Raw genomic sequence first — 111,489 nt, forward strand, 5'->3', positions numbered from 1 at the left:
AGTGTATATTAATTATAAATGCTTGGCTGATGGCTCAGGCTTATTACCAACTAGCTCTTACATTTAAATTAACCCATTTCTATTAAGCTATGCATCACCACATGGCCCATGGCTTACTAGTCCTTTGGCATCTTGCTCCTTGGACCACTGGCTTGCATCTCCCTGACTCCCACTCCTTCTTCATCTCTGTCCTGAGTTTGATTGTACCACCTAACCTTATCTTGTCTCACCATTGGCCAGAGAGCTGTATTATCAACCAATGAGAGCAACTCATAGTCACAACATACAGAAGGACCATCTCACAGCATTTCCCCCTTTTTGTCTAATCAAAAAGTAAAGTTTTAACTTTAACATAGTAAAATTACATATAACAAAACAGTTATCAAGCAATAATTACAGTTACAATACCTAGTCTATTTGTGTTTGACAAAATCAGAGAAAACGTTCAATTATCTATCTTATCTTGGTGAGTCTAAAGTTTTATATCTAATTTACCCTTTATCATAACTAAGGAAAACTTATAACTATCTAGTCTTCAGCTCCATCAAAGACTCCAGAAGGATATAATGTTACCTAATGACAGGGACATCAGGCTGCCTGGACAGTCACCCAAAGTTTCTCTGTAATGTTGGGGTATCCATCTTTGGCCTATAGGCCTAGTATATCTGACAGACCTTTTTCAGAAACAGGAAATTTTGAAGCACTCTCCTATCCTGTCTTGGCAAAGTTCAGCAGTTGCCTTTTTTGAGTCCTACTGGTGCAGTTTGAACAGTAACTGTTAGCAATTGAGGCAAGGGCAGATTCTTTGTTCACATGGCTAGCTTTTGCCATAAAGAAAACAAACTCCATATGGAGTTGCTTTGATGCCCATCATCTTCTTTGAAGTAATTGGTGATGCCAGGAGCAGACGTGTCTTGCTGTTGAGAAAAGTCTAAGTTATTAAAATGTTTCAAATGCCATATTCTATAGGTCTTTGAAGTGTTTGAAGATTACTTATCTGTTGAAATATATCTTTGTATACCTAGAAAACCTAACTAATATGACTATAAGTGTGACTATTATAGATGACTATTAATCTGTATTTCTTAATTGTATATTACATTTTTAATTGAGCTATATAAACTTAATACCTTTAACAAGAATAGAAATATACACACATCATAACAAAATTAACTATAAATTTGTATCACTAAATTAAAATACATACCAATGTAAAATATTTTTAAATTAACAGTTGTTCTTTGGATTAAAGTAGATTCAACAATCTAACCTTTTTTTAATCCTATCATTTTTATATCATACCCCCCTTTCTTCTTTAGAAAGAGATTGACTATGACCAATAACAATTTATAACCAACCCCCTAAACAAAGACAAACATCCATAATCTATTGTTTGGGGATGTGAGTGTAGTTCTCTAGACTGCTTCCTGTTGATTGGGAGTGCTAGTAATCTTTTGGGGATCCTGAGAAAATTTAGTATAATTGTTAAGTCTTGGCTGTAGTATTTTGTAAGGATGGATCATCTTAGTCCATGCCCAAGAGTTTTGTTTTTTGTTTTTGTTTGTTTGTTTTTATTAAGTGAACCAGTTTGGCAGCTGGATTTTGAGGCTCCCTTAAACTCCCATTCAAGGTCACCCTTAGCTATTGGACAGTACAGTTGGAGACTCCAGCTTCACTTCACATGCCCTTCTGTCCTTGTTACACATTTCTTTTGCCCTTGTTTAGTTATTTGGGTCCAGGTCCACCTATCTGGCTCAACAACCTTTCCTCCAGTTTCCAAACATGTTTTTTTTTATTATTTTGGGGGTATAAACAAAGAAATAACAATCTAGATAATGGAGTTGTTTCCTATTGCTGAAAAATGCATGCCTGCACAATACTTTCTCATGTTGATTTGGATTTTCATCAAGAGAGACTGTCTGGATCCATAGTCTGTTACTGTAATGATGCTTTCTGGAGCAGGAATGCCCCAGATTATCATCTTATTAGTAAATTATCCTTGATCTTTCCTTACACACATTGTTTGATTATTTTATCCTGCTCCTCATGCTGGCCTCTCCTCCCACTCCTGACAGCCACCTCCTTGCCTTTACAAACTACCAGTGCTCACAGTAAGCTGAACCTCTCACTCAGATAATGACATCATGAAGACAATTTGGGAATGCTGGACCACAGCCCCCTTTCCCTGCTTGTGGGCATTGTCTTAGACTTACTATTGCTGTGATGAAATACCATGATCAAAGCAATTTGGAAAGGAAAAGGTTTATTTACTTCTACACCACAGTTCATCATCAAAAGAAGTCAGGACATGAACTTAAACAGGGCAGGAACCTGGAAGCAGGAGCTGATGCAGAGGCCATGGAGGAGAGCTTCATACTGGCTTGCTCCTTATGGCTTGCTCAGCCTGCTTTCTTATAGAGCCCAGGACCACAATGGTCTAGACCCTCCTCCCTTGATTGCTAATGAAGAAAATGTCTTACAAGCTTGCCTACAGCCTGATCTTATAGAGATAGGTTCTCAATTGAGACTTCCTCCTTTCTGATATCGCTAGCTTGTGTCAAGTAGATGTAAAACTAGCCAATACAGATGTGTTTCTATATTCCTGCACTTAGAGATGCAGTTTTATTAAGTAATGCTGCAAATACAAGCTAAACTATTTCCTTAGCTTTAGTTCATGATTCACTAAAATTCTTGTCAATTATTTTCTGATGTTTGAAGTTTGAATCTGCTGTTTGATTGCTCAGAGCTTCCACTCAGTTATAAGAAGAACAGACCACTTCTGGGGCATCTGTTGGTAACTTTTTGTGTCCCATCCACCATGTCAGTCTTCATCGATGTGTGGAACTTGCAGTACAAAGTAGAAATGTGGGTTTGACGGGCGGAGCGGCGGCGGAGGATGGAGGCGGTGGTGTTCCTCTTCTCGCTCCTCGACTGTTGCGCGCTCATCTTCCTCTCTGTCTACTTCCCGGCAGAGATATTCAGTCCCAGCGGCGGCCCACAGAGGTAGACAGGCCCGGCGGCAGAGACAAGCAGACGCAGGTAGGCCTGCGGCGGCGGCCCGCGGAGGTAGACGGGCCCAGCAGCAGCCCGCTGAGGTAGACGGGCCCAGCGGCGACAGCCTACAGGGATATTCAGGCCCGGAGGTAGCCGGCAGAGACATTCAGTCCCAGCGGCGGCCCACAGAGGTAGACAGGCCCGGCGGCGAAGACAAGCAGACGCAGGTAGGCCTGTGGCGGCGGCCTGTGGAGGAAGACGGGCCCAGCGGCAGCCCGCTGAGGTAGACGTGCAGCGGCCGACAGGGACATTCAGGCCCGGTGGCGGCCCCCAGAGGCAGACAGACCCAGCGGCAGCTGACAGGGACATACAGGCCCGGCGGCGGACCGCAGAGGTAAACAGGCCCAGGGACGGAGACAAGCAGACACAGCTTGGAACAGGGACGCCCCTAACCCCAACATCTGGGGAAGAAGCTATCTCCGTGGGTCAGAACCAGAACGAATCTGAACACTCCGTCTGAGGACAACCCAGGGCCCAGCTGCTGATCCTGTGAAACCCAACAACTTGGAGGTGTTGGTGAGACTACCCTGCTCAGCTGAAACCCATCTGGGAGAGGATTCAGATGCCTACAGATTAAAGTCTGAAGAAACAAGATCAGCTGAGGAGTTGACAAATGAACAAAAAGTGACCTGAGAACACAGAAGAAGGCGCTACCCAGACACCAAACCAAATCACCAGAATCATAAGTATATAATTCACCGATCGAAATCAGCTGCCCCTGAAGAAATAGCCCAAAAGCACCAATTTAACCAAGAACCCCCTACTAAACCAAGACTAAAAATTAGAACAAGAGAGGCACTCTCAGACACAGACACCACCTGCACTTCACAGAGGAAGAGATGAGTAGGCGCCAGTGCAAAAATACAGGCAACAACATAAAGACCTATATGGCAACATCAGAACCTAGTGATTCTACACCTGCAAGACCTAAACATACCATGACAGAAGAAACAGAAGAAATCAACCCTAAAAATGACATTAAGAAGATGCTAGAGGCCCTTAAAGAAGAAATAAAACATTCCCTCAATGAGGAAATAAAAACTTTCCTTAAAGAGGAATTGAAAAACTACCTTAAAGAGGAAATAAAAACTTTCCTTAAAGAGGAAATAAAAAACTCCCTTAAAGAGGAAATAAAAACTTCCCTTAAAGAGGAAATGAAAAACTCCATTAAAGAGGAAATAAAAAACTCCCTTAAAGAAATGGAAGAAAAAACGAACAAAAAATGGGAAGAAATCAAAGAAAGCCAAGAAAAAGCAATTAAACAGATGAAAGAAACATTCCAAGATCTGAAAAATGAATTTGAGACAATAAAGAAAACACATGCTGAGGGAATGCTGGAAATAGAAATCCTGACAAAACGAACAGGAACTACAGAAACAAGCATAACCAACCGATTGCAAGAGATGGAACAGAGAATCTCTGACACTGAAGACACGATAGAGAAAATAGATTCGTCAGTCAAAGAAAACAATAAAGACAAAAAAGTCCTAACACAAAACGTCCAGGAAATTTGGGACACCATGAAAAGACCAAACCTAAGAATAATAGGGATAGAAGAAGGAGAAGAATACCAACTCAAAGGCACAGAAAATATATTCAACAAAATCATAGAAGAAAACTTTCCTAACCTAAAGAAAGAAATACCTATGAAGATACAAGAAGCTTACAGAACACCGAATAGGCTGGATCCAAAAAAAAAGTCCCCTCGCCACATAATAATCAAAACACTAAACACACAGAATAAAGAAAAAATATTAAGAGCTGCAAAGGAAAAGGACCAAGTAACATATAAAGGCAAACCCATCAGAATAACACCAGACTACTCAATAGAGACTATGAAAGATAGAAGATCATGGACAAACCTCATGCAGACACTAAGAGACCATGGATGCCAACCCAGACTATTATACCCAGCAAAACTCTTAATCACCATAGGCGGAGTAAACAAAATATTCCAGGATAAAACCAGATTTAATCAATACCTGTCCACAAACCCAGCCCTACAGAAAGCACTAGAAGGGAAAATTCAACCCAAAGAAGCTAAACACATCCATGAAAAATCAAGCAATAGATAATCCTACACCAACATACACCACAGAAGGACAACACAACACAACCAAAAAAATAACAGGAATTAACAATCACTGGTCATTAATATCCATCAATATCAATGGTCTCAACTCACCTATAAAAAGACACAGGCTAACAGAATGGATTAGAAAACAGGACCCATCCATATGCTGCATACAAGAAACACACCTTAACTCCAAAGACAGACACTACCTCCGAGTAAAGGGCTGGGAAAAGGTTTTCCAAGCAAATGGACCTAAGAAACAAGCTGGTGTAGCTATCCTAATATCTAATAAAATAGACTTCAAACTAAAATCAATCAAAAGAGACCAGGATGGACATTACATATTCATCACAGGAAAAATCCACCAAGATGAAGTCTCGATTCTAAACATTTATGCTCCAAATACAAAAGCACCCACATTCATAAAAGAAACACTACTAAAGTTTAAAACGCACATCAAACCCCACACATTAGTAGTGGGAGATTTTAACACACCACTCTCACCAAAAGATAGATCTACCAGACTGAAACTTAACAAAGAAATAAAGGACCTAACAGATGTTATGACTCAAATGGACCTAATAGATATATACAGAATATTCCATCCTAACACAAAAGAATATACCTTCTTCTCAGCACCCCATGGAACCTTCTCAAAAATTGACCACATGCTTGGACACAAAACAAATCTCAACAGATACAAAAAAATTGGAATAACCTCCTGTATTTTATCAGACCACCAAGCCTTAAAGTTAGAACTCAATAACAACAAAAATTATAGAAAACCCACAAACTCATGGAAACTGAATAATACCCACCTGAAACATCAATGGGTCAAGGAAGAAATAAAGACAGAAATTAAAGAGTTCCTAGAATTCAATGAAAATGAAAGTACAACATACCCAAACTTATGGGACACTATGAAAGCAGTGCTAAGAGGAAAATTCATAGCTCTAAATGCACACATAAAGAAGATGGAGCAATCCCATACCAATGAATTAACAGCACAACTGAAAGCTCTAGAACAAAAAGAAACAAACTCACCCAGGAGAAATAGACGCCAGGAAATAATCAAATTGAGGGCTGAAATCAACGAAATAGAAAACAAGAGAACAATACAAAAAATCAATGAAACAAAGAGTTGGTTCTTTGAAAAAATCAACAAGATAGACAAACCACTAGCCAAATTAACCAAAAGGCAAAGAGAGAACACCCAAATTCACAAAATCAGAAATGAAAAGGGAGACATAACAACAGACAATGAGGAAATCCAGAGAATCATCAGATCATACTTCAAAAACCTGTACTCCACAAAAATGGAAAACCAGGAAGAAATGGACAATTTTCTGGATAAATACCAAATACCAAAATTAAATCAAGACCAGATAAACCATTTAAATAGACCAATAACCCCTAAAGAAATAGAAACAGTCATCAAAAGTCTCCCAACTAAAAAAAGCCCAGGACCAGATGGTTTCAGTGCAGAATTCTACCTGACTTTCAAAGAAGAACTAATACCAATCCTCTTCAAAGTGTTCCACACAATAGAAACAGAAGGAACACTACCAAACTCTTTTTATGAGGCTACAATTACCCTGATACCCAAACCACACAAAGATGCAACAAAGAAAGAGAACTACAGACCAATCTCCCTCATGAACATTGATGCAAAAATACTCAACAAAATATTGGCAAACCGAATCCAAGAATACATCAAAACAATCATCCATCACGACCAAGTAGGATTCATCCCAGGGATGCAAGGATGGTTCAACATACGGAAATCAGTCAATGTAATACACCATATAAACAAACTGAAAGAAAAAAACCACATGATCATCTCCCTAGATGCTGAAAAAGCCTTTGACAAAATCCAACACCCCTTCATGATAAAGGTCTTAGAAAGAATAGGAATACAAGGAACATTTCTAAACATAATAAAAGCAATTTATAGCAAGCCAACAGCAAACATCAAATTAAATGGAGAGAAACTCAAAGCGATACCACTAAATTCAGGAACAAGACAAGGCTGTCCACTCTCCCCATGTTTATTCAATATAGTACTAGAAGTTCTAGCTAGAGCAATAAGACAACAAAAGGAGATCAAAGGGATACAAATTGGCCAGGAAGAAGTCAAACTTTCACTATTTGCAGATGATATGATAGTATACATAAGTGACCCCAAAAACTCTACCAGGGAACTTCTACAGCTGATAAACTCCTTCAGTAAAGTGGCAGGATACAAGATCAACTCAAAAAAATCAGTAGCCCTCCTATACACAAATGATAAAAGGGCTGAGAATGAAGTCAGAGAAACATCACCCTTTACAATAGCCACAAATAATATAAAATACCTTGGGATAACACTAACTAAACAAGTGAAAGACCTTTTTGATAAGAACTTTAAATCTCTAAAGAAAGAAATTGAAGAAGATATCAGAAAATGGAAGGATCTCCCATGCTCATGGATAGGTAGGATTAACATAGTAAAAATGGCAATCTTACCAAAAGCAATCTACAGATTCAATGCAATCCCCATCAAAATCCCAACACAATTCTTCACAGACTTGGAAAGAAAAATACTCAACTTTATATGGAAAAACAAAAGACCCAGGATAACTAAAAGAATCCTATACGATAAAGCAACCCTTGGAGGCATCACCATCCCGGACCTCAAACTCTACTATAGAGCTATAGTAATAAAAACAGCTTGGTACTGGTATAAAAACCGACATACGGACCAATGGAATCGAATTGAAGACCCTGACATTAATCCATGCACATATGAACACCTGGTTTTTGACAAAGGAGCCAAAACTATACAATGGAACAAAGAAAGTATCTTCAACAAATGGTGCTGGCATAACTGGATGTCAATATGTAAAAGATTACAAATAGATCCATATCTGTCACCATGCACAAAACTCAAGTCCAAGTGGATCAAAGACCTAAACATAAATCCAGTTACACTAAACTTAATAGAAAAGAAGATAGGAAGCACTCTTGAACGCATTGGCACTGGAGACCATTTCCTAAATAAAACACCGACAGCACAGACCCTGAGCACAACCATTAATAAATGGGACCTCTCAAAACTGAGAAGCTTTTGCAGGGCAAAAGACACAGTCAATAAGACAAAAAGACAGCCAACAGATTGGGAAAAGATCTTCACCAACCCCACATCTGACAGAGGATTGATCTCCACAATATATAAAGAACTCAAGAAACTAGACATCAAAGCACTGAACAGTCCAATTAAAAAATGGGCTAAAGAGCTAAACAGAGAATTCACAAAACAAGAACTACAAATGGCTGAAAGACATTTAAAGAAATGCTCAACATCCTTAATCATCAGAGAAATGCAAATCAAAACGACTCTGAGATACCACCTTACACCTGTTAGAATGGCTAAGATCAAAAACACCAATGACAACCAATGTTGGAGAGGATGTGGAGCAAAGGGAACACTCCTCCACTGTTGGTGGGAATGTAAACTTGTACAACCACTATGGAAATCAGTATGGCGGTTTCTCAGAAAATTAGGAATCAAACTACCTCAAGACCCAGCCATCCCACTCTTGGGCATATACCCAAAGAATGCTGATACATACCATAAAGATACATGCTTAGCTATGTTCATAGCAGCACTATTTGTAATAGCCAGAACCTGGAAACAACCTAGATGCCCATCAACGGAAGAATGGATGAAAAAAATGTGGTACATATACACAATGGAGTACTACTCAGCAGAGAAAAACAATGAAAGCATGAAATTTGCAGGCAAATGGATGGAACTAGAAAATATCATCCTGAGTGAGGTAACCCAAACCCAGAAAGACAGTTATGGTATGTACTCACTCATTGGTGGATTCTAGATATAAAATGAACAATCAGACCACAACCCATAGAACCATAGAGGCTATATATATATAGCATGGAGGTCCGTAGGACGACTGTGGCATATAATAAATTTCAGTTTTACTCAATTATTGAAAAAAAAATAGCCAAATGAATGGAAACACATGAACTATGAACCAAAGACTGAGGGGCTCCCAGCTGGATCAGGCCCTCTAAATAGGTGAGACAGTTGATTGGCTTGATCAGTTTGGGAGGCATTTAGGCAGTGGGACCAAGTCCTGTGCTCATTCCATGAGTAGGCTGTTTGAAACCAGGAACTTATGCAGGGACACTTGGCTCAGTCTGGGAGGAAGGGACTGGACCTCCCTGGACTGAGTCTACCAAGTCGATCACAGTCCTCGGGGGAGGACTTGTCCTGGAGGAGATGGGAATGGAGGGTGGGCTGGGGGTAAGGGGAGGGCGTGGGAGGGGGGAGAATAGGGGAACCCATGGCTGATATGTAGAACTGAATGGTATTGTAAAATAAAAAATATATATCACAAAAAAAAAAACAGAAAAAAAAAAAGTAGAAATGTATTCTTCTTTTGTTCTTAACAGAATTATCTGAATGGACTCCTTGCTTCTGGAAGACGCCACTTGTCTACTGATGTTTCTTTCCCTCTGTGACCACTCCTCTGAGCACAGGACCCTGAATTTGTCCCTCAGTTTTACTTTCTAAGGTTTCTAAGGTTTGTCCATTCCCTGAGCTCCCTCCCCTATTAATAGCAATCTGAAAAAAAAAATCACATGGAAAATTGCAAGAGTGATTCATAGACTTTAAGTTGTGCAGCTTTCCAGAGAATGTGGTAAAATCTCTCTCCTTGCTCCATCCTGTAGAGTCATGAACCAGCCCTTGGTCCAGCACATCCACCTGTGTTTACCTGCCTGTTACATACTAGTCATAACCTTGGTCACTAGACTGACAGTTAATAGGCTCTCTCAGTGTCTATAAATAGGGTTTGGTACTATCTGCCGTTGCAGGAATTTATCAGGGACCTTGGCATGTATCCTCCACCGATGAAGGGAGACAGCTCCCAGGTAGAGCATCTAGTGTGGCCATCAAACTCACTGTAGCCTGTGGAAAATGGTTTAAAATCAGCCATGCAGCCTGGTTCTGCCACTGAGATGTGCACAGACATCTGCTCAGCTCTACTTCAAGTAAAGTAGTTTCCTCTGATAGAAGAGGCAAGTCAGCCACAGCACTTCACCTCTTCGCCTTGCATCCTTCCTTCTTTCTTCCAGGCTGGAGCAAGCATGTGATGCTATAAATTAAGTGACCTTGTGACTGAAAGGCAGCAACCATATGCAGTGTTCTCGAGCTTTAATGATCCAAGTTGTTGACTCCGCCTCCGAGAAGCATCTAACTCTGGATGTCTGGTGCCTTCTGCCCTGCCTCCAAGATGCTCCTGCTAACTGCTGCCAAAGGCTATCTTAGCAGATACATCTCTTAGAACTAATGTATCCCGATCAGCTTCTGCACACGAAGAACAGTGCCATCTCCCGGGAGACAACCACTTGCTCCTCAAGCCACTCTTTGAAGGAGTTCTTAGCTTCCCACATTTCAGAGCACAATGCTGGGTTCAGTCAGATTAAGGAAAATGAACAGGTAGGATGAAACCAAGGCCTGTTAGATGCTAGCATCCAATGCAGCTCCCCCAGCAGGCTCTGGGGTGGGTCATGTAGAACTGTGCTCTATTTGGGCTAAATATTGAGCTTCTGGGTTGTTTGAAAATGGGAATTCGGGATCTTTCTTTTTTTTCATAAATGATTAAAAACCACTGTGAAATATAATTGAAGTTACAAACAATGGCCAGGGAATGAATGGCCCCAGTGGTGTGAGAAGAGTTTATTCGCCCCACCCTGCCTGAGTCACGAATCATCGCCTGTTCCAGCATCGTCTTGAGCAGGAAGAATGGGGCAGAGATATGAGAGCAGCACTCCACACAGAGGAGGAGTACGTGAACAGTTCAGAGATGTGAACAGACCTGTGAACTGGGCACAGCAGGGCAAGAGGTAGACATGGTGTTGGGGAGAACGGAAGGTGTGATTGTATAGGTACAGATGTGTCCAACCTTTCGATGACGTCATCTCCAAGGTTCACACTCAGTATCTGTGTGCAACTGAGTTCCAAAAATATCACATAACAATCTCAGAAGGTTTTAAATAATTTCACAGTTCTTTAATTACAAATTTTTATACGACATATTGTGATCATTTTTGACTCCTCCCCCAATTCTTTCCAGATCTTAGGTGGCACTGATAGCTGTCCTCTCTCATACTGACCCATCACCTGCCAGTGGCATATTGGGCATGCCAGGTGGGTCTTATAGGCCTTGGAAAGAGGTGGGACGGTACTGGAGGATTTTGTGCAGGGGTAACTACATCTCAGTGACCTTTTGCAAAGATCACTTTGCAGCTGTGTGGGAAACAGACAGCACAGAAGCCCAGAGGGGAGGCGGGGAGAGCGGCTGGAGATCAGGCAGGGACAGCGTGGTGACCAGTGACAGGGAACACGCAGAGTCGGAGGAAAAGTTGAAGGCCAAACCAGCAGGACCAGATCTGGACTCTGGGCAGATTAAAAAAGAAACAAAGACAAACCCTGCCATTGAGGGGAGGTCAGGAGATCAGGAGAAGAGTAACACCCAGACAGAAAAAACAAGGCCAGGCTTTCAGGGTTTGCATTTATTTACACCGAGTGGCAAGACCGAGATCGGGTGACCTCTCAGGACCTCAGGACACAGTTATATCCCACTGACTAGGATACAGGGGAGTGAGTGCCTTGTTCGGGGAGGACTTGACCTAAGAGTTCCCTCTGGGAGGTATGATGCTTCAGCTGCCATTCTGTAACTGCTGACTGGACAGATCGATAATAAGACAGCAGACATGGTCTGCATTGGTATTACTTTCACAGGCAGCCTTAGGAAATAAATAGGTGCTGTGACTGTCCTTTTCCCAGTAATCAGACACAGAAAAAGAAAGCTGGCCCAAGACCCCACAGCGGGCGGGTGGCAACAAGCCATCTAATCATGGCTTAAAATTCCAAGGCATTTGTTTCTCCCACAGAGGTCCGCAAAGCCAGAAACTCTGAGGGGTGAACTCCCAGACCCCTTCCCGAGGCTTCTGAACAATCCACAGCCTGTTCCTCTGAGGTGCGGCTCCCTCAGACTGGGCCACTAAGCCGCTTAGGCCCTCATTCCCTGGATAATTCTGACCACCTCCAAAGGAGAGAGCAAAAAGAGAGAGATTGGTCCTCTTTCTCCTTCTCCTCCTCCTCCTCCTTCTTTTTCTTCTTCTTATGAGCTAGTAAGATTTTTCACCCTCTAAGTTTATTAAATCTAAAAAGCTTTCAATTTTAGAACAAAGATTCTTTCTCACTTCAGTGGGACCTCATCATAAAGGAAAATATTCTCACATGCTCTTCTGCAAAGAGAAACTTCTCCTTCCTGAGGCTAGGGAAAAGCAGCTGCCAATAGGTGCCTTAAGGCTCCTGCCTGGGGTTATCTAACCTGCAATGTTCCAGAAAAGCTCTGTGAGGCTGACCCTGTGTGGGGGACAGCAGTGAATCCTGTGATCATCGTGCTGATTCCCTCCTTCAAGGGCCTCTGAGCAGCAACAGTAAATAATAAAGATGTCGGAGCCAGATCCCTACCTAGACCTTCCAAGGTAGAAGGATAATGATACCCAGGACAAACAGGAAGGTCCGGCTGTCTGTCTTATAGGGGATGGTGTCAGTGAAGTTGTGTGAATGTGTAGGCCAGTAGAAGAATTCCAGGACACAATTTCAACCCAAACAGTATGGAGGCTCCTGGAGGGATGGTGAACAGACAACTGGAGAGCATCTGAAGCTCAACCTCCAAGAGGCACCTTCTTTTCCAGTTCCTATGGAACATGGTATGGATTTCCCTCCTCTCTCTTTTGGGGGTTCCTCTGGGGGGGGTAGTTTTTGTTTTTTTCTCCCCCATGGTTTAAATGAGGAAGTTGAGCCTGGCTTCTCCAGCAGAACCTGATTTATGTCTCAGTTTTTCACCCCATCTTCTCTCTCACACTGTACTAAAACTGCTGTTATCCAAGGGCCCTGTCCCCTCTCTCACGCTGTACCAAAACTGCTGTTATCTAAGGGCATTTTTTTTTTTTGCACTTTCAGCTTTAAATTTGCTCCAATTTTACAGACAATTCCAATAATTTTTCAATTTTCCTTTGAGCTGGAATCACCAGAATGCTGATCACCAGCCATCCTAAAGATCAGGGACTGCTCTCGAAAGGTCCTTCCTCATCCCCTGCTTTACAACCCTTCAAAAAAGATACATATTGTGACTACTGAGGCTGACAGCATCTTCTCCCAAAGAACTCCAGCCCCAAGCACTGTCCCTCAACCAAGCATAGCTCCACACTGGAGGTGTCTCCCTGGAGTCCTGGATTTCCAAGAGTCCCTAAGTGGTGGAGCCTACACAGCTTTCGATACTTGTAAGTCTAGGCCCTCCCAAGTACGGAGAAATATCTAATCCAGATGGGTGTCCCTCAGTTCCAGGCCCCGGTGAGTACTTCTGCTTTCACAAAAGGGATACGGGGATGTTCAGTTATGTCTGTCAATCAGCCGCTGCCTCCTCACCCGAGAGACTTTTCTCCTAGCACCAATCCGAGCCACCTCACACAGTGCCCGTGCCATCTACGTGGCAGCTCACACACACTCCCCGTGAGTCCTCCCACCTCTTTATTGTGACATTACAGAAGCTGGTTGGCTTCACCACTGTGTCCCAGGGGAGGGAGGCAGGGTGGCATGGAAGGCCTGTAAATTTACTGTGACCAAACTGTAGGCGCTGATGGTAAATCTTACATGGGACTTTTTTTTTTTTAATGTGAAATAAGCAAGGTCTTTAGCTTTTCTTAAAATTCTAAACTGACATAATTTAAAGCCTCTTTTGAAAGGATCAAGTTCTCACCGTGATGGTTCATCGCATTTCTTAACAGGTAGAGTCCCCTTGTTACATATCTTCAAATTATTAAATTTATAAGAACTAAGGGGGTGGGTATGGTGAGATTCACTCTACTCAGAGACCCACCCAGTTCTCTGCATATGGAAGATGAGCTACCAATAATGAATGAATTGATTAGTTTATGGGTAGCCATTTTAAAACATAATTGAGAGTACCTTACTTTTAAAATATATAAATATTAGCATGTAGAAGGAAAATAATGTAGAAAAATATACACCAAATTTTTAATACCTTGCTCAATAAGATTCAAAAGAAAACACAAATGCAAAAACCAAAACCAATCAAACAAATGAAAAACCAACCCACAGTACAGCATCCTTGTGCTGTGAATGGATTCCGAAACTTATTTTGAAATTCTGAGTCCTCACTGTCTGAGGGTGACTAGGGCAAAGTTACTCACCCAACCCTTTGTAGCTCACTTTTTCCTCATTGGACAAAAGGGATAGTTATTGTAATGTATGCTTTGTAATAATATTATTGTCACTAGAAAATAAAATAATACAAAATAAAATCATGTGTATAAAGTATACATTTTTTTTTAATTATCAAGAAAATCACCCAGAGGTGCTGTCACGCTGGGAAACAGCAGAGGCTACACACATCTTGGTAGGAGCCTTTCCTGCCCAGATCCCCACCTTCCAGTCAGGCTCACTGCACTTTTTTGAGGAGCTAGATCCTCCTCTGGAAAACAAACAAACAAACAAACAAACAAACAAACAAACAAAAAAAACAAAAAAAAAAAACCTTCACAGTTAAAAGAGAAATGTTTTCAAGAGCTACCACCACACAGTAAGGGGCTGGGTCCTTCCTGGCAGAGAAGCCTGCCTTCAAGTCTCCCACACAGACACAGGGTTACCAAGCAGCACAAGAACATCTTCAGTGGGACTAGACAACAAAAGATCACCTGAATGAGATGTGTTTGGCTACTTAATCCCCAACTGGCAGCTATTTAGGGAGGAGGTGTGCCTTTGCTAGAGGAAGCACATCACTAAGGATGGGCTTTGAGGTTTCAAAAAACGCACACCATTTTTAGTTAGCTCTTTCTGCTTCCTGTTTGTGGCTGAAGATGTGAGCTCCTGGCTATTCCTGCTGCCATGCTTTTGGTCCACCGTCGTAGACTCTGATACTCTGAAACCAGAAGCCCAATTAAATGCTTTCTTTTATAAGCTGCCCAATTCGTGGTATTTTATCACAGCCATAGGAAAGTAACTGCTACAGAAACTGGTACCGGGTGGGTTTGAAAGACCCTAGCTAGCCCTTCAGGCTCACACCCCTAAGCCTCAGGAAAGAGAAACTTCAAGCACCAGGAAATGAGAAACTAAAAAATCTAGTTCCAAGGGCAACCTGACTCAGCCACTACTCAATCACCCCTGCCACAATGTAACAATGTAAAAAGACTTCTGTTAAGAGATGTGCACGACTGTGACTGGGATAGTTGCAGGTGTTCCAGAAAGGACCACCGTGACCTTTGTGTAAACTCCACTCCCGCCCTGATATCCCCCCTTGAGGTTTCAGGAAGAATGTACCTGTTGATGTAACTGTACCCACTCTGTGATCACTCTGTAACCAGACCATGATCTTGTGAAACGAAATTGTATGGGAATTGTAATCTTATGGCTTTTGTGGGTTTTTCCTTTAAAAGCCCCATGGGGCTGCAGTAAGATGCGACTCTTGCTCTCAGGACAAAAGTTTGCCCATCTGTACAGATGCTTAAATAAAATCCTCGTGCTGTTGCATCAACTGGACTGGAGTCTGGGTTCTTGGGGCTCCCACTTGAGACCCTAGATTTTGGGGTCCAACAGGTTATGGCTGTGACAGGCCTGACTTTTCTGATTTATTTATTTACTTTTGTATGTGGAAGACTTTGGACTAGAAAAGCAGCTGACAGGCCACTCTAGCAGGAGCGTGGAAGACAGTGGTGTTACGATATATCACGCGTGCAGGGAAACATGGCAGGCAGACGCAGGTCGGAGGCGCATGGAACAATCAGTCACACCCAGGCGCTGCATCCATGTGGAGAGAGTTTATTATAATAGAGAGATGAAGAGAAAGATTGGAAAGAGGGAGACAGGAAGAAAGAGAAGGGAGGGAAAGCAGAGGTGTACACACCTCGAGGGAATGGAGAGAGAGAGAGAGAGAGAGAGAGAGAGAGAGAGAGAGAGAGAACACTGAAGAGAGAGAGGAAGGGGAGGGGATTTTCCTTAAAATGAGGCTTTCATGTCAGGGTCCAGGGCAGCCCCAAGGGGCAGGTTCCCAAGGGGCAGGTCAGAATACTACCATGGAGTGCTGAGAGCAGTGGGGACCCTGGAGGTCCCAGTAAAGAGCTTCAGAGGGGAGCGACATCAGCAACCTGGCTAGAGACCATTTTTGTGATACTTTGACAAAGAATGTGGCTGCCTTCTGTCACTGTGCTAAGAATTTTTCTGAAGTTAAACTGAAAAGTATTGGATTAATGTCCTTGGCAGAGGAGATTTTAAGACAGCCTACTATTATTTCTATTGTTTGGTTATTAGTAATCATTCTAATGCAGGTCTACAACAAAAAAGAGCAAGTGGTGCATCAAGAGAAAAACAGAGACAGGTTGAGAGGAAAAGGAACACCGCCAGGGAACGGAGTGTTGGAGCTACGGAGTGTGCTGAAAGAAATAAAGAGATTAAGGAGAGGCCTGATTTGCACTGGAATAAAGGGAAGGATGTCCTCAGGGCAAGACCCCACCCACCTAAGCTCCCCCCTTGTGAGAAGAAAAAGCCTACTGAATTTTCTGCTTCTAAAGAGCAACAACAAATCAGAGATGCTGGGAATGTAAATCAAGAGGGTCAGGGTCTTGGAAATGTACTTTCTCATCTGGATATGTGATGACAATCAACCCAGAAGGCAAGGTGTAAATATCTAAGTTTGCTGCGGGCCGCAGGAATATCGTAAGAACTCAGCTGGTTATGGCAAAGTCACTACCTGGAGGAATCAGAGAATTCCTCCAGAGGAAGCCAAATCCCAAGGAGTTTTTGGTGTTACTTGGCTTGTTATATATCAGCTGTCTTCTGTTATGAAAATCATGTGTGCCTTCATAGTTTTCCCAATTGACTTTTCCCTAAGAAGGGCTAACAGTGTGGACTGATCACTCTCTGGACATACACATTCCAGGTATTTGGAGAATAGCCTCAGGAAAGGCTTTCTCTGGAATCAGATATCTCCCTTGGCCACTTTCAACTAACAGTAATAACAGTCCACATGCAACTCTCCTGATTTAAGATAAATTCCATAAGGAGACACTGCCTAGGTCAGGTGGACGTTAAGTAATAGCTTTACACAATTCAGCTCGGACCCTCCTTTCTTACAGCCTTACCAACTTTATAGACCGCTAACTCCTTACCTAACCACTTCTAGGAATATTTAGATAACCTTCTGTGCTGACAGCTATGCTCAGCCAGAACTCCAGTTCAAGCCTCCCTATAATTATCATTAGCAGCATCCGGCCAGGTCCATCCTCAGATGGAGGAAAGCACTTTATCAGAGATACCTCTGTACTCTCTAAGAACAGACTTAAGCATCCAGGCTACCTGTTTGAGAAGGCCTGGAGGATGTGCCAATTAAGCCTTATTTCCTCCTTTCCCAAACCTTACCTCCAGTTCCAGATCTCCCTTTAACTATCACCAGAGGCATCTAGCTGTACACAGGTTGCCTAGCGACTGAGCACACTTCCCCCACCCTGCAGAAAAATGGCAGATAGCTTAGACAGATAGGAGCCACAGGAAAAAAAGAAGACAGTTTTATTTTCTCCCATTGACCTAGCAACTTATAAATTCTTAACACTTTCTAAGAGTACAGTTGAGCACATAAGAGCCCTCTTCTTAGATATTACCTGAATTTAGCCTTTAGTTAATTCATTTCCCCATTGGTCACTTCCCTTTGGGGTTGCAAATGGTAATTAACAGTTATTGCCTCCCTATGTGATTCTTATCACCCCTCCATTTGACCCTGGAAGCCTGGTTTTGCACTGCTAAGGGAATACTGCTTGTAAGTGTACATATACCAGGACTCCCAGGGCACAAGAGGACGGAGAAGAGAAAAGAGAATGGAAGAACTAGATGGGTAAGAACTTGAGAGGAACAAACTGAGATGGGGAAGAAGTAGATTGAAGAACTAAAAGAGAGGACTAGAGGAACGAGATGGAAGATGAGGAAGAGCCAGATGGAGAAGAACAAGATGAGGAAGAGCCAGATGGGGAAGAACAAGAAGAGGAAGAGCCAGATGAGAAAGAAGAAGTCAGGAGAGGAGCTGATAGGGGAAAGAACTAGATAGATGAGAACCTAGAAGGGACAGAAATAGATGAAGGAATTAAGATAGAACCTAGAGGGGACAGTAGATAAATATAGAGAAATCAGGCAAGAAAGGAGCTAGACATGAGAACAGAACTGAAGCTGTGTAGAGAGAGAACTGTCACAGAATAATAAAGTGTATGAACTAAGGAGCTTTGTGTACATAGATTCATTTCTTCTCATTAAAGATTAATTATCAGTTGGTTATAGATTCTTCCTGGACCCTGGGAGGGGACTATCGAGGGGCTGGACCCCCATAGTCCCTGATATAAGTTGTCAAGTATCAGCTAATACAAGGGCTAACTTTTGACTAATGGGATGTTGGCAAGAAGATAAACATTAAATGGATAGGAGGCGACTACTCATAAATATTCTGCATGGCAGGAAAAATTTCTCTCCTGACAGAAAGACCGCCTGGTAACAAGCATAATATTAAGAAACAAGAAAGGATCCGCAGCTGAGACCCAGGATTCCAGACTGATATATACAGAGAGGAGAGCCAAGGTTAGCTCATGAGCAGAGGATGAGGGTGCTGAACAGTCATGGACTTCTCAACAACACTGGGGTGGGGTGAAGGCCCAGAACAGCTCCAACAAGGAACGGGACTTTCATCCAAGAGCTCCATGTCTGGAGAAATCCATCACCCGATGTGGGTGAAGTTCAGCTGTGGGAGAGTATGCTGAGGGAGCAGCCAAGGAGGAAGAGAGAACACCGGGATGGAGGAGCCACGCAGAGGACGAGAGGAGATCCCCAGGAAGGCAGCTTCGCCCCACCTTTGAGTCTGGAAGACAAAATGCAGACTATTGCAATCAGATTTGAGAAACTACGGGAGGATAGAATAACTCAGCAGCAGAGCCAGAGCAAATTAAGCAAATATACAAACCAGAAACCACAGAGGCCCAGCCCTCCCCACCATGGTGAGAAACAGATGATAATTTAATTAACCAAGAAACCAAAATGTATGTGTATTTCAAAAATATGAAAAAAATATGAACACAGATAAAAGATGAAAAATTAAGAGTTGAGAGTAGTTGTCTCTGCAAAAGAGGAACTATATGCAGTATCTGGTATTTTTGCTTTGTTTTAAGAAATACGTTTTTTCACAATGTAAACAACCATGTGATTGCTCCTGTCTTAGCTTATCTAAGTGTGTGTGTGTGTGTGTGTGTGTGTGTGTGTGTGTGTGTGTGCGCGCGCGCGCGCGCGCGCGCGCGTGCGCCAAAATACACATGTGCACATGGAGGTCATAGGACAACTGCTTAATTGGCTAACTGAGGATAGGTGGTTGGGCCTAGCCTGTTAGGGCAGCCAGGACCCTGGCTTTGACCCTATCCACTCAGGGGCAGCTCTAGATGAAAAGTCACAAGCTGGCAAAACCAGAGAGGTTGTGGGGCACTGCCCTGATGCCGCCCTCCACGCCCTGATGCCGTAACTCCACACCTGAGTTACACTCGCCTGTCAATGCACCTGTGACATTGTCCTGTAGATTCTAGAAATCGGGCATCGGGGTTCATGCATCGCAATCTCAGCACCCATTTTAGTTTTTTTAAAATCTTAGGAAAGTAGATCTCTCTCTCTCTCTCTCTCTCTCTCTCACACACACACACACACACACACACACACACACACACACACACACACACACAGATGGCATTTCTGTCCAGTTTCACTAATTCAGTTTGAAGGCTTTAGGATCTAAGATCCACCAGAAAGGTTTACTAAACATGGACTGCTAAATTCCTGGTCCTTAGAAACTCAGTTTAACTGGTGATGAGGGAAAAAAAAGCCCAGTAGCACTAATGAGAAAAGTGTAGAGAGAAAGAATCCGTCATGTTGAGTGAGGGGAGGAGACAGCTATTCCAACACCTTGCCTGAGACAGGCAGTATTTGGAAACTCACCATTCAAGGTTGTCACTAGGAACAGGCTTCTTCAAAGAGGCCTGTTTCTCGGCTGACAGGGACAAGAACATCTGTGGTCTGTGTTCTTTCACACACGTCTAAGTCGTGAGGTGTTTCCTTTTGTGCTGGCTCTCTCCTGAAGAGCAGTTGATTGAAGAACCCCAGGAAGCTTTCTCTCCTTTCAAACAATTGAAGAGACACTGCACCTTGTGAGTATGCAAAGCTGAGCAACCTGAGAGCCTTTGTCCCCTACTTTACGGGCTAATTCGGGGTCCTGTGCTGGCCTCAATCAGGAGAAGGAGCAGAGAGGGTTTGTTCTGCTATAACGGAGCCCCACAACCTCGTTTTGCCAGCTTGTGACTTTTCATCTAGAGCTGTCCCCTGAGTGGATAGGGTCAAAGCCAGGGTCCTGGCAGCCCTAACAGGCTAGGCCCAACCACCTGTCCTCAGTTAGCCAATTAAGCAGATGTGTGATAGGGAAAAGCAGAGGAAGGTGATTTAGTCACTGTGAGCACACTGGGAGGAGGGGAAAGAGGCTCAGTGACCCTGCCCCTCAAGTCCATCTTCAGGACTCGTGACACAGGTTCAGGTTTTAAACAGACAGTAAGTGGACCAGTGAGACGGCTTATCAAATAAAGACACTTGCCACCAGGCCTGAGGACCTGAGTTCAATCCCTGAGACCAACATGAAGAACTGACTCCTGCAAGTTGTCCTATGACCTCCTTGTGCACATGTATGCTTTGGCACACACACACACACACACACACACACACACACACACACACACACACACACACACACACACCATTTAGGGGAAACGGAGGGTTAAGAAGGAGTCCTGATCACTAGGCAGTCCCGGTCAAGGTGTGGCCCCAGTGCTGACTTGTCTTGGCCCTACTGTATCCTTCAAGGTGGTCTGACAAGTTGTCAGAACTGTGTGAAATCTCTCCAGGAGACAAGCACCAGACCTGGCACCAGACCTCAGCCTTTCCCTTCTCCTAGCATGAGACCCCTGGGGAGATTCCAATTCCTTGAGTGCCATTGATTAAATACTCTGATAGCCAAAGGAGGGGCACAGACCTCCTTTTCAGAGCATCCTTATTCCTGTCGGGGTGGGGGTGGGGGGGTGGTCTGCCATTTTATCTCACAAATACAGTTTTCACTTACTGGTGAACGCTAGGCCCCAGCCTCACCCCAAGTTAAGAATGGATTTTAGGATGACGTCGTCCTCAACAACAACGTCACTTCACTTCCAGGAGTGAACTGCAAAACACTTCAGATTCTTGAGTTCCACTTCGCTACCACTGACTAATGGCAAGGGAATCTGCCCATCGTGTAGTGTGAAGTGCCAAGTACAGAGCATGTGTGTGCGCACATGTTACATGTGTGGGCACACGTTACATGGGTGGGGGGGTGTTTCAGGAAAAGCACCCAAATACTGTGTCACAAAGGAGCTAGGGATGATTTGTAATTTATTTCCAGTTCTTTCTGAAGGAGTGAGGGGACATGCACTGTTTCATCAGTGAGGACAAAATACACCTTACATACAATTTTTTCTATTTAAAAGAGTTACGGTGGCTGCCCTCCTGCGGGGAAGACGGGAGGGACAGAAAATGGGGATGGAGTTGCCACCAAAGGTTATTAGTCTGCTTTGTGTCCCTGTGATGGAGCCCCTGACATTGGCCAATGCATAGGCAAAGTGAGTTCACTTGCCTCGGGAGGCTGGTGTCTGGAGCGTCGACACAGCCCGGCGCTGACAAGTGATGAGGCGCCTTAGCTGTATCACGACGTGGTGGATGTTCCGGAACAGATACACACCAGAGAGATCACATGTTGAGAGCCAGAGTGTCTCTTGCTCTTTAATAGCAGCCTGCTCTGTGAAAATAAACTCATTCCAGACCCCTCTGTGGTGAGCCTGACATGAAGCCCTTCACCAGGGTGGTCATGCTCCAATCGCTTCCCACCAAGCCCCTCTCTTAAAGAGCCTACTGCCTGTAAAACCTCACTACAAGGGCACCCGAGCATCCAGCCCAGGAAACTTTAGGGGCAAAAAGCCCCCAAACACAGCAGTAGTTTTCATCGCCCACATTTGGAAGATGTCCGGGACATGGTGAAGAGGGAGTCATAAGCTTGATTTGTAGGTAAGAGCTACCTGATAAATGTTAGTTTTCACCATCATTATTATCGCGCTAGGACATTGCCCACCCGGCTCCTTTCCTCTCTGAGACAGTGAGCACTTGCCTATGAGATGTACTGGAGGTCATATCCTAGACACACACACACACACACACACACACACACACACACACACACACACACACACACAGTTTCTCTTCAGAATCATGTTATTTCATTCTTCAGTCAACCTTTTCAATAGTTCTGACTACTCTACTTGGCAGCCAAGAAGGGGGAACGCCTTCGCCTGGTGACGTGTTCTTTGACTTATCTTCATCTCTTTTTAGCAGTTCCCATGCCACACAGTTCCTTCTCGATTCACTGGGGAACACTGACGTGCATCTCTCCGGACAGGCATTCTGTGCTCTCCCTCAGTGTCCTCGCTTCCTACAACCTTCCACTGTCTCTGGCTGACAATCACCAGCCCTGTGGCAGGAAAACACATGGCTAATCTTATATTTGCGCTTGCCACCTGTGAGAAGTGTAAAGAGGAGACAAAGGCTCTCTTTGGAGTGCCTGACTAACCACGGTCTGTCTGGGTGTGGCACCTAATGGGCCAACGTTTCTGTGAAAGCAGCTATCACTTTCCATCGACGTCGATAAATGGCACTTCAGCACAGCGTCACATGCTGCCACTGTCATCGTTGATGCAGGGCTTCTGAGGACAGTCACTTCTCGACGATTCCCTCCAACAGCCTGTCTGTTCAGGGAGCATGAGTACACAGAGTCCTGAGGCTGGACGACCTAGAACGTGTCTGTATAACCTTGGGCTACTGCGTGGTGGTAACATTTGGTTTCTCTGCTGCTGTTGTTTGAAAGTTTTCTCCAGTATGAAGAAAAAAGTTACACAGTAGAAATTTGGCTCAGGGCTGCAGGAGGGGCATGTCCATGACCTATCTATCACCCTGCCACGGCTCTACCCTGTGGTGTAGCTGGAGCCTTGTCTCACTGAGAGAGAGAGAGAAAGAAAACATCTACATTAACCGGCTTGTCACCTCTAAGGCTATACAGAATTTTTTCTGGACATGTTAGTAGAGGCAAAAATCTTTTTGGTTAACTTACTAGTTCAAGGATTGAATGTTGGCTTGTCCTGTGATTTTTGATGAGCTAGGTAGTGGTGGTCCTAAGGCAAGGACAGCATTCCTGCCTTCAAGGATACAGATGAGTAAATGGCTACCATACCATGCTCTGGGGGCTGAAATAGGACAAGGAGGAGGGTTTTACTTGTTAAAGTCCTGATCCCCCATGAGGGTCCAGAAGGCTCTCTCGAAGGAAGAAATATCAATGGAGGAAGATGTTCTCGAGAAAATAAGGAGCAGGAAGGTGTTCTGAGACAAAGACCCTCTCTGGGTGGAGGTGGTCAGAAGAGCCGACAGCGAATCCAAGGGCTTGGCTGAAATACAGTGTAGTTTTAGGGGTAAGAGACAGAAAATGGGATGGCGCTGGCCTCAGAGGCTTTATCTTATAGATAATACTACATTCTCGGGCTTTGTCCCAAGGTCAGAAGGGAATGACTCAGGCTTGGGAGCAAGATGATAAAAGTTGCAAATGAGAAAGATTGGGGTGGTTGCGGGGCCTTGGAGCCCTGTGAACCCTTGTTGAAGGCGGTGACAGGAGGCCAGGCATGAACTCCAACAACAGCTGCAGGAGTTGGCACAGAGCACAAGGGCTGTGGGAGGCAGAAGGTGACAGATCAGATGGCGGGGGTAGAAATCACAGAGACGATAGGACAGTCCCAGTTTGGGACTTGAGAGAATCACTGAATGTTAGTGTCATTGGCAGAAGCAAGGAATGTAGGAGGATGGGATTCTCTTAAAGGGGCTTCCATTTGTGGTGGGATAGCACCTACCAAGATGAAGGACTACTGGGTACCACTGAGCTGAGACCTCGTGTGTCGTGTATCCAGCTGCTGTAGGCTGTGGGCTGGGCAGTGGGACAGCAGTCTGGTGGATTTATTTCTGTGTGCAGCTCATCTCCTTAGAAGCCCCATGTCTTACACAAGCCTGTTAACCTCCGAGCTTCCTTTTCATTGCTGTGGCCTGAACCCTGGGCTTGCCCAGGTGATCATTATTTTAACACAGGGGAATTCCTTATAAACCACGGATCTCTGTAACTCCAATAGGCATTTCAACACCAATGGGGCGGAGGACAACTGAGGGTATGGTTTCTCTGTGAATGACAGACACTATGGGCTACAGAGAAGCTGAGAAAACAGGTGAAGAAAACTAATCTCCCCAGGAGGTGACAGGCCTGGAAAGGAAGGAGGGGCCTCAGGAGGGCCCTCCTCACCTGTCTTCCTCTGTATTGACAGTCCTTTCTACCCACATCGTGAAAGGAGGTGAGCTTTTCTGTAGTTAACAGACTACTGGGAGATAGCCCAGTTATAATTACTTCACTAGCGTCACTAAAATCTTACTGCACCTTATTTGTAAGTTCAATTTCATCGTTGGATTTCCTGGGCTCAGTACTACTTGCAGCTCCAGACTTTCCAGGGGCTTTGGAATATCCTCGGGGTTCAGGAAGGACTGCTGTACAAGATTTCTGTTTAATCTTCCGTAATCAACACTTTTTCTGTGACCTGGAGTATGATTGCTGGGTTCTATGGTCACTCTTGTTCACAGTTGAAGGGAATAGCCAAGCTGTCTTAGTTTGCTTTCTATTGCTGTGATAAACACCGTGACCAAAGCAATTTGGGAGGGAAAAGTTTTACTTAGCTTACACATTAGAGTCTGTGGTCCAGGGAAGCCAAGCCAGGAACCTGGAGGCAGGAACTGAAGCAGAGGCCATGGAGGAATGTTGCTTACTGACTTGCTCTTCATAGCTCGATTGCTTATAAAACCCAGAGCCAGATGCCCAGGAGTGGCATTGCCTTCAGTGGACAGGGCCCCCTCATATCAATCATCAATCAAGAAAACATTTCAACTGATCTGCCTGTTGGCCAATCTGATGAAGGCATTTTCTCCATTGAGATTCTTCTTCCCACATGTCAAGTTGAAACGAATTATCAGCACATAAACTATCATAGAGCAGTTTGAATGTAAACTGCCCCCCACCATGGGCTCAGGTATTTGAACACTTGGTCCCCATTTGGTGGGCTGTTTGGCGAGGTTTAGGTTGTACACCCTTGCTGGAAGGAGTCCATCACTGAGGTGGGCTCTAAGATTATACCGTCCCACATCAGTTTGCTTTCTCTGCGTCATGCTTGTGGTTGAGGATGTGAACACTCAGCTTTCCGCTTCTGCTGCTGCCGCCATGCCCACCACTTGCCACCATGCTTCCCTACCACAATAGACTCATACATCTGGAACCATAAGTCCAAATCAACTGTTTTGTTTCCATTAAAAAAAAACCTATCAAAGAGCCTTTATCATTCCACATTCTTCTTAGCAACAGATAAGGGTTCCAAGCTGTTGACATCCTTGACTCGATAGTTTCCAATGTTCCATTATGGCTATCTTTTGTTGTTGTTATTTTATGAGACAGGGTTTCTCTGTGTAGCACTGGCTGTCCTAGAACTCACTCTGTAGCCCAGGCTGGCCTCACACTCAGAGATCTGCTTGCCTCTGCCTCCTGGGTACTGGGATTAAAGGTGTGTGCCACCCCTACCCCAAGCCCTGGCCTCATTATTATGGCTGTCTTTGTGGGTGTGAATTAATGTCTCATTATGGCTCCAAGGCAATTTTTATTTTAAATGCTAATGACTTATAAAACTAAAAGCATTTATTCATGAAAAGAATGTTATATGAATATTCAAAGCAGCTTAATTTATAATATTCCCAAACTGGAAACAACCCAAATGTCCACTAACAAGCACTGGCATATGCATACAATGAAATACTAATTAGCAGTATGAAGGAACAAACCATACAGAACACAGAGATGAGTCTCAAGCCATCATATATGGTTCCAGCACATAAAAACTCTAGAAAAGACTAAACAGTGCCAGATCTGTGATTTTCCTGGCCTGCAGGTAGTGACCAGTGGTAACAAAGGTACACATGAGAATCTTCTTGGATGACAGAAACAGTTTACATGCTGACCAAGACTGTAGGTACCTCAAAACATACATTTCTCAGTATCCATTAAACCACAAATGAGTGTGTTTTGTTTATGTAAGAACTTTGTTTTCCATAAAGTTCATTGAGTTCAGTTTTAGACATGTGACATGTGGAGTTGCAGGCTCTTTCTCCCTGACATTAGAAATGTCTGTGCATGCATGGAGACACAGTTCAGGTGTCACTGCCTCCCTCCTCTACCAGGCTGCCTCCCCCGAATCTATCACTTCTTCTGTATTAGCTCTCCATCCAGGACATGCTCATCCATCACACGGAATCACAACCCTCCTCTCCCCCTCCTACAATCTCAGCTGCTGCCTCCCAGAGGACAGAGCTGTGAATCTATCTTTGCTCTCTAAGCACCATGTAATAGCTGCTTTATAAACATTTGACAAAGTGAAGTGAACACAGTTTAAAGCACTCAGGGGTCTTTGGTGCCTTCCTCCTAAAGACCCCGAGAAGTCCCAGAACTGGCATAAACTTACCTGCAAGTGGACCTGTTGTAGCCGAGGTGTGGCAGGCAAGCAACTGCAGGGGAGTGGTGAGTGGTGGGAGCAGATAGGAGGTCTTGTTCTTTTCAAGTTACTTTTTCCACTAGGAATACATTTAACTGTAAAAATGGGAGCCCTATAAATGTTCCTTTCCAAATTAGACTGTCTCTATTTGGAAAGGATTGGGAAGTAAACAAATAAATACTAGTGTTCTTGAAGAGTCAGAAAGAAAAAGAAAGAGAGGAAGGAAGGAAGGAAGGAAGGAAGGAAGGAAGGAAGGAAGGAAGGAAGGAAGGAAGAGAAAGAAAACCAGTGACTTAAACAAACAGTAGCGATATTTTTTTTCACCTAATAAATAGTACAGAGGTGGACACCGCTGGCTTTGGCTTAGGTGCCTAGCAACACAACACTGTCTCCAGCTTCTACTCTGTCATTGTAGATAGTGGTGGTTGGCATCCCACTCATTGTTTCTTGGTTGAAATCTAGTTGTAGTATCACTAGGTACTGAAGCATAAAGAGACTAGGGAATGGAAGGACAGAGACAGACAGATGACAGACAGACAGACAGACACACACACACACACACACACACACACACACACACTCCCCTCCCTCTTCAAATTCATTGGCCAGCATCAAGCCAACTTAGGTCTCCAACTTGATAACAAATGCCTTTACTAACCAAACCCTCTCGTCTGCCCCTATCGCCTTTATTTTGATAAGGTTTTTATTTGTTGTTGTTGTTTTGAGGTTTTTGTTTTGTTTTATTACCAAAATACCAAAGTCCTGGGGATTGAACTCAGCTAGGCAAGTGTGCTAAGAAAGTCTAGGTGATCAGGAAGGGTGTTGTTACTATAGTCTTCAGTCTTTGACCGACCATCCTGAGTTCTGTCCATAGAGAAGATGGGGAGCGTGGCTTAGCGATTTGGAGCATGGTTCCCAGGGACTTCCTCTAAGGGAATTAATCACCTTGCAATGTCCAGAGAAAAGGGATGCAGGGAGGAGCACACGTGCCATGAGACACTGAGCACTTGAACACAAAAACCTAATGATGTTTTCAGCCCCCCAGAGCCCCACTCTACAGACACCCATCACTTGGAACCAAGTATTTTAAAAACTGAATTACTGTGTCCTCCAGCCACTGTCCAGCTCATATGATAAATAACTACATCCGTGCAACTTGTTTGTGCCTGGGGGACTCCATAGACAACCTGGTGGGACTGCTACAGGACCATGGAAATATATCTTCTCTGCAAATTGAGCTTTCCTCCCTTTTCGAATCAGAACACACTTAGCTAGGTAATGAGAGTGAGGATTAACAACCAAGAAGAGTGTCCTTGAGTGAGACCTTGGACTTCTTAATAGCAACTATTCATGCAGAATGGCTAATGACTTTTAGTTGAAGTATATCCTTCGGGTCTCACATCCAGGATCGTGTATCTATCTACATAACCCTTCTTCATCTAAATCAAAAGAGAAAGCTGTATACTTGTCAACACAAAAGTGAAAGACATCCTGAGTGTGTTATTAATCCTTGATATAACCATAAGCCTGTCAGGCTATAAACATGAGTAATTAGGGAAGTAGCTGAGGGTTTCTGGGGATACATACTTTGACCATGTGACTAGCAACCCCGTGTGGTAGCAAGCTGCTGGCATTGACTCCCTCATGTGTGTGTGTTCCCAAACACCTCCTTTGAGCACTGGACCAGGGATTTAAAGGTAGAGAGCCGGCCTCCTTCAGTTAGCACGCTGTAGGACCTTGCAGAGCAACAAGCTCACCAAAGAGTCTCAAACACTAAAGGGCCAGTCAAGAGTCCTTAGCAGGCAGGAATGCTTAAGACATGAGAGACAGGGAATGCTGCCCTGTATTGCTGCACCTGGAGCTGTTGCACGGTGCACACGTAGCCTCAGGCACAAACCTGCATCTTCCAAGTACCAGACCGTGAGACAGTGAAGAGGGACAGCGATTTGCAGGCCACCCAACTTCACTCCGAAGGCTTATTGTAGTTTTCAAACTGCCTTCTTTCCCCTTCAGCCTCCATTGAAGCTCCTTACCTCCCCGTGTTACCAGGATATATTTTGTGCTCACCTTTCATTCTCCTGGAGCAAGCTTCTCTGCCCACCCCAAGCCCCAGTCTGAATGGGGTACCCCTCTACTTGTACACACTAGATATCCTCTTGGCTCTGTATTGTACCTGCTCGTCCTCATCAGGACAGCAAGCTTTCCTGCTCTCCTTTGTCCCCTTGCTTATGGCGCTGTCTGGGACTTAGCGAGGGCTCGGAAATGTTTGGAATACATTGACGAGGTGGCGTGCGGAGAACTCCAGCCCTAGGCCCCACTGTCCCCGCGGCTCACGCTTGGGACTCTGTACCTGGGAGGTGCGCCGCGCGGCCGGGACCCGCCCCCAGTGTGCCAAAGCGACCCCGCCCGCTGGGCCGCGTCCCTGTGCGCCAGGCGGCGGGGCTCCGGGGCGGCCGCAGCAAGCAGGTGGGGGCTGCGGCTCCGCCTCCGCGTCCCGGCAGCGCCAGAGCCTAGCCCGGAGCGAGCGGGGAGCACAGAGCCCGGCTCAGCCAGGCGCGCAGCGACAACGCCAGGCACGGTCCGCACACCGAGAGTGGACAGCGGGGACGGCGCGGGCGGCGGCGCCAGCTCGAGTCCGGTCGGCTCGGCCAGGGCCAGCTGCAGGTAGCGACTCCGCTTAGTCTGGGCCCCGGGTGGAGTGGCAGACCCGCGCTGTCGAGGGGGTGGTGGGGCCAGTCCCGAGGCGGAGTGGCCTCCGGCGGTGTCACGGACGCTGGGCGCGTGAGAGTGTCCAGGGACCCCTCCAGACTACAGTCCCCAGCCGCGACTACAGTCCAGACGCTGCTGCGCTGCTGCGCAGAGCCCTAGCGCCGGCCACTCCGCTCCCCGCCCGCACCGGGTCAGAAAGGGACCATGGCGACTCCCAGGTCACCTCAGGGCTGCCGGGTGACCTCCCAGGACAACGCTCTCCCATAAGCAGCTTCTGGCACGGAGGCTTCCTAGGCCTGGTGCCCCAAGGGGCCCTGCTTTCTTTCCTCACGTCACCCCCGAGAACAAAAGGGTAGGTCTCTCTGGGGTTAGGGCTGTTCCTAGGAACGGTCCTGGCGAGTAGGAGATTATCTGGGAACCTGCAGTTGGAAGGGACTTGAGGATACTGGAGCAGCCCTCAGGGAGAAAGCCAATTTCAGAATTGAGAAGTGACTTATCCAAGGTCACACAGCTCCTGGCGACAGAGCTGGGTCAGGAGCCCTGGTGTCCTGACTCCCCCAAGGCTTATCTGCAAGCCTCAGAGGTCAGGAGCCAGAGAGTGTGTGTTTATTCATTATCTCTATCTGTTTACAGCTGGCCACAAACGGTCTTTAGAGTCCTTTGAGGTGAGAAGGACTGGATAATTGTGGCCAATACCCTGGATACCTAGCCAGGAGCTCGTTTGGGGGGTGGGGTGGACAAACTTGGGAGAGGGGCATGCTGGCTGGCACCATTCCTTGGGAACAGTGCACAACTGGAGTGCCAGCCTGAGTATGAGGACTGAAAGCCTCTAATTGGACAGATGTTCTGCGAGAAAATCCAGGAAGCCCGTCCAGTGGCCTAAGCACATTAGAAGTATCTCTCAGACTCTGGGAACACTCTGAGGAATGTTACTGACTGGACGTTGGTATTCCTTTCTGTCTGTGCCTGGGGCCCTGACAGTGTAAAGGAGCACCTTTGTTGGGCAGACCTGTGTAACTTTAAAAGTTTGCGTGCCTCGGTCTCCTCCTTGCTAGAATCGTTGGTCCCTTCAGAGAGGATCAGAAGGCATGCCACCAGTCAGTATTATAATCATCACAAAGACTCCAGCCTTACTTTAAAGATTTACACTTTTTACCTTTTGTATGAGTCTTCTGCCTGCATGTGTGTCTATGCACCATGTGTGTGCCTAGTGCCCCTGGAGGTCAGAAGAGGGCATTGGATCCCCTGGAACTGGAGTTATGGATGCATCTGAGCCACCTTATTGGTGCTAGAAATGAACCCCGTCCTCTACAAGACAAGAGTTTTCACCCCGTACTGTCCAGCCCCAGCCTTCTTCTAAAAGCTGTCTTCTCTGGAATAGTGGTGGAGATCAGAAGCCGGCCTGCCTTTGGGCTTCCTGCTGTCCTGGGCAGGCCTTCAAGGCGCTTTGGGTCTAGACATGCATAGACCCTCAGGAAGTTATGTGCCTTAGATTTGTGCATGCGACTCGTGCCATTTTTTACTCCGATAGCAACTCAAGTGAGTATTTGATGCCGAAGGGCATTGGCCGTGGCAGCGCACAGACTGCTGCAGGTTTCCAGCTAATGTACTTTTAGAGATGCATTTTAAACCCACAGAAACCAAACCAGGAAAAACAGGGAGAAGGGCAGGGGAGAAAAAAAAAAAAAAAACAGTAGAAGTTACAGGAAATGGCCGGGTGCTGCAGGATGCTTCACTAGATGCCTCTGCATGCATTAACTCCCGAGTCCTGTGGTTCCCTCTAATTGTTGTGCCTTTTCACAGATGAGAAATACACACAGGGGTTAACTGAGTTGCTCAAGGAAGCCGAGGATAAGGTCTGTAGACTTCGAACTGGAAATGCACCATACACATGCAGTTTTGGGTACCCTAATCTGGGCAGAGGAGTCAGGCTGCCTTACGAGAGCTGAAGAGCTGCTGCGTACCCCTTTTTAGTCCTTCCAGGAGCCTCGGTTTTCAGGCACTTGTGAGTGTGACATGGTGCTCCACTAAGTCGGGCGGCAGCAGAAGGGGTGGAGGAGTGTGTGTCTAAGAACATTCAGTTTCAGGAATGGGAGACAGCCAGCTGGCCCAGCCTGGCAGCGCTCTTTTTAGGCGATTATTGTTCAGCAGCCGTACAGTACAGGTTGAGATTTTGCAGTCATTCCAAAACACCACACACAAAAAAAAGGAATAATAGAGCCAGGGAAAGGGCTGTAACACCAAATGAGATTAACACAGAGGAACAGAGAGTTTTCCCCAGGAAGCCTCGACTTTTCCTGCCTTCTGTGCTTGACAGATATCTGCCCATTAGTGCTAAAGCTTAAACATCTACAAAGGGGCAGACGAGATAGTTCAGTGGGCAGAGGAGCCCCGGGGCCAAGCCCGAGTTCAAGTCCCAGAATCCATGGACTGCAAGGAGAGAACTGATCGTTGTAAGCTGTCCTCTAACCTCCAGAGTTCAATGGGATACACGCACACACACACACACACACACACACACACACACACACACACATACACACACACATACACACACACACATACACACACAAGAAAGGAAGGAAGGAAGGAAGGAAGGAAGGAAGGAAGGAAGGAAGGAAGGAAGGAAGGAAGGAAGGAAGGAAGGAAGGGGAAGGGAAGGGAAGGAAGGAAGGAAGGAAGGAAAGAAGGAAGGAAGGAAGGAAGGAAGAGAAGGGGAAATATATTATCAACCTACAAAAATGACTCAATAAAAGAAATGAATTTATTTTCCTGCATGCATGATAAATTTTCAGGACCCAGTCACATTTTAAAAAGAGTGAAGTCCTGAGAAAGTTGCTCCGATGTGTGATCTAGTGACCTTATAAATCTGTTCTAAGTCCCGAACTTAGAGACACAGAAACATTTTTGTTTTGCCACAAGTTCCTGATGGCCCATTGAATGTTTATCTTCTTGTGACCGTGAGGTTTAATGGTAGAGACCCCTGAGCAGAGCTACCAAGGCACCTGTGGGTGGGTCCCCTCAGCAGCGAGCCTGTCACAAAGTTATCCCCTGGTGAGTTGGGCCTTCTCACGGAAGTGCTGCTGCCATCTGGCTGCTGGAATATTTAGAAAGGGACTGTAATATTTGACTAACTTGGCTGATAGCATATGACAAAACAAACTTGAAGAGGAAACTAGTAAAGCAGAGTTCAGCTTGGTGAGAAAATGATTGATTAGTTCCTTTGCTGCTACATAGAGCCAAGAAGCCTTTTAGCTCGCACTGACGTCCAGCAGGCACACCGCATGCTTCTCCCTGGCTTCAGCCACTAATGCACTTGAAACCTCTCCTTGCCATTGGAGCTAGCTCTTTCCTTCTTGTGCGGGGCACAGCAGAGGGGCTTTCCCACACCAGGTGTGCAGCCAGGGACTGCGTCAAGTGGGATCGAGTGAAACAGAACAAATGTGGTAAAAATGCTGTGTGGGCACTGAGTGAGCCAGACACCACTGGGAAAGTGTGCAGGAGCATCCAGAAGGACTGTTCATCCCATCCTTTATGGGTGATGGATTCCAGGAACAGGATGAGTTTCAGATGGCCGCTGTACCCAGAAGAAACAGCCAGGCCCATCTTTGGAGCGGAAGTTAGAGGCAGCTCCAGGCTGAGCTGGGAGGAGGCACAGGTGGCCACAGAGCAGTGTGCTGTCAGAGCAAGGCACCCAGGCTGCTATCCACTGTTCCTAAGAGCTCCATGACTAGCTCCTGCCAAGGCTAAGCTAAGAGTCTGAGAGATGCAAAACCATCCCAAGAGCCTTGGCAGGGGGCTTAGTCCTCTTCCTCCCACTCTTTTGGTATTGGATGTTAAATTTATTTTATCATTGTGTGTGTGCAGGTACCAGCCCAGTCCAGCAGAGGGCATTGGATCCCCCTGGAGCTGGAGTTATAATAAGCATTTGTGAGGCCTGATGTGGGTGCTGGAAACCAAACTGAGATCCTTTTCAAGAGCCATCTCTCCAGCCCCTCCCACTGTTTAAGGGAACTCGCCAAGGACTGAACTCCTCTCAGAATGATGGTGTACTGTTCTACTCTGAACTCCTGTGAACAGCTCATCGTAACCCCACCATGTCCTTGACCTAGCTGCCTCTCCTTTATCTCCTCTCAGCTCCCAGAGAGCAGACGCAAACCCACTTTCTCTGTTCCTGGCCTTGGCACCATGCCAGTATATGACAGATGTTCCCTAAATGTTGATGAATGAATGAATGAATGAATGAATGAATGAATGAATGAATGCCTTTGACAGTGGTCCAAGAGCCTTTTCATCATCTGTTTGGCTTTTCCTGCCGTAGTCCCCTTTGTTGCCTGGGATCCTCTGGCCTGATGGTAGAGATGGGATGTGAGGGCTGTGGATTTTTAGGTTCAACCTGTGAAGTCAGAATGCTTCCACTTCTTGCAAATAGAAACTGAGTGTTATCTGTGTGGTGGTTACTTTAGAACTCCTTAACTTGCGTTTATCACTGATTTGCTACATGATCTTAGGCAAACCCCTTAAGTTTTGTGTGACTCAGTTTTCTCTCTGTAAAATGGGACTAGTGAAAAGGCCTTACAGCTTTGGTAAATAGGACAGTGTTGTATTCATGGTGATTCTCAACGAATTACAGATATGTTTGTTATGAAGGTAACCTGGTCCTTTTATTAACTATAGGCCCTACATGGTCCCCATTCCATAAAACAATGGAGTTTACCAAAAGTAGGTAGTGAGCAACTGAAAACTCATAATGAACTGGGCTAAAAGGAACTCATAGGGTAGAAAGTGAGATCAAGTCAGAGATAACCTATGGAGCAGGAATGTATTATAAGGTGAATGCAATTTTCAGATGGAATCAAAAGCCGGTCAGAGTCTCCTGGCAGCCAAGGCAAAAAGGAAAACACCAATCTTTACCCAATCTACAGCAACCATGAGATAAACAACAGATGGGTCACCAGCTCTTCCTGGTCCTGAAACCCGAGATAACTTTCCCCTGGCAGGTCTTTAAGGCCAGCCCTGTTGCCATGGAGATCCGAGTCTTCAGCATGGTCTTGCCTACAGACAATGGGAGTTTTGTGGAAGAGGACAGTCCATGTTTCCTGGAACTTTATTGACTTAGTTCTGGAGATGGCATGCCAGAGCACAGCCCAAGAGAACACCTGTGTAAAAGGCCAGGGCACGTTGGTCCAGAGACTTGATGTTTTCTCAGCCATATACCTGAGGGAGAGGAAAGATTCCTCCTTCCAGAGATAGTAATCCTTCGCAGAGTCAGGTGAACAGGTTCTGGCTGAAGCCGTTTAGGTGAACCACATTAGTCAACCGGGAAAGACCCGAGGGTGTTTGGGAGCACAGCCCCATTAACAGATGACTATGTTTGTGGGTTTTCTTCATACTTGCAGCCAATGCTTTGCTGTACCTGAAAGTTATTTTCCATTTTCATGTGGGTATATGTGCATGCATGTTTGTATGTCTGTGGGCACGTGTGTGTGGGTGTGCACGCATATGGATGCACATGCATGTGGAGGCCCAAGGTGGCTGGGACTCAACCTTGATTGCACTTCCATCTTGTCAACTGTGGCGGGGTGTCTCGATCAAGCCCAGAGCTCACCAATATGGCTAGTCTCACTAGACAGTTGTTCTGGAGATCCCTGTCTCTGCCTCCAAGGCTGGATTTTAGGCTGGCCATCCCGCCTGGCATTTACTTAGGTTCTGGGGCTCTGAAATCTGGTCTTCATGCTTGCAAGGCAAATGTTTTGACCACTGAGCAATCCCACCTCTGCCCCCATACTGGCAAAATTTTTTAGCTTCCAATTTAGAGAGAAGAAAGAGATTGCTGGGAAAAATTAACAATGTGATGGGTTTTAAACGTTTTCAAACTAAAATATTGGTAGTCACATTGTTTTGGCCCATCGTGTGTGTGTGTGTGTGTGTGTGTGTGTGTGTGTGTGTGTGTGTGTGTGTGTGTGTGTGTGTAACGCCCAGATATGACTTGATTCGGTGGCGATTGCATTCAGCAGCCGAAACAAACAGGAAGAGTGCGCACATCTGGACCCACCTTACACGGAGGTGGGTTATTCGTTGTGTAGAACCAGACTTCCCAGTCACGGCCATCTGGGGCTGCGCGGAGCTCACACAGTAGGGCCGGCCCCTTCCCATCTCTGCTTCTCCCTCCTTAGTTCGCCACACTTCATCCTAAGTCTGGTTGCCTCATACTCACAAAATGGCTGCTGCATCTCTGGCTTTGCATGGACCGTCTAGGTTAAGAGGACAAGGAGAACACAGTAGCTAAAGACTGGCGTTGTTCTATTAGAGAGGTTTTTTTTTTTTTTCCTTTTATTCAGGAAATGACCACCTCTTCAGACTTCCACACACATCTCACTGGGCAGAATGATGTCACAAGATTGTTGAAGTGTAAGTGTCCGAGAAAGCAAATCTTTTCAGCTAGGTAAATCCATCCCTGCCCCGGTCCCTGTCCCCCTGCGCCCCGCCCGCCCCATTACAGGAGGGGGTGGTTAGTGGGTAATGACTAGCAGTGCCATTGTTAGTCATGGCCCTGACTTAATTAGCAACTGCGAAGGTGACTCAGTCATTTTAAATGTCACAGGGTCCAGATCTTCATGGCAGAGTACTGGAAAGGGAAGTGTGGTCTGCGTGAAGATTCCTAGACCTCTCAGGCAGCCCCACCCCTTTCTGGGTCTCCGAGCTACATTTCTCCTCGCCACAGTACTTCAAAGACTCAGTCTCACTTCTCTCTGCCTGCGCTCCCCTCCCCGACTCTTCTCTCTGACACTAAGGTGGTCTGGCAGAGTGTCCTGGAGTTTATCTGGCCTTGTCCTTCTCCAAAGTCCAGATACCCAGCGTTTCCCTCTGGTGTCAAACTCAACTGAACCGACTCCCTTGCTAGCGATGATGCTTGCTGTTTCCTCTCTACGGACTGTGTTCCACCCGCAGCCCCCAGGAATGAAACCCCAAATGCCTACCCATGTCCTAATGCCTGCCTGCCTTCCTGCTGATTATTAACATACAATTGTACAGATTGATGAAAGTCACTGGGATATGGAGTTTGAGCTGAAACCTTACAAAATAAAGCCCATAGCCACCCTCCATGGTGGCCTGTTTCTGTGAGCAGTATGCCACACCCCGCACTGGGCAAAGCTGGCTCCAGTCCACCACCACTGTGGTCAGGGGAGGCCCACCCCTGGTTCCTTCTTATCTTTTATATTTGCTCATGACCTGTGGAAGCGGTTCCTTCATTGCCTTCACGTTCCCTAAGTGCTTATGTTTCTCTTGATGCTCTGTGCCCTGGATTCTGCCTTGCCTACTGGGAATAAAGCCACACTATCTTTTAATTACAGCTTCACTGAGATATTTACACATCTTAAAAAAATCACCCTTTTTGGTATCTAATTTCAGTGACTATTAGAATATGCAGAATCATGCAGCATCATGCAAAAAAGAAACCCTTTCCCATGGCTTCTCCTCTCAGTTCTGACCACCATTGATCTACCTTTCACTCTAGATCCACCTGTTCTGGACATTCTTTAGTGGATTCATACAGGCACAGCCTTTTTGTGAGTGGTTGCTTTTTCTTACATAGTAATCCACAGTACAGTGTGAATCAGTTTCCATGGCTTTTTATTGTCGAATAGTACTGCATCCATGAACTGATGGCCTGAGACTTGTTTCTACTTGTTGATTATAATAATACTGGTCTAGAGATGTGGTCCAGTAGTAGATCGAGCACTTGCCTAGAATGCACACAGCCAGGCTTTGATTCCATCATTGCCGAAAAGGAATAGGAGGGATAGGATGAGGAGGAGAAGAGGAGAAGCAGAGAGAGGAGGAAGAGCAGTACCAACCATGTGGGAGTTTAGTAAGCATCAAGCATGATTAATGCACATTTTACACATGTATGAAATTATACTGTGCCCCATAAGTATGTTCAGTTATTGTGTGTCAGTGAGCAACAGTACACATGTGTCATCCTTTGCAGACTCTGGGGAGATGGATCTGGATGCACTTAGCAAAGGCTGGATGCAGAGGAGCACAGGCCTAGTACCACACTGACCTAGGTGTCCTGGGCTTTGTGATGTTGCAGCTGTTACCTCTCATGGTGGTCACCCCAGCACTCTCCAGCACATCAGAGGGGGTGACCCCCACACTCTCCAGCACATCAGAGGGGATGACCCCCACACTCTCCAGCACATCAGAGGGGGTGACCCCCACACTCTCCAGCACATCAGAGGGGGTGACCCTCACACTCTCCAGCACATCAGAGGGGGTGACCCCCACACTCTCCAGCACATCAGAGGGGGTGACCCCCACACTCTCCAGCACATCAGAGGGAGTGACCCCCACACTCTCCAGCACATCAGAGGGGGTGACCCCCACACTCTCTCCAGTGCATAAGAGGGGGTGACCCCCATACTCTCTCCAGCACATCAGAGGGAATGACCCCCACACTCTCCAGCACATCAGAGGGGGTGACCCCCACACTCTCCAGCACATCAGAGGGGGTGACCCCCACACTCTCCCCAGTGCATGAGAGGGGGTGACCCCCACACTATCCAACACATCAGAGGGGGTGACTCCTGTACTCTCCAGCATGTCAGAAGGAGTGACCCCCACACTCTCTAGCACATCAGAGGGGGTGACCCCCACACTCTCCCCAGTGTGTGTTTATCCAGTTTTTGAGCTTGCCTGAGCTGATGGGCACACAGCAGTATTCTGTGGCTTTCACTCCCATTTTCTCATGAATAATGTTGAGCATCTTTGAGTGTGTTTTAATGACATCCATACTTTTTCTTAGCTATGAACTGTTTAGGCCCCTTATATATTTTTATTACTTGATTAATCTTTCCTATGAATTTATAAGTCTTTGTATAGAAAATTTAAAAAGCCATTTTACTGTAATTTTAACTTTCTATGGTTTCTGCTTATTTCGGTATGATTTTTCTCCAATTTGTAGTGATGTATAACTTTGATACTGGTTTATGTACTTATATACTTCCTAACCACAGAAACATTTTCTTACGGCTTTTAAAAGGTCTTTCTGGCTGGACTGTGGTGGCGCACCCCTTTAATCCTAGCACTTGGGAGACAGATCTCTGTGAATTCGAGACCAGCCTGGTCTACAGAACCAGTTCTAGGACTGCCAGGGCTACACAGAGAAACTCCGTCTTGAAAGTTTATGTGTGTGTGTTGTATGTATAGGGTGTAGGATGTACATGTATGTACATGTATGTGTATGTGTGGCACATCTGTGCACAACACATGCATATGAATGTACTGGTGTGTACACCTCTGTGTGTATATATAGAGACAGAGGATGACATCAGCGTTGTCCTCTATTGCTCTCAGCCTTAATCCTGTGAGGCAGGGACTCTCAGTGACCCCCAAAGCCGGAATCCTCCTCCTGTCTCCACCTCCAATGCTGGGACTGCACAATCACGACTAGTTTCTTATGTGGGAGCCGAGGATACACATTTGGGTCTCCATTGCTTCATCACGTGCTGGAGCTCTTACCCACTGAGCGGTCTGCCCCCCACACCTTGTCATGAAGAATTTTAAAATCTCCTAATTTTTTTCATATGATAATAGTTTCCTTTTTTAGAAGTTTACATTTTAGTACTTTGAATTTTATTTTAAGGCAAGGCATGGGATCCTTACATTGACATCTCTGTTTCTAGTTTGTTATCCAGTTTTCTCATTAATTTTTATTGAATAACGTACCTTTCTTTCTCCTCCTCACAATGCAGTGTCTTTTTTAAAAGAAAAAATTATTGCCAAAATTTCTAAAAATAGATCTGCTTGGGGCTCTCAGATTCATTACCCAGGTATCTCTATTCTTCTCAGTACTTTTTCATTTGATTATCCAAGGACTTGCGTGTGAACTTCAGAGTCTCCTGCCCAGTTCTGGAAAGTAAATGTGTGGTATTTCCACTGTGGTCACTGAAGTTTACAGCACAACATGGACCGAGTTAACGTCTGTGTGGTGTTCAGTCCTTTCTGCTGGAAAGTAAGATGTGTTTTTTCTGCATCTTCTCTATTGCTCAGCCTCGTCTTACAGGGTCACCTCGGATTTGCATCTTCTGTTCCATATTCTCAGGCCGACTTGCAAGCACAGTGTCTCCTCACAATATTCTAGCAGCTGTTTTCTGCACACAGAGTTGAATGCTGAGATTTTGCTTACTGGTTCTGAAGAGTCACCTTTAATGATTCAAAGTTATTTTCCTACTGATTCTCTTAGGCTTTCCATGTACATTGCCATATTATTGAGGGGGCGGTAAGTGAGCCTCTTTTCCAACTAGTATATAAAAATATGCTTTGTTTCTTTTATAACTGAATTGACTCCTACCTCTGGCATGATGACATCAGGTAGTGACAACCAGATTTATTCCTGACTTTGAATGGAATCTATTGAGTCTTTTCTCATTTACTATGAAGTATTTTGTGCTGTTATATTGGGTGACAGCTAAGGAAATAATTCTATTTATTGTCATTGTATGGGGAGAAGTATGGTTTGTGTGGTATGTGTAACCCAGCACTCAAGCGGAGATCAGAGGACAACTTTGTAGAGTTGGTTCTCCCATTCTACTTTGCTTGGGTTCTAGCGACCACACTCAGGTTGTCACGGGTTCTGGGATCGCACTCAGGTTGTCATGGGTTCTAGGGATTGCACTCAGGTTGTCATGGGTTCTAGGGATTGCACTCAGGTTGTCAGGCTTGGGCAGTGAGCAGTTTTTGCCCTCGCAGCCCATATTGCTGGCACTGATTTTCTTTTCTTTTCTTTTCTTTTCTTTTTTTTTTTTTTTTTTTTTTTTTGGTGTTCCTACCATGAGAAATTATGTCGATAGGTGTTTTTGCCTTGAAATGTGCATGCCTTTGGTTTTTTGAGGCAGGGTCTTTCCACATAGCCCTGGCTGTCCTGGAACTTACCTATAAACAAGGCCAGCCTCACACTCAAAGATCTGCCTGCCTCTGCCTCCCGAGTGCTGGGATTAAAGGAGTGCACCACCGGACCAGCTGAAATGCCCTTACCTTTGAACTGGACTTGGTTGATGGATCGTACTTTAAATGTTGCTGAATTCTGCATATTTATGATTCTCAGTTCTCGCTCATAAGTGAGACTGGTCAGTGCTTTGAGGTTTGGGGTCTGGCTGGCTGGCTTTGGGTCTGTTGGCTTCCTGTAGTTAACTTCTTCCCCTAGCAGCTGGGTGGAATCCGGCGTTACAGCCTTCCTGTAATTGATGACAGATCTTTGACTCGTCCACTGTGTTCCGCCCTCTCTTGTCTTGGCTGCTTTCCTAACTCATATTTTAATAGAAAGCTTGTCCACCTTAATCTGTGTTTTCAGACTAGAGCAGAAACTTAGCATCTTTATGGCTGTCACTAAGTCCTTTCCTCCTCTGTTCTTTGTCTTTTCTGATCTTTTGGAAGATTACTTTTTTGATTTCTGGTTTTCAGAGTAACTTCATGCATTTATAAGTTATAACACGACATTTTCCTGATTTCGAGATATCTGTTTAATTCACAAAGGGAAGTCGGTTCCTTTTTCTCTATTCCCGTCAGCAGAGCTATTGTCACTATCGGGGCTGTCTGTCCTTCCGTCCGTCTGTGTCATTTTTCGCAGCTGTGATGTGCTCTGACCTTGGCAATGTCGCATCTGTCATAGCCTTAATCCTCAGGATCACTGGGTTGGTTATTTTAGTGCCCCCGCATGCTCTACCGCTGCCATTTTGAAGGTGTTCTCTGCATGTCTTGAGTATTAGGATTCTGGGGAACATCTCTTATGTGTTGTATTCCTCTGCCTTTTGGTTAAGGTGATTTTTCTTTGCATAGTTGCAGCTAAAGTACACTGTTTCTGTACTTTTTTTTTTTTTTTTTTTTTTTGAGACAAGGTTTCTCTATATAGCCCCGGCTGTCCTGGAACTCACTCTATAGACCAGGCTGGCCTGGAACTCACAGAGACCTGCCTGCCTCTGCCTCCTGAGTGTTGGGATTAACTACCACCGCCCAACTTCTGTGCCCATTTTAAGGACAGCTTAAAGAACAAATCTATGCTTATGGCATACAGTCATTTTTTTCTAACTTCCATTTACATAGGTCTTTTGTCTATATGTCTGGTGTGTGTATTGTTCATGTGGGTGTACTTAGCCATCTCCCTAGCCCTAACATTATGCCTAACATCCTGTCCAATAGGTCTGATGTGGACAGACAGTTCTACAATGAAAACTCCAAATCCATCCACCCTTCCTTCGGATCCTAGAATTGCTTTGTTTTCTTGCTTGTTTATGAGTCTCACTGTGTAGCTCAGGCTAGCCTCAAACCTGCGCTCTTCCTGCCTCTGCTTCCTGAGTGCTGGAGTTATAGAAATGATCTACCACAGACTGCTTGCAATTTTGCTTTATTGGTTTGGTTACTGCTAATTGACAGTTGATATTTCTGGTGCTAACTCATTTTTTGCATGTTATATCTTTGCCATGGTAAAGAACCCTAATTTATTTAGGTTTTTGTACTGTTTTCATCTTTTGCTGATTTGATGTGCACCTTTTAGACAGCACATTGGCAGATTTCAGTCCAACCAGAAAATGTCCTCAGTAGCATGGAAGTTCAGCTTATTCTCATGCATTGATGGACGGATACATTTGCTTTTATTTCTATTTTGTTCTGCTTAATTTTTACTGCTAAATTTGCTTTTTCACGTGTCATTTAATGAACCATTTTAATTTGCTTTGCTTCCATATTCTACCTGAAAGTAGACTTTGTTTTTAAGTTTTTCTAAATGCCTCTATAGCTAACTCTAATCTCTGAATGCCTCTGGGTTATAGTTTGCTTGTGTGTTTTTAATGCTATAAATATCAATTGCTTCTTCCATAATCAATGTCAAATACTGACCTCCCTGCCACATTCCTTTTGAAATCTCTTTCTACCATCCAGTGTTAGCTGATAGGATCATTTCCCTTAATTTTTCTAGTATTTACATTTATATTTTTTAATATACTTTTATTCTTGAACATATATGATTGATTCATTTCAAAGGTATTTTGACTCTACGTGTAACAGCTAAAGAATCAATATGCACATATTTTCCACTTTGTGTTCCTTTCTTTGTAGGTGGAGTTTTTCTGTCCCAACTGCCTGCTCCCAAACAGCTGACACAGAGGCTTATTATTATTTGTAAATAACCGGCTTATAGCTCAGGCTTGTTACTAGCTAATTCTTACATTTAATTAACCCCTATTTCTATTTATGCATTGCCACATGGCTTAAGGCTTGTTACCTCATTTTCTACACCTCCTGCTTGCTCAGTGCCTGGCTGGCATCTGTCCCGACTCCCTTGGCTCTGCCCTTCCTCCTTCCATCATTCTCTCTGTGCCATGCTGTCTCACCCAATCTCTTCTTGCCTTGCTATTGGCCAATCAGTTTTTTTTATTAACAATAAGCATAATCCACAGCATTTTCACCTGATAACTCTTGCTGGTTATATCCCTCTTTGTTGCTATTTTCAATAGTAATTGCATTCCTTCCTTTTTATTATTTTTAAAGTTAGAATCACTTTGTCCTTTCATCCCATTCTCCCATTCTCCCTGCCCCCTCTTGCTCTTCTACTTCCTCCTAAGTGGCCCTCCCTGCTGTTTACAAGTCACAAAGTACAATTTCCCTCTCTCTTTGACCCTCTCTTTACCCTTAAGATCTTTTCCTCTCCATCATGATCCTGTTTCTATTCCTATCACACAGAGAAAGAAAAAAATGAATATAATCTTAAAGATGAAAAAACATACAGGACACACACACACACACACACACACACACACACACACACATCAGGATTCCATATATCAGAGAAGACATGCAATATAGGAAAAAATGGGAACTTGGAAGAGAAAGTAGGCCCCAAAAATGGCAGTGATGCTATGTTCACCATAGAAGTAGATTTTCCCTATATACTGTTATCAGTACAGCTCGAATCAGGAACTCAAATTTGGCATATTTAAAAACATTTTACACTTGTATTTTTACTGCAGTGACAGTTTAGCTGGGTATAAACGTTTGGGTCTTACGTGATTCCTCTGGAATTCTGTGGCATGGATAATGTCTCCAAAGCTGTATCATTCTCTCTTAGTTATCATAAAAACCAGCGTTGCTTTTCTCTGTAATAAAAGGGTACACTAGGAAAGATGGCTCAGTGATTAAGAGAACCTACTGCTCTTAAGAGGATTCCTTTGGCTCCCAGCTCTAACCACCTGTACCTCCAGTTCCAGGGGGGGATCTGACACCTGGAACTCCACTGGTACCTGCATTCACACGCATATACCTCCCCCACAGACATATACACAGAGAGAGAGAGAGAAATAAAAAGTAAATAATCTTAAAAATGAAAAGATATATGGGTGACACTCAAAGGAAAGGATTTGTTCCCTGTGGTGCCCATTGCCCAAATGCTGTTACCTCAAAGGACAGCATTTCTGCATAATACACAGCTCTACCTAGCTGTTGAGTTAAAAGTATCCTCCTAGTAAAAATCTAGCACCATAAACTAAAGAGGAGGTCGTTCACTTTATAAAGTGACTCACTGTGTTATAATGAATAATGAACTGATTGTGTTAATGCATAAGGTGGGCTCTGTTTTTCAAAAATCGAGGTGCATTTTTTAGAAGCATGACTATTACATAAAGTGAAACTTCTTTATAAGTGTGTGATTAATGTGTTTTTAATGAGCGCAGTTCTTCTTTTAGTCAACCCAGAGGTAGAAAAAAGAAAAGACAGGAAACCAACATTTCTCGCCCTCGGGAACCACACACACAATGGTTATTATGAGCTTGAGTCATGGTGAATATTATCAATATCTCCAATTTTCCTTTCACCAGGTGCTGTTCAAATATTATAAAGAATTCAATGAATGAGCTGTTAACCAATTTGCATTTCAGCAAGAGTCTAATAAAAGGAAACTGATTTGTGAACTCATTTCGGGTGTGACACTGAGTTTTGTACTGATTGTGGCTAAGGGGTGTATCACTTTAGAATCCATGCAGATGAGCCTACGTTTGCACAGCTGATAACTGACGGGAGCATCTGGGCAAGGCAGAGCTCCAGAGCTGATGTCGGGCGGTGCTTCTCAGGTGCTGCAGCCCTTCCTGTGGCCTCTCTGCAACGGGACGGGCCTTACACGGCCTTAGTTATTTCCAGCTCTAAGTACAGTCTGCCACTCACATGGACCCAGTCTGCTGAAGGTCAGCGAATCTGTGCAAAGCTCACTTTTCTTAGCGAGGACCCAGCTTGTGGCTGTGAGCCGGTGTTCAGCATCCTAGGCACAGGAGGCCTTAGCAAGCGTTTGCATCCCTTACTGGGAAGATGCTGCCAAAGAGGCTGATCCTGTGGGTCTGGCAGAGACGCTGCCCTTCTCACAAGCTTCCACCAAAGAGTCTCTCAGAGTGTGGTCCCCAGGGCAGCAGTGTCGGCCTGTCCTGGGGAAATAGGGAGGAGAGCTTGTTAAAAACAAGACTCTGTGTTCATCCTCTCTGAAAATGTATGACCACTGCCCTAGGCCTCTCCTCCCAAGGATTCAGCTTAGGCTCCCCTGAAAAATTTGAGATGAGTTACAAGGGCAGATAGATAAACATCACCGGCTTGATAATGGTTGTGCTTATTCTTACTCTTAACTTCCATTTGTGGTAGATGCTCTTACCTTGCCATTTACAGTCAATATTTATTTTTTTTTCAAAATAAACGTATTTATCTAAAGACGTGAGTTGATTTATAGCAAATGCTAAACATATAACTTCAGGTGGTAAGTGCGTGTCACAGAAACTATGAAGTCGCCTGCAGACAGGTGACTAAGATCAGCTTAGGGCTGAGAAAGTTGGGGTGTGGGTTAGGACAGCAGCCCCCCCCCGTGGGGGGGGGCTCTGTGTGAGTTCCATAAAGTGACCTAAGCATCACTATGTGAAAAGCTCTGGGAAAGGTGCCTGCTGGGAAAGCTGTGGCAGGGTTCTCTGCTGCCCTTTATATGAAATAATACAGCTCAGGGGTTTAAGTGTTCCTCCAAGTATATGCTATATGTTAAGCATATTCCCTCTACTCCCCTCCACCCCCATTTCCTCACACCTCCTCCCCATTAGTCCTCTCCATCCCCCAACAGAGTTTTACTCCTAATGTCATGTCATTTGTGCATACATGATTTTATGTAGCCGTATGAAATCCAGGATCCACACGATATTTTTTTCTGAGATTGGCTTAATTTAATCAGTATGATTATCTCCACCCATTATTCGGCAAATGATATGACTTTGTTCTTTCTGCTGAAATTTTGTGTGGGTGGGAGGGTGGGTGTCTGTCTACCATATTTTCTTGATCAGGGATTTTTTTTTTTGTATGCTGCTTTATCTCCCCCACCTCAGGTCAATGTACCCTTCCTCAAAGTTACCTCTCAAGAGGGCAAATATTCCTAGCAATCACATATCATGGAGAACACACAAGAGGCCAGTAGGAAGACAGTCTTAGGGCAGACAGTGGGCTTGTCGGGAGGTCCAGGGGAGGGTGCTCAGAGAATCTGCTCAATGGCAGATGAGGTGGCAATAGGAAGTGACTCTAGGTCACCTGGAGGCCATCTTTAAATCATCAAATCCCTTTGTCAATTTGTATTTACAGGCTTGCAAATTCTCCACAGTTATTTTGAGGATCCTAAATCTTATCAGGTTTGCCCAGACGTTAGGAGTATGCTGTTCTGGCTGCAGGGCCTTTTTGATAAATAAACCTTAGTGACTGGTCCTTAGATAGGACAGGCCCACTGAAGCAAAGTGTGAGTGTGGATTACCTCCTGGGATTCATTCATCTCCGTTAGTTCAGAGGAAGCTCATTGCTATTCTTCTATCCGGTTTCATGAGCCAACAAATTGAAGAAACTCAAAGGAGAAGTGTCGAGACAAAGTGGGGTGCAGGAAAATCTTGTTCTCAAATTCTCATTCCTAATGGACACAGATGGCTGGCCATGCAAGGGAAGGAAGAGGGGGACCCCGGGTGACATAAGGATAATGGACCACTTGTGTAAGGTTGGAAAGAGTTTGCACCATGGCAGTTTGTGAGGGCTGTGGGACACATAGGTTCTGTTGGCCCACTGAGGCATGCAGATGCTTTTAGAAGTGCAGACAGCCCTCTACATTCATGTGTTCTGCATCAGCTGATTAAACGAACCACAGATTATTGAGAACACATGAAAACATTGCATCTGTGCTGAGCATGCATGTGTACACACACACACACACACACACGCACACACACACACACACACACACACACACAGTAGATTATTGAATCTATTATGAAAAGAAAAAAAAGAATATGGATATGATAAGATAAAAAGGGAGACACTGCCAGCCGCTGCCATGACAAGCAACATGTAAAAGATACCAGTAAGCCATAAGCCATGTGGCAACTTATAGATGAATAGAAATGGGTTAATTTAAGATATAAGAACTAGATAACAAGAAGCCTGCTGCGGCCATACAGTTTGTAAGCAATATAAGTCTCTGTGTGTTTACTCAGTTGGGTCTGAGCGGCTGTGGGACTGGCAGGTAATAGAGATTTGTCCTGACTGTGGGCCAGGCAGGAAAACTCTAGCTACACACACACACACACACACACACACACACACACACACACACACACACACCCCTATCTCTCTGCCCATCTGTACCCTTTCCTCCCATTGCTATTATTCCCTGAACAATGCACAGCAACAACTACTTGCACAGAATTTACATTATAGTTGGTATTATGGTTAATCTAGAGAAGATCTAGACTATTCCAAGGCTGTGTGTAGGTTAAATGCAAATAAACTACATATACCACTTAATAAATATGAGGACTTGGATGTCTGAGAATTTGGTTTCCATGGGAGTTCCTGGAACCGAAGGTAACTTTCAGATACCGAAGGAAAATTGTACTCACCTACATTTCAAAATTGAATTTAAAAAAAAAAAAATCTGGATATGTGGTTTTTCTTCCAGAGAGAGGAAGTTCTGGCCAATACTGGGCTTGCATTCCTGAGCAGTACCAGTTATTGAGAGCTGAGTGAGGGCCTCCATGCCACACCCAGGCCCCACCCCATTACCCTCTTTGTAGTCTTGTTTGAGTCTGTGGCCACAGCCTCTCCACTTACAGGAGCGCTGGGAAAGGGATCTTGGCTTCTGGCTGGCTCATACTGCAGGGAGTTTCTTGTATTTTTAAAGAATGTGTTTAATGATAGTGGGTGGCCACAAGACAAGCATCCACCTCATCCCAGCTGAGAGACACTTGGAGGAGTTGAGCACCAGGCAAACCTGTGTAAGTGTAGCCCTCTGCCTCGCAGGCGGACACTTCTGTCCCCATATTTTCATGTTGTTCCTGTTAGTAAAGACAGATCTCAGAGCCACCTGTTGAATACCCGGTCATTTCTACCGAAGGTTTATTTCTTACGCTTCCCTCCCCCTGCTGAAATGCAGTCGCCTCCCTTCCAATTCCGACCTCCACTGGAGCATTTTTCCTCCTCTCCTGCTGGTTATTCTAACTATTCATGGTGGTGGTGATGAGCTCAGCAGGTATGTGCTGGGCCCTGTGTGCTATTCTTTGTAAGTAGGACCTGCCCTGTGGACTCTGTTTAAGCTAAGAATAAAGCCTTAGAGCACTCGTTTTCCAGATAAAATGTAGCGCGTGGGGGGGGGGGGCAGGCAAGCAGACTGGGAAGCCAGTCTGTGTGAGTCTCAAGCCAGCTCTGCTGCCCTGTATCTGAGTCTCCTAGGGAGCAAGGAGCAATCTCTTCCCCTCCACTTCCCCATGTTTAAATCGCTAATGTGTGCAAATGCTGCTTTTTGGTTATTTCATGAGTTGAAAGAAAGTATAAAAGCCTTTGGATATGTGGCTTTTTTAATATCTTAAGCATTTTGAATAATTTCGGAACAAAATAAAACTTTTCATGGGTGCGGAGAGCGTAAAGCCTCCAAGAGCTCACTGGTGCAGCCTGTGACTTCCTGGAGCTTGGTATTCTTAACTGTCAGATTCTAACAAGCACCTCTCTAGAAAATCGCTTAATGATTAATCTGTCAAGAGAAAACCTCCACAGCCATGAAGCACTGCACATAAAAATATCCTTTAATCGCCAACTTTGGAGAATCATGCCCTGTGATTTCAGCAAGGCTGGGTCGCAGTAGGGCCTAATTGCTCCCCAGTTCCTCAGGACAAAGCCAGGTAAAGAACAAGGGCACAGAGGGAGAGAGAGGGAGAGACCAAGAATTATTCTCACCCTGTGGGCCCTCATTCCTTTCTTAGCCTGAAAAGCATTTTTAAATCTTTGCAAATCAAAGCAACATAAGTAATGCAAACTGGTAAGTTTAATGAAAGATGCAGCACAGCCCGAGTGAGGATGTGAATCCTGGGCCGGAGCTCCACGCTCATCTATGGACTTCCGAAAGTTGGTGGGAAATGCGTGAGTCGAAATCAAATCGGGGTATCTGCTGCAGAGCAATGTTGGCGTGTACCATCTGACTGGTGGGAAGGCTTGATAAAGCAATGTTCACAACCCCTAGAAGTGTGCCGGGCACACACTGGGGAGGCAGGAGAGTCAGAGGGACATGGGTAGGCAGCAAAAGCATGTTGAATCCGTAGATGACCAACCAGCATCCTGTCTCAAGCTGTCCCTCATATTCACAGACTCACTGACTCAGCTCTGAAACCAGCGCTCCCCCCGGGTGTTTTTGTGGTCGTGCCTAAGCAGGAGGGAAGTGGTGATAATTGAAGGACCCAACTCAAGTGTCCCCAGCTGAGGCTGAACGAGGCATCTGCTGCCTTGCTCCCTCTCTGTCACTCAAAACAAGCCTCCTTCTCACAGTTTATTTAATGCCTCACTTTTTAGTTTTCGTGCTCCTTGCAGTCGAAAGGCGGGCCCACGCTGAGTGCTAAAGTGCTGTAGGGTGTTCTGAAACCCAAGAAAGCTATATGTGCCCTTTGGAGAGAGGGTGTGTGATAGGCAAGCTTCATTCAGACCCCAGCTACAGTGCTGCTGTTCTGGTCCGCCCTCGGTGGAAGCCATGATGCCCACCTCCACTGGAGAGGAGGTTTGTACTAAGTCTACGGGTTCAATGTTACTTCTACCAGAAGGACCCTGGTAGACACTCATACTAATCTCTGGGTCACTCAGTCCTGCCACACTGTCCCAGGAACTTGACCATCACATGCAGTGTCCAGGGCAACTTTATAGAACACAACTACAGCACTTGATTAAGTCCCATTTAGTTCCTATACAAAAAGGCAGGTAGAATAAATGACCTCTGACACCTCACATCTTAACATCGTAGAAGTTTGGTTTTGTGTGTATGTAAAGTCTTAAGAAGTCTTTGGCAGGTAGACTTACAGTAGGGGAGTTAGGAACCCATCTCCTGGGGCAATCAAAAAGTCCAGCAGGTCAGGCCTGCTTTCTTTCTGTTGGCATGGTTCTACCTAACTGCAAAGGAGGCTGGGAAATGAAGTTGGAGCTTTCATAGGTAGCCCTGCTGTAGTTTTGGTTAAAATTGTTACCTTTATCATTTCTCTATAGGTAAATAGCAAAACTACTAGGTAAACAGCACTTTTTATGCCTTTAGTTATTTTTCCAAATAACTTTTTTAAAAATTCTTCACAGGGGAAAGCAAGTCTTCATTCTCTTGTGTGCCCTAGTTAAAGATGAAGCCCTTAGATGTCAAGGCTGTGTCGCATTCTCTTCTGTTAATATTCTGCCAACTCTTCCTGCTGCAAATTTTTTTATTAAAAATATTTTTGTCATTGAATAAAAAATTATATAAAGAATATATCCAATCTATGGCCAGCTGTGTCCGACCCTGCTTTTGCAGGTGCTAGACCATGAACAGAACACAGCACTCAGCCTGCAGAAATCCAGCTGTGTCTGACCCTGCACTATGTAGGTACTAGACCATGAATAGAACACAGCACTCAGCCTGCAGAATGCCAGCTGTGTCCGACCCTGCACTATTGCAGGTGCTAGACCATGAACAGAACACAGCACTCAGCCTGCAGAAATCCAGCTGTGTCCGACCCTGCTTATGCAGGTGCTAGACCATGAATAGAACACAGCACTCAGCCTGCAGAATGCCAGCTGTGTCCGACCCTGCTTATGCAGGTGCTAGACCATGAACAGAACACAGCACTCAGCCTGCAGAATGCCAGCTGTGTCCAGCCCTGCACTATTGCAGGTGCTAGACCATGAATAGAACAGTGACACAGCTTTGATTCTTCTCCCACTGTCCTGTGCCCTCCAAGATCTGCTCACTTTTACTGGAGCTTTATTATGTGAACTCTGGTGAGTGGCCTCAGCGTTTGGCTGTTGTTTTACCATGAAGAAAAGAGGCAGTAACAGTGATTGTCAAGCCCATTGTTTAAGGGAAAATATCAGCTCACGCACCAGGAAGACTATAAAAGTCATCCTTGGGTATGCAATTTGTAGTATTTGTACTTCTTTGCAATTCTGGAGGACTCTTAACCTTGCTGAAGAGAAGCAAGTGTCATATGATAAGCCATTCCATGCTTGTATATATGCCTAAAAGAATTGACAGTAAGTTATTAATAATAAGTCGTGTGTGTGTGTGTGTGTGTGTGTGTGTGTGTGTGCCATGACACATGTGTGAAGGTCAGAGGAAAAACTTGCATGAGTTGGTCCCAGAAACTGAAATCAGACTTGATGGCAGTCACTCCCCCCACACACACACACACACACACTAGGCCGTTTCACCAAGCCGGAAAGCAGTCTTACACAGGTGTTTGTGAACACAGCAGTGTTTCTCACATGGCACCCCTGCACGGGAACCACCCAGCTGTCCACTGGGACATGAAAGACTAACCAGAAGGTGGTACAGACATACAATGTAATGACTGGGGAAACCGTTTCTGATACATGCCGAAACCTGAGCGAACATGGGAAAGGTTGTGCTAAGTGAAATGTCAGAGCCAGAGAGATGACTATTTCATGGTTCCACATAAGTAAAGAGCACAGACTAGGCAGCATGTAGGTTTCCAGAGGCCTTGGGGTGTGTGAGGGGACACTGCCCAGTGGGTACAGCGCTCTGTTTGGAATGATAGAAGTGTTTGGGGGATGGATAGTAGTCATACTTGCACAGCCTTGTGTGTTTGTTTAGTGGCAGACAATTATCAAATACTTAAAGTAGTTAAAATGGCAAATTTTATATTATATTCTTCCACAATAACTAGCAGTTACATTGGAAAGAGATTGGATTTGAGCTACTGAGCCAGGCCTGGGTCTTCCTGTTCCTAAGTGTGTGTATGACTTGGGGCAAAAGCTTCATTTCTCTGAATGTCCTTTTGCATACTGTGGGAGCAAATGAAATCCCAAGTGAACTGTGCAGTTGACATGAGCATGGCCATGTCAAGAACCCCAGTGCCTCAGGCCCACGGGAATGGCAAAGCCTTCCTTTGGACTAAGTCTGACTGGTTTAACTAAACCAGTGTATGCAGAAACTCTCAACCGAAACTTGCTCTTCTTGGATCCATCACTGCCTCCTGAGCCTGCCCCCTTACGGAGACCTCCTGCCAAGATTAGCTTAACTGTCCTCCTCGGTCAGCTGTACACAAGAAACCTGCCTCCTCAATCAGTGATATATAATAAATGCCCAGAGTTTCCCGGCTCCTGGTGCTGCATCTCCATCAGAGTGCACGGCCCACCCGATCCCAGCTCTTCTCTACATGTGTCTGTCCTTTTCATTTTCTCATCGCCCCACTCAGGGCAAGTCCAAAGCCATGCAGCTTGTGGCACGTCCCTATAAAAACAAGGGCAGTCCTGCTTTTGGGAAGGGTTGCTGCAGGAAGTGTAACTAGCTTGTCTTGTGGGAACTGTGACTAGCTTGTCTCATAATCTGCACCACGTAAAAGGTAAAGAGAAATACCAATGGTTGCAGTGTTATACTGTCATGTTGCATAGTTGTTTTTTGCCTCTGTAGTACTGAGGATGTATACACACACACACACACACACACACACACACTTATATGGGGCTTGAAGAGAAATACATGATGTATCTGGAGATCAGACATCTTATGATATTAACCATTTTAAACAGAACTGTATTGGTTAGCCTTTCTGAAAGCTGTGTGTGTCACAAGAGATGTGACATGTCTGCACCCAGACAGCTATGTCAAAATGACAATAAGGGAACAGCAAGGAAAGGGGTAGGTGACCGATGAGAAAGAGGCAGGAAGATGTGAACACCCTTCCTCAGTCTTGCTTAAGGCTGGCATCCTGTGGGAGGCTGAATGGGACCCTGGGGAAGGGTCAGATGTCATTCTGACTGTTTACAAAGATGTTGTCTATGCAGAACACATTGAGAATGATAAATCTGCAGGTCATTGGTAATGACGAAGGAGTCAGTCATCAGAAAATCACTCTGGAATGAGGTGTGTGTGTGTGTGTGTGTGTGTGTTTAAATATTCACTTTCTGTGGAGATTCAAGAGTAAATTCCATCACTTTCATCACCAAATTAGAATCTACCCGCTTTTCTCACTCCCGGCACATAGCGCATGCCCACCTCCCAATAAGTGCTCAGTGAGTGACTGAGGGAAGAGTCGGAAGAACCAAGGAGCTAGGGAAAGAACGGAGCTATCTGCAAAGGCACGTGTCAACAAGACCCGCAGCAGCTGTGTACAGACGGGGCTGAGCTGAAAACGATCTCTCTTCTCTTTTGCAGACCAGAAACTACTCTCCTGGGACCATTCCTAAGCAAGAGATACCAACACTGTGACATATGCCGGTGCCACCGCCACCGCCACCACCACCACCACCTCCTCTGCCTCCACCTCCTCCGCCTCTGGGGGCTCCTCCCCCTCCACCCCCACCAGGGCCCCCGGTAAGGCCTGTTTGTGTTTCTCTCTGGTTGACTGTGGAGCACTGGCCTTGGAATGATCTTGACCAGGAGCTTGGTGGTGGGATGCAGGTGATGCAGGTTCCCAGGAGATGCAGGTTCCCAGGTGATGCAGGTTCCCAGGCAATGCAGGTTCCCAGGCGATGCAGGTTCCCAGGTGATGCAGGTTCCCAGGCGACACCTTAGCATTCTGGCTCCACTTGCTTTGGGGTCTAATCAGCCTGGACAAAATGCTTCTCTCCCCTGCTCCCCCACACATCTCATTTGCACCTTACTTCAGTCTCCATGATTTCCCCCTCCATTCCCACCACGTGGTGCAGGCTGGCCCTGTCTCCCTAAGTGACTTTCCCTCTCACTGGGCACTCTGGTGAGAGGCTCCTGCTGAGGTCAGGCCCATAAGACACTGAGACGTCAAGTTGCATGTGGGGTGCCATGCAGAAGGTGGTGAGAATACCCTGGCTTCGGTCCCCCGGTTCTATGTCCAGCAAGTTATATGTTGGGAGAAAGCTACAGGGAAATGGGATTCACTGACAGAAGTTTCCTGTGTCTGAAGCAATGAATCTAGTCTACTTCTATCCAGGCCACATACTTTTAGTTTAATCGTTTGATTTGTGTTAGAAGAGGACCACAGAGGGTTTTGTTCTGTTCTAGAACAAAAATTCATCCTCAGCACCAGTGACATTGAGACCCCTGTAGGGAGTTGCTGAGCTGTACATTTTAGGATACTTAACATCCCCAGTCTCTACCTATGTAACGGCAATAATACCCCTCAAGTGTGGCAATAAAAAAAAATCCTCAGACACTGTGTGGTGGAGGAAAAATATAGACGGAATAGGAATAAGTATTGAAGTTTCACTGATGAACTTGACCCCAGTGCTCAAATTCAAGGTCATTGCCACATGGTGATGAACAGTTTGTAGATACAGAAAACAAATGGGAAACTATTCATGGAGCCTAGATTTGCTGACACTGAAGAAATGCAACATCCAGAAAAACAGACACATCAAAGGTAGATAGTGGATCTGGGGAAATGACCCTTTGCAAACACGGCTGGTGACATGCACGTCTCGAGCTTCCTCGATGGTGAACAGTTCTTTCTAGAGTGTTCCAGAGAGGAAACAATAAACCCATGTGCATCACTGCATAGTCAGGTCATTTTTCTTTTTAAGAGTGGTTAAGAATTTAACCCTAAAGTGACCAAAAAGAATTTATACAAAGGTATGCACAGCAATACATTTTAGACTTGTGAAAAAAATAATAGTATATGAGAACTAAATTTTTTATGTTACACTGCACATTAAAAACTGCACCATAGCACACTGTTAATTAAAAATGACATATATGGTTATTACTTTTAATATTATTGACAGCATGCCTTTGCACATAATGAAATCTCTTGTGTAATTTACATCATAAGTAGAAAAGATCATTGATAAGCTAATATTTAATATTTCATGCTGGGCGGTGGTGGTGCATGCCTTTAATTCCAGCACTCGGGAAGCAGAGCCAGGTGGATCTCTGTGAGTTTGAGGCCAGCATGGTCTACAAAGTGAGTTCCAGGACAGGCACCAAAACTACACAGAGAAACCCTGTCTCAAAAACAAAACAAAGCAAAACAAAATAATATTTCATTAGGAAATTCTTTGGTTAATTTTTTCGTTGTCTCTCTCATTCATTTCTTTTTTTTTTTTTTTTTTTTTTTTTTTTTTTTTTTTTTTTTTTTTTGAGACAGGGTTTCTCTGTGTAGCTTTGCGCCTTTCCTGGAACTCACTTGGTAGCCCAGGCTGGCCTCGAACTCACAGAGATCCGCCTGGCTCTGCCTCCCGAGTGCTGGGATTAAAGGCGTGCGCCACCACCGCCCGGCTCCTTTTTTTTTTTTTTTTAATGAATGTCTCGTGGAGGAAACAGGTCACTTGGAACAGAAAATAACTATGTAAATTTTAGTATTTTAAACACAAGTTTCTGCAATCTGGAAAATTTTTTACCATATGTATTAAAGGCAGAAATAGTTAATGTTGGTATTTACAGAGTTCTTATAGATTGGCATGAAAAGGATGATGGGAAAACAGATTTTCAGATTTAGAACATTTCAGATTTTTGGATTTCAGATTTTTAAATTCAGGATGCTTACTCTGTAAAATCTATTTGCAACAATTCCAAAACCCAAAAATACCAAAATGGAATCTCCTCTTGTCTCATCATTTCTGATGAGAAATAATCCACCTGTAGTGAGAAAACATGATTCATCTGCTTGGTTGACCATGGGAGACTTCAGAATTGACCACAGTGTTGCAATCAGGCCTTAGAACTCTTAGGGAATGCAAAACTAGGATTTCCTAAGAGACAATTTTGTGGTGTCGGTCACACAGCTTAAAAATGAATGTACTCCGTGATCCAGTTTCACTCCAGGCAACCCTTCTTTAGGAAATTAGTGATGGGAGCCGGTGGAGAAGAAGGACACCGAGGGAACAAGACCCCTGGACACAACAGGGCTGATGCACACACAGACTCAGATGTCAGACTCACACACGCACACATCTGTCAGATCGGGTCCCAGCTCTGAGAGAGGAGGGAGACTCAAGCCTCTGTTTCTAACCCATCAGCTGTCTCCAATTGATAAGCTCACGGAGGACAACTTAGCTTTCTGCAGTGGCGTCTCACTGGGCACACACACCACCCTTGGGGCAGCCCATGCCCGTGCCCGCGGCAGATGCCAGCACAACAAACCCAGCGGTGCTTTTGGACGGCTGTTGTCCTCACACAGTTCTCGTCGGGGCTTTTTTTCTTAACCTTACAGATCTTTCGCTTATCTAACAGCCTCTGATTTTGTTTTTATAGGTTTCTTGTGTGTACAGATGTGTATGTCTCAGCATCTGTATGTGTTTCTTGTGCTTTTTCTTTGGCTCTTTTTTTTTCTATTTGCTTGTTTTGTCCTATTCTTTTTTTGTATGTGATTATTATTTTTTAGATGCATATCTGTACTCTAATGAGAGAGAGAGAGGGTGTGTGTGAATTTGGGTGGGTGTGGAAGTGGAGAGGATCTGGAAGGAGTTGGAGGAGGGGAAAATGTAATCAGAATATATTGTATGAAAAAAATCTATTTTCAATCAAAAGATAAAATATATACTAAAATCATGAAAATAATAAGCATTTCTGATGTTCTGAAAAAAGAATACATAGCTATATGACATTAATAACAGTAACCAAAAAAGAAAGCAAAAAAAAATTAACTACTGGAGAGTCAAAAGTTGTTTCCCAGTGCACAAAACAGCATGCTAGATCTTCATTAAAAATCATATTCCAATTAGCACATAATTTCCAAAGTACAATTGCTTCAGGAAGATTACTCAGAAAAGCTGTAGGCATCCAGTCCAGAGTTGTTGGGGGACAGCAAGATAAGCCAGGGAGCAAAGGTGTTTGTTAGGCAAACCTCAGCGTGATCCTTAAAACCCCCAGAAGAGCAGAATGAGAGAACTGATTCCCCAAAGTTGTTCTCTTATCTACACACACACACACACACACACACACACGCACACGCACACGCACACGCACACGCACACGCACACGCACATGCACACGCACACGCACGCGCGCGCACACACGCGCGCGCACACACACGCACACACACAACACACACTAATAATGATGAATAATTTTTGAGTTGATGGGGAAGAATACTATGGAAATCCTAAGAATCACACAGAGTTTACATCTCTTTCCTTACATATTGGGGATCAACCCATGGTCCACTCACAGAAAACCGTGGCTCTGCTACTGAGCAGCACCCACACACACACACACACACAGCCCTTTCTTACGTATAGAATACTTGTGATTATGTGGGGAACTATGCCTCTAAAGTGGACCTGCACTAGGATGACCTTATATCACAAGCCATCTGCTGTCACACAGCAGGAGAGGCAGTCATAATCTGCCTAAGCAAGCACTTCCACACATCTAGAATCTGGGCAGAGCTACAGAGAGCTTGGCAAGCTGCAGCCTGGGGTCCAAACCCGGCCGGTGACCAAGGTGCTTTCCAGCCAAATAGCTGGGGTGAAGAATTGAAAGAAAAATATTTCATGATGCATAAAAATGACATGATATTAGCATTTTAGCCCATAAATAAAGTTCGCTGGAACACAGATACACACGTCCATGTATATCATCGGGGCCTGTGTTTCCGCTGTAGCGCTGGCGTGGCAACCAAGAAAAAGGTTATTTGATCAAAAAGAACTCCCTTCTTGCTTGTGGACCTGTGTGTTAATAATTGATTTAATTCTTACTGCTATGTTTTTAATTGGGGCAGTAAATATTTTGTGGAAATGATTTCTCTTTCGCTACGGACAGTCACATGGGCTATCTTTCATTTGGCTCCTTGACCCCAATCCCTGGAATATTTACTGTCCGGGCCCTTCCAGGGATGAGTTACCAATAGCAGCCCTGCAGCCCAGCTGGCCTGTGTGTCTCTCCAGCCACCAGTGATCTCTGCACACTTCTATCATGTCTTGTCCTCCTCAGCTTTTCCTCTCAGTGACTTCCCATGACCTTTGGCAGGCCCAACCCAGCTTTCACAACCTGGGGCCTGCCTCCCTCTCCAGCTCCTCCTGAGCCCCTCTCCCAGGGCACTCCCCACCATGGTTTTTATACAGCTGTTCCTTCCCTAGGAACTTTCTACTAAAATCAAAGTAGAAGTCCAGTCCACAGACCCCACTGGCTTGGGTGCTTTTTTCAAAGTCCTCCTTTGGAGCAGTAATTGTTTTTTAACTATGTTTTTATTTTATTTGAACTATGTTTGCATTTATTTAATTTATATTTTTTTGCATCGGGCTTGAAACAGGCAGTCAGCTTATGAAGGGAGGGAAGGAAGAAAGAAACAGAGGGATGAAGGAAGGGAGCGGGAGGTGAAGGAGAGAGGCAAGGAAGGAAAAGGAAGAATGAGTGAATGAGAAGGGAAATTGGTGACTATCTGAGTCAATAGGGTTAAGAAACAGCTAAAGTTTTCATAACTAGTGGACAGGGCTCTACCCATGTGTTCAAGTCCAATCAATAAGACATTACTCAGGACCCCAGGGACCATGGGAAGTGAGACTAGACTCATTGAATGCAGCACTGAATGCCATGCATGGGCAATGGGAAATTGTAATCAAGAGCCTGAAAAGATGGGTGGTGGAGAAGAATTACCAAGAGGAAACGTGGAGGGGGCTCAAGGAGACTCTGGATAACTCTCTCTGCCTTGTTTGTTTATCTGTTTGCTGTAGTAACCTGGGACCCTATGCGAGCTTGGCAAGCACTTGACTAGTTAGCAGCATCTCCAGCCAACCAAACACAATCTGGCATGATAGAGTTTATGACCCTGGTCAGAACCAGGACAACCAGATATCTTGAGTTCAGGGTTCTTGGTAAACATATTTAACAAGTCCTTTTTCAAAACTGGATTATTTTATAAGGAAGTGCACAGATGGGCCTAGACGTTCCTGATGCCTGACCAAATTTTGATTGATTGCGAAGATTTCTCCCTCTTGCCTTTCACCATCCCCTACCTCCCAACTCCAGACATGTGCATCTCGGTCATGGCAGAAGAGGGGGCGGGCTACATGGGCCTTGGGATAAGCTTCTGCTCAGCCAGGCAGCTCTACCCTCATGTCTCCCACCCTTTCCTGAAACCACACCCCCTCCAGTTTTTTCAGCTGTTCTTCTTTTTCCTGTACCTTTAAAATCCAGTAAGCCATGTAAATTACCTTGGGGGGGGGTTGACTCACTTATAACTAAATTATTATTGTTGCTTTGTTTATAGGGTGTGGTTTGTTTTTAATATCTGGGGTTTTTTTTAAGCCTACAATGGATTTGGATTTGAAATGCAGCAGAATCGCACTAAACTTTTGTTTTCAAATCCTCTTGTCCCTTTGTGTTCAAGTACATTAGATGTGGTGAGAGAACACACTCCATAAGGACATGTGGATTTCATCTGTCTGCCATGGTCCCCCACAGAACAAAATGTAGGCATCACTGACCAGATGACAAATTTGGGAGATTGGTAGCCCAGACAGAGCCTGCCGGTAACATTCATGCTTGTAGCATGTGTATTTATTCATCAAGTAGGTCTAGGGGTTTTCCTGACATTTGTTTTAATGTTCCCATTCAAGCTAGAACATCCTCAGAGGGAAACGGTTGTCCCAGAGCTGGTCATACCACGTTAATTAAACATCAAGGAGGAACTGGCTTGGCTGTCATTGCTTTACCATGAGAGGCAGCAGCACACTGATGCAGAAGATGCCTCAGTGCCATGCATTTCGCCTACCTGTTCTGAAGACGGTGTTTATTAACACTGCTGAAGGGAAATGATAGTGGGCCCTCGCTGTTCGTTCGCTTCTTACTGTTTGTCAAGTTGTTTCTTTAGGAAACTTGGTGGCATCATTTTCCTCCTGTGGACTAAGGGTTCGTGGGCCAAGTTGTCTTCTTAGAGTTGACAGTATCAGCCATGACTTACATGGGGAGATTTCCCTGCCTCCTCTGGCATGCAAGGGCCTCTGATAAGGAAAGCAGTGTGGGAAATGCACTGTTCTCTGCAGTCCCATGAGATACTCCGGGAGTCTTGTGTTTGATGGCATTGAGGAAGAAGTGGGGGTGGGGAGAACTGGGTGAAAGGAAGCTTGATAGAACTGCGTATTCTATGTGCTCTGGAAAGGGTAATTTGCATGTTCACTAATGCATTTGCAATAATGAAGGGCTCACAGATTCTTAAATACCGTCATTCATGTGTGCTCTCTTGTCACGCTGGTGTTTTGATTGGTGCTGCTAACAGGGGACTGGAGTGTTTTCCCGGGGACCCAGTGATCCTGGAAGGAGGAGGAAGCTTTTGCAGTTGCACCCTCTATGCGGATTGTACTAAGCTGGCTTTTTCTTATGTTTACCAGTCTACACAATGACCCCTTTGTCTCCCAGTGACTTTAAAAAACCTGATTCCTTTCTGTGTGGATTTGCATAGTGGGCAGTAACAATAGGTCTGTGAAAACCAAGCTGGTTTTTTTTTGTTTTTTTTTTTTTTTTTGCAGCAGATTTTCTGTCTGCATGAGAGGTGTGTCAGGACCTGCCACTCATGCTTGCAAAGGGCCATTCAGGACAACATTCGAATGTGTGTGTGTTCCGCGGCAGCTGTGAGGTAGGCAGGTGGCATGCACAGAACGCAGAAGCCTGTATGGTATCTGGTTGTACGGTGATGATGCCCAGGAGCTGGCGGGAGCCCACAGTACCAGCGTTCCAGCCAGCAAGCCAGAAGGGCTTTCATCACGTGGACCTGACCTGAGCAGGCGCCACCCCATGCAGCACCTACAAGGAAGGGAAGGGAAAATTGCACAGTGATCAGAGAGCCCTCGGATACAGCCAGGTACTGGAGCCGAGACTCCAGGCCAGAGCATTATTCACACCCCAAGCTGCTGGGTTGGGGCCTGAGGGAGCTTGAAATCCCACCATCACTAGCTGTTCCTAGAAAACCACAGCCATTTCATCCTCCCAGGCCTGTCTTCATCTGAGCCTGGTTGTGATAAGAAGGGACATCCTAGAGCCTCTGGGGCCTTATGTCTTTTGCCCCAGCTACTCTGACTTTTGCCTTTCTGGTCATAAAAGAAATATCATGTGGTGACTGTCAGTGAGACACCGGCCTGAGCAGGTGTGAAAGCCCGAGGCGGGGTCACAGCTCCACAAACAAACGCTCAATGGTAAGCAGTGCTGGGGACTCCTAAAGTCCTTAGTAAAGGGCCAGGCATGCGGTGACATCGCAGCAGAGTGCGCCCTGGTTGTGTTGATGAAAGCACTCATCGTGTGCCCTCAGATGAAGGCCGTGAGGACAGACACCAGGGTCGCCTGTCACCACGGGCTTTTCAGGCAGGGAATTTTTTTGCTTATTTTTGAATAATAATTCCTCCACTTTCTCACATATTGAGTGAGCTTGGCCAGCACTTTTCGTTGATCTGCATCTCCAGCCCCATTGTTCTTATTTTTAATCATTCCAAGAAATATGCCTTTAAAAAAAAGAAAAGGATGAGCAATGACCTGCCAGGGGGCTGGCTGAGTGAGACTGTGTAAAGATGATGGTGTGTGACGGTCGGGTGCCCAGGCACCTCCTGAGCAGCTGCCAGGCCTGGGCCCTGTGCCAAGCCCTCCACATGGATGACTTACATTACAGTCAGAATTCAGTAGGGCCAGCGCTGGTGGGCCAGGGGAGGGAGCTGAGGTTCAGAGCTGAGGTTCAGAGAGGCACTGACAGGCTCAATGTCACAGACGCACTCAGTGGTGGAGGCAGATTCCTCTACAGCTCCTGAGTGTGTACTGACGCATTCTGCCTTGCACCCTCGAGGCACCAAATCGTTGTAGGACCTCTACCAGCAAGCCGGGAGTGATGCTAAGCTCTGCCACATACCCATTGGGTTGTTCTTAATGAGAGCGCCTTCACAGCAGGTGATGCTATCCTCCTCTAAAGATGTATTAACTTTTATTTTATGTGTATGAGTGTCTTGTCTGCATGTATGTCTGTGTACCATGCGCATACAGCCATCTAGGGGACCAGAAGAGGGTATTGGATGCCCTGGAACTCAGGTTACAGACTGTTGTTAGCCACCCAGTGGGTGCTGGGAATCAAACCTAGAACTTCTTCAAGCACGAGAGCTCTTAACCACTAAGCCATCTCTTCAGCCCCGGGTGATATTATTCCTAGTTTTAAGAAGCGCAGAGGGCCTAAGAACTTACCCAGAGGTGCGCAGCTACTCATCTGATAAGGCTGAGGTCTGAACTCGGGCAGGATGGCACCAGACCTGATCTCCAGTGTGAGTGTGAGGCCAGCTGCCTTTTGCTCGAGAACAGAATGCACCGAGGGTATGGAATTCTCAGCCACTGCTGGTGCCCTCTGGAATCTGCAAATTAGAGAATTAATGGATCACATTCCCCAAAACTTGGACATGGCATCCAACTCCTTTCTATATCTCAAACTGCTTCTGGAGTTATTCTTTTCTTTCCCATTTCCCTTTTTTTTTTTTTTTTTTTTTTGTGGTTCCATTATTTTTCCATTTATGTATTAGTTTCTTCCTTTAAATTTAAAAAAAGGGGGGGGGAGCAGTTGGGCCTCCAAATAAAACTGTGATGTAGCAGCAGAGAATCACATTGAGGAGGAGGTGGGGCCAAGGCAGAGGAACTGAAAGCCCACTAGAGATGAGCTCGCACAGAGTCTCTGCTCCCAGGGATGATGAGCACACAGTGGGGACAGTAAGTGCCGGATAAGCTCGGCGGCAGCATGATCAGTCCCTTCCTGTGACCAGACCATCATGTGAGGCCTGAGCTCAGTCTGACAGAACTCCTGGGTCTCTTCCTCAGAAAAGTGTAGATTCCTGAGTCCAGAGCAAAGCATGACGCTGCTCAGACAGAGAAATGAAGAGTATAGATCTGGTTTCCCGGTCCCAGACCAAGGGTGCATTGGTAGTATAGTAGTGAGCAGAATCCCTCCTATTCCCAGATCAGAAGTCTGAGCAGTATATTTCCTCTTCATTATTTCCTACCTCTGGAAAGTGTTATTTTTAAAAGGGGCCCTTTGCCCCCTAAGGAGTCACCCTCCTCTTCCCAAGCTGGCTCCTCCCATCATTTGAGTACTCTCCTGAACGGGGTGAGGAATGAGAGAGGGTCTTGGGGCTAGTGGTCACGCAGCAGCTGGAGAGCGACGTAGAGTCAGCAAGCTATGCCAAGGCCAATGCCAGACGCCCAGTAGACACCTGCCTCCTAGCTTTATTTCCTGGGTTGGCACTGAGGTCACAGGTAAGGCTGCTGTGAGCTGGCTAGCCACTGCCTCATACCTTCCACCTGCCTTTGCCCTGCGAGCCCAGAGCAGGTTTTCTGCCATGCTGTGTAAGAACACCACCAATACCTCCAGCCTCCACTACGAATGTTCTGTAAAGCAAACGCAATTATGTCAGACAGAGCCAACTCAGGAGCAGCAACAATGAGCACCTGGGAGATTATTGAAAAGCAAGAACAAATCCTTCAGCACAACCGTCCTCGTCCTCATCTGTTATTATTTTCTCAGAGAATAGACCCCGCACCTTCGCTCTCCGCTCTCCACAGAGGTACTTTAAGGCTCACAGAAAGCACACAGTGCACCTGCTTTGTAGATGGTAGCAATAGATTACCATTTTAATAAGATCCATTCACGGGGGCAGGGGTGTGTGTGCCTCTGACTAGGTTTCAAGAAGCTGACGGCAGGACTCCGCCTGCACCTGCACGTTGAGTGTTGGAGCACAGAAGTGTGAAAATGTGTTTGTGTCCTGTAGCCTTCTGTCTGGAATGCATTGTGGGAAGCTGTGGGCTTCAGCAGGGAGCTTGTAACGACATGGGCTGCTGTGTAGAAAAGGCAAAAACATGAATTTTAGAGTTAGGCAGACTGAAAACTGAATCACGGGAGCCGTTCCCAAGCAGTGTGGTAGATGAATGACATACCAACTCTGAGCCTCAGTTTCCCCATGGATTCATGAGACTAATAATGGTCACTCCCTGGGGTCCATTGACTCGATCACAGAAACTTCAAGAAGGAAGGAATTGGGTTTTTTGTCTGGTTGGCTTTTGCTTGCTTGTTTGTTTGTTTGTTTCCATGCCTTGCCTGGCACACAGTGACATTTGTAAATACACATCAAATGGATGACTCCTATGCTAACTGTGAGGATCCGACCAGAGGATGACAGCGGTTGCTTGCCACGTGTCTAAGTAGCAGCAACAACTGTTCCAGAGAGCAAAAACACATCCAGTCAAAGGTCCATGTCAATGTGAAGTAGCCAGGATAGACAGCAGAAGTTAAGGTCAAGATTGGGAGCCCCAAGGCGACAGTCGCCATTAGTCCGAAAGGAGTCCAAAAATGGGGAAGAAAGAGCGCTACCTGAGGTTGTCTGTGGTTCCGAACTCACTCTGCCAGGCTGCCCTGCCCATGGATTCTGTGGATCCATTCTCCTGGAAGTGCCCTTCCCTTTTGTTCATGCTGAGTTGAGTGGACGCGCGTCCACGCTACACCGGGAAGCACCTGGGACAGCAGATTTGAAGCACATGGCCTTTGCCGGGGCTCGGCTCCACTGTGGTGTCCTCGTGGGGGAGTGTCTTACCCACTCCAGGGAAATGGCAGCACAATTCAAACACTTCAAACATTTGGAGAAGGCTTTGCTTTGTTGTTGGACAACAGCAGTAGCAGACCAACACACTAGCAGAAGGGAAGGCCACCTGTCTCGGGATGGTTTCACAGCCAGAGCAGGATGGGAATTCTAGCTGGCCTGGCTCTCAGCCCTCTCCTTGGGTTCTATAGCAGCTCCAGGAAGCTGAGGTCCAATGCTATGACCTGGTCTTTCTCTGTCTGAGCCAAACATTTATTTACTTTCTACTGACAGGAAAATTGGAATGCAGGTAGAATATTTTCTTTGTACTAGTTGTTATTGAAAAAAGAGAGAGTTTTATAATTAGTTCTGATTTATTTTACTTAATAACACATCTATATATTTAAGCAGTTTTATATATATTTTTAAAGTATTGGGAGGTAAACAACTGGTTGTAATGCAGATGAGATGGACTATGAGTTGACCACTGTTGAAGCTAGAGGTCACTATACTTCTGACCATTTGTATATGGTAGTAATTTTCTGTAACTAAAAAGAAACCTCCATAGACCTTAAATAACCCTTGTGACTTGGCAGAACCAGGAGACTGTACAGCCTGCTTACACTAATTCAGAGAGGTGTTCAGGTGCTTTTTAATTTAGCAAAATGAGATTTGTATCAGCAGGAATCTGCTTGAAGTTATATGTTGCAATGCTCTGTATCAAGCTTTCCCCATACAGCGAGGTGCTGAAGTTTTAGGATTTGATATTATGGGGGTATTAGCTGCTTTGCCATCCCAGGGGTCCCCTGTAACCACTGGGCCAATCAGTGGCAATCAGTGGCATCTAGGTAGAACCATTGCTGGGTCTCACCAGGACTGCTCATCTCCTCTCTGTCCCCACGTTCCTTAGGTGATGGTGTCAGGTGTGGAGGATGGCTTGGATAAGTGCAGTAGCCAAGACGTTGGAGCTAGGTGTGTGTGAAGTCTATGAAGCTTAGTATTGTTTTCTCCAGCCGGCCTCATCAATGCCTTCTGTGTGACCTCAAGCTCCTCTGCCCCTCTATAGAATAGCCCCATTCTCATTCTCTCTCCCTTCCTCCCTCCCTCCCTCCCTCCCTCCCTCCCTCCCTCCCTCACCACTCCCTTCTTTCCTTTCTCCCTCCCTTCCTGCCCCACTCTGTTTGCTAAGTAATGTCTGAAGAAAAGACTACTCTAAAATTTCAAATGTTTTGTTCTGTTTTTTGAGGCAAGGTCTCATGTAGACCAGGTTGACTTTGAACTCACTACATAGCAAAAGATGAACTTGAACGTCTAAGTTTATGCAGTTCTGGGAATTGAACCTAGGGTTTTGCGCATGCTAGGCAAGCATTCTACCAACTGAGCTACATCCCCATACCTTAAATGTATCGGTCAAAGGATGGATTTTAAAACAAAATGGGAGGAGTCTGGATGATGGGGACATGACCACACCATACCCTTCCCAGGGCTCATAACAGAATCAGTGAGAGTCTTTGAAAAACCCCACAACTCATACAAAAACACACATGTTCTTGCTCTATGTTGGAAATAACTTTTTAAAAGGGCATCTCTGTCAGGATACACTCTTTTAGTACATATTACTTGCATGTTGCCTTCTTCCTTTTTGCTGGAGAATCAGTGCATTTCTCCAGAGGCCTCATTCTCTCTGCTGCCAAATACAGACGTCTCTCAGGGCTCTGACATAGACACAATAGTATGCCGGGTTTCTGATTTGGAGTGCAAGTCTGGAGGATATGCTCAAAGTCTCTTTTTGGCAATGGAGACTTTTCCAGGGCAATTACAATAGCACCTTCATATTGTCACTCAAAATAGGGAGTCTCCAGTACCTTACTGAATAGGTGGACAGAGTCCCATGATCTCTCTTGGCATGCAATGCAGAGAAAAGATGAGAGAAGTAGGTCATTGGGAATAATTTGGAGTCTGCTGAAGGTAGATCCTTTACCCTGCTGGGAACCCATGTGTAGCTGTACAGAGGCTGCCTTGCATTGTACAGAGCCACCTTGAGTTGCATAGAGCCTGCCTTGCATTGTACAGAGCCACCTTGGGTTGCATAGAGCCTGCCTTGCATTGTACAGAGCCACCTTGAGCTGCAGTGCTTGGGAATCCCGGGCATACCGACTCACCCCTGAAAACCAGCAGCAGCAGCAGCAGCTGTGCAGAAGTCACTCACCACCTGGTCAGTTCAGTGGAGCCTGGCTTCTGCACCCACAGCTGTCCCCACCACACTCAGTAGGAGACGCCCACTGAGACAACTGTCTTTCTAGAAACAGATTGAGCTGTCCCCAGGCAGAACACGTGACTGGACCCTTGTTCCTGTGCTGCGGTGGGCCCACATCCCCAAGTGTGTGCATGGCTTTGCTGCCTGCATTTGTTGGCTACTCAGAAAAACACACAGACTACATCCAAGGAGCGGTTGACTCTAAGGACTCAAATGCTGGAGGTGCTTCAGCGGTAATGCGGTTCAGAATCGATGGACAGATACCTGCTGTTTCTGGACGCTTATGTGGAGAGTCCGATCAATTCCTGGCAGCCTTGCATTATCTTAGCATCCATTATAGATGATCTGCGAGCAAGGGCAGAGCACTTGGCCCTGCTCAGCTGCTGTGCAGTGGTTGCTGACGTCTCTTCCAGATCTCCTGGTTCCTGAAGACGCTTGCTGGAATGCTGAGCCCCTGATGTGACTGGAGTCCCTAGATGGACCAACCTGTGACACAGACTGGGTCCTAGTGTAGAACTGGGGTGGGCCAAGTACACATGGGTCACACAAGTCATGAAAACCAGATGGGGACCTGCTTTTATGATGTTTTATTTATTTATTTTTATTTTACAAATGGTATTACTGCTCCTTTTATTTTGATTTTTGCATTTCTCCTTTTCTCACACTACCTAGACTCCTTGCATTGCCTCGTCTATGCTGCCAGAGTTAGAAAATAAAAATATAAAGCACACAGTTTAAGTCAGTTGAAAACCAAAACAGCCAGGTGTGGTGGCACACACCTTTAAGCCCAGGACTCGGGAATCAGAGGCAGGTGGATCTCCGGGAGTCCCCTGCTAGCCAGGGCTACATCATGAGACACTATGTGAAAAAAAATAAGATACAAAAATTCAACTAATAAGTAATTGCTTTAGAATAAGTGTGGAGCAAATGTGGCGAAACTTATACATACAATAATCATTGAGCTTAATTCAAACTTGAGTGTCCTATTTTATCGGGCAGTCTTAGCCTATGTTTATGTTTCTTGGATATGTGTATTTGTAGATAGATAGATGTCTACAAAATAGCTCCTTTATAGACGTGCTTGCTTTTCCTCACCACAAACCCAGGACTCATCTGGTCATTTGTATGTTCTGGGGAGCTAAGAATATTTCTCCTGTCTTCTTTTTTTAAGTGTATGCATCTATTTTCTATTGTGGATTATCTTACGTTGGGACTGCTAGTCATACTTGACCAGGTTTGGTTCCCAGCACCCACACTGTGACTCACAACCCTCTGTAACTCCAGTTCCAGGGGATCCCAGGCCTGCTTCTGACCTTCTCAGGCACACTCACATTACATACACACAGGCAGGCAAAACACTCAGATACATAAAATAAAATAAAGAAATAAAAAAAAAAAAAAAAAAACCTTGCTTCCACAAAGCCTTCCTAACTCCTTTTTATAATTGGCTTTTGTGGAGTTTGTTTGTTTGTTTGTTTGTGGCAAAGTTGTTGTTGGTTTGGTTTTTTATTTGTTTTGTTTTTGTTTTCATTGTGACAAGGTCTCACTCACTCTGTAGTCCCAGAGCTATCTATGTAGAGCAGGCTAGTTTCCAACTTGCAGAGAGTCCTTGCCTCTGCCTCCCAGGTACCAGAATCCACTATACTGTGCATGTGATTTAATTCCCAATAGCCTTTATTCTTAGCAGTTTCAGTTCTTAGGAAAACTGAAGAGAAAATAATGTCCCCACATACTCCCTGTCCCACTGCAAGCATATCCCCCACAATGAAAACCAGATTTTTCACCAATGCTTAAAGATTCTTCATTTTTCAAATCACTCTTTTGATAGTGGCATTTCTCAGAGTAAAGAGAAAAATTTCCAAAGATTATGATTCTTAAAGATGTTTATGTGGTGGTTTTCTACAGTGAGTGCCTTACATTCATATTACAGCATGGTCTTATTTTCTGCCAGTACAGTGTGGTTATTAAAATGAAATTAACTGTACTATAGGTCAGAGGAGTAGCTGGCAGGTCAAGAGCAGCTGATACCTAAGTGAATTCATTCTCTAGTCCTTAAAGCGTCTAGGGCAGCAGGATGCTTCTCAGTCTTGGAATTTTCCAAAGCAGGGCTGCACCTGCTTCCTTCGGGGTGAAACACCCTGGGCTCACAAAGAGGCAGAGACCCATCTGCCTACAGAAAGGACAACACAGCAGATCCGGGGTTACGGAAGCGAGGGTTGCGTCAGCCCACGCCACGCCAATTGCATCGAGTCCCAGTCAGCAGACCTAATTTTAGGAGGTGCAAGACAGAAAGACAGTCGAGAGGAACGAACTAAAAATAATTCCTCTCTATTCCTTGCGGTTCACGTCCTCAGACAGTCTGAATATGTTCTGCTTCAGCCAACGAGGTCCTTGTCATGGCACAGTGGGACCCGGGTTCTGTTTCGAGTCACTGCAGCTGTGATGACCTTCCGCTTCTCTCCTGGCATCCAGTCAAACCAGGGATACTGTTAAAATAATCTTCAAGGACAGCATGAGTGAGAGCATGCTGTGCGAGGCATACCTCTGGGGTACCCACAGGCCTCTTCTGCATTATCATGGAGAACATTTATTTTCTTATTTATTTATTTATTTATTTATTTATTTATTTATTTATTTATTTATTTATTTATTCCAAGACAGGGTTTCTCTGTGTAGTTTTGGTGCCTGTCCTGGATCTTGCTCTGTAGACCAGGCTGGACTCGAACTCACAGAGATCCTCCTGCCTCTGCCTCCTGAGCGCTGGGATTAAAGGCATGCGCCACCACCGCCTGGCTTATTTTCATTTTTAATTCACACTGTTTTTATCACATTGAAGGACAAGTTTGATTTGAGTGGATTTTTAGAGTTTAACATGTATAAGGCATTGGGCTAAGTACTGGAAAGATGGCTTCAGACAGAATTGCTACCTTAAGGGACATACTTGAGGGGATATATGCATGTCAGGATGGGCATGGTATCCAAACACTGGCTTTAGGTTGCGAGTAAGATGTGCTCAGAAATCCTTGTCTGGTGTTGGATTGTCAGAGACCACCTGAGGCCAGGCAAATTCAGTGACCTGTGTGAAGTTGTTGATGACAGGTAGGATAAAAAGGCTTTCCGTTTTTCCACCATTTCTCTGCAAAGCTGCTGTGCTCATGAATGGTGTGTGTGTGTGTGTGTGTGTGTGTGTGTGTGTGTGTGTGTGTGTGTGTGATTTTGCCTTAGTTTGGGCAGCAGAAGTCTTACAGAGGCAGTGAAGACATGAGACCCCCCTCCATGCAGAAATCTTGAGGCAGTAGACTCCTATGGACAGCAGTCAGGCATCTAAACAAGTCTCTTCTCACCTCATGCTCAAAGCCCAGCTGCTCCTGGCCTGCTGGACCAAACTCTGTATGTGTACGGCTGTTGTCTAGAAAAGACTCACAGGATGAACTGTTTATTCTGATTCTTGAGTGGGTTCCTGGAGAAAGTCTGCCCGCTGGGCCTGGGGAGAGGATTGGGTTTCAGTAGGAAGAATGGGAACAGGAGCCTGCATCAGGCAGGGGGGGAGTGTGTGAGAACTGGGATGGAAACGGGACCAGGAACAAGGAACTTGGCATGTACAGCTGACATAGTGAAGTTGATGGTAACATGCACCATGGCCACATTCTGGAAGGCACTAAACACCACGCCAGTGAAGATTTGTCCTAATCCTAAGTGTAGGTCACCTTAAGCATGAGAAGATTGTAAGGAAAATGACATGAACACTTAACTGGAGAGGAAAAAGTTTGAAAGCGAGAGTTCCTTGGGGAAACCATTCAAATCCATGACTTCCAGACACCCCACTTTTCGCCCACATTTCTGCTCCCACTGCTGAGATCACAGCCCTAGTCTAAGCGGTCAAAGTAAGAAATAAAAGGACTGTGGACACAAGAAAGTGGTGGCAGATGAGAAGGAAAGTAGGAATTGGTGTCTTTGGGAAGGAGAGGTGGTAGGAAGTAAAACTAACTATGGAGGGAGAGGGTTTTTGTTTTGAGTCTGGTTGACTTGAAGGACGCTCCTGGGATGTATATCACAAGTGAACTAGCAGGTGGTGTACAGAGGTTATGTGTGCTCTTCTGTGTGCTCCTGTGTACACATATGGGAAGTGGTGGGAAGGGCCTGGCGGGGCTGCTGAAAGGAAGTGGCGTCATTCCAGCACTCCATGGCATACATGGGTGCCTGAGGCTTACAGACACCCAGTAGGCTAACTCTCACCGGAACGTGTCCTATCAGCTTCTGGCACCACGTGTGGACAAACTGCACTGGTAGACAACTAGACTGGCATCGAAGAGGACCCTGGCAGGAATGCCTCTCCTTTCTCTTTAGGAAAAATGCCAGGTGTGAGTGCTCTGAATGTAGAAATTTCCTTGTATCATAGGTGTGTTGTTGTGGAATATTATCTTAACTACGGAAAGGTGTGTTGTGTGTGTTCATGCTGCATTTGTTTAACTATGTAAGATGGGTTACATTTGTTTCACCTTGCCTGCCTAAGGCACCTGAATAAAAAGCTGAACAGCCAATAGCTAGACAGTAGAGGGATAAGCAGGGCTGATGGGCAGAGAGAGAATAAGCAGGAGGAGGAATCTAGGCTCGATAAAAGAGAACAAGGGAGAAAGAGAGGGTGATGCCTGGGGCCGGTCAGCCAGGCAGCCGCCAGGCACAGAGAAAGCAGTCAAAATAGGGCATACTGTGTAGATGAAGAAAAACAGGTTACATTAAGTTATACGAGCCAGTGGGACAAGCGCAAGATAAGGCCGAGCATTCACAACTAATAGTGAGTCTCCATGCCTTGATTTGGGAGGTGGTTGGCCGTCCAAGAAATCATGCTACAGTGCCTTATGGCTGTGACATGATAATGAGTCAGGGAGACCCAGGGACGTCACACCAAGGTGCCAGTGGGACTAGGAAGAGCCTGGCTGCTTGAGGACATGGCATCTCAAAAATGTACCAATTACTGAAATGAAATACTGCAGGAAGCTGGCAGGTAAAACAAAGCAACAGCATGTATGAGTGAGGTTTGAGTATGTACCTGGTGTTTGCTCTTTAGGGCCAGTTTTTGGAATCACAGAGATGATAAGTCTACTGAGATGTGTGGAGTTGTAATCTAATTAAAACGTCCACACTGTTAACTTTTTAAATTCTTTTTTACACCTATTTAGTGTGTGTGTGTGTGTGTGTGTGTGTGTGTGTGTGTGTGTGTGTGTGTGTGTGTGGGCGCGCGCGCATGAGGAGGCCAGAGAACAACTTGAAGGAATTGGTTCTCTGTTTCTACCATGTAGCTCTCAGGGCTTGAACTTGTCATCAGGCAAGGGTCTTTCCCTGTTGTTTTTATTATATGGAAGCATCAGCTATTGACCTGCCGATGTGAGAATCTCAGTCTCTTGTAGCATCCTCTCACCTCTCCCTCCCGTCTTCTTCCTTCTGTGAGGTTTTTACTGCTCTGCTCCTTGATTCCTTCGTGGTACCCGGATGTGTAAGTGCTGTGCTGTGGTAGTCACCTGTTGCTCGGACACAATCCCTGACTCAAACAACAGTTTCGGACGGAGGCTTCAGTCCGTGATTGGCTTGCTCCAGTGCTGGAGTCTGAGGTGTGGAAGAACCTCAAGGTGGGAAGGGAGTATGGCAAAGCAAAGCTGCTCACACCATGGTGTGAAGCAGAGGCAGAGACAGGAAGGGGCCGAGACAAAGCACTCTTCAAAGGGAAAACTCCCAGTGACCTACTTCCTCCCGTCAGGACTGAACTCCCAACATTCCAGTCACCTCCCAAAGACACCATCAAATATAGAATCCATCAATGGATTAACCCATTCATAAGGTCAGAGCCCTCATGCCCCAGTTACTTCCCAAATTTCTTGCCTGGGAATGTCGTTAGCACCGGGGACATAGTTTTCCGTATAACACACCTGTGCTGTTCACCGTCAGCATGTGACAATACGCCTTGACTCTATTGTGCAGGGTGTGGTTACTGGAACCTTTACCACTGTCCCATCTCTCCTTTATCTCTCGTTTGCTGATTTTTCTCTGCCACATTTTATTTCGTTTATATATTTCAAGTTTCATGTGGTAAGATTGACTCTCACAGAGAGGGTGACAGCTCCGTGATGACAGCACACATTTAGATTTGTGCCATCGCCGCTGCCAATCAGGCCACAGTTCAGTTCTACCCCGCTCCAGAGCTCCCCCTTTCTACCCCCTTTGCAGCCACACCCTCCTTCCGTCAGGGTCCCTGGCAGCCCCTGACCCTCCTTTTATTGTCCCATTCTTACCCAGTTGCTGGGTGTTGCCCCACATTTTGTTAGCTCGGCCCCTGCTGAAGGGCGTCCCGGCGGTTTCCAGTTGTTTCTGCTGCTCTTGTTCCTTTGCTTCTTCGTATAAATTTAAGACTCGCCATGGCGATGTCTATTTTTAAATCTTACTGGGCTTTTGACTGGAATTGCACTTGAATCTATACATTGACCTGTTCTCTTTACTGCATTGTGTCCTCCGGTGGACACAGTGTACATCTTTATTGATTTAGACCTTCCTTTCATCAGAATTCTATGGTTTTCAGAACCCATACCTTGTGCGTAGTGCTATGTATTTCTTTTATATTTGGAGGTCTTTTAAAGTGTTTTTAAATGTTTGGTTTCCAGTAGTTTATCCCCAGTTTACAGTCTCGCTTGGTTTCTGTGGACTGACCCCATACAACTACGACCTTGCTGACTCTCCTTTCAGCCCTGCCCACTGCCTGGTTGCTCATTCATTTCCCTTCACTACCTTATTGCTAGTGCTGGGATTAACATTATGATGGTAAATGAGTCTTGCTATTCCTGACAGCAAGAAGCTACTTGCCCACTGAGTCTGTGGTTAGCCAGTGGGAATGAAGCTCCCTTCCATTCTGTTTGCAGAGAGCTCTCATCATGAAAGGCTGTTGATTTTTGTTGAGTTTTGATGCCTTTTCTTAATCAAACGATGTGATTGTGTGATTTTTTCTTCATCTTTACACTGTTAATATGATGGGTTTGTTTGATTGATTAGCAGTGTACACTCACACACACACACACACACACACACATTGCTGGGCTCTATCAACTTCTTCAGTTAAGGATTTAAAACATCCGCATTCTGTTGTGTGGTCATATTTGAGTGCTTCCTGCTTTCACTCTAAAATTATTTCTGAGAGTTTGAAGATACATGACAAACATTATTTTCGTGATTATGAGGTATAAACAAGAGTCTTATGGAGCCAATTGGGATTGTATGATTGCATTTGTCTCGCTCTGAGACCAACGTCTGCTGTATTTAAACTCACTGTGTATCTCCTTCCTTTCCCTATTAAGTTGCTCAAAGGTAGTGCCTGTCTCAGACAGTTTCTCCTTTTTCCTGGGGTTTGAGGTTCTCTTTGTGTTTTTTCAGAGGCAGAGAAGGGAGCAGACATAATCTCTTTGTTGCTGGGCATCTTCCAGCCTTTCCCTTACTCCCTGGCTCCGGATGGGCCCAATTCTCCTCCGGTTTGAACTGGCTGTTCCAGAAATGAACACTGCTGTCATCTGGGACCATCTTTTTTGATCTCTGGCTTTATTGCGGGAATCACAAGCTTTAAAACAGGAAAAGGTGGGAGTCTGTTGGAAACTATTAGAGAGTGCTGATATTAATAGCCAATGTCTATTGAGTAATTACCAAGTGCCATGCATTGTTTTAAAATCGTTGCAAGGATTGCTTCATTAAAATCTCACCACAGTGCATATGGTAGTTGTTATTATTCTCTTCCCAAATTTGCAGGTAAGAAAATGGAGACTTGAAGAAGTTAGATAAGTTGAGGAAGTTATACCACTAATACACAGAAGATCTGGAACCCATTCGAGTTGGTGGGACTGTTAACTCAGTGGGTTACAAAACAAAACAAAATGATGTGAATGTAGGAAAAGGTTGGAGGGAAGAGGGAAGGCAGATGGTTAATCGAAACCAAGAGAGGATGGTTTGGGTGCCAAGTGAGGAAGGAGAGCCTCCATACTTCATTGGCAGGGCCCCGTAACTGGAGTGAGAGCCAAGTAAAGATGTCAGCCAAGTTAGGGAGCAGAGGCCTTGTGATTCCCAAAAGGGCCTGGAGAAGGTTCTGGAATGGAGGAGAAGCATATGGTCTCTCCTTGGGCAAATCTGGGAGTCATTGTTTCTCAAGGAACCAGTCCATGCCAGCCCCGGTAAGTTCCCCTGGGTGTCTATGCAGAGAAAACGTGATTAGGGTGGATGGGATCTAAATCTACCTACATTATGATGAGACTTCTTGAACTTCTTGGAAATTTTGTCATCCCTCCCTTGGTTATATTTTTTTTTCCACTTCTGACTCCTTCCACGTGAACAATATCCATAAACCCCACCATTCCCCAGCCTAGAAGCCTTATATACACTGCATCTTGCCTGCAACCAGCAAGGAAGCATTAGAGGAGAACTGGACAGAGGCAGACCAGCAAGGTTGGCCCCTGAGACCTGTGGGTTACCTGATGAGGGAGTGTCAGGTGCAGGTAACTTACAGCACAGGGTATCGGCCATCTGCACAGCGTAGGGTTACTCTGTACTTTCCATGAGTGCTCACACCCTCCCAGCGGAGGCATTAGACACACGCAGTAGGCTGTTCTCTGAGCCAGTCCCTCAACATTGACCATCGTTTCTGGCACTGGCAGAGGCCTAGCACTTAGTTCCTATGGCTCCCCCCTTCTCACTCCCCTCCCTGGGCCGTCCCTTTCCCTTCTGATACCTCTTACCTGCTTGCTCCTGCCTGCTCTGGTTCTCACATTGCTTGAGAAGCCACATCCCCTGGTCTCAGGCCAGAGGGCAATTGTTTCAGCCTTAGGTCTGCCTTGCACTTCTTGGATGACGTCATTATGAAAGGGTGGAGTAGCTTGGCATCAAAAGAACCAGGCTTCCCTGGGCTTATCTCTCAGTTCTATGCTTCTAGGAAGCAGAGCCTGTTTCACGTCTGGGCCTTGTCCACAAACTGGACTTTGTACCCACAATCACACACTGTATTACCATAACAAGTTCTTCAAAGGCCCCTAAAACGAGTTGAGACACACAGAGCCCTTGAGATGATGCCTAGAACACATGAACAGAGAAAGGGAACCAGGTCTCTGTAGAAGCGTGGTTATTTCACAGGAAAGAGAAAGGAGCCACAGAGAGCCTTGAACTTCATTAGGGTGAGTGGGAAACACCCCTACCGGAAGGAAAAATGCTGGAATAGTGAGCCAGGCATGAGGACCATAGAGTTTGCTCATCAGCTGGGAGGGAGCCTGGTTCTCTTTGGCAATACTTGTGACATGAAGTTCCCAGGAAAATAAAGCCACACTTATGCATTCTGTCAGGCCAAGGTGTGTGTGTGTGTGTGTGTGTGTGTGTGTGTGAGAGAGAGAGAGAGAGAGAGAGAGAGAGAGAGAGAGAGAGAGAGAGAGAGAGAGAGAGAATGTTACAGAGTAAAAACCAAATTATCTCAGGTCACCTTTAGTTCCCTTAGGCCATTTATTCTCCATCTTTCTGTTTGACCTAACATCCTTGTGGCTATCAGGCAAGATCCTTTGGGGGATGTACAAGTAGATCCCTAGTTTCCACCAACTCAAAGGCTGAGAACGCCATCAGACAGCACTGGAAGCCTACAGCCGAGACTCCCCGCTCTGCTGTAACCCACTGATGTCCCCATCCATGTCTTTGAAAGATGCCCTGACTTAGGGTTTTCTTTGTTCTGCTGTTATAAGGACATCATGGAACTGTTGCCACTTTGGGATGTGGCATTTGGGGTGACCTGGACTGTGTTCTAGATCCATGGCCACTAATATTGGGCTTCAGAATAAACTCTTACTCTCTTTGAGGTGAGAGCTGGTTTGGTACTGACATACTTTCTGTCTTAAAGAAAGATGAGATGAGAAACATTGCCCACCTTAGAGGTGCTGTTCCAAGCACCGATTGTTCATTAGCTACTCCTGCCTTGCTTTCGACTCTTAGCCCAGGGAAATTTGGTTCTCTTAATATTCACTAAATTATTCATCCAGATCCAATATCAGTTTTTAAATGAAATTTTCCCATAATTTAAAATTTACTCTTAAATCCCAGGAATATTGGCCTCATTGAAAAGGAGAGTGTTTTCAAATTGAATTTGTACTTCTAGAGGCAGGACAGACAGCCTAGAGATGTGTATTAGTCCCTGTTCTGTTGCTGTGAAGAGATACCACGACCAAGGCAACTCTTATGAAAAAAAAGCATTTAATTGGGACTTGCTTACAGTTGCAGAGACTTAGTCCATTATCATCATTGTGGGAAGCACGGTGGCATGCAGGTAGGCAGGCATTGGAGCAGTAGCTGAGAGCTACATCCTGATCTGTAGACAGAGAGGCAGAGAGAGCCAGGGCCTGGCATAGGCTTTTGAAACCTCAAAGCCCACCCCCAAGTGACACACTTCCTCCAACAAGGCCACACCTCTTAATCCTTCTAATTCTTTCAAATAGCGTCACTCCCTGGTGACTAAGCATTCAGCTATAGGAGCCTATGGGGGCCATTCTTAGTCAAAGCACCACAGAATGTAAGTGAGAAGACACTGTAGGGAATCAGGGTTTTGAAATAACCTTGGACACCAGAAGCTTTCTCTCACACCTGCATGCTTTCTGAAAACAGACAGGTGGGGGTCTGCAGAGTCAGGATCAAGGCCCCGAGTTATACAAAGATAGTTACAGAAATGCCTACAGGTATACAGGAAAACAACAAAAACAAAAACAACAAAAAAAACCCTGCATTCTCTGGTAGCAGGAAAGGAGAGACATAGTTTCTGAACTTAATAATGAGAGGATCTTGAGAATTTCAATTCCAAAATGAATTCTGAGTCCCTTCTTTAGTAGGAAATTATTTGAAAAGTAGGAAGATACATGTTGGGGATAGAAAGAGCAGCAATAAATAACTGTGAAGAGAGAAAAATTTGAGGCATGTATAGACAGAGGCACAGTCCAAATACTCCAGAGCCACAAGTTCAAAAGGGCATTAGACATGTAAAGAGATTGGATTTCAGACAAAAATATATGGCTATTTTCACTGATGAATGAACTTACAAATAGTTCACAGGACTTGAGGGCATAGAGAAAGTCCCCTCAGTTACTAAACTAATGTGCTTTGGGACCTCATCTAGGAACGCTGTTGCTTATGGGTAGACATGGGAGCCCAGGCAGGGACATGACTGTTTTATTCTGCGTGAGAGGGAAAGCCATTGCTGGTTATGAGTAAAGTGACATGATCTGGGCGGCAGATGCTCTGCTGAAGGTAGGAACACAGAACTCTGCTTCTGCCTTCCAGGATCCTGAGGCTCCTTGGAAGAGTGCCAAAAGACAAGTATAAAAAGATCAAAAAGACAGCTCCAGTCAGGGTCTGGAGGTGAGCTCCTTGGTGAAATGGAAACCTGGGCCTGGTCCCTAAGGGCCTTGTGCTACAGTGGATTTGAGCTGAATCCCCAAGAGCCGTGAGGAGACAGAAAAGAATTTTATGGAGGAGATCGGCATGGGACACTGCATGCCCCTTGTAAAGGTCACGCTGGCTGCTGTGTGGAGGAGGGCAGGGCAGCGAGCACGAGAGCTTGCCTCATGACACAGCCCAAAGGGGACAAAGCAGGAGTCTGTGAAGGAGTGGCTGCCTGGGATGGGGCAGGGAAAGAAGCCCCATGTAGTCCTTGGAGTTGTGAGATAACCTTTTATGGGGTAAGAAACAGGCCCGGCCTTCCCTGTGTCCTGCAGACCCAGCAAAGGGGCTGCTCATCCTGTATCTTCAAGTAAGAAGCACGCAAGTACACTGGTGCACATGTGTCCATGCCGCCTTGGTGTGGCTATCAGGCTTATACAGGGGTTAGACAGTCCATTGATTCTGCTCATGAATTTGGATTGCAATTTGGAATTCTAAAAATGAAACATAAAACTGTGTGATGGCAAAACGCCTCGTTCTTGAACAGCATGACTTATGTACCATTTGGAGTACAGAGAACATTGTGTCAGGCCTGATGGAGGAGAATGGGTTTGTTTTTTTTTTCTCTCCCCTAAGGATATTTCAGTCTCTCTCCTGGATGCAAAGTTCCCTGTGTTCTTCTACACGAAAAGGACGGCAGCAGGTGTGAGGCAGTGCTGTTCTAGCTGTCCTGGTGATCCAGCCTTGGCAATGAATTACCGGGGCTGCTGAGACCTATCTGCCCACAAGTCTGAGGATGCTGGGGAAGTCGGGGTGGGGGTGAGGTGGGGGGCTGGAGTCATGTGCCTGGGGACCTGTGCACTCCTTTTCAGCTTATCAGCCATGAAGAAAAGGTCTGAAATCTGACATCTGCAGAAAGTGAATGGAATGGAATCATTGTGTTAACGGGGAGTGGACAGACTGCGAAACACAAATGCTGCTTACTTTCTTTCGGAAGCAGAACCTAGATTTCATTTTGCATGTGTATGTGAGGGTGGGTCATGAAACTACTGAGGACTTCACCAGAAGTAGGTAGAGACTTTAAGGGAGGAAGAAGAGGAAGAAGAGGAGGACGTGAATGAAATCCTTGTGGCCTGAAAGCGAAAAAGAGGCTATGGGCATAGGGGAGCCAGAAAGAGGGGACCAGGAGGGCAGGGAAGAGAAACAGGAGAGCAGGTGAATGGGAACAAAATATGTATGGACATAACTTAATTAAACGCATTGATTTTATACTAGCTTAAAAAACAATAACTAAAATGATTGGGTTTAGATAATCTTTGAAAGAAATAGCTGGCTTGATCTGGGTCAAGCAGTGATACTTTTTGTCTCCTTCATACATGAATACATTTCATTTTTATCAAAACCATCCCTCACTACCCACCTTCAGCTTTTCCCAGGTTTGTCCACCCCCATCTTCCTTCCAGTTCTAGGTCCCTCTACCCTCCATAAAATGATAGGTGATCACAGGTAGATAAATGGATGGATGGATGGATGGATGGATGGATGGATGGATGGATGGATGGATGGGTGGGTGGGTGGGTGGATGGATGGATGGATGGATGGATGGATGGATGGATGGATGGATGGATGGAGTTATAAACAGACCTATTGAGTCCAATTAGTATAACTCAAATGCAGGTGAGTGCAGGTCTGTCTGTTATAGCTTGGGACCTACACCCACTGCTGAGAAACCTGACTTCCTCTGGTAGCCATTGACTACCTATAGCTTGGGCTTTGTGAGCACTGCCCCGACCCCCAGGCATGACAAGATATTGACCAGACTGATCTTGAAAAAGTTTGTGTAGCATCCCCAGCTCTTAACATTCATGAGTACAACAGCCTGTCATGCCTGGAAAACAGGTTGCCACCATTCCTCTGGGAGTTCTGCCTCTTGCAGTCTTTCCACTCCCTGAGACATTCCCTGAGCTTTGGGAGCAAAGAGTGTGATATGGATGTCCTGTTTAGGATGGAGAACTCTACTACTGATCCTGATTCTCTGCACTTCAGTCTTGTTAGGATCCTGCCCTCACTCCTGCACATCTGCAGCTTGGGGTCTTGCATCTTACATCATCAACAGGCACTGGCGACTACGTACTGCTTTAAAAAGCCGGACACGGACCCCCCACCCTCTCCCCCCATCCTCTCCCCCCACCCTCTCTGTGTGCTCTCTGATCTGCTACCGCCATCTTTCTTTCTCTCCAGGCCTGGCTCTCCTCCCTCCTCTCCCCTACTTCTTTCTAATAAAGCTCTTTGTAACTCTGGTAGTCATGGCCATGGCCCAGTGACTTTTCCGCCGGTAACCAGCGCCGCCACCAGCTCCGTTTATCATAACCATCAAGTCTCTCGTTGTTCCCTCTGGTAACTTTCCTCAACTGCTACAAGAAGCTTCTCGGGTTGAAGAGATAGCCATTGAGATGGCTCAATGGTTAAGAGTCCTGGCTACTCACTCCTCCAGAGGATCTGGATTCAGTTCCCAGCACCTATATAGCCCTCTGTAACTCCAGATCCAGAGGATATGACACCCTCTTCTGGCTTCCTCAGGCACTGGGCACATACTTGGTGCACAGACCTGCAGGCATATACATAATAAAATAAAGACAGAAATTACCACTTTTAAAAAGGCGGCTTCTCTGATGAGAGGAGCACGAACCAGCAACGTTTGTGTCAACCTTCCTCCCAGAAGCCAGTGTTACACAGAGGACAGAATGGCAAAGGGAAGCGAGGAGGTGCAGCAGAGGACACATGTTTCAAGGTTTGGATCTAGACTGTCACTCCTCTCCCCAAATGACAATGGAGGCGCTGCTGGTTTGTCTATTGGAATAGGAAAGGGACACAGAAGGCTTTTACAATCCATCCACATCACAGCGGCCGCCTGCCCGGCTCACTCCTCCACTCCGCTCTGTGTTGCTGTCCTTTGATTTGGGTATTTCTAATCTTCATATTGGTTGGCCCCGGGCTTTCAGCCTCTTCATCCAAAGAGATGGGCTCATGTGTCTATCTTTTCTGGGATTTCACTTCTCTCTAGGTTCCTGGACGGCTTCCTTTGAAGCTAACAGTAGCAGAGTGAGTGGACCGAGGCTTTGTGTGGACTCTGACAGATTTTTGCTCTCAATCACATTGTTAACAGAAAGGAACAAGAGTGGCCTTTTCAGGGATGTCGTTGTGGGTGTTTCAGACAATTTGGGAGCTTGTTTTCTGTAGGGAAAGTGTCCAGGGTTGCTTCCTCTCCGTGCTTATGATTTTAGTAAAGTCACCAATAGCAAGGATTGGCAGAGAGTAAAACACCCAGTGGATATTTAGGAATTTTCCTCCTGCTTCATTATCCTGTAACCATGGTAACAGGGATTCTTAGGGTTGTAGATTTTTTTAAAACCATTATGGTTGGAAGGTTGACAAATATTATAGTGTGAGTAGAAATGACTGTCTGTGTAATATGATCGTCAACATGTGAATGAGTGTGTCTTTTTGTCTAAACCCACTAAGTCTAAATATATATGGCCTTTTTTTTTTTTAGCAGAAGTTAGCAATTCTTCCCTGGCCTGGCTCACAAAGAGAAGGTTGGCAGATGCCTTATGAATGGCAGGAACAGGAGAACCCTCTAGTGGGAAATTGTCAGGGCAAACCCAGGAGCAGGAGAGAGTCAAGAGAGAAGGAATGTTTAGGAATGTGCTGGAGGATGCATTCATTTGCCAATCTGCCACGTAAAAATCACCAGGCACATACTGAAGCACATGCCAAATACGTAGTAAAATTAAATCATGCTTTCAATGCATCATTCTTCATGACCCTCACCTGAAACATCTGCCATGGGCAAAATCAGAGAGCAGGGGTGTCGTTCGGCAATAAAAGACACTAGGGGGCAGAGAGAGATGGTTTAGCAGGCTGATTGATCTTCCAGAGGACCTTGGTTTGATTCCCAGCACCCACATAGTTGATCACAATCCTTTGTAACTCCATTTCCAGGAGATATAGCACCCTTTTCTGACCTCTGAGGGCACCAGGCAAGCGCGTGGTACACATACATACATACATACAGGCAAAACACCCATACACATAAAATTAAATTAAGTAACCAAGTCTGAAGTGGATGAGGTGGCATTTCTCCAGAGAGTGGTGAGGAATGGGGACAGCACCAGCATGAGTACTCCTCAGACAGAAGATTATAAACCTCCCCCTTCCCCGAGACCGACGTTGAATAGGACGTCCATTGCTGTTTGCCTTGTACTCAGAGAATTGCAGAACACTCCTTGTCCCCTATCCCTGGCCATACTGCACACCTGAGACTGTAATGTCAAATTTACAGCAACACTTCTATCTGCCTTGCCCAGGGTCCTGATGCTTTTACTCATCCCGTTTTAAGTGGCTTTGATTTTAATGGCTTATACTGGATGTTCTAAAACCATGTTGTGTAAGAAATAACCCTGTTGTACACGTGTCCTAAGTGCATTTGAGCTATGTCTAGATGTACTAAATGTCTTAGAACTGGGGCCCGTAGTCCATAGCTCCGTTACTGACCATCATCCACGAGCCTCTCGTAAGAGTTCACAAATTATGTATCCAGGCAACAAGAACCAGACTTCAGAGTTTGTGCCTTTCAAAGCCTGTTAAGGGTCTAACCCGCACCATAGTCACTGGTGGAAATGTGGACTCCGTACGTTTCGCCCAGAACACAGTGGCCTTTGTTTTAGTCTCTGGCACTGCACAGCCCAGGAGTTTCTGTCAGGGGATCTAATCTCTTCTCTTCTGTGTCAGATCAGATGCATTAGTTGTGATCTCAGAATCACAATATGTGTCAATGTCAAATTAAGGAAAGAAATGTTAGAATAATTTAACGGAGAGCAAGCTGGAGTTTGAATTCTCCACGTCTCTCCCTGCATCCTCTGTCTCTCTCCTGTCTATAATCTGTCTATTGTTGCATCCTGAAGCCGGGCCTGCCTCAGTGCTGACTTATGAATCTGTCTGTGTGCACGCGCGTGCGCACATGCACATACACACGTGCATGCATGTGTGCCCATGTCCCTGACGAAGGACTTTTGTTCTGTATTTGTGGAACAGCACGAAAGTATCACACAGGAAGGAACTGGAGATACCTTACAGAAATCTTTAACAGGGTTTTACGACGGGTAACACTTGACTTACTCCAACCGACACAGCTAACAAACAAACAAATGCTATCAAGCAATGTCCATATGTTGCTTCCACTGCTTATGGCAGATGTTTAGTGTAAAAAGTTGCTTTCAACCTATTTGCTGTTTTCAGCATTTATTGCCATAACATACATACTTGCATGCATTACTCATGGCTCGGGAGCAATATATGCATGTATATATGTTAACTTGAAATTAGAGCTACGCCTTAGCTTAGGCTGTAAACACTGATTACATGGGAAACGTAAGGCAGGTGAGGTTGCCTGTTACGGTCTTCTCGTAAAGGTGGGTTAAGCAAACAGGCTGAGTACCCAGTAGGATGACAGTGACCTCAGGATGTACTAGTAACTCAGCTGTGAGATCCAGCAAATGCTTAGAAAGTAAGAGATCGTTTCCTAACATTATATCGCCCCACTTTGCTGACTAGAGCAAGGATTTTCAAGTCCCAGTCCCCTATCAGGAACTGTGTGAGGCTTCACATCTTCCTGGAAGCCTAATTTACCTGGTCCACATGGTCCTTTCTGGACACTCTGTGGTCCCGCTCTCTGTGACAGTCAGTGGATGCTCAGCTGTGCACTGCCATGTAGGGGAATTAACTCCTTGCGGTACATAATTGTGTCCTGGGCACAAGTGTATGCTTGGGAGAGTTCACACAGTGTCTTACACCTACCGGATCCAATTCAGTCATTCATTCGCTTACTCAATCATCCACCCACCCAGTAAATGGAGGACATAGTCACTAAAATAGACTGTGACCCCTGACTCCTTATCTTCCTAATTCTCCCACCCTTGGGGGCCCCATTTCCTCTGAGCTTCCTAGTTCTCCCCTGTACTACAAGATCATATAAAGGTCACCATCGGAAGTCACCATACCTCCCACAAAACCAGCTCCCAGAGCCTGAATCTGCTTCAGCAAAGAAACATGATGGTCCACAATAGGCCCATTCAGAATCTGTGAGCGGATCTATGAGATGAGAGATGCAAAAATGGAAGCCCAGGTGTTTAAAGAGGATCCTTGAGACCACCAGGACTGTATACTCAAGATCGGCAGTGGGGTAGACTGTCCCAGGGACCGAGGTGGTGTGGGCATGACCTGAGATTGTAGAACATGGTATGTGTGTGCTTGACCCTGGGAATGGGGCAGAAAAGGCAGAACTCCTGTAGAAGAGACGTGCGGCTGATGGGGCACTTTGTCTCTCTGCAAATGCTATGTCCGATGACGGTCAAATCCCAATTCCCTTGCAGATTAGTACAGAGGCACCCAGCTTGAGGAAGACAGATCTGAAAGGTCGGAGTGCGCTGTTGGCCGACATCCAGCAAGGAAAGCGCCTGCGAAAAGTCACCCAGATCAATGACCGCAGTGCCCCACAAATCGAGAGTAAGTGAGAGCTCTGTGGAGCCTGCTGGGAGCCCAGGGCAGGGTGGAGAGAGCGCAGCCAGACACAACACTGCCTGGTCTGCATTTGTGGCCCAAGCACCTTCAAACCACCTCAGACATGCTGAGGGGACAGGCCGTGCCACCGGGCAAAAGAGTCAGAGCTTCCTTTCCAAAAGTCCACAGGTAGTAGATGCTGGAGCATCTTTCATTATTTTTCAATAACAAAACAACAGCAAAAAACAAACAAAAAGCCCTTCATGATAACTAGCGTTTTTTTAAATTGATAAAATACACATAACAAATTTCACCATTTTTAAATGTCCCATTTTGTGTCGTAAGTTAACATTCACAACACTGTTGCAATCATCCCTCTTTTTCATTTGGTCAAGATTGCAAAAAGTTAACATGTTATACTCAGAATTATTTGTAACGTTAGATATTATTATGACATCATAGATTTCAAAATGATGGCAATTCTCAAAAATGGCCCTGTAACTATTATTGTACCTCAATAACCTATAACTACATGTGTTAGTGCATACAGACACACATTTTTAAAGAGTTATTTTATTCTTTTTAATTGTGTAGGTGTGGGTGTGTGTGGGTGTGTGTGCACACATGCCTGTGGATATGTACATGTGAGTACAGATGCCTGCAGGGGCCAGAGGCACCAGTTCTTCTGGGGCTGGAGTTGCAGCAGGTTGTGAGCTGCTCAGTGTGGGTGCTGGGAACAGAATTCAGGTCTTCCGAAAGAGCAGTGCATGCTCTTAACAGCTGAGCCATCTCTCTAGTCCCAAAGATAGACACATTTTAAAAGAAACACTTTCTGCACTGATTATAATGAAGATCTATTTCTGGTTAGACTCACTGTCTAATTGGTGAAGATCAATTACAGACTTACATTATTGCCACACCCACTTCCTAATCACACCGATGAGTACTGTATATAATCAGAGAAATCTGGTCATTCATCCTCCAGTGGGCACCACGCCCTGATGGCTGTGGGTTAACCTTAGTTTGTCTCAGTTGTCCTTCTATTGCTATGATAAAACGCCTTGACCAAGACAAGTTATAGAAGAAAAAGGTTATTTGGGTTTACGCTTCCGGAAGGATGAGAGTCCATGATGGCGGAGGAGAGGCATGGCAGATGGAGCTAGAAGCTAGGAGCTTAGATCTTGAACCTCCAAGTGGAAACAGGGAGCAAACTGGAAATGGCCAGAATCTTTAAACTCTCAAATCCCCCCTCCAGAGACATACTTCCTCCAACAAGGCCACTCCTAAACCTCTCCAAACAGTACCATCACCTGGGGACCCAGTGTTCAGATACCTGAGACTGTGGTGGGGGAACATCTCATTCAAAGCAGGAATTCTTGTCTAAGTTGAGCATCTTCTGTGGATCTGGAAGGCAGGGGTTAGTGATATCCACATGGGACATTCTGACCCATAAATAAAAAGTACGCAGGGAAGAAAGCTGTGCAGGGAAGCATGAACTGCTTGGGGCCTGAAAGCCAGGCAGCCACAAAGGAAAGTTCCCAAGCAGAAACCCTCCCGAGCCTTAACTTCCTGTTTGAGTCTCTGGCCAATGCTTTGGCTAAGAAGTTGACATGTCTGAGTGAATTAAGCCTGGGCTTTTGTGAGGTGAAGGGGGCCTAGACTTTTCCATGCCAAGTTGAGTTTTCTGGTTGCAGCCACACATGGCCAGCACTTTGCTAGGACTAGACTAGAGAGGGTATCCAGCAGGCTTAGGGGTGGGGGACATGCTGGGTACAAAGTAGCCTGCTCAGCTGCTCCTGCTGTCTTCACCCCTCTTCTCTTCAGGTTCAAAGGCAACCAGCAAAGATGGAGCAAGTGCCGGCAGCAGTGCCCGAGGAGGGAACACACCCCCGGCCCTGGGAGATCTCTTTGCTGGTGGCTTTCCTGTGTTGAGACCAGCGGGCCAGAGGGATGTGGCAGGTAAGGAAGGGTCCAGCAGCCTGGCGGTCTTCCTTCATGCTCTCGACAGGTAGGGCATGTGGTTATTAATAGTTGTGTAGTATGAATCTGTGTATTTGAGACCTTTAATTCTGGAAGTTCCCAAAGCACAGAAGTGTTCTCGGGGAATCTTTTAAAATCTCACCTCTTTAAATGACATCATCATGATTGAAGAATGACTTGTTTAGCAAAGGTGTCACGTTAGACGGAGTTCCATTCATAATAGACATGCTAATGCTGTGGGTCCACAAGCTTTGTGTTGAGCTGTAATGAATCTCCCTGACTGTATCAGTTAGACACTGCTGTGGACCCAAATGTAAGTATAAGCGGTTTAAACAACTGCTTATTTAGCCCGTAATTCTGTCTATTCGTAATGTAGGGTGGTCTCAGCTAGGCTCCCTTAGCATCTGCAAACAGCTGCAAGTTGGAGAGGTGGCTTACTTCCCCTATCTCTGGGGCATCAGCTGGAACAACTGGACTGGTTGTCCTCGGAGCTATATGACCTGCACATCTGCAGCAAGCTGTCTAGGGCTTGTCACCATGTTGGGTCTCAAGAGGGAAGCAAGATGTGCATGATCCCTTGAGACTGTCCTGGGCTGCTCCCTAGGGAGCTAACTTAGAAGTCTAGCAAGTGCTACTTCCTGCTCTGTCCTCTAGGTCAGGGTAAGAGACTAGCCCAGCAGGGACAGGAAGTGGACTTCACCTCCTGCCAGAACACCTGCACAATCACTCAAAGACGGCACAGGAGGGCCTGATCCAGTCACTGAAGCCATTAGGAGGCCATAGCCTGCAGCAATAATTTATGCTTCAGCGGGCGTTCAGTATTTTAAGAATCATCGAATTAAAAATTGGGCGAACACAGGGCTGCTGTGAGGAGTAGAATGGGTGTTTTGATTATTATTGTCTCGGAGGAGAACAGCTCCTGCCGCCGAGACACACGCCGCCGAGGCTGCTGCGTAGACAGCCTCACAATGGACCTGCATAGTTTACCGTGCAGCTGCAGGGACATCAGGCTTGTGAGGCCTGCATGCTGCCCACTCCCCTGGACTTTTCCCTTCCCATGTTGCTGCTCTAACCTAGAATGTGTTTCACTTCCAGGTGGCAAGACGGGGCAGGGCCCTGGCTCCCGAGCGCCTTCTCCCCGGCTCCCCACCAAAGCCATCAGTGGCCCCCTTCCGGCCCCTGCGTCTCCCAGGCTGGGCAATGCCTCAGAGGCACACAGCTCTGCCAGGCCGGTCCCTCCTCGCCCCAATGTGCCTGCTCCACCGCCTCCCACTCCACCCCCACCCCCACCTCCACCTCCACCCTTGCCCCCGGCCTCCCCAAACAAAGCCCCGTTGGTGTCCCACCCTGTCCCTCCAACCAAGGGGAATCCCTCTGTGGCGCCACCCCCTGTACCCTGCACCCCTCCCCCTCTACCCCTGATCCCACCCGCGCCCCCGCTGCCCTCAGCTGCAGTGCTCAGTGACAAAGCAGTGAGGCCCCAACTAGCCCCACTGCACCTGCCGCCCATCCCGCCCCCGCTCCCTCTCCTCCCACCCTGTGGGTACCCAGGGCTCCACCCAGAGCCCAGCAGCCCCGCACAGGAGGTGCGGGAGCCTCCAGCCCCTCCTCCTCCGCCACCACCACCACCACTGCCGCCACCGCTCCCCACCTACGCCTCTTGCTCCCCCAGGGCCGCCGTGCCCGCGCCCCCTTTGCCAGGCTCGAACAACAGCGGCGGCGGCTGCGAGACTCCTCCCCCGCTGCCCCCCAAGTCTCCAAGCTTCCAGACACAAAAGGCCTTGCCCACTCCTCCGGGTGCTCCTGGCTCCCAGGCCATCCTACAGAAGAAGCGGCGAGGCCCAGGTAAAGCAGCCTTCAAGGCTCCACTGGGCCGCGTGGGCATCTTAGCAGGGCTCACCCGATTTCCACCAGAACACGCGAGCCTGGCCCTTCTGTGGGATCGTACTGTTTGTCTAGAGGTGGGAGCCACTGGTGAGGGAGGCTGGGAGCCCTGCCTCGGATCCCGCAGAAGGTGCCAGAGAGATGCTGGCCTTGATCCCCTTGGTTGCTAGCTGTGTGTCATGAGGAAACCACTTAGCCTCTCTGTGCTTTCTTGTCTGTAAAACAGGGTGGCAGGCAGACGTTTTTTGTCTCTCACAGTCCATAGGGTACTTGACACTGGTCTGGCTCTAGCAGCAATGAAGGCTAGAGAAGTAGTGTTTATCCTTCAGTCAGCCTGGCTCTGGACCTCCTCCCTGGGTTGGGTGCAGCCAGTTTCCAGAACTAGGTCTCTGGTTCAGTTGCCCGAGTGATGCCTGTCTGCCCTCCAGCTGCACTGACAGCCCACCCCCCTGGAACACAGTCTGCAGTGTGGCAGATTCCCCAGCGGACTCAAGAAAACAGGCTTGCCTACTGAGCCAAAGCAAAACTAATTCCTCCGCAGAGAGCAGAGGATTGTGAATGAAGCACACATTGTGGAGGAGAGAGCATGCGCGCCAAGGGCTGTGTGCAGCAGAGACAGTGTCACCACATACCCACACATGCTGACATGCATGCAGAAACCCTCAGCACATGAACAGGCTGATGAACATACATCAGCACACATCTGTTTACACAAGTACACTGGTATACACCCCACTCGCATGTACAAGTCCATCATACACACATTATACCACATATACATGTGCACACACCCAGGTCCATCATATACATGTACAATACACACACACACATAAACACACACACACATGTACATGTGCACACTCCACATACCACATATATACATATACATGCTCCACACACATATACATACTACATATACATGTGGTCACATATACCACATGCACATGCACACCACACATGTCTGCACACTACATACATATATACAGGCACATGTGCAGAAAGTTTCTTAAAGGTATTTTGGGATCTGTAGTGAATTCAAATCCTAGGCTCCCCATCCACCCCTGTCTAAGGGATGCTAGTTAAGAGGTGTTTTCTAAATAATGCCACCTTTCACATGAGATGAAATGGGGGCCTGCATATGGCTAGGCTTGTGGTGTATGACTTACTTCCTAGTCCCTTATGGGCAGCTTCCCATCCAATAAAAGCATCAGAGCCTTATCCTCCACCTCCTTCAACAGGCTTGTGCGTGTGCATTGGGGGGGGGGGTGCTAGTGTGTCCCTAGTGCCCCCCTCAGGTACCTATGGAGGGGAAAGCAGGAAGGGAGAGGAAGGAGGCTGGGCAGGGGAAGGAGGCAGGGACTGAGGAGGGTTGGAAGCCCTGAGGGTACAGCAGAGGCAGGATGGTGCAGCTGGTGCGCACTTCACCTGGCACTCTGCTGCCTGCTCCAGACTCAAGCCTCTGGGCTACTGCATGCCCTTGTCCAGCCTTTGTCTCTGTGTCTTTAGATATCTACACAATGAGGGCACTCCTGCTTCAGTCCAGTTGTGTGTGTGTGTGTGTGTGTGTGTGTGTGTGTGACAGAAGAGGCTGTTTGTGATCCGCCAACACAGGGGATGCTGGGGCAGCGTTACTGCAAGCAGCAAGGACATGACAGGTTCACTGAGGGCATGGGTAGCCGTGGGACGCCTGTACTGAGGCACCAGGATGTGGGTTAGAGACACTGTACGAGGCAGCTGCAAAGCACTGTGAAGGAGAGAGACTCTCACCACCCTGACCGGGGGAAGGCGTGAGAAAGGAGAGTGGTGTGAACTGGGCCCTGGCAGGCAAGAAGATTTTCCCCAGGCTGGAAGGAGAACCAAGGTTTGTAGCGTGAGAGAGCTGGTAGGGGAAGAACCCAGGACAGGACCACCCTCCGAAGGTCCTCTTTCTGACCTCACCGGGCCCTCGTCTTTAGGACTCCTCCTCCAGTTCCTGTTGCTCTGCAGTGGGTGCCTTCCTGGGGCTACGTCATCTGACTGTTGTTGAATATTTTTTACTCTTTGGGGGCCTGCCACCCAGCTCCCAAATAATTACACGGAGACTTATTCTCACTTATGAATACGCGGCCTTAGCTTGGCTTGTTTGTAGCCAGCTTCTCTTGACTTAAATTATCCCATCTACCTTTTGCCTCTAGGCTCTTTCCTTTCTCTATTCTGCATTCCTTTCTTTCCTTCTTACTCCGTGGCTGTTTGTGTGCCTGGCCTCTGGTGTCCTCCTCTCCTTCTCCTTCTCTCACCCCTCCCCTTTTCTCCTCTCCAATTTATTCCCTCTGCCTGGAAGCCCCGCCTATTTCTCTCTCCTGCCTAGCTATTGGTCGTTCAGCTCTTTATTAGATCCATCAGGTGTTTTGGACAGGCAAAGTAATGCAGCTTCACGGAGTTAAACAAATGCAACATAAGAGAATGCAACGTATTTTTGCATTATTAAACAAATATTCCACAGCATAAAAGAATGTGACACGTCTTTAACATTTTACAACATCTGACCATGAGGTTTATCACATCGTTGATAGTATAGTGGCAGCTAAGGTTGGCACACTTACTGTATCATGCATTTTAACCCATTTAATCCTTTCAACGACACCAGAAAATGTTTGCTGGTATTATTCCCATTGTATGGATGAGGAAATTAAGGGACAAATATATGTGTGACTGGTATGACTCGCATTGTATAGATGAGAAAACCGAGGTACAAAGAAGGTATGTGGCTTGTGCCAATTATGCCAACTGGTTCAGTCCCAAGCAGGTTGGCTCCAGCTGCCGCCCTCTTACTTCTCACATAACATTGCAGGGGCTAACCACTGAACTCCTCACATAAAGTTAAAATCTACCATCCTACTTCTGTGTAAGAATGGCCACCCTCTTCTCTGTTAAGGAACCAGTGGGGGGAAGCTGAACCCACCTCCAGCTCCACCTGCAAGATCGCCCACCACCGAACTTTCTAGCAAGAGCCAGCAGCCTGGAGGCCAGCTGCGGAATGGAAGCCAGCACGTGATTGGTAAGGACACCACTTGCAGAGCAGGCTTCCTGCCCCCCTAAGACAGGCCAAAGTTTCCCCTGCCGACCCACAGGGGGCAGGATGTAGTGGGTAGCCATTCCAGCTTTGATCTGAAAGTTCCAACCCCCATTGAGGCTTCGGTAACTGTCACGCCCAACGTGGGGCATGAACCCATGACCCTGAGATTAGAGGGGAGACAGTTGCAGCAGACAGTTGACCAGTTTCCTATGCTGTCACTACAGTATCTGTTTCTCAGTGGCAATGAACAGAGAACACAGATTAGCCTTCAGGATCTGTGAAATAGGGACTTTGCCTCCATGTCTTTTGGACAGGTCTAGGACCCACTCTCTAGCCCTGTGACTCAGATTAATAGAAGGAAGACGTCCAGCACTAAACCCATCCGTGGAGGGTAGGTCCATAAGCCTAAAAGACCAGAGTTGCTTGGATAAGGGGAGGGAATAAGTGGACATCTTGCCAGGCAGGAGGAAAACTAAAACAAGAGATTGGAAGAAAGCCATCTGGGGTCCTCAAAGACTCCACATCCCTTCTGTGTGCTCAGCTACTATCAGATAAGAAAGGGGCCAGGGCCCCTTCTGTCCTCACCAGAGCCTCAGGGCAGAATCCATTTGCTTGGGAAGCCAGGCCTCACACTGGACACAACCAAGCCGACATGTCTCCTTCTCCTCTAAGTCTTCCTTGGGGAATTCAGCAGCACTCTTGTTGGAGCCAAATCCCAGGTCCTTTGCTGGGTTTGTCCTCCCCCGACTGGAACCTCTTTCTGTTCCTTTAGCGGCTCCCTTAGGTGGGCGGAGGATCTTAGGCATGTGGATGGGGGATGACCGCATTTTGCCTCCGCTGCATCCTCTTGTCCAGCCAAGAGTACTTGAAAAGCAGGCAGACGCTTGGAGAAATAACCCTGCCACCAAAGCCCTTGCACAGAGCAGGCGAGCGGCCAGCAGGGTGTTCAGTCAGCATGACCTGCGTGCCTCTGAACACAGTCACACTTGGGTCCCCGCAGTAATAATCTGAGTAAACTCCAATTCCCGTATTTCTCACACGTACAGATGACTTCGAGTCTAAATTCACGTTCCACTCCATGGAAGACTTTCCCCCTCCAGATGAATTCAAACCATGTCAGAAGATATACCCCAGCAAGGTCCCCAGAAGTAAGTACCACCTCACCAAGACCCTCCACAGCACCAAGCACCTGAGAGAGCACTGTCACTTTACTGTCCCCTAGCAAGGACACTGTACTGTGCAGACTTCCACAAGCCTAAGGAGGCGCATTGGTCCTAATGCCTAATGGTTCACTGAGAGGTGTCTCTAGAACTCCAGAGCTCACTGGCATCCCTTAGGAATTGCTAGGATGCGGTGTGCATCCTTCCTTCCCCAGGGCCTTCGGCTGGGAGACTTGACACCCAAACAGAGAAATGGGACATGGGCTCTTAGATTTAATAACTGGAAAAGAACCCCATCAGATTCTGACAAACTGTGAAATGGAACATGTCCGAAGGCCAGTGGTTCTCAGCCTTGCCGACACATAGCAATGGCCAGCCTTTTAAACTCCTGGAGGCCAGGCTGCATGTACTCAAGAGTGAGACCCAGATGTCAGAGCTGCTGCAAGCTGCCAGCCGTCTCCAGTGCACAGCTGAAGTAGAACCTCATAGCCCAGGGGCTCTTCCTCCTGATTTCATTGGATAGGCAGGCTCCAAAGGGAAGCTGAATGAATGCCTCTCGAGGCCAAAACAGCAGGAAGGCCAGAGAAAACTGAGGGTTGGAGAGGTGACCTCAAAGGGGTTCTGCAGCTACTGGGTAGTCCTGTGCAGTTCCTGTGCAGTCCTGGGTCATTCGGTACAGCAGAAGGTAGGAGAGGGTAGAAGCAGCTACGCATGTGTCCTTATCCCACCACCAAAGCCGGGTCAGAGTCATTTGTCTGTGAACTCAAAAGGAAAATGACATGTTCAAGGCTGGCCCCAAACCAGAGTCCAGGGGCAGCAGACTCAGTGGACCTGTCCCTGCAGAGGCCTGGCAAAGTCCCTACTATGGGGCTCAGCTCTGTGTCTGCTGTGCCCAATAGAGAAGCTGCTGGCATCTCAGCATCCACATGGGTACAATTCTCTCTGCTGCCTGTGAGACCTCACTCTAGACGGAGGGGCCTGGTGTGCCCTCTGAATAAGAGTAAGAAAAGAGAAATGTAAAGGCCCCAGAAGCCAACCTTCTCAAGGTTCTGACGGAGAGTGAAAACCAGCTGTGCGTGAAAGTGGGTATTGTGTCCGCCTAGCATTTCTTCTCAGGCAGCATGCACATGAACTGACAGGTGGCCGCAGGCACACTGTGAGCATCAGAGGCCACAGTGAGAAGCCAGGTGCCCGGGCTCGCCCCACACTCTGAAGTGGATGGGTGTCTTAGTTAGGGTTTCTGTTGCTGTGATGGAACCCCATGACCAAAATCAACTTGGGAAAAAGGGGTTTCTTTCATTTACACTTCCAGGAAGCTGTCCATCATCGAAGAAGTCCGGGCAGGAACTCAGGCAGGGCAGGAACCTGGAGGCAGGAGCTGATGCGGGTCATGGAGGGATGCTCCTTACTAGCTTGTTCTCATACTTTACTCAGGCTGCTTTGTTGTCGCACCCAGGACCACTAGTCTAGGACTGGCACCACACACAAGGCTGGTCCCTCTCCCACCCATCACTAATGAAGAAAATACCCTACAGGCTTGCTTCCAGCTCAGTCTTATGGAGGCCTTTCCTCAATGAAGGTCCCCTCCTCTCTGATGCCTCTAGCTCATGTCAAGTTGACATAAAACTAGGCAGGTCAGAGGAGTGAAATTTTTCTTAATGCACAAGAGCGCTGATGACTGCTGACAGAATCCCTCAGTTACCTCAGGCATGAGGTTTGGAGTTGTGCCAGTGAGGGAGCCATGTAGGGCATGGGCATGTTGGCAGAAGTTAGAGACCCAAAGTTGTAAGGAGAAAGCCACGTTTCCATGTGGGCAGGAACCATCCAGGCTGGGAACAGCAAAGACCAGGAGAGAGTATGACAGTTCAGATGTATGTCACAATCATCAGTGTCCCGTGGCATGTGAGGGACCAGTGTGCCTGGCTCGGGCGGCCCAGGACTCAAGCTGGCGAATGTCGGGAAACGGCAGCTGTGGTCTTGTCCTGCAGAGGCACCTTGTGAAGTGTGCACAGGTATCAGATGAATGAAGACGTGAGCTCTTATTCTTAAAGAGAGACAGAGTATGGCAGGTGCCAATCTTTCAAGGACAAGTCCTCCAGTGACTTAAGACCTCCCAGACCCCGCCTCTTAATGGCTCCCCCACCTCCCGATAGAACCCCAAAGCCGTTAGCATCTGGACCTTTGGAGACATTCCAGATCCAAACTACAGCATGGCCCATCAATTCTTCTCATTGTTTAGATGCCAAAGAATTCAAATAAAAACATGGACGTAAACATCTATAGCCAAATAATTGATAATAATCAAGCTAGTGGTGATGGTGACACGTTACATTCATGAATGCACATGTGTGGCATCTGAATCTACTGGGAGAAACCAAAGACTTAGACTCAGTTCAAATGTAGATGAATGAACTCATTTTTACTGCTAGCAGGGGGATGGTAGCCTTAGGGCCAAATAGCGTGCTGCCATTTGGAAGGGGGGCCAAGGTGGGTTTTAAAGGCGGCCATCAGAAAGGAATGTGTTTCAACTCTCCATGGAATCCACCTTTGGTTAAGAAAATTGTTTCGCTCCCCTCAGCTGTTTCTTACTTTCCTGCTATATAGTAATAAAAAGACCATTCCATCCCTTTCCCATAGCGATAAGCAAGCTTTACAGAAGCCAAGGCAGCTGTTAATACCTCCCAGCCCATTGTCCTATTCTTATCTCACCTGCAGGTCACAAGAATCTCCCAGGCATTCCAGAGCAAAAGGTCAACGGCCCTTAAGGGATGCCTGGCTCCGTATTAAGTTTCTTTAGTCACCCAAAGGGACCTGTGTAAATTATTACTCAAGTCTGAGCACTCTGCTGACTGGGTTAGAGCAGTTCATTTCTGGGCAGGCAAAAGCAGTTAAGTTATCAGGTTAGGATTGACTGTCACATTCCCACACATGCAATGTCACTAACTGAGTTTTATTTTACTAACATGTATTCAAGTGAGGGGGAAAAAACATAATTTTTTAGGAAAAATTCTCAGGTCACAAATGCTTATTGTCATTATATCAGGAAGAAAGGTCATCGTTATGTCAGCAAATACTTGCTGAGGTTCTCACCCACTAGAAAGATTTAGACCAGTGAGTACCTCACCCTGTGGTGGAGGATGAAAGAGGAGACAGCACCCATGCATCTTATTCCCACGTTCCCAGTTAATCACGTCCATCACAGTCAATTCAGTGGGAAAGTGGCTGATTTCAAATGGGACTGTGCTCACACCCCAAATTCTACTTTTTAAAGGAAATTTCAATTGTGAGAAAAATGAAACATGAAAGACCCCATCTAAACCAAGTGTTGGCCTGTTCAGTGTGATCACAGTGTTATGCACCCAAACTTCAGAATGATTCTCACCTTGCAGAACCAAAACCCCACACATTAAATAATAACTCCAGGCTTCTTCCTGCCCAAGCCCCTGACAACCACCACTTGACTTATTTTCTCTATGGTCTGAGCATCGTAAATAACTAATGTAGGTAGGAGCTTCTGCTATTTGATTTTTTGTGGCTGGCTTATTTCGCTTAGCAGAATGTCCCAAGGTTCACCCATGTTAGTCAGAATGGCCTTCAATAGTCTTGCAGGTAGACACATATGTGTACGCATCTATCATACATCACATTTCATTTATCTATTTGCCCGTTGTTAGATGTTTGAATTGCTTCCATATTTTAGCAATTGAGAATACTACTACTAAGCACATAGGTGTTCAGAGGTCTCTTCATGACTCTGCTTTCAATTGATTTCCATATATCTCCCAAAGGAGAATGTCAGGTCATAAGGAAATTCTGCTTTTAATTGTTTGAGGAACCACCATACTGTGTTCCATAGCAGTCAATCATTCTTCATCTTCACCAACTGCACACAGTCGTCTCAGTTTTTCCACATCCTCACTGACACCACCTTCAGTTTTTAATTTATTTAATTTCATAGCCGCTCCAGTGAGTGCAGTGTGATGGCTCACGGTTGTCTGATCCAATTTTAGAGGCCACTCACGATACAATTATCCAACTATTCCCACGAGCTACAGAACTTCCTTACCACATTGCCAGAACTTTAACATCACCAAGGGGTCCATTTTACTAAACTCCAAGGACTGGATGTCCCAAGAGTGTGATACTCAGTAGGAAAAACACATGGCCACTGGCCATATCCAGTTCCACCCTTGTGGTGACAATGGGGTACGACCCTTACCACTCTGGATAACGCTGTTGCCCACAGCCTTGCTGAACTGCCCGCTGGCCGTCTATTGCTTGTCCCAGTGCTGTCTCTTCTGGGTATGCCTTACTCCTGTGACACCACGAAGATGCTGCTCTGCCTTTGCAATTGTCGTACCTCCCTTCAGCTCCTTGGCTGCCCCGACTCTATCTGGAGTGCCTCTCCTGTTCTCTCCCCTTGGGCTTTCTGCCCCCTTAGCCATGGCAGATCCTCCGCCATGGCCACTCCTGGACTTCCATGTCACCACATCTCATCCACAGCGCTGTTAAGAGTGGCCTGGCACCCCTTCCTTCCGACATCCTCCTTTCCCTGCGCCCAGACTGCCCCTCCATGCTCTGTTGTCCCATCAAAGGCATCAGTCATCTTTGTCTTCTGTCTCTTCTACCTCCCAGGATGGGACCAACCACATGCTCTGTAAATAATGGTTGGATTGAACAATAAAAAATATCGCATCACGTATACATTGCTAACTGCCCACAGAGCGAAAATTTTGGAAATAGCACCAAGTTCCATCAATGGGATTAAATTAATTACAGCGTAGTCACATGCTAGAACTCTTATGACTATTAAAACAGTATATTGGATATTTGGTGATGCTACCATAGCAGTAAAACAGCCCAAGCAAGACTGTACAAAAAAGAACATATAACATTTTACAAAAAAATGTATTGATTTATGTATTATGTAGTAAAGGAGGACTTGAGACCAGAAGAACACGAAAATGTGAAATGTGGGGAAATGCTGTGTGGCTTTCACTCTTTTTCTTTACTATTCTGTCCAGATTTTTATAATAGGTGAGTATTGCAGTCTGATCTTTAAAACTAATTTTAAGTTGAAAGTGATAGGGAGAGTAGACAGGATTAGGCCAGTTCTGGTCCATGGACCTGCACAGGAGGAAATGGGGACCAGGAGACCAACCCAGCTCAGAGCCAAGTGGGCTGACTTCTGTTGAGGGGATCTGGTCCCTTTTATACCAGTGACAACTGGGGAAGGTGAGGAAAACCAGGTGAGCAATGTGGAAAGTTGAGAGCCTTCTACTTGAGAAGACTGTATTTGTGGACATCTGGCCCAATTTCTCCATATACAGCTAAGAAATCAAGGCAATAGTAAAGAAAATGGCTGGTCCATGTCCCTACCTGGTTGCAAAAACAGGCTAGTGCCCAGGTTCTGCGCTCCACGTCCAGTGAGTGCTCTTTGTCCCTCATGGTACTACCTCTTCACTTTCCTGCAAGACTTAGCCAGTGCTGGCCCATGACTGACAGGTCTGATCTTCATAGGAGCCACCTTTCCCGAATACATGTAACAGTTCATGGGAACTGCTCTCTGAGGCTGGTGTTAGCACATCTACCAGACTCTGCCTTAGTGGCCATCCAAGTCTGTAAACCCTTTCTGCACCCTGCCTAAGCCCTACCTGGCCATCCTCCTGTTGCCTATAAGTAGATTTTCCTCATAATATGAAAGTATGGCTGTGCTTTTAGAAAGAGACATCAATGCACATTGGTTTACACATGACAAAGAGTAAGGCTAGAAGCCATCAGAGGCTTTTGGTCCAAACGCAGATAACCTTTAACCCCATGGTCCCAGTGCCTTTGTATCCATAGCTGTGTTGGTAAGTCAGGAGGTGGCAGCATGTTGGCTCTCAGGACAACAGGGACATGAGCTGGGGAAGAAGAGTGAAATACATTTCATGTTATGAACCGCAGAAGCAGAAATGGGCGCACTGCCATTCCACTGAATCCGAAATGCCCGTCTGTGCAGAAACAGCAGGTGGGAAGTACTGTTTACAGAGTGGCCCCAGAGTCTAGTGCTATCTCACAAGGGAAAATCCCTCTAAGATGCTCTGTCAATTCAAAGCATCCTGACTCCCCCTGAGGATGTCCCAGCCACTCACTCCCAAGAGCAGTGAAGTTTTCTTGCAGCCAGATGTGGAGTTGGCCCTCCATTTCCATTGAGAAGCTAATTTTCTTCCTGCCTCCTTGCTCTGACCAGCTATGGAAGCTGGTGGGAACTGCCTACCCATGATGCCTATGTTACTAGCCAGTGGTTTTCAGATGGGGGCAAATGTTTTTGGAGGTGATGTCTAGAGTCCTTTGTGGTAGTTACCAGGAGGGTGAGTAGAGATGAAAGATGTGGTAAGTGTCCCACAGTACAAGGACAGACCCACAAGGGAGACCAAGCTAACCAAAATGTTAGTGAAGGCTGGACCGGAAAATCTACACCCAGTGAGACGTTTTTCTATAGCAGACAGGCCATTTGCAAAGCTAAGGATGACCACAGTCTGCAAGGCTGCCCTCTCACGTGGAAGTACATCGGGGCTATGTCGGTGTCTTGGTACTTTTTACTCAGACTAGATGAAAGAGCTAACGTTCTCTCTGTTGTTTGCTCCAAACATCTTTATTCTTGAACAAGTACAGTCCCTGGTTTAAACCTTGATTAGTGTTTTGTGAGTTTCAGAGCGCTTTGTGATAGTTCATTAAAAGTTGGGCTTTATCCTATAAGACTGTTACGGCGCCAAATATGTACAACTGTAGAAAACTCCAAAAGTGTTGGAGAGTTTTTTAAATGGTAACTCTACCACACAAGAGGGAAAATTGCTTATTATGTTTTTTGATGGATTTAAAAAACCCAGATTTTTCTTTCCGTACAATTTCACCCCACCCCAAATCATCTTCGTAAACATTCAAGCAGCTGCTTGCTGAAACATAATGTCATCCTAAAGCTCCCAGCACCTAGAACCATTTGTCAGACAGAGACTGTCCTCAGTAATCACGTTGCTGTTTAAGTAGCTCAGAATCCCAGATTCTAGGGCACACTTGGATATGCGGCTGTGGAATCCCTAGTCCCAGACAGAGGCAGGACAAGGAGACCCCAGGAGATGAGGTTCAGAACCATCAACTGAAGGGAAAATTGGAGAACACCTGGAGATGTGGATTTAAAACTTGAGCAAATCATCTTTAAAAAAAAAAAATCAGACTTTCTGCTGTGGTGCCTCTGGCATGAGAAACTGGACTTGAGTGTGGGACATGCAGGCTAAGAGGCATTTGGGTCCCCGTCCCCCGTCCCCCCCCCCCCCCCCCCGCCCTCCCATTATCTTCTACATCCGTTCAATTCTTCCCTATGGAATTATATCCTGTGCAACTTGTATAATATTGAAGCCCAGGACATCTTGGAGATAAAGGTATATTGTTGGGGCTTCACTAAATGGAAGCCTGAATCACATCAGCCTATGGTACCTGCGCAGTACTTGGCTTGTCGCAACGGCGGATGGAGAAGTATGCCCGGAGGCTGGGCACATGCCTGTCAGTAAGGCCTCCTCACACGTCACTACTGTGGTTCCCTGAGCCCATGGCCTGTGACACAGAAGACGATGGAAACACACAGTCCGGGGCCAGAAGGCGGAAGGTTTCAGGTTGGGCTCATGTTGCCTGGGACTCGTCTGCCTGCTGGTCTTTTAAGTGCTGGTTTAGCAGAAGTGTCTCCGCAGGGTACAGAGGCCCTGGGCCAATAGATGGTGAGATCACTCTTGTTTCTCTCAGGCCGCACACCCGGTTCCTGGCTCCAAGCTGAGGCGGCTGGGCAGAGCTCCGATGACATCAAAAACAGAAATTCTCAGGTAACGCCTCCCTGGAAGGCTCTACCACAGTGGTTATCAACCTGTGGGTCGCGACCCCTTTGGGATAGCATATCAGATATCCTGCATGTCAGATATTTACATTAAAATTCATAGCAGCAGCAGCAGCAGCAGCAGCAAAATTACTGTTATGAAGTAGCAACAAAATAACTTTGTGGCTGGGGGTCACCACAACATGAGGAACTGTATTTAGGGTAGAAGCATTAGGAAGGTTGAGAACCACAGCGCTACAGGGATTTCTTCTCAACAAATGGCTTTTGCGTCCCCTCTGACTCCTCTTCCTTGAGAAGGCCATTTGTTGTACCTTTGTTAAGGGCCAGAATGAAAGACCTACAGTTTCAAACTCTGCTGTGTGGAAGGAACTTTCCTTAAGTGGGCGCCTCGTACAGAAGGTCTTCACTTACTCAGACCCTGCAGTCTCGTTCCTCCTGAGTCTGATCCTTCTAGAAGCCTGGGGAACACCCCATAACGTCTGTAGCATAGGATTCAGTGTTCTCACTCACCTATAGACTAGATAGTTCTTTGGGGTTTTTCTTGGGTCAATATTATAATTGATTTTGACCAAAATTTAATCACAATTTAAGTGCCCTTGGCTACATGTAGTTAATTGTCAAAGCCTGGAGGAAAAACCACATGAATGCCCTTATTCTCAGCCAAAATAACTTATACTGCGAGTTTTCTAACCTGGGTAGAGGCGGCATCTCTCACTGCAAGTGATATGGTCTCCTCTTTTAAAATCCTTTGTTGATGGGCGATGGTGGTACATGCCTTTGATCCCAGCACTGAGGAGGCAGAGGCAGGTGGATCTCTGTGAGTTCGAGGCCAGCATGGTCTACAAAGTCAATTCCAGGACAGCTGGTGCTGTTACACAGAGAAATCTTATCTTGAGAAACAAACTAACAAAAAGATAAAAAAAAAATCCTTTGTTTCTCCTGCCCCGGCCTACACCTGTTTCCAAGTTCTGTGTATCGGACAGCAGGCTGGATGTTGATGAACTGGGTCATTCAGCAACTGTAGGACAGTTAAAGAAGTGGCCTGGCTGGGAAGGTATTAGAGTCCTGTGATTGCCCTGAACACCTGCCCCCAGAAAGGCCCCACCCCCTTTTCTATTTATCTTTATTGTATGTGTAATTGCCTACATGTCTGTATATGCACCTCATGTGTGTGCCAGTTCCTGTAGAGGCCAGAAGGGGGCATTTGACCTCCTGGAACTGAAGTTACAGGTGGTTGTGAGCCATCGTATGGGTGCTGAGAACTGAACCCAGGCCCTCTACAAGAGCAGTGAGTGATCTTAACGGCTGAGCCGTCTTTCCAGTACACCCCCTTTTCTAAACACAGGAAATCCAAGGATCATATAACCACTGTCAGATGATCACAGGTTCAAAAGTGAGTGTGTAATGGTAACAAGTTCATAAAGGGGAAAAGGGAAAGAGGACAGATTTATGCAGGATTATTGACAGGTGGAAAGAGGCACCACAGTCTGCCACTCTGCCTGGACTGTGGTGTCTCTGACACTCTGTTGCAATTGTCTTGGAATTCTGGCATCAAGACTTAACAATGTCCAGGAAAGATTTGAGCTGTAAACTAGTCAGTTTTGCTCAGTTTCAGCTCATGAGACATCAGCAGCCAGCCATTCCACCCATACGCCCATGAAAGGCCTCTTGGAGCAACTTGTACACACCGGGGAAGAAAACTACCCACTCCCTCCTCACGATTTTAAATCACAGAAGTTCAGATACTGATGTCAGCATCCATCATTTTCTCACCTCCCCCAGACTGTTGCAAGCCTCTCCCCTTCAGGCTGAAATGCTTTCTGGGAGATTCCCTCTCTCCCTTCCATTTTTCTGTTTCTCCTTTGGATAGTCAAACACTAATGACTAGGTCTACATTAGTAACTTTTCCTGTTGCACTGATAAAATACCTTGTAAGAGCAACTGTAGTGCAGAAGGTTTTGCACATTTGTGGAGACAGGCACTTGAGGTAACTGGGCGCCTTGCACCTGGAGTGGGAAGCTGAGAGCTACCATGTGGGTGCAGGGAATTGAACCTGGGTCCTCTGGAGGAGCAGTCATGGATCTTACCCTCTGAGCCTTCTCTCTAGTCCTATACTTTCTAAATTGAATAATTTTTATGATCAGAAAAAGAAAATAATCATCATACCCCTAGTCCCTACATGTACAAAGCTTTTTCTGTTTTTCAGTTAGCTTGTCTGTGTTCTCACGTTTGACCCTTTATAATAGCCTGATGGTGAAGCTGGAGAGAGAGGCTCATCTTTCCCCAAAGGGAAACTTGTTGCTGAAGGTCAAGGAGTTACCCAGGGTGACTATCTGACCTCTGCGGGGTGTTCCCACCGCGTTTGTCATGTCAAATTCCCAACAGCAAGAGCAGCCGTCTCCATCAATGCAGCGAGGCTGTGTGTCTCCATCAATGCAGCAAGGCTGTGTGTGCCCTCGGGCAAGACCCAGTCCCCAGCCCCAGGACAAGCACACACCTAAATCTTCCTTGATAATAGTTTACATCTTTCTGGACCTATATCTTTAGGCTTCTAGCCCAGGGGTCCCAGCCATGGGTTGCCTATGATGTCTGTAAAGAAGACCCCAGTTCAGTCAAGGAGAGGATGTAGTCTTTAGGGATCTCAAAAGCAAGCCATTTTATGTCTCATTGGAAATCATCTTAATTTCTTTTCACTGCTCGAGGACATAAAGCAGAGCAGAAGAAAACCACTGGGCTGGAGACAGTGGACAGAGCCAGGGAGTACTTCCTGTGGGGATGGGTCCAGTGGCCCCTGGCTGGAAGTCTGAGGACTTTGGTCCATTTCCCTATTTTTTATCACCTTCACATGGTTTCTTCTTCATGCTGTTTGCTTTTCCTGAGCTTCCTGCCAAGTGAATTGTATGTGCCTGCTTCCATAAATGTTCACAAGACACTATCAGGTCTCCACATACCATTAATTTCAGGTCTCCATTACCTCTTCCCATTCTCAATCCCTAAGAGTGGGGAGGCAAAAACAAACAAACAAACAAACAAACAAACAAACAAACAAACACACAGCTCCTTGTACACAATAGGGCCACTTCACCTGCAAGAAAATTTGTGATCCCAGCCCTGGCAGGTCTTTTGTGAGCAATGAGTCTTGTGACCCCTTTTCAATATTATTCCGTCATGTCTCTGCAGTTGTCCCTCAAGGCACTCCGGTGAGAAGATGGATGAAGCCAAGGTCCTGGGGTTCTTGAAAGATGGACACCAGGATAACTCGTCAAGACTCTACCATACTCAAGCTCTATTCATTTGATAGGCAGGCTCTGAATGGAGCGTTATTTATTGTAAAGAATGATTTGCACGAACTTTAAAGCACCATTTTAGTCAACTTTTATTTGAGTAATATTTTAATATTTTTAAATATGCATCTTGGCATTTGTCTGTCTTGTACAGATAGAGCCCTATCCCACCCTGTAGTGTCCACTGTGACTGTAAAATATGCTTGCAGGCTGGTCGTTCCTAGATTCTGAAACATTTTTCAGAGCATCCTTAGTTTTCAAGCAGTCCCAAAGTCATAAATATCCACAACAGCTTCTTATTGGCACGACTCTCATCATACCAACTGCAAAATCAAACCAGACAATGCCTTATAAACACTGCAGCTCAGAGGAAGCGCTGTGTCCCCAGGTCCCCCAGTGCCACACAGCCTCCAGGGAGCGAGATGCCACGTCTCGCTTCTTTCTATCAGTACAGGGATGTCATTTTGCTGCCTAATGTAAATATATCCCAATGCAAAGATTAGAGAGGGCGTGGCCCCTCACATGCCTTCCGCAGGGGCCCCTTTTGTACCTGAATTCTTTTACAAGTAGCCAATGCTTTCACTGTTTACAGCAACCCTAGTGCCCAGGCTCCATCGCTTTCCCTCTGCCCCTCCCAGGTTCCAGCTCCTTCCTGGTAGCCAGGGTAAAGTCAGCTTTATGAGATTTTGATATCTTGTCACCCCTGCAGATAACAAATGTACATAGCTCATGATTATGATAAGCGTATTTTTACCTCAGAGGTCTCCCTCCCCACAACCCCACCTTGAGTGTAGGATTTACATGAGAAATACAACATATGTTTAAAAAAGAACAAAACGAGGCTGGGGCAATAGCTCCGTTGGTATCTGAGTTCAATTGCCAGTGCCCACATAAAGCTGGAAGTGGAGGGACACACTTGTTATCCTATTGCTGAGGAAGCAGGGGCAACCAGATCCCTGGGACTCACTGGCCAGCCAGGCTAATCAGGGAGCCCCAGGTCCCAGACAGCGGCATTATCTTAAATACAAGGTGGGCAACTCCTGAGGCCACAATACCCAAAGTTGACCTCTGGCCTCTCCAGGCTCACACATACATGTGCATGCACACTCCACACAGGAACATATGTACCCATATACAAACACATACAAAAGAACCAAGTATTCCATTGGTAGGGATCCCAGAACACCTGTCAGCCCCAGGGCGTGTGAAGAGCACGCGTGTCTGATGGCTCTCTTGCTCTGTGGTGTGTACCTGGGGCGGCAGGCAGATATATGTGTCAGGTTCAGCTGCCCTGAGTAGACAGAGGGCCAAGCCAGGCTGAGGCTGCTCTTTACACCCTTTTTGGAGCCTCAAGGAGGGAAGCATGCTTTCTCTTTTGTCAGGCCCCAGATGCTCCCATCAACTGGAATGGGGAGGCTGTAGCAGAGAAGGGGAGAAAGAGAAGGAACGGGATCCCTGCACTGTGCTCAGAATAGCTGCTAAGGGGGAGAGGGGCAGCGAGCAGCGGTGTGCTTTGGAGCACTCCACTCCGGCACTCACGCCAACAAGAACATTAGCCCAGGCCAGGTCACCCAGAGATGATGGACAGGGAGAGCATTCAACCATGTGTCTGCAGAACTTGACTGCTTTTTGGAGCGAACATCCTATGATGGTGTTGTGCTTTCCAATTCCAGATAGTAGAAAGTGAACCAGGGTCAAGTTCCCCTCTCTGGGACATGACTCAAGCCATCGTGACAACTACATGAAGGGCCATGAAGTTTCCATGTTGCTGATTTGTTGTGTTGGTTCTGAAAGTTGGCAGAAAGGTCAGGCTCCACTCCCCTCTACTCCCAGCCATGTGAAGTAATAATCATCAGATGCTTTAATAATTGCAAGGAGGGCCATCAGCAAGGCAGACCTGCCTGTGCAGTAGACTGCTTGTCCAGTGAGTTATTCATGTCATCATGTTCTACAGTAATGGGACAGAAATGAAAACTATTCAAGAGTGGTTAGGGAGATGTCTCAGTCAGTAGACTGCCTGCTGCCCAAGCCTGAGGACCTGTGTTCATATCCCCAAGACCCACATAAAAGCCAGGCATGGGGGTGAATGTCTGTAGCCCAGGTCATATGAGTTAAGTAGAGACAGCTGATCCCAAGAAGGTCAGTGGCCAGCCAACCTCTCCAAATTAGCGAGCTGCAGGTTTAGTAAGAAACTCTAATAAGGTAGAGAGAACGAAAAAGACACCTGTTGTTGGCCTTTGGCCTCCATTGGCATGTGCACAGATGTGCCTTCATTTACATGCATGCACGCATGCACGTGCGCGCGCACACACACGTACATACAACCAATAAATAATTTTTAAAGCTATTTAAAGACAGAGGGGAAGAACAAGCAGAAACCAAAAACAGCAAGCAGGAAGCATTCTCAGGGATCTGGCCTAGCAGCTCTCCTCAAGACCTGTCACTGAAGAAGCTACAACCCTCCAAGTTCTAGTGGGTACGTCCAGTTCCCACCAGCAGTGTACAGGTTGGGCCCTTGACCGTGAACTCACATGTGCAGGCGTCGCTGCCGTCCTTGCCTCCCCTCACATTGCAGACTGTGACTCCCCAGTGTCCCACCTATATTTTGTATTTCTCGGCGTCTCCTACTGCAGACTCATTCCTTTGTCCAATAAACTTTAATAAGTGGCAGTGTCTGTGGTTGTTTCCCTGCAAAACCCACCTGTGATCACCAGTGCTGATCTAAGCCTCTTTGATTGACATGTGATGACTGCACACGTTTCTGGAATATGATATGAGGCTGTGGTGCAGGAATGCAGTGTGTAACAGTTAGACAAGTACTAAGACGCATCTTTGAGGATTGGGAGGGCTTAAACAAAGGCCAGAGATTTCTGGAGTAGCACCTTTAAAATATATTTATTTTTATTGATGTATATGCATCTATGTGTGTATGCCCTGTGCACAGGTACCCACAGAGAAGAGGGTGTCAGATCTCCTGGAACTAGAGTGACAGGTGGTTGTGTGCTTTCCAACATGGGCGTTGGGAATTGAATTTGAGTCCTCTGGTCCTGTTCTGCCCTGTCCCAGAGTACTGTGCCTACTTGCCCCTCTTTGCCAAGGAAAAGGACCCTTTCCAGTCGCCTCTCCAGAAATCAAAAGTCTGCTTTGACATTAGCCTTTGTAAATGGCTGTTAGCTTTACTGAAAGAGCGACTAAAACGTGTAGCCGTGTGTCTCTTGGCCTGCCCTGGCCTGCCTCGGGTAGCTCATCACTACGTACCCCTGGCACTGGGCTCCGTCTGGCTGACACAGCTTCCCTTTCCAGGTCCACATTCAGGTCTCCCATCTTCGTTGACGATGTCAAATTTGCCCCCAAAGCACTAAGCAATTATCACTCAGCCGCTGAGCCATCCCTCTAGACCCCTTTGGAAATCTTTTCTGTTGTTGTTTGAAAAGCCAAAAATGCAGGAGGGAAGAAAACTTTGCATATGCATTTTTAATATAGATAACAATATACTTACCAGTTTTATTACTACAGTATGGGCCAAGTATGTTGCTTATAAATTCTGCCAGTGTGTTAAAATGGGGAAGGTTTGGTTTTTAACTATTTTGCAGTACTAGGAACTGAATCCAGGGCCTTAGGCATGCAACACTCAGGAAACCTTCAACCTAAAGCACTTAGGCTCTCCCCTGACACTCAGCAAGCTCTTCAAAAGAGCCTTCTCTGCCGAGCAGAGTCCTCTCACCTCCACGTTGTGTTTCTAGTGGACACTCTGGAGCCTGGAAACGAGGAGATGAGGCTCCTCTGCTTGGAGCTGGCTGAGACTAGAGTTGAAAGGTGGGCACGAATATGAACCTCTTGAGTTTGGGGGATTAAATTACTTGGGTGTGCCTCAGTTTCCTCATCAGCCAAATCGGGGTATAAACGTATACGTGGACACTTAGTGATAAAGCCACACCGTCACACCCTGAACACTTGGGTCCCAGAGCTAAGTAAGGGCACACCCCACACTCTGGAAAGCAAGCAGTCTATGGATTTGTTCCCTCTAGGTATTTCCTATAAACAGAGTTATGTATGTCTTCTTGTGACTAATTCACTTTGCCCACTATACTGTCCAGAATGTTCACACATATTGTGGCATGTATCAGAATGGCCCTTTCCTTTGGAGGCTGACTAGTCCTCCGTTGCACAGATACACCACGTTATGTAACCATCCATCCACTTACCTAGAGATCATTTAACAAACTAGGAAGGTGACGCAACAGGCGTATTTTCCAGCCCTGTCCTCAACTCTATTGGTACACACTAGGAAGTGGAATCGCTGGGGCATATGGAATGTGTTGAAAAATCTCCGTATTCTACAATGGGTGACCATTTTCATTTCTGCTAGCCATGCATGATGCCTCCAGCTCCCCACGTGGTAGTCGATTCTTTTTTTTTTTTTAACTTTCTTTTTATTTATTCTTTGTGTCTTTCACATCATTCTTCTCGATCCCATTCATTTCCCGTCCCCGCGTATTCACCCTCTGGCCTTGCAGCCCCTTCCCCAATAAGATTTAAGAGAAAAAAGAAAAGAAAAAATGTGCATGTGCCCGTGTGCCCGGGGGTTGGGGGGTTGGGGGGTGAGGGGGTGGGGGGTATCTCATCATGGAAACTGTAATAATGTGACACAGTGAGTCCCGCCGTAAACCCTTTTGCCCCTGTATCTTTACTTGCAAGTGTTCACTGCAGAGTCATTGGTCTGGTTAGAGGCCTCTGGTTTCTGCTGTACTATGAATTCAAGGCCACTGGTTTCTGCTGTACTATGGATGCCGGGCCCTCACTGGGACTCCTCTTGGGTGTCCTGCTGTTGCCCTGTATTGTGGAGACCCTGCAGCTTTGGGTCTGCAGGGCAGTCGGTTCTTGCTGCTGCTGTTCTGATGGAGCTAAGCGGCATATGGTCATAGTCTGGGGGTTATTTTTAAATAGTGAATTCGTCTTCACAGTGGTACAGAGTGCGGGGCCCTGCCGAGGTGCCTGAGTTTTCTAAAGATTATGTTCAGAAAAGCACAGCTCTTTCACGCGTTCGTCTTGTGACTGGTGCCGCCCGTGTTCACGAAGCACAAACAAGAGGAGGCCCCTAGGCATGGACTTCGATATTTTTATTGTACATTTGGTGCATTTAAAGACACTCCCGAGGGCAAGCACTGGATGGGGACATTACTTGACTTGTAGAGATTTGTACAAAAGGCTGTAAGACCACACAGTCCGTTCCCCCGACAGGAAACAAGGGTTCTCGGTGACGCTGCTCCAGCTATGGCATTTCAGTTCTCACAAGATGATTAAAGACATGTACTTAGTGGTGTCTGCAGGAATTCTGAGTGTGACATTTCAGGATGGCTGCCTTCAGTCAGATAAAATACATTTGGACACAGACCACAGAACAGGAGCCAAGACTCAGCTCCGCGTGGAATAAAACACAGCACAGCTAAGGGAGGCGCAGAGGAGCTGGGATGCTTGCCCGCACCTGCCACTACTCGCCTCCAGGGTCCCTCCCCTAGATTCCCCCCCCCCCCACCTCCGTGTTTTCTCCCAAAGCTGAGACCTTTGCAATAAAAGAATGCAGCCAGCGATTTCAAGACGTGCACGCCTGGCTGCCCTGTGGGCCTGCATGGTGTGGTATCACCTGTAACAGTGTGGGATGACATTATTTTTTGTGGTTGACAATGACTTGTTATAGCTGCTGATTCACGTAGCAGTAATGGAGTGTCGCCACCGAGATCCACTAGGCATACACCGGCTTCAGCAGCTCGTGAGGCTGACGGCCACAAACACTGGGTCTCGTGTTAGGCTAAGTCTCCATGGCTTTTATCAGGTCCTAATTCTATCCCAGCTTCGAGTCACCCCCAAGAATGGTAAAGACTGTTTCCTATTCACTAACTTATGTCCACTCAAGTGTCTGCTCCCCCCCCCCCATGATGCTGTTTTCACTTAGTGGAAATCTCATCCACACAAGACTAGCTAGCTTATCGTTAGGTTCTGTGGGGCAGGTGGGGGCAGGCAGTCTGTCCTTAATGCTCATGACTTATTTCTGCACAAAGTGTGCTCAGGATCCCCCACCCTCGAGACTTAATAGCTATAGGGTGGTCTTCTGGGAAGTTATTTACAGAGTGATCTTAAACATTCCATTTGTATTTCATCCTGAATATCTATTTTCTCCATGTTCAGAAAGCCAACCCCAATTAAGAAATTACCCACGTAAGAAGCATTTCTTCAAAGAGAAATCCATTAGGAGCGTTTTAAAACAAATATTCTTCTACATCTGCCTACTCAAAATCCAGGATCATTTCTGCTGTTAATTTAGATAAAGTCACTGAAGCGCATGCAGGCACCTGCCAGATTCCTTCCTGTCCTGGTGTCCGTTCCCACCCATCCCAGCAAGAAAAACTTCTGTTCCCAGCTCTGTCCACTGCTTGAGGGGAAAAACTACCCGCCCCCCCCCCCCAAGGTCTGCCAGGCTGCCCACAGAGGGCTCCTGCGCCCTCTAGTGGTAAAAGGACACCATGGTTGAGGTGTACAACGCTCCAAGCAGGAGGGTTGGCCTTTTTCCTGTGATGCCGGACTGAACTCAATATCCAATAACAGAAATAGCTACTGTGTTCTGCAGTGCCCACCTGGGTAACGACATCAAGTCAGCACAGCCATCTGCAACCTTGGCCAAAGTACTGAAAGAAGGTCGTTGTGTTACTATTCACTTTCACTAGACTTCTGATCAAACCCTGAATCACCTTGGCTGTCTCAGGCAGGTCAGAGCTGATGAGCTGGCCTCACAGGTGGAGGTGAGACCACACAGGGAAACCCCAGGATGGCTTTCAGCATCACCTTCCTTAAATAACTCAGCAGGTGGGGTTGGACAGGCAGCTATTGTCTCCTCAAACATCACCCCGTTCCCCTTTGCACCTGCGCGCACTTTCGACTTAGCTGCTCTCCCTGTGCCCCTCTGTTCATCAGCATTAGATGCCAGGCTCAGCCTGCCCAAAGCTCCAGCAACTGCAAGCTGTCATTTGGTCGACATGAACTTGTCCCATCTCTCATGTTTTGCCATTTGTTTACGCATGGAACTCACAAAACAGTCAAGAAAGGGACTCACAGCCCACACCCCACCCTCTTAAAGGAGGGCTGAAAGAGACCAAGATTTGTCCCAATAAAACCCGTGGCCTGCATTGTGAAATGAGGGCCCAGGTACCCGCCAGCTCACAGCCCACAGTACGGCCGTAAAGAAGAATGCGGTGACCCCACACCATGCCCGAGATCACTGAGGAACAGTTTGTGTTTGCTCAGCCCTGTCAAAACCGACAAC

At 46.2% G+C, this 111,489-nt stretch overlaps 1 protein-coding gene across 2 annotated transcripts; it reads left to right on the plus strand.

The window, feature by feature from the left end:
* Positions 1-29,426: 29,426 nt before the first annotated feature.
* On the plus strand, positions 29,427-106,841 carry Wipf3 (WAS/WASL interacting protein family member 3). 2 transcript variants are annotated; one of them, XM_015985780.3, is made up of 9 exons: positions 29,427-29,644; positions 53,412-53,570; positions 84,815-84,947; positions 86,766-86,900; positions 88,017-88,766; positions 91,720-91,842; positions 92,907-93,008; positions 100,800-100,876; positions 104,068-106,841. In XM_015985780.3, the coding sequence occupies exons 2-9, from the start codon at positions 53,469-53,471 to the stop codon at positions 104,089-104,091; spliced, it is 1,446 nt and encodes a 481-aa protein (XP_015841266.2). In that variant the 5' UTR covers positions 29,427-29,644; positions 53,412-53,468; the 3' UTR covers positions 104,092-106,841. The 2 variants fall into 2 exon arrangements, with proteins under 2 accessions (XP_015841266.2, XP_015841269.2); XM_015985783.3 differs by lacking the exon at positions 92,907-93,008 and having other exon boundaries at positions 29,507-29,644.
* The last annotated feature ends 4,648 nt before the right edge of the window (positions 106,842-111,489 follow it).

Source organism: Peromyscus maniculatus, chromosome 3 (assembly GCF_049852395.1).
Source record: "Peromyscus maniculatus bairdii isolate BWxNUB_F1_BW_parent chromosome 3, HU_Pman_BW_mat_3.1, whole genome shotgun sequence".
Taxonomy (NCBI): Eukaryota; Metazoa; Chordata; class Mammalia; order Rodentia; family Cricetidae; genus Peromyscus; species Peromyscus maniculatus.

What these genes read in the sequence shown, in the direction of transcription:
- Wipf3 (XM_015985780.3), top strand. Translation starts at nt 53,469, where the DNA reads ATGCCGGTGCCACCGCCACCGCCACCACCACCACCACCTCCTCTGCCT. An exon ending in CACCCCCACCAGGGCCCCCG is followed by an intron (nt 53,571 to 84,814) that starts GTAAGGCCTGTT and finishes ATTCCCTTGCAG; the next exon opens with ATTAGTACAGAGGCACCCAG. An exon ending in CAGTGCCCCACAAATCGAGA is followed by an intron (nt 84,948 to 86,765) that starts GTAAGTGAGAGC and finishes TCTTCTCTTCAG; the next exon opens with GTTCAAAGGCAACCAGCAAA.